The sequence below is a fragment of the Pseudorca crassidens genome, chromosome 18 (genome assembly GCF_039906515.1).
Source record: "Pseudorca crassidens isolate mPseCra1 chromosome 18, mPseCra1.hap1, whole genome shotgun sequence".
In the NCBI taxonomy this organism is placed as follows: Eukaryota; Metazoa; Chordata; class Mammalia; order Artiodactyla; family Delphinidae; genus Pseudorca; species Pseudorca crassidens.
In genome coordinates this window covers 59,144,682-59,288,860 of record NC_090313.1, presented here as the reverse complement: position 1 = coordinate 59,288,860, position 144,179 = coordinate 59,144,682, and the positions used below count along the sequence as shown (strand labels likewise).

General features: G+C 45.0%; 2 protein-coding genes across 2 annotated transcripts; one reads left to right on the top strand and one right to left on the bottom strand.

Annotated features, from left to right (window-relative positions):
* The first annotated feature begins 29,638 nt into the window (after positions 1 to 29,638).
* ERICH6B (glutamate rich 6B) lies at positions 29,639 to 72,752 on the top strand. The gene is made up of 9 exons (XM_067713188.1): positions 29,639 to 29,993; positions 38,888 to 38,988; positions 45,053 to 45,108; positions 54,068 to 54,204; positions 56,482 to 56,590; positions 64,797 to 64,882; positions 65,034 to 65,186; positions 71,571 to 71,796; positions 72,444 to 72,752. The coding sequence occupies exons 1-9, from the start codon at positions 29,650 to 29,652 to the stop codon at positions 72,750 to 72,752; spliced, it is 1,521 nt and encodes a 506-aa protein (XP_067569289.1). The 5' UTR covers positions 29,639 to 29,649.
* A 6,125-nt stretch (positions 72,753 to 78,877) lies between these two features.
* On the bottom strand, positions 78,878 to 136,298 carry COG3 (component of oligomeric golgi complex 3). Its single transcript, XM_067713521.1, has 23 exons — positions 135,980 to 136,298; positions 127,245 to 127,391; positions 124,931 to 124,992; positions 123,714 to 123,879; positions 122,853 to 122,927; positions 121,642 to 121,734; positions 120,845 to 120,970; positions 119,482 to 119,562; positions 118,305 to 118,348; positions 117,711 to 117,837; positions 117,024 to 117,115; positions 115,807 to 115,946; positions 114,220 to 114,380; positions 111,335 to 111,446; positions 107,049 to 107,173; positions 103,824 to 103,913; positions 100,089 to 100,209; positions 97,236 to 97,324; positions 96,992 to 97,126; positions 91,102 to 91,177; positions 86,494 to 86,621; positions 85,579 to 85,677; positions 78,878 to 80,816 (listed from the first exon to the last, which is right to left on the bottom strand). Exons 1-23 carry the CDS (start codon positions 136,151 to 136,153, stop codon positions 80,787 to 80,789), a joined length of 2,493 nt encoding a protein of 830 aa, XP_067569622.1. The 5' UTR covers positions 136,154 to 136,298; the 3' UTR covers positions 78,878 to 80,786.
* Between the last annotated feature and the right edge of the window lie 7,881 nt (positions 136,299 to 144,179).

Genomic DNA, 144,179 nt, shown 5'->3' with positions numbered 1-144,179 from the left:
AAAATTTACTACTTTATTTTCCAGAATATTACTAGAATTTTCTTTGCAGTAGGTCTCTTCTATTTCAAGAGTAGTTATTCATCATTCACAGTACACACTCCCAATCTAGCATCCTTCAGTAATTTGTATTAGCTAAGGTAATGCCAACTGCTGTAACAGATAAACCTTGTGAACTCAGAGGTTTAAAACAATGTCTGTAACAGGTAAACCTTGTGATCTCAGAGGTTTAAAACAATGTCAATTTATTTTGCACTTAGGTAAAGTCAAACTGGAGGCAGGAGGCTCTGCTCTGTGCAGTCACTCTCAAACCTAGACTGACAGAAGCCTCTCCATTTTCAACTCTTATTTCCATGGTCGCCATAAGTATCAGCACCCTACTGGCAGGTAGAGGAAACACAGCATGGACCAAGCCTCAGAGTGGCTTACATCCCTTCCACCACATTCCATTGGCCAGAACTCAGCACATGGCTACCCCAAACTGCAAAAAAGATGGAGAAATGTAGCTATGCTGTGTCTCCTGGAAGAAATGGAATTAGATTTCGGTGAACAACTTCTGGTCATTAAATATCCATTTAATCCAGAGACCCTCAGCATCTCTTTAAGAAACACAACCCAAAGTCATCTAATTACTGAATCCAGCTCAAAACCCAGAAGCTCCCCAGTGATGTGAAATTCTCTCCATCAGGTGCATCTGGGGCTCAGAGTGGGCAGTGAGCTAAGAGATAAAAAGACAGGTTAACCTCCACACCACACAGATCCAATCTGGAATGGAAGAGCAGGGACAGAATAACCCCAATAAAAATTCCTCTTTAGGACAAAGTAATACTTGAGAGCTGCTCGGTGGTCACTGGTCCACAGAGGTTGTGAAGGCCTGCTTGTCAGGAATGGTGAGGGCCCTGCCCTGGGGTTGGAGGAGTTCCTTTCTGAAATCCTGATCCTGCTTCCAGGATGAACTCCCTGCTCTTATTCTTCACAGCCCTTGGCCTCCATGCCTCTCTCTCAACTTCTCTGAAATAGGAGGCGGAAAAGCTACCCCCATAATCTGATGTTTTCCAAAGGTCTGAATTTTAATGGAAATTAGTTGTTCAAATATTTCTTAGATTTATCTAAGTCGAGAAGTAGAAGACTTTTCCAAACCTGCGAAGTCTCCAATTTCTGGATTCTCTCTCTTCCCCCATCTGCTGTCTGGACACCCCGGGCAATCTCGGGAGCGACAAATTGAAGCCAGCAAAGTCCCCACAGCCCAGGCCAGGACACTGAGTGGAGCAGAGCACCCTCCCTGCCCCTGCTCACCACCACGATGACAGGGCTTTACGAGAGCACGATATGATCCTCCAGTATAAGCCGCTGAGGGTTTAACTGTTACAACAGGTAGCACTTCCTTAACTATATGATGAAGGTTTCACTGCTATTTTTTTCTCTCCTCATTACCTTCTAACTTGCTATTCTGATTTTTCACTTGTTTTGTTTGTTGTTTTTTATTCAAATCTGCTCTTCAGATGCAGGTTATATAGTCCCTGAGTGACCACGTACTTGCACACTTGTAAATATCTTTCCTTCCACGTGGCGGCATAGGGACCATATTTCCCTGGATCCACGATTCCATCTATGTAAGATGCACCATTATTTTATGTACCACTTAGAAAGAAAAAAAAACACTTCCAGTTAAACTATAACGTAATGCTTTTTTATAACTTAGAATGATGTTATTTTATACTTATTGAAAGGGCTTTTTCAGGCTTACAGATTTTTTTAATCATTTTTTACTCTTGTGCATTAATAAAAAGGAATATATAAGCACATTAAATTGGGTAGAAACTTCTAAAGCCTCTTCTCATACAGAGTTTATAGATCTCAAACTACTTGTCAACTCAGAATTGTCAACATCCATGTTTTTCCACATATTATTTTCTCTACCATCAAGAAAGTTCTTGAAAGAGCACTCCATTGTTATCTCCAAGATTTTCATCCAAGCTACTAACTCTCATTCTGCAAACTTTCACGCAGCATTTTCTTGATCTTTTCAGAAGGTGTCAACACATCTTTACACAACGGTCCCAGTACTCGTGTTCCTTCCCGGTCATTAATGATTTGTTCTGAGACGCTCCCCCAGTCATAAATGGGCTGTGAAGACTCTGCAGGCCCCCAACTGAGGCCTCACTCACACGGAGCTGCAGACCTGCCCCATCAAAAAGGGAAAAAGAGCTCGAGCTAGAGACAGAAGGCAGGTGGGACACAATCCAGGCGCCACCTTCCCGGAAAGTCCCCAGCTCTTTACTTTTATAAAAGATGGCGACTATCTGAGTAGAATATAAAAAAGTGCTCAGGCCACACATACTGTTCCATCCATTCCTACCATTGGAACGCCTCCATTGGGACTGTTATCCCAAACCACAAGAGAGAGTTGTGCATATAAACAATTTTCTGCCTGTGAGGTGGGGTAGGAATAGATGGTACGAAAAAAGAGGATTAAGAGATAAAGCCTAGGAATGGTTTTGGTACAAACATGCTCCACCCCACCCAGGGTAGAAATTCACATAAGACCAGCAAAAAGGTAATCCCAACTCCTCAGAGAATTCATTCACCCAGAATGAGGACCAGCCAGCACGGTTTAGAGGCGTCCGTGTTCTCCATTCAAATGTGGTCACAGCTTAGCCACTGGCAACTTACTTTACCTTAGTATCAGATTTCTTATTAGTCAAACGGAAGAGATATCACCCACTTTGAATATGCTGTGAAGATTAAGTGAGATCACATAAGAGAAAACATCTCACCCAGGGACAGGCACAGGGGTGATTCTCAATGAACGTGCATTCCTTTCCTACAGCTCAAGGTAGTTTCGAGTGAGCTAGCGGGCGCTCTGGCACAATCTGGCTGGACACCCAGCCTGACCCAAGGTCACTCTTGGCCAAGCTTGAACCAATTCACTCTCCACTGCGTGACCCTCAAAGGATTCCAGGTTCCCTGTTGAATGCAAGGATGGCGGTCACTTCTCATCAAATTTTAGTGACAAAATATCTGAAGTGCTGAGCACAGTGTCTCTCACCTAAAAGTACCCAGTAGATAGGAGCTGTTATTCTCTGTGCATTCCTCCCTCCAGCTCTCCCCAACCTCGCCCATTTCTACTGTATAGAGGAGGGAGGATAAAGTGCTCAGAAGAGTCATGAAGCCAGTGAAGGGGAGCAAGTGGACAAGAAGAGGCAAGAGGTAGAGGTGAGGGTGAGTTATAAAGAAGAGATAGAGAAATTCCTCTGATGCAGAGGAGAAAAATCGTGCAGCATTTCCTGCAAGACAACCACATGAAGAAAAGATTTTGATTTAAAAGCTTTAGATCACTCTGAACCTGCAAACCTTAAGGGCAGACTCTGAAAATCACAAGAAGTCCACGTGTTACTAGATGACTGTGCCCTGATGTACGCCGGTCCACTCCGGGACACTTAAGTATGAAATCTCACATTTAAGGAACAAATGAACAGAACAGGTGGGCACTGCCACTCCGAGACCTAGAAATAAGGGTTCTCTAAGATTTGACAGCCCCGGATCCTACAGGCCTGGAGCAGAAGACAAGTGTCGATAGAGCCCTCTGCGGTGGCTTCTCTTTAATGGGATGTGGAAAGCCAGCCTCTGGGGCTTCAAAATAAAATCTCTGCTTTCCCAGGAGCCCAACACTCAAAGTATTTATGTTTAGCATCAAATACCTCAGGCAAAAATAACAACCCTGGCTCCCGGGGCTTCCTCGGGTATTTCAGAAAACGACTCAAGCTACAGCTCCGGGGCATCCACGCTATCATCAGAAAGGGGCGCAGATTAGTAACCAGGAGGTGAATTATTTCTGGCTGCTACACAGCTTTGAGGCAAATGAATCAAAGTTTTCTTTCATTTGATTAGCTCGACTGGGTAAAGGCTGAGTTGCTTAGAATTCTTTCCTACCCACTGATGGAAAAGTAAACCAATTCTATCCAAAATATTTGGAAAACAAAAGCCTCACCCGGGAGTCTCAAAGATAAATCTTGGATTGAAATAAAATATATTATATGATTTGTCTTAGAAAAATCAGCTTCTCGGCTGCAACTTGAACAAGCTCCGATTTTTATGGTGCCGTGAAAGTGTTTTCGCGCTGGATTCGGAGACGAGACCTCATAATTCCTTTGTGAACTATGAACGAAATCTATCTCTGAAGCCCTGTGGGCAGGAACACAGATTTAGGGGGTCAAAACACCAAGCCTTCCCATTCATGACCTTACCACATGAACCCCTAATTAATTATGGGTGTCCTAATGTGAAAAATACTTTCATAACTGGAAGGTGACCTATCCCCATTCATAAGCAGACCACAAATCAGTCATAACTCCCCAAACACCATGAAAGAGCTGCTCAATTGGTATCTGAACTTCAAGTGTTGCATAATTTAAATCTAAAATCCACTCTCATACATCTATTGAAAGACCCACTCTGACCTTCGCTTCCAATCCCAACTGCATTAAAAGGGACTATAAATCACTGGAACACGGGCACCCAATTGCAGCCCAGCTCTCTCAAAGCCAGGCAACTTTCTTCCCTTGATGAGTTCATCAACCCTTCCCTTGATGAGTTCACCAACCCATCAACCCAACCCAACTGGTTATAAAACCTGTTCATATTTTGAGATAATAACTCAAAGGCTCTTTTACACCATGGTTCACTATTCACCCAGGTGGACCAACTGAGCAAGTACACAGAAGGAACCACCATCAGATCCACACTCAGCCCTGCAATGCACTGTCCTCACTTTAGGAGAGCTCTAACAGACTTTATATCCAATGGTGGTGCAAGATATAAAGCTCTGATCCTTATAGCTAAGAATCCGGTTGACTGTGGATCAAAAGAAAGAATTTTTACAGGAAGCCCACATCGTCCTTTCATTACAGCAAAGCTTTGCTTTGAAATACAAACATTTCTCGATTCCTAAGAGATAAGATTTTCTTTTCTCAGTTTTTCCAGGGAAGGAAATCTTTGTAAATTTCTCTCAATTCCTGGATACGGTTAAATCCATTGTGCCGATAAAGCAGATGTGGTGACGTCCCCCCTGACCCCAAATCACTACAGAGAACCAGGAGCCCCGCAGCAAACAGGTGCAGCCCAAAGCAGCTTCTTCTAGCAGTTTCCAGGGAGATTTTCCAAAAAGACTGAGGAAGAAGTGTAAGGAAGGCTTGCTGGTACCTGCCACCCAGCAGTGTGGCAGCTTGGGATATTCCTTAGCCCCCTCGGTGTCATCTGTGTCTTCAAAGGGGCTTGGTCCATCCAGAGTGGCAGCAGAGGGCTGGGAGGCTGGGACCGTGGCCAAGCCTGCTTCAGACCAGGCATCCATTGAGTCTGTCTACAGAGAAGCAGTGTGCTTGGAGTTGACATTTGTCTGTCCTGTTCAAGGGACCCTGGTGTGGTGTTTCACTAAGGCCCTATCCCCACAGTCCACAAGAAATGCATGCTTGTTGGCTCCTTGCAAAGACACACACAGCTTGCAAGTGTCCTGAATGCAAGGTGGCCACCCTGCGAAAAGAAGATGAGGGGGCTTGGAACGTTCCTCGTTACCCCTCAGTCTATTAAGAGGTTTGAAGTTTCCCAGGTGGGATCTAACACAAGAAGAAAAGTCTTCCAGGTGGGCCACCACATATGGCAGAATTAGACCTGTCATAGTGAGAGGCTCTTACATGGTCCTGATATCTTTTCTTTTCCCTTTTTTTCCTTTTTAAGCTATTCTTCAGTGATTACTTCTTTCTTGTGACACCCCCAACTGTGGTTAAGGGCTCTGTACAGTAGAACCAAGTTAGCAACGTGCCGATTTGTCTGTTCTTCCTGTGCTTCTAAGCCTGGAGCTCTCTCCCTGACCCCTGCTCCCCTGGGGTACAATTCCCTACAGCAGGAATGCATAAGAAGGCGCACGAGAGAGCTGTTTGACTTGGAGGATGCTCTTCCATTCTACAGTTAAAGAAGGAACAAGGGAAACAACGCCCTGGGAGAGGAAAAGTTGATTGTCCATATATAGAAAGGCAGGATTTTCAAAACATTTTTTTTTTTACCCCTGTTGTCTTTCAGGAAAAAAAAAAAGAGTTACCATTGTTGAAGCCAGCTACCCTTGGAATGAGAAGGTAGAAATCCAAATGAGCATAAAAATTAAGAACGTGTAATAACCTATAATGGAAAATAATCTGAAAAAGAATGTGTATGTGTGTGTGTGTGTGTGTGTGTGTGTGTGTATATATATATATAATACATATACACATACATATACAACTGAATCATTTTGCTGTACACTTAAAATTAACACAACATTGTAAATCAACTATACTTCAATTAAAAAAATTAAAAAAGAGGGCTTCCCTCGTGGCACAGTGATTAAGAATCCTCCTGACAATGCAGGGGACACGGGTTCGAGCCCTGGTCCAGGAAGATTCCACGTGCCGCGGAGCAACTAAGCCCGTGCGCCACAACTACTCAGCCTGTGTTCTAGAGCCCGCGAGCCACAACTACTGAAGCCCACATGCCACAACTACTGAGTCTGCATGCCACAACTACTGAAGCCCGCACACCTAGAGCCCATGGTGTGCAACAAGAGAAGCCACCGCAATGAGAAGCCCACGCACCGCAACAAAGCGTAGCCCCCGCTCGCCACAACTAGAGAAAGCCCGTGCACAGCAACAAAGACCCAACACAGCCAAAAATAAATAAATAAAATAATTTTTTTGAAAACTACTTAAAAAAAAAGAAAAGATTTCTTAAAAATTAGAAAAGAACTACTACCTATCACTAAACAGGGTGTGATAAACAGGACCCAGTAACGAGTAAGACCCTGGTGAGGTCTTACTCAACCAAAGCCCCCATGCCTAGATTCTAAAAGAGGATGAAGGTGGTGCCCAGCTTTACAAAGGAAAGGGGCCCTTGGCAACTGCAGAGTGTTCCCTTGAACTGTGATGTCTGGAGGGATGTTAAAATGGATTCTCCATGAGTCCATTTGCAATCACCTGTCACCGGCGTGATTTTGTGGAAAGCAAATTGTTAGCCTAACTTCTCTTGGCTCCGTGGTAGATGCCAGGAAGCAATAAATGTTATCTCCAAAAACCTCACCTAGGCTCTGGGTTCTCTTACTGCCACCAGAACCTAAGGAATTGGCCTTAATGAGTGATTCTGAGGGCTGGCAGCTGGAGAGGGCAGAAAGCCGGGTTTGGGGATTGAAGGGGGACAGAAGACAGGGGTCTCTCCATCAGGCAGAAGAGAGGTCAGTTCACCACCATCCTGCTTCAGGGATGGACAGACCCAGGTCTGAGAGGAATTCAGGGGGCTGTCGGCAAAAGCAGCTGGATTTCTCCGGGGTCCAGGGTTTCTCTCTATTTGGTTCCCTCTGCTTCATCCCTCTGTATATCCTGCTGTATTTGCTGCTTCCTCTTTTCCAGGTCTTAAACTGCTCTGCCAAAGTTAATGTTGAGGAGAGAAGTAACAACAAAAGTCAACCTGCTGATCGAACTCTTTTCTAACACAGACGAACGTGTCCTCATTGGTGCTGGTGGTGGCTTTTGTTGATCCTGCCAAAGGAATCCACTTTTCTTATGCTTACTTTTCTGAACTTGAGCCTATATTAAATATTTACTATTTAATAAATATTAACCATTGCTAAAGTGATCATTTGTCCTAGTTTGCTAGGACAGTCCCAGTTTATGCCTGCTGTCCCAGGAAAATTACTCATCTCTCCCCTCTCACTGTCCCAGTCAGGATGATCAAGGCTACACTCACCCCAGCCGTGGGGCACGTGCAGTGCTTCTTTCTCAACCAGTCCATCCTCTCCCAATAAGCACTTGTTTCTCTCTAGCCCATTACTTTTTAGTCATACCAGAGATCATAAATAATTTACTACTCATACCTCACTTACTTCCCAACAGGATTAAAATGGCATACAGTGCATTCACTCAACAAATATTTACTGGAAGCCGAAAAGTTCCACGAACACTTCCTGAGGATACAGATACATATAAAGTTGTTCAAATAAAAGTTAAAAGTGGGGCTTCCCTGGTGGCGCAGTGGTTAAGAAACCGCCTGCCAATGCAGGAGACACGGGTTTACGCCCTAGTCCGGGAAGATCCCACATGCTGCAGAGCAACTAAGCCCGTGCGCCACAACTACTGAAGCCTGTGCACCTAGAGCCCGTGCTCCACAACAAGAGAAGCCATCGCAATGAGAAGCCCGCACACCTCAACGAAGAGTAGCCCCCACTCCCGCAACTAGAGAAAGCCCACGCGCAGCAACGAAGACCCAAGGCAGCCAAAAATAAATTAATTAAATAAATAAATCTATTTTTAAAAAAAAGTTAAAAGTGAAGGCAATGAGAAACCACATAGAGGGGGAAGATCACTGAGTCAGAGACCACAGATGCAACAGTCATTGTAACTCCCTCTATATCTGACTTTGAACTACCTGGTAGTAAAACCAAAAAGTAAAGTACAATGAATAACAGCTATCATATTGCCTAAGGAAATACACCTTTGATGCAAAAGATGCTTTTTCTCTGACACTGATAGAAATTAATCATTCATTCAATAAATATTTACTGACTACCTCCTATGTCCCAGGCGGTGTTCATTGGGTGGGATACAGAAGTGAACAAAGCAGAACAAACAGATAAAAGTCCTTGCCCTCGGTGAGCTTACATTCCAGTAGGTTGAGACAGACACTAAATATCACATAGAGTGTGTCAGACAGTGATAAGTGCTATGGAGAAAAATGAAGCTGGAACAGAGAAGAGAGAGCTCAGACAGTGACCTGCAGTTTTAATAGGGTGGTTAGGAAACCCCTCACTGAGAAAGCAACATTTGAGGAAAGACATGAAGGGGAAGAGGGAGGGGTCACGTCACTATCTGGAGAGGAGTCTTCCAGATAGAGACCCTGCGATAGGAGTTACACGGGACCAGTGTGAGCCCCGTGACGTAAATCAGGACATTATGAGGACGCCAGGTCAGAGCTGGGAAGGCAGGGACAGGAAGTGGAGATCTTGGGCTCTTTTCCTTCTGATGAGACAGAAAGACCTGGGAAGGTTTTGAGCAGAGAAGTACCATGACCTAATATTTTAAAGGATCATATTCCGGATGGTATGTCGAGTATGGATGGAAGGGAACAAAACACAGAACTAGAGAGACCAGTCAAGAAGCTTGTGAAATTTTCCATACAACAGAAGGTGGTGAGAAATGATCAGATTCTGGATGTGTGTTAAAGGTAGAGGCAGGATGTGATAACGGGTTACAAGCGAGGTGACACAGGAAGAAAGTGGCCAAGACGGTTCCAAGACGCTTCGCTGAGCAGTGGAGCTGCTGTTTGCGGAGCAGACAGACTGAGGGAGGAGCAGATCGTGGGGGAGGACGGGAGTTTGGTGTTGACCTTGTTAAATGGGATACACCTGCTGGACACCCAAGTAGAAAGGTCAACTCAAGCAGGTGGTCAGATGAGTCTGGGGCTCTTGTGAATCCTTACTTAAAGGACATGGAGTGGTAAAGTGAATGAGGTCCGTAACAGTTATTTTTGCCAAAAGTACAGAAACATTTGTTTTATGACCATTTTTATATCAGTCTGCAATAAAAGTCAAGATCTTCAATCATAGGTAAGTGAAGGTATTTCCAGAAGAAGCCAAGTTAGTGGAGTAAACGTCCTCAAAGATGCTGCCTTTGGGAATCTAACTTAGAGCAAAGGTAGAGCTTACGAAGCTGAAGGAATGGGCAGTTCCCATGGACCTCAGCCGGCCTCTCTCAACTCTGATTTCAGATTTGCCTTTAGCAAGAGGGAGCTCTTTGACTGTACTTATTCTCTGGGGTAGATGGTCAAGGAGCAGAGTTGACGTTTCACTATGAAAGGCAGAAGTGTCTGATAAATTCTACCCAGATCAAGGCCCACCTCACTTTATCTGGAGGCAGGTCACCAGGATATCTGAAAGACCTGCCAGAATTTTTCTTTAAAAAGGAGCTGTGAATTTACTCAAATGGGCAGATGAATCACAAGTCGAGGCCTCGGAATGATAAGCTGGTGTACGTAGTGTTTTCCTGGCAAAAAGGATACACAGACAGATACACAAAGTTAATACACAGACAGATAAAAGTTAATCCTGTTCCCAGCCAAATAAGAAAAGTGTCTGTAGTTCCTCCAGGCCACACCCAGCCTGGAGGGGAAAAAAAAGTGTGCAACTGTCAGAAATGGAACAGAACTATCAAGAGTATATACCAGCAACATAAATGGGGAAACTGACATCGCAGTTGCGTTTTGCCTCTGAAAGTGTAAGAATCATAACCTTTTAAAATTCCTTGAAACCTGGGACTTCGTCTGTTTTGTTCAGTCAGTATCCCCAGCACCTCCTAGAACAATACTAGCACACAGTAGGCATTCAATCGAACACTGACAAAGGAATGAATCAACATTACAAAATAAAGTGAAAACAAAACCCATCAGCGCCATCTTGTGGAAGGCCTTACCATGACGCATCCAAGGTTCCAGTCACCAGGCTGGGGACCAGACCCTGAAATTTCTGTATGACAGGGCCTGAGGGGCCACAGACTGTCGGGAGTGCTAGGCTAGGAAACTTGTCTTGAAGCTGTGTTTGCAAACCATGTACACTTTTGACTTAGATTCAGGTGAGGTAATGGAGATTATGGGGGCAGGAGGGCTACAAAAGTTCCCCCAAGCCAAGCCTTGACACTGCCGGAGTATAAGTGAGAGAGAAATCTCAGAAGTAGTCTTGGACCAGTTCCCCCGCCACACACACACACACACACACACACACACACACACACACACACACACACACACACACACACACACACACACACACAGCAAAAACTGTTGTGATAACCTAGCCTCAAAATTTCCCTGTGTCCTTCAAGAGATCCTTGGGAACCAAATATTCAAAGAGCTCTCTGGACACGTGGTAACATCGTCTGTCTTCCTATTTCCTTCCTACACCCCTCCCCAACTCACCGAGGCTCCTGCTGTCACCCCTTGGTAGTAGTATGGGCTTGGCTTCTCTCTGCTTTTCTTCCTCTTTCTCCACATGGGGGGAAGGGGGGACCAGTAATTGCTATCTGGTCATCTTCCACTTGCTTACCTCCTATGGGACCACCAAACAGAGGTGGAACCACCAACAATCACCAAGGTTCTCTGTGTCTCTGTCTCCCACTGGAGCGCCCTTTTCTGTCATTCCCACTCCCTTCCCAAGAGCCTGGCACAGGGCCCGGAGAGGCAGTATGAAGAACCCCAGTGGCACACACTCCTGGTATGCATGTGGTACTCAGGATTCTTCAGGTTTTGTGGATACCTAGAGCTTATACAATCTAGTGGACCCTCTTTGAGAAAAAGGATAAAACATTATAAATATGGGCTTCCCTGGTGGCGCAGTGGTTGAGAGTCCGCCTGCCAATGCAGGGGACACGGGTTCGAGCCCTGGTCTGGGAAGATCCCACGTGCCGTGGAGCAACTGGGCCCGTGAGCCACAACTACTGAGCCTGCGCGTCTGGAGCCTGTGCTCCGCAACAAGAGATAGTGAGAGGCCCACACACCGCAATGAAGAGTGGCCCCCTCTTGCCACAACTAGAGAAAGCCGTCGCACAGAAACGAAGACCCAACACAACCATAAATAAATAAATAAATAAATTTAAATCATATGGGCTTCTAAGAAGACCTCTGCTTAAAAAAATATATATATATTAAAAAAACATTATAAATATGAATTTAGGTGCAGAAGTGAATATTTATTTAAAATGGGAAAAGATATCACAGAAAATTACTGGCACCTCAGAGATATGAGTTCTTTTCTTCTGGTTCTCTGTGATAATTGGCCAGAAATGCCTACACAGAAATGGATTTCAACCTGGCCTCCTGGCCCACCTGGGCCTCTCTGCACATCCAGCGAGGCCAGTCAGAGAAGCCAGAGCATATGAGCTTCGCTGGCTTCCTCCTACCCTTGACCCCAGACCAAGCCCTTGCACCTGGACTCTGTCCCCTCAGGGCGGCTTCTTAGGCCCCCTCCCCGCTCCAAGAGTACTCCAGAGGGGGCAAAGGGCCGGCCCTCCAGGATGCTGAGGGGTCTCTGTCCTGGGGGCCAGCCCGAGTGAGTCCACTCAGGGTGCCTCATGTGTTACCACCGGGCCAAGCCACCTTGCAGCCTCACACACCTGACCAGCTAAAGGGTCTCAGCTCTGGGGGCCTCAGACCTGTCTCTCCATCTTAGCAGCCGCCCACCCAACAAGCTCAGCGCTGCGCCCCAGGATTCGGGAAAGGAGATGCTGCGTGATTTTCTAATCAGAAAAAGTTATAAAAATTACGTACCATTAAATAAATAATAAAACAAAATAAAAATCCGCCCGGTCTTTGCCGCCCCTCCTCTGCCTGGGAGCCCTGTCTGGCCTGGCAGGCGCCAGCTGCCTCCAGGTCGTGGCTGTCTGTGGTCCACCGTCCCCATTTGGGGGAACGCCCGACGCAGGTGGCCCTGACGCCATAGTGACAAAACATGTTGGCCAGCCACTGCCGCTTGGCCTCAAGATCTCCCCGGCCAGGAGAGAAGGTGGGAAAGGGAAGCCGAGAGCAGGTCCTGAGGCTTGGAACTCCCGGCGCCGAGGCGCAGCTTCTCTGGAAACCGGGAAGGGCGGGGCTCCGTTCCCATGGTAACGGACAGACAAACAAACTCGGGTGCCAGGACCCCGCGCTGGAGCCGCGCGGCCGCCAAGCTTCGGTAAGAGCTGCGGGCAACCAACGCCGCGCGCGCGGGGAGACCCGACTCCTCCTCCAGCCCCGCCGGGGAGTGGGGAGCAGATCAAGGGACTGGGGAACAAAGAAGCGACACCACGCAGACATCTTTGTTTCTCTCCCTTTCTCCGCTCTTCCTCCCTTGGCCTTCGTGTTCCCGACCGTGCCGCGCTTCTCCCCTTCGTGAAGCGCGGTGTCGGGTCCATACTTCTGCAAATAAAGGAGGACGGGGCCCCTTCCACTCCAGACAGCTATGGCCCTGAGTTCAAGGAAATACTCTGGGTGTGACAGTATGACTTCTTCCTTTTCAGCCGGCACAGAGCAGTCAATTATGCAGGAAAAGGGTCCCGCGCATCCCAAATTCCAGCCTTGGGCACACACCGGCTCCTGTGACCCAAAGCGAATGACTCCGTTTATCTGTGTTTCTTCCCCCCGCTCCCACCCCCTCCCCCTCTAAAATGGGACCAAAAAAGAGGCCCCAACCTTCCAGGGCGATGGCACCGAGTGGCCAGTGCTAGTACCCCACAGATGCTCCTGCCACGCGACGGCTCAAGGTCACCCTCCTTGAGAGCTCAAACCTGAATACATCCTAAATTCTATTTATTTAAAAAAAGCCCGTAGGAAATTATGTTCTAATGAGCGCACTGGGGTGTCTATACTGCTAAAAACTGCACTGATTGGTCTAAGGGGATGAACGTAACTTTTTTTTTTTTTTTTTTTTATGGCTGTGTTGGGTCTTCGTTTCTGTGCGAGGGCTTTCTCTAGTTGTGGCAAGCGGGGGCCACCCTTCATCGCGGTGCGCGGGCCTCTCACTATCGCGGCCTCTCTTGTTGCGGAGCGCAGGCTCAGTAGTTGTGGCTCACGGGCTTAGTTGCTCCACGGCATGCGGGATCTTCCCAGACCAGGGCTCGAACCCGTGTCCCCTGCATCGGCAGGCAGACTCTCAACCACAGCGCCACCAGGGAAGCCCCGATGAACGTCACTTTTTGACTTCAGTGTTTGCCCCCTGGCCTTTTTTGACATGTATCCCAGTCAGCACAGGCACGGCACCAGGAATCGCACTGAAGGAGGCTATCAGCCAAGAATCCTGCCAGTCAGAGAGGTTATAAACAGCTCCTGAGGACGATAACAACAGCAACCAGAAGGCCTTGCGTTTGCAGAGCACCAGGGAATACCCGGATCCTTTACAGAAATGAGACTTCTCCCAGAGCTCCAGCTAGGGTTTCCAAGCCTGCGCTGGCAGCACCCGAGCTACACCCAAGGGTCCTGTCCTCTTCATCAGCTACATCTTTGTTGTCTGAGCCCTCCCACAACCCAGGTCTTGGGTTTTTCCTCCATAACACAAAAGAAAGATAAGTGGATGGGGGCCTGAAAAGTCCAGATCAGAAACTTGATATGCAGTCTCCTGTGTGCCTTTCTTCCTATGATCACCCATTCGGTCCACAGGCTCCAGCTGAAATCCTGCTACATGTCAGGCATCGTGCTAGACATGCAAACACACACGCATGGTACGGGAAAAGAAGAGTTGAAAGAGCTGTGGGAGAAAGAGGACAGACTCTTTCCAGAAAAGCTTGCACGTCCTCACGGAGGAGGTGACTTGGAGTTAGGTTTTAAAGGATAAATAGACTCGCTTTCAAGTGATGAGAAAATTCAAAAGCAAGGCCAGCATCCCAAAAAGAAATCCCCCTCTGGAAGGGCTGGTGAAAATGTATACAACATTCTCCAGAAAATAAAGCAGGGCTGTGACTAGCAAACCAAGAAGGGACTCGAAACACGGGCCAGGAGGAAGCCCAGGCAGGAGGGCTGCTCAGTAGACACATCCCTGGCCTTAGCTCTGAGAGAGGCCTGCAGCACCTGAGCTGGCCAGCTACTCCATGACTAGCCCAAAGGCCTGGCCTCTTTGTAAACTGACTCCTAATGTTAAGCAATGTCACTGTTAACAGGGCCTCCTCCTGGGCACATGAAGGACTGACAGGAAAGACATGAGTCCCACAGGTAGAGTTTTGAATACACTGGCCTGTTCTAGAATCAAACTTCTCTCCGGTCTCTTATTGGAAGGAAACTATCTACCTGCTGTCTACCAAATCTCCAGGCTTCTCTTGAACCATGAGACAGTGGAGCCCTGCCGTCTCGTCTTTGCTGACGTGTTTTGGGGCTGATGTATACTGTTAGGCAGGGCTTCAGCAGCAAGTCCCTCACCCTTTACAGTCCTCAGCCAGTGACTGCATCCACTAGTCCCCCACCCAGCACCTGCTGGTCTCCTCCTGGATCTTAGGGCTTTACCTGGCCTCTTCACTTTGGGCCCATGTAGCTCACAACCTCTTGGTCTAGAAATATTTGCCTATGCTCTTCCTGTCCCGCCCATAACAGGAGGTGCTAGTTTAATAACAGTTTATGCGGTTTTCATATTTAATCCCTCCAAACTCCAAATGTGGAGCCAGGCACCTGTGCCATTTTAGACTGATGTCGTAGCCTTTTAGAAGAAAGGGGTGTTCAGGCAGCACACCCCAAGCCCTGAGCCTGCCTCTCAGCCCCAAATCATTGAAGACCAGTCCTGCTTCCACCAGTGGCTGTGATCAACTTCAGCTTTATGTGGGTTCCCAGCTATAAGTCATGCTTTTGGAGCTCAGCTATATGTGTGTGGTTTGCACCCACACATGGCCACACACTCAGTGCCCCGGGCGCTACCCCGACCATGTTCATGGTCACGCTCTGTAAGGAAATAAACACGATCAGCATTCCTCACCCAGATCATGATTTTCTGAAGTCCCGGCAACAGGTGGAGCCCTGCAGCCCTAATCCAATCAGTGTGTGAGAGGCTTTCAGGGATTCTAGGAAGCCTGAGGAGAGGTGCAGGGCCAGTTCCCAGGCGACGGGTGGCACGGGCCCAGAACCCACTCATTCCCAGGACTCTGTCGCCTCTTGGGTGTAGCTCGGGTGCTGCCAGCGCAGGCTTGGAAACCCTAGCTGGAGCTCTGGGAGAAGTCTCATTTCTGTAAAGGATCCGGGGTATTCCCTGGTGCTCTGCAAACGCAAGCCCTTCTGGTTGCTGTTGTTATCGTCCTCAGTAGCTGTTTATAATTTTCTCCCCTTAGGAGGGGCTCACTGCCTCGAGGTATCCCTCTTTGAACAAGGACGCAGGTCCAACATGGGATGACGAGTCTACCAAGGTCACCTATTCTCTGTCCTACAAAATTCCTAACACCTGGGAACCTGCAGGCTCCCAGCACCATCCTGGGGTCTGCAACGTGGGCCGATGAGCCCTTCTGCCTGGACACCTGAGGATTCCAGTCTTCACATGGAGGTCGGCCTCTAAACGACAGAATTCCTCTTGGAAGAACCCCACGAGCGGCTGTAACAAAAAGTCCCTTTGCTCTTGGTCTTATCAGCCTTCCCAGTGAGTACTGGGCATTTTCAGATCACAAGTGACCCCCTTCCTCTCTCACTTTGCCCCTCCCTGGTCTCTCATTGAAATCCAAAATGCCCTCTGAGAATTCTGCTCAATATTATGTAACAACCTTAACGGGAAAAGAATTTGCAAAAGAATAGATACATGTATACGTATAACTGAATCACTTTGCTGTACACCTGAAACTATCAACATTGTTAATCAACTACATACTCCGACATAAAATAAAAAGTTAAGGGGTTTCCCTGGTGGCACAGTGGTTAAGAATCCGCCTGCCAAATGCAGGGGACATGGGTTCGAGCCCTGGTCCGGGAAGATCCCACATGCCATGGAGCAACTAAAGGCCATACACCACAGCTACTGAGCCTATGCTCTAGAACCCGCGAGCCACAACTACTGAGCCCACATGCCGCACCTACTGAAGCCCACACGCCTAGAGCCCATGCTCCACAACAAGAAGCCACCGCAATGAGAAGCCCGCGCACCACAATGAAGAGTAGCCCCAGCTCGCCGCAACTAGAGAAAGCCCACGAGCAGCAATGAAGACCCGACACAGCCAAAAATAAATAAATAAATAAAAAGGTAAAAAAAATAAAATAAAATGCCCCCTGATTCTCTAGTCCGCCATGTGAAAACTTAGCCCCGCTAGCCAAGGCAGCTGAACTTGATTCTTTAGGGAGCCCCACTGGGCAGGCAGGTAGCAGAGAGGAGCAAAGGCTGTAACAGCAGGCAGTAAGAGCCCAGCCCCCTCTGTAAGTAGGCGCCCCTCACCTCCATCCTCGTTCCATTCCTTTCCATTTCAATTCTCTTTCCAGTTCCTCATGGTGGCTAAAGCCTCCCCCCCCCCTCCCCCAGCCCTGGGACATCCTCTGGCTAGCTTTGAATTACATGGGGACGGTCCCTGTCCCTCGGGTCCCACACCCCAGAAGCCAGAGGTGGTGCTGGCATCTTCCTAGCTCCCTACTTTCCCCCCTTACCGATGATTCCTCTTCCGACACCTGCTAAAATTCCCTCCCCCTCTTTCATTCATGACATAAGCACACTACACTGTACCGTAATTTATTTTTCTGTCTGCCTGCTTAAGCAAGCAGCTTTCTTGAGGTCTACAGGTGTGTCTTCTGCAACGTTGCAGCCCCCGTGCCCGACAGTGTCTGGCACATAGAAAGTCCTCAACAAGTGTCTGCAGAAAGAAAGAGGAAAAGAAGAAAGGGAAAAGGATAGGAGGGAGCCTTGGAAGCTTACCCTTTTCAGCATTAAGCTTTATAAGGTCTGGTTAATGCACGGAATGGCAGAATCAGATGCACAAATATCTGAGCAGCCTGGAAGGGGGAGGCAAAGGCCGCAAGCTGAGATGTAATACTGATCCATATAAATTCCTGCATCGGGTTCCAAAACTAAACTGAAGTTTAGCACTAAAAAAAAAAAAAAAATGTAAAGAACATAAAAGCTACCTTCAAATATTTGCAGCCGCTGTGGAGCAAATCTGCTGTGTGTAGCTCCAGACAGCAGACCTGGGGGTGCTGGTTAAAAGCCCAAAGGAGGAAGATTTAGCAGCAGAAGTCTGTGTCATTTGTTACGTGCTAAATACAGTCCCTGGCATGTAGAAATGGTTGCTGAATAATTCCACACTTACTGTGGTGATCTTTCTTATCATTATTATTACCAGCATCATCGTCATTATTTATTATTTATAAGAGCTGTCCAACAGTCTGCCTCAAGAAGCACTGATCTCTCTTCCATGGAAATCCAAGGTTATCGCTGGGTAGCCACCTGTCTGGGGAGTTTGTCGACCTGATTCCTAACCCCTGGCCTCACCTTCTCCGTAATCCTGTGACTGGAGGAACAGTATGTCCTGGGTAGATACAATTCCTGGCTGAGCAAACTGTCTTTTATACAAAGAAGCTTTTGCAGTGCCTGCATTGGTTGCAGTGTGCCTCCTTCCAGCAATCCCTCGAAGCAACTCTTTGATGTTGAAAAATAAAATTGCTTTGTGTGACAGCTCCTTTAATCTTATATAGATACAAATGCCTTGTATCTTTGGGGATATGCCAAATCGCTGGTAGTGTTCCAGAATTAATCTTATTAAAGAAAGCTCTGTTTAATCCCCATTGCTCTTTGCCGGAGATGCTGAATAATTCCACACCTATTGCCGCTTTGCCACGCCCCCTTCCAGGATTTAGTGTCGTCCAAGAGAACACATCCGCGAGTTTAGGCTGGACAATGGCATTCCCACTTTGAGTTTAGTGCTGTAGTTGTAGAAATGTTCCTTTATACAACTTTATCTCAATTTCTTAATGAAAGAAAAGGAAGAGGTCAGAGGACTTGCCTGTTGTGAAGAATAACAAATGGAATAATGAGATGCCTCATTGACCAACTCAATATAATTACATATGATAAACCAGGGCTGCTAATATTGCTAAGAAAAATGGAGTTCATATAAGGTTACTATCTGTTGTCTCTTCCCAAAGAATACAGGACACCGCTGATTAGACTGCCTAGTTTGTACAACGTATGTTTCCATATAAATGTATATTTTATATACCTATATATCAGTATGTGTGTATATATATATATAATGTATATATACACACACACACACATATGTATCAAATGAAATTACAACTTCCTCTCTCCCAACAGACTTCTGGATCTTCTCCATTAGGAGCCGTCAGTGAGTGATCCAAACACGCAGCCATATGAAATAATTATGCATTTATTAATTTCAACACATAGTTATGACCTCCTACTATGTGCCAGGCATTATTCTAGGTGGCAGGAATACAATGGCAAACAAGAGAGCAAAGTTCCTGTTCTCAGGTACACAGATCAATGAATGTGATACAAATGTTACGATGAAAATAAAACAATATAATGAAATATATAGTGCCTGGGGGGTGAGGGGCTATTTTAGATCAATTAGGGCCTCACGGAGGAGGTGACATTTGAACTAACACTTGAGGACGAGAAGCCAGGCATCTGAAGATCCAGATGAAGAACTTTGCAGACAACGGGAAGGACTAATGGAAGAGCCCTGAGGCGGGAACAGGCTGTAGTTTGGGACTCAAGGGGAGGAGTGGGATTCCAGGAGGGCCAGAAAGGAGCCAACATGGCAGGACTTGGAGGCCTTTCAAAGTGAAGTGGAAACCACTGGAGGGTTTCACGCAAGGTCATTAAGACACGATCTAATTTATGTGTAAAAAAGGTTACCTCTGAAGAATGATTAGAATGCAAGAGCCAAAGCAGGGAGGCTATTGTAGAAGATGGTAGATTAGACAAGAGTGATCACAGTGGTGACAGAAAGAAGAATACATTCAGGACAATTTTTGGAAGATAGCGTGGAGAGGACTTACTGACTAGCAGGCTTGGGAGGATGAAAGAGAGAGGAATCAAGGATAGCTCCAAGTTTCTACGGCTGAGCCACTTCATGAATTGTACCACGGGGTCCCAAACTTTCTCAGCTCATGGTACTCTCAGCATCTCAGTGAATTTTTCATGGTGTCCCCTAAGCAAAAAGAAATCCGCAACGGTTTTCATTTATTAGTTATATCCAAATAACTTAATAAACACTTGTGTTGCATCCTTATGTCATACATTTATGTCACAACTGAATACATAAAAATTGAAAGAAAAAAATCATGCTTTTACTTCATTCTTAAATAGCCACAATGAGTTACTATTGGAATGTGCGTGTCCATTGGGCATCGCACGACTTCAGTCTTGGAATCAGATTGCACACAGCCACCCTTGTTTCCTGTTCCACACTGATTTTTGCACGGGACTTGCTTTTTATCTCAACAACTGCCAAAAATCCAACTTTGCAAAATATGCCATCTGTTGAAAGGGATGCAGTGTAATCTAAATTAGTAGTTCATACAATATCCAACAGATGCTGAGTATGGCTGTTTTCCTCAAACATTTTAAGTCCACTGCAGCATCCCTGTGAGTTCTCTGCGGTACCCGGGGAGCCACAGTGCTCAGACTGGTCAGACCATTTAGTGACTGGACAGGGGTGTGGAATGGCAGGAGAGTTATATAAGCGAGGGCTGCTTGGGTTGGATTTCCATGGTGGATGTTCATGGAGACCTACTGACCAAGGAAGGTTAAGGAAGAAACATGTACTACAAAAAAAAAAAAATTCCATTTAATCTTAGCCTAGAAAAAATATCCATTATCCAGTATTCTCAGGAAATGAGGAGTTCTCTGGCTAATTTTCTGGGTCACTAAGAGCTAACCAGGAAACTTTTTTTTTCCAGCTGTTATTGTTGAAGAATCACTTGGCTTGGACTCAGTTCACTCCCTGACATTGTAAGTATTGCCCATGAGCGTAACTGGGCGTAACTGCTGCTGCATCTTCCAGGTCTTGAAGGCTGCACAGTCATGACTGCAAATAATCCTTACTGCCCTCCCTGTGAGCCACACTGTGATCCCAGAAACAGCAATGGCAAAATGGATCTCCATGAATTTTATTTTAAATGCATTGTTGCCCATCAAGAGCATAACATGAGATAAATACTAGATGTGACCACCAAAAGGGCATCCAGAGAAACACAGACATAGGATTACAATCCCTGATGCACAAAACCTGTAATCCACAAAGTTCTAAAAACTGAAAGTCTTCATGAGAAGTCTGTGGCAAACTCATCTGGACACAAAACCTGACCTGCTAGAACTCAGCTGGAAGCAAAATCCGGCCTAAACTGACGGAGACTATTTAAAGTTTCTCTTTATCCCACTTATTGCAAACAATTACGTGTTTTGCTGCAGAAATACTAATAAGATTCACTACAGGGTGCTGCCTCAGACCCCTCTAGGGTTGTTATATATCTATGATATATTCACCATAAGGCCAGTCTAAATCAGGGAAAAATCTGAATTCCGCAACACTGGCCCCAGGCGTTTTGAATAAGTGATAAGTTCATCTTTAGAAACATAGTTCAGGAAGGAATCCGGATCTCTTCTAGGTCAATCCATTAATATTAGAAGTGAGAAAAGAAGCCTAGACAAATGTGTGGGAGGAGCTGGGAACGTGTTCAAAATCACGTATTCAGTTTGGAGCTCAGCCAACACAGTGCTATTTCTCCTGCCACCTGCTGCCCCTGAAGGCAGCCTGTGCGTGTGCTCGTACATGTTAAGAACACAGGTGCCTCAGCGCACCGTTAGTGTCGACAGGCACACCCAAGATACACACTTCTACTGAAATGCCCAACTGAGCCATCTGAAAATGAATATGTCATCGGTTATAACAATTACCTGCTTTGTTTCAGACAATATTGAAGGTTTGAAGGAGGTTAATTCAAAGCCATTCTATATGACTCTTGAAAATTACTGCAGTAAACTTTTACCTAGCGATGTCTTTTCATCTGAATGAATTTCCTTTTAGCAATTAGAAACTCTAAATATTATTTCTTTGTTCTTTTAAATAGTTTCTTTGTTCGCGGAATATTTGAAGGAATCACTAAGAACTTGAGTTGTAAAGACTGGAAGGATGACACCTCTTGCCCATCCCCTCTGTTACAGGGTGGTCTAGACTTGGAACTGGAACTAAGCCCAGTTATCCAATTTCTATGAGCCCTGGTTTTCTTCATTGAAAAAGAGGATGATAATACTTTACCAGACTTTTGTGAATCTTTAAAGTTTAAAAAAAAAAAAAGTAACATGCTTTGTTCTAAGTACATAGTAAATGCTCAGTAAATGACAGAAGCCCAACTTTCCTCTCCCTCCCTTTCCTCACCCTCCTTCCTTCATCATGGAGAAAGCATGTTTAACTAGAGTGTGAAGAAGAGGCTAGTGCCCTAAGAGCTCCCCTCCAAACAATGCCAGCCTCTCAGCCCACCCTCTCAGTAGCCAGTGCTGGGAAAGAACACTGTTCTTGAGGACAGCAGACCTGGGTCCAAGTCCTAGCTTGGCCACTTAGTAACTGTCTGACTTTAACCAAGACATTTGATTTCTCTGAACCTCAGTGTTGTCGTCTGTAAATTGAAGAGAACACTGTTTGCTGCACAAGACGGCTATGATGCATACATTCAATAGGGCACATTTAATTGTTTTACAACTCAAAGTATTATACAAATTGCTGAAGCCTAGAGAAGACTGAGAGTTGGACCCCAAATCTGGAAACAGGAGAACATTTTCCTGATTTAAATAAAAGGAGAAGAGAAGGCAGATGTGGAAACTTATAACCCAGTGAGTTTGATATTGGTGCTGTGCAGAATTCCAGGACATTTCCTGTGATGGTTTGGGAGTACTTGGGAGAGGTGACAGGCTGCATGGACTCCTGGAAGGGCAGGTCATATAGGGTGGGACTTCTCCATCCACCCCTTAGAGCAGCGGTCCCCAACCTTTTTGGCACCAGGGACTGCTTTGGTGGAAGACCATTTTTTGGGGCAGTGGGGCGGGGAATGGTCCAGGCAGTAATGCGAGCCATGCGGGGTCGATGCGGAGCGGCAGATGAAGCTTCGCTGGCTGGCGCGATGCTCACCTCCTACTGTGCGGCCCGGTTCCTAAAAGGCAGCAAACTGCTGCGGGGGAGGGGGAAACCCCTGCCTTAGAGAAGGGGGTAAACCTTGAGGGGGACATAAGTCTCAGGGAGCCAAAGAGGAGGGGCCGCAGAAAAGTGAGGGGGGAGGGGCCTCAGCGAGCAGAGGGGGAGGGGCCTCAGTGTCAAGGGGGTGGGGCTCTGAGAGCCAAGAAGGAGGAGCCTCAGGGAGCTGAGACGGAGGGTCTCACAGAGCAGAGGGGAGGGGTCTCAGGGCCATGTCCCCAGGGCTCTCTGGCTTGACATTTATATCTATGATTTGGATGAGGACCCAGTTAATCGGAAATGGCTGGCTGTCCAATCAAAACTTATTGGGAGGAGCTGGAGAAAATGTGAAGTCCCAGTTAGAGGGGAAAGGAACAACCTGGTCCTTTGGAGTGGGTGCTCAGAAAGCCTTAACAGAGCCCACAGGGTTGAGCGTTCTCAGACCCGACACACGGTGCCGGGAAGACGGCTGCACGCTCAGGCCGGGCCTTGGGCTCTGGGCTAAGCCATGCGTCTTAGGGGGCTCTTGACACCCTACAGCACTTCAGAGAAGGATCTAGAAACCACACCACCTACTGAGTGGTGGACGGAACCACAAAAGGGAGGGTCCATGATTCACTCCTTCATTCAGTAAATATGTATCATTACCTACTATGGTAATTGTTCCAGGCACTTGGGCTAATCAGTGAATAAAACAAAGACCTCTGCCCTCGGGGAACTTACATTCTAGTGAGAGGAGACAGACAACACATTAACAAATGAACAAAGCATTCAGTATGTTAGGAAAGTGATAAATGCTCTGGAAAAAAAGGGAAAGTGGAGAAGCTTAAGGGAGATGGGAAATGCCATGACTGGGCAGGTGACAGTAAACAAGTTAGGGGGGACAGGACTCATTGAGGTGGTGGTGGGAAGGGGGTGAGGGAGTGAGCCAAGCAGATACCTGCAGAGCAGGCCCACGGGACGGGGAGAGCAAAGGCCTCAGGTGGGACATGCCTGGCATGTTAGGAACAGCACTGAGACCAGTGTGGCAGAAGTAGAGGGAGGGAGGGGGAGAGAGCAGTGGGAAGGAGGTGGAAAGGGTGATGGGGGCCGATCAGGAAGGACCTTGTAGGTCTTGGCCTTTAATCTGAGAGATGGGAGCCCTTGTAGGGTTTGCCTGGGGGAGTGAGGTGACTTATGTTTTGAAAGCTGGCTACCCTGTGAAGAACAGATGTGCTAGGAGGCCACCACAGTAACCCAGGCAAGATGTTATGGTGGCTCGGGCCAGGAGGGGAAGTGATGGGACGTGGAGAGGGTGAGAAGCGAGGAGGTCCTTTGAACCAGCCAGATTTGCCGGTGCACTGATGTAAGGTGAGAAGGACAGAGAAGTGTCACGTGACTTCAAGGGCTTTGTCATCAGCCGAGAGGGCTGGGGAGGAAGAGCACGATCTCATCTTGGGCACAGCGAGTAGATGTCTGAGCGGAGATGCTAAGAAGGCAGCTGGAGAGCTGGGCCTGGAGTCCTGGGAAAAGGTCTGGTCGCTACCTTCAGACAATAAAGCAGCTGTCAAGTGGAAGAGGAGTGAGAGCTTGTCACTGAGGTCCCCCCAGGGCTGAAAAGGGCGGACGAAGGGGTGGGAGTCAAAGTGAGGAAGGCTCTGATCCAGTGCGAGGACCTCTGAACCATTCAGAGACTGAGCGAGCAGCCTCATCCGGGCTGTCTTACACTCACTTCTCAGTCTAGTCATCAAATCAGCTCTTTACAGAGCGAGTGCTCTGTTTGTCTGTTTGCTTTAGTTACTTGTGTCTTCCTCTTTATTTCAAGCAAGAATATTTCAGGGATCCTGGCCTCAGCCCCTCAGAATGACAAGTGGGATCCAAAGAAAACCTCACTATGGGGAACTCAGTCAGCCTCTCACTCACAGCACCACGTGGAAGGAGTCATGCAGGTAGAAATCTACAAGACTAGGATGGATTTCTACGTTGACCCCTGGCGTAAAGTGTTGCCCCTCTTCACTAACTAAGCACATCCTCAGCAAGTATACTTGGCAAAGCACTTAGCACACTCTTAAGGCTTTTCTTCGCTCGTCCACGTATTCATTCAGCAGGTATTACTGAGCGCCTATCACGTGCCAAAGGCCACGCTGGCTGCGGGTGTGCAGTGATGAACTGTGCCAACGTGGTACCAGCCACCACCAAACAGCCTCCATCGAAGGTCCCACCCTCCACAGGGGCCAGAAAGATCAAGCCACGGCACGAGGAGGCCAAGTAGCAAGAGCAGATCTCTCAGGGTAGCTTTTGTTTCCCTGCTTTGGACAGAGACCTGGCTCTATCTTCTGATAGAGACAGCAGAGAACTGTGGCTCTCCTACAAGAAAACAACAGGACGCGTGTGATGATAAGCTTGCCTGGGAATCAAGCAGGTTCCAGGTAGTGGTGCGGAGAGAAGCAGAAATGGAGAGAGCGCGGTCCCATGCAGAGAGGGCAGCCTGCACTCAGCATCCCTGTTCCCACGTGGGGAAGCCAGCTCAGGGTCCCCGAGACCCCCATTTCCAAGAGAAGCCAGAACTCTTGATTTTTTGTGTGAATTCTGCCAATTCTAAATATTCACTCGAATTTTTAATTTTTTTAATAGAAGTTTTTTTAAATTATTATTTATTTATTTTTGGCTGCACCGCACAGCATGTGGGATCGAACCCGCGCCCCCTGCGGGGGAAGCGTGGAGTCTTAACCACTGGGCCGCCAGGGAAGTCCCCACTCTAATTTTTCTTTTTAATTATTTACCTTGAATAAAATACATCTGGCAGCCTGCTTTGACTGAGGCAGCCGTTTTGTGAAGCTAGTCTAGGGGTGAATGAGCTATAATCGGCCGATTATAATCAGCTCTTTATAAAGTTGGTGTTTCCTGTGTGACCACAGAAATTAACCTGCAATCTCTCAGACACCAGGGTCAAAACGAGTCAAGATCTGAATCACAAGTCAAAACCCACACATTTGCCTCAGACACTGGGTATCAGGTTGCCATTACCGTTTATTTCTGCCTGACAGCTTTTCTTATAAATTTCCAGGAGAATTAAAGGGACAGTGTCTAGAATGCAGTTTCTTTTCTGACCTTTGGAAGGAGAATGCAGCCGCCTGGAGCCTGTTTACAAGGCCCGATGAGAAAACAGACAGAAAGACTCACCCCTGAGTGACAGCATGCCATTGATAAACGCATTCTGGACTGCCCAGGGGACCAGCTGATTTTGATCTTTTATCTTGAGCAGCTAAAAACTATGAAAGGCAGGGCGTCTCTGATGTGCAAGCAGACCTCTGACGGAGTGGCTGGTGGCTGGGTGTGCGCCTTCACCGCTCCCAGGGCACGGCTGGACACACACCCCTGTCCCCGGGCTCTCCCCATCCCTGACCTCTTCCTCTGGCTTAAGCATCAGGAGCAAGCGGGGGCTCCACACGGACAGCTGTAGTAGGTAGTGTGTTTAGGTTTTAAATCAAAATAAGGTTGGAGAGGTTCCTTTAAAACAGATGAGGCCCCCAAAGACAGATATATAAGCCCCAGGGCTTTCCCGCGGCTCACCCTTTGCCGCAAAGGCAACGTCCTCCACCTTGATCTCATGTGTGATCTACGCTTCACCTCCTCCAAAAAGCACTCGAGGTATCCCATATGAAAGGATTTATGGAAACCACAGAGCTGTCAAGTGATGGAGAAAGAGCAAGTCCACTGCAGGCCGAGCTCCCAGGCTCTGTTTCCGAACTGTTGGTGAGCGGCCACAAGAATCCGCCTGCTCCGGAGTTACTTTAATCATACCGCCTTCCTGGTCACCACCCAACACAACATGCTCAATAGCGGGCCCCTAGCTCTGTCTTTACTTTTACTGCCTTGTCATCCCTCTGCCAGGTCAGTTTTCCCTGCCCCGGCAGGTCTAGCTACTCCCCACCCTCCCACCCTCTAAACCATCAAGCTACCCACCAGGCCCCTCCCCTTCTCTTCCCCGGATCTCGCAATCTTTTTTTTTTTTAATTTATTTTTGGCTGCGTTGGGTCTTCGTTGCTGCATGTGGGCTTTTCTCTAGTTGTGTCGGGAGGGGGCTACTCTTCGTTGCGGTGCGTGGGCTTCTCACCGCGGTGGCTTCTCTTGTTGTGGAGCACAGGCTCTAAGCACGCAGGCTTCCGTAGTTGCGGAGCACGGGCTCAGTAGCTGTGGCTTGCAGGCTCTAGCACGCAGGCTCAGTAGCTGTGGCGCACGGGCTTAGTTGCTCCGCGGCATGTGGGATCTTCCCGGACCAGGGCTCGATCCCGTGTCCCCTGCATTGACAGGCGGGTTCTTAACCACTGCGCCACCAGGGAAGCCCTCAATTCTTTTCCAGATTTACATTTTGTGAAGCTGCCTGTCAGGAGCTGGGTTCTCTGTAAATAGACTCTAAGATGCAAACTGTTGAGAGGCAACCTGCTGAGACGTAAAATGTGTATTAGGGACAAACCCCTGAGAAAGGAAGGGCAAGGATGCAGGACAGGCCGAGGGAGACGGTGCAGCGGAGCAGGCTTGGTGAGCGCGGCCCGCCTGGAGGAGGCTCGGGGGTGACTACGACCTCTCAGAGGTGTCCCACCTGGATTTTTACACCCCCATCTTGCTTTGTCACCAGATGTGGGTGCCCCAAGAAGGGCGTGGCTTCCAGAAGGCGGCTCCCGGCAGATGAGGCAGACCCTGAGGGCGCTGGGGCCCAGGACTGGGTGCTGACCACGCCCCGCCGCTGGGCAGCAAGCCGTTCTCGGAAAAGAGCTCTGGGCAGCACACCTCTATGTTCACCACAGCGACCCAGGCTAATCCTACGGGAATCCGGGAATCCAAGGGCCCTAGCAACCCTGCAGGTGCACAAATACGGCCCATTATTGATACCGACCCGTGTTCTTGGACTCTTTAATCACTAGAAATTGATACGAGGCCAGACGAGAAATGCAGGCAAGACTTTACTGGGACTCGTGCTGCAGCGTCAGGAGCCAAAACAAGTAAGAGGGGCCCCTGCTCTCTCCCCGAGGCAGGCGTGAGCTGGTCCCTTGAACGGAGTGAGGTCGGGTGGGAGGAGTGGCTTACCTCGTCTGCCCGCCCCCTTGGTGCTGCCTGTAGGGATCCTGTGCGGTTCCCTCCTTTTATTCCCGGCTCCTCAGCAGTGGCAGCTGGATTTTGACCTTTTCGTAGCTTTGCTGTTCATAATTTGCCCCAATTGCACATGCGTGCAATTATTTTTCGTCCCTTATAGTTTCTTCATATTCTGTTGAGGAGACGTTTGTCCAGGTGTAAGCACTGCAGTAAAGGGTCCCAGGTCCCAGGCTGTCTCATTATGAATGTCTTTGACCTCACACCCGTCATCTCAGGCATCAGGGTGCACATATGCTAGAGAGTGATGCTCATGACCTCATCTGGCTGGTGCCCTAGAACAGAGCTTCCCAATCAGAGATCTGGGAAAAGGAAGGCCAAGAGATTTACCTCTTAAGCCCTCAGAGCAAACAGGACGATTCTGGGCCAGTTATCTGCAGTTTATCCCACTGTGCAGAATAACTATTATCATTTTTAAAGCTTTGGGATGCCCTGCTCTAGAGCCATCTATTCTTGGTCCTTCATTCAGTCACTGATCTGGGTATCTTTATGATGCATCAGGCACTGAGCCAACCATGGGAGAGAGAGCGGGGAACAGGCCACATAAGGTCACTGTCATTGAGACACGTAGATATAGTGGAAAAGAAATATTGAACAAGTAAACATGGAAACAGAACCATAAATAGAAACAGGGTAAGTGTTCTAGGAGAGAATAACAGAGTGGGAGAACAGAGAAGGAACAATAAGACAGAAAGTCAGAGAGACTGGCAGATGCGACATCTCCAGGGCCCTGGGAGCCCTGGAGTGGGGTTCACATTTTATTCTCCATGCCAGAGAAAGCCATCAGGGGATTGTTAAGCAATGCATATCCTGATGTGATTTATATTTTCCCAAGAACACTCCTCGTGGAGAACGACTACAGGACAGCAGCAGTGGTGACAGGAAGGCCAGTTAAGAGCATGTGGCAATAATCCAGACTAGAGATGGTACACTTCACTGCGGGTAGTCACAGTAGAGCAGAGAAGAGAGGAAGGATCTGAAATAGATTTGCAAATGAGAATCAATCCTTCCCGCCATCGAGAAGTTCACACTCTGTTGGAAAGACACATGTGCAAACAAACTATGTAATATAGCAAAATCGTTACTTTAATGAAAATATAGAAGGTACAGATGGAGCATAGGGTGGAACATGGAAGACGCCCCGGGGGGGGGGGGGATGTAGGTGCTCACAGCTGTGCTAAATCTGGGGAGCAAAAATAGGTGTTTGCCGAGTGAACTAACACTTTGCCGAGTGGGTGGGTGGTGCCTCCAGCAGGGGGCGTGGCCAGGAGCACGTGCCTGGCAGACGTCCAACCACAGGGACCTTCACTGACCAAGGCCCCACAAGCTGTGTCTGTACCACCCTGCCTGGACCTCTTCCATTGTGCTTGCCACTCTGTGTACAGAAATCTGTTTGAATGTCTGTTTCTCTCCCCAGTTTGAAGCTCCTGGAAGACAGTCTATGTCCTGATCACTGTAGCAATAAATATTTCTTGATGAGTAAGTCTAAGTTTTCTCTAATGACTGCACCACTAAACACCGATGGCTCCTTCACTTCCCAGCTCTCCTCACTGACTTCATATTGTGCAGTCATTTCAAAGGCACTGCCTTCAGATGTGGTCTCTCCAACCAGCTCCTGGAGGTGTAAAACCTCTGCCTTCTCTTTTTGTGCCTTTTCACAGGCCACCATGTACTGATATGCGTACTCAAAGGGCCATCCCAAGACCACGGAATGCAATGAGTGAACGACATGCAGTAGGTAATTCCTGACTAATGGGGTCTTATTCCTTTCTCGGTTACCAGGATGACGAAGTAGTGACTCCGCCTGCTGCAGAAGGCTTTCCTCTGCTAAATGCCTCCCAGCATGTCTGCTAGAAATCTCCAGCCATCGGGAGCATCACCTCCTCACCCTTCCACAAGTTTCCACCGCTCCACGCAGACCTTGTCTTCACAGGAAGAAGATACTGAAGGAGATGAGGAGAGTTCAGTGGAAGAATTTTTATTTCTTCAAGAGTTAGAGAGCCCGGAGGAATACCAGTACCCGGAGGAGGAGGAAAATTATCTGAAAGGAAAGGAGTATCTGGATGAAAAGGAGTATCTGAAGGAGGAAAAGTATCTACAGAAGAAAGAGCTGCTGGAAGGAAAAATGTTTCTGTATGAAAAGTTTCTGGAAGAGGGTGAGTATCTGGGGCGAACGTCCCATACATGGTAGTTCTAGTGCATCACGATGTCCGGGAAAAAAGAACAGGCTTGAGATACAGCCAAAGCGTAAATGATCGACCCTACACACCGCGCTGGCAGACTCATGAATCATTTCTGACCAAGTTCTACTCACAACTTCAAGAGCTGCGCCCCCAAGCACTGAGCCTACGGAGCAGACAAGGAGACCTGATGAACGGGAAGCGCCTGTTCGTAAAAAACAAAATAAGGCAAACAGAAAACACCCCCTAACTTGTATCTTTTCTTTTTCCTTGTTGCACAAGTAATACATGTGCGTGGTAGATGTTTGAGAAACTGTATATTCATAAAAAGAAGAAAGCAAAAATCACTCCCATTCAGAGATGATAATCGCTTTTACACTTTGGTTATGTCCTCCCCAGACACTATATAGTGCTTGCAACCTGCCCTTTAAGGTATACTTATTTCTATATTTCTGTATTATAATTACATATAGATATTACATACTTACAGGAATATCATTTCATGCTTTCAATTTTCTACAAGTCATTTTAATGGCTGCATCACATTGTATTATATTTTCAAACCGTAACATTTTAATTGATTTCCTATTACTGATCATTTATTGCTTCTGATTTTTTGGTTACTCTTTAAAACAGCACTTTGATAAACACCCTTAGAGCTAAATGTTATTCATGAGCTCTAATTATTTCCTAGCATACATTTCCACAATCTGTTACTAAGTCAGCAGAGACTAGTATGCTTCCCAGGGTGCCCGTTCAGCCCCTGGAAGGCATCATCTTACCCTGCTGGAGGGTATTTAACTTTGCAGTGATTTCTCTCATCCTAGAGCTGACATTTTTCCAATACTGTTTCTGCAGTTGGCAACTTTTCCTTAAGCTGGGTTTTATTATTGGCAGTGGTCTCCTTGTGCTGTTACTCCAAGTGGCTGATATGCATTTATTCCCAGGCCCACACAGTGTCTTCCCTCGATGTTATGACTGAATGGACATATCCAACCGGGAACGGAAAGTTAAAAATCCAGGTCATCTGCATCATCTTAATGTTGACCTAGAAACAGAACTAAACTATTTTTTCTGGATCCCGTCCTGTTACCAACCGCAAGCATCTCAGGGAGCTTGAATTTTTAAATCCCAGTCTGATTGCACACTGCCTACATCCTGAAAGCTGGGTGGATTCGGCAGCCACACAGGTGTTTTACCTTTACCTCCTCTGCATCAAATCAGATGTATTATCCTACATTCCTACTGCCCTCACTAAAGTTAGTACGTTGGAGAGCTCATTCCTCTGTTGCTGGGAAATTCTCTTTTCTGTCCGCCTCTACCACTGAGCTCCCTCTCAGAACCCTAATAACCCTGCTGTTCAAGTACCAAGTGTGATTCTAACACTGAAAACTAGCATTCAAGCCATTTCTTCTGCACAGTATGAATCAAGCATTCTTAACACGTCCCTGCTATGTGTCGGACCTTTGTAAATATATTACCCACTAGAATAGGACAAATACAGTGCTGTCAAGTGAATGGAACTGTGTATAAAGCAAAAGCTTTGAAAATAAATGCCCTGCTAGCAAAAATTGGAGAGGCACTGAAAAACCTGTAGGGGAATACGAAAACGCCTTTGAAGGCACATGGAAGCGTGTCTTAGTCTACGAAAACCCAGGGTGCCAAGCCAGACTATACAAAACAGATTAAGTTAAGAAGGGGTTTACAAGAGGATCTTAAATCTTCAAAAGAATTTACATCACGATTTCTTTATGTATAATTTCTCCCCAATACCTTTATGATGTAACTTTGTTTATCTCTTGTTTTGAACCTCAGAGCCTAACAAGAGTGCTTTCCTGACTCAGATCCTCAGTAAATGCAAACTGAATCAAATTCAGTTTCATTCATTTCACAAAGCCAGGCATATATATAGACATACACATGCACACACACACACCTTTTTTCTTGGTTTTTGTTTTTTGTTGTTGTTTTTTTAAATTTTTATTGGAGTAAAGTTGATTTACAACGTTGTGTTAGTTTCAGGTGTACCACAAAGTGAATCAGTCATACATACACATACGTCCACTCTTTTTTAGATTCTTTCCCCACATAGGCCATTATAGAGTATTGAGTAAGAGTTCCCTGTGCTATATAGTAGGTCCTTATTAATTATCTATTTTATATATAGTAGTGTGTATATGTCAATTCCAATCACCCATACTTATTTTTTAAAACGGCATTACAAATTAATCGGTGCCTATAAAATGAGCCCAAGAAATGACAAATGGGCTTCCATCTCGCATGCTGACGGATTAATTATTAGAGGTTAGTGGTGAAGCACTGCAATGAGAAGGATTTTGAGTCCTTGTCTGGGCTCAGCAGGAAAGTGTGCCACGATCCGCCAGTGATGTCTGCCACGGGATCAGGAGAGGAGAAAGGAGCGTGCACGCTATTTACTTGTCTATTTGGTGGCAGACATGAACCTGTCATAAAGAACACTTTTTTTTCTTCCTCTCTCAAGACCTTGACTGCATAGGTTTGAACACCAGCTCTCTCCCACTTATTAGTTGCATGAGCTTGGGCAAGTCACTTAACCTCTCTGTGTCTTAGTTTTCTTAGCTGTAAATTAGGAATAACAGTAGGTCTACCTTATAGGATGTTTGTGAGGATGAAAGGGGTTTAATTATGTAAAGCATTTTGAGCTATGCCAGGCATATAGCATTTTAAGACTATGTGTTAGCTATTATTGTTGTTATTATTATTATTATATTTTATTATTTCCTTACTATTGACTTGTGAAGGGTAAATTACATCCCCTGGCCACATTTTCCTCTTTTGTGAAATGGACAGAACAAAAACACAAGAGAAGATGCAATGAACTAGGGTGTGGGAGGAATCTAGGGCCCCCACCCAGCTACTCTGCAGGAAGGTCAGAGTCTCCCATTGCCCTGGACCAATCAGGGTACGTCAGACTAACACCCCTCACCCCCTCTCTTCTTTAAAAGAAGGGATGATCTTCTCCATGATTTGTGAGAAAACCCAATAAAATTAGATGAGCACCTGGAATGTAAATGTGGCATCGACTGTCACTGAATAATCAATACCACATGTGACTGATCTCCCGGGATTGGAACTGGGCGGTTCCAGATCATCTCTGTGAAACATGGATGTAAACCCTGTGGTGTCAGAGTCAGAAGACCCAGCACAAGGGTGGGCCTTTGACCTTGGGCATGTCAACTACCTGCTCCAAGTCTCCTTTTCCCCACGTGAAAAAATTCCTTGTGATTGCGGCAATTAAATGAAAGAACATTCTGGAAATGCTTTGAAAGCTCTCCCACCCCATACAACTGTCAGGTGTAAAAACGTTTTTCTGATCTCACAAGGTGCAGGAAGGAAGAAGTACGATCTACATTTCTGTCATGCTGTCACAGAACAGGAAACCACCCCCCAATAAGGCCCCTTTTGTTTATTTAGAACCCAAGACCTTCCTAAAGCTGAATTCTGCTCTGTGGCAAATAAGGCCGTAGAGATGTCACAGTATATTCGTTCTGATTCGTAATGTTCTTACCTAATGGTATTTTGATGCATATACTCGGCTGGATTTGACTTTCTTTCCCCTTGCTAGCTCCTCTTTGGCGGCTCTGAATGCTATTTGGCCGAAATGCTATAATTTGGTCGCCATTTCCAGTTGAGAGGTGGTGCCCCGAGGACCATTTCCAAAGGGGGAACCTAGCAATTCTGTGTATTTAATAAGAAACGTTTGGGATACACCGATAAGGCAGAGATGGGAGAGCCTGACAACCTGTCCAGCAGGAAAGTTCACAGATAGTGGCAGAGCTTCCCCATCAGGGTGCCATGAGTCGGCCACTACTGGGGGGAGATGCTGAGCCCCAAGACCAGTCGCCCCAGCCTCCACTCTGCTCCTGTACAAACAGTATCACTTTCTGTGTGTGTCTTGCCCTGAAGGTCGGGAGCACAGTCCAGTGGCATACGGTGTACAGTGTATATTTCGCAATCTGTTTCCTTCAATTTTCCAGCCACTCTTTACCCCCTGCCCCCTTCACAGATGTGGATCCTGGAGTTTGAGAGAGTGTATGTGACTTCTCCAAGGTCATGGAAAATAATTAGAGGGGCCAAGACAGCCTCCCAAGCCTTCTCTTCTTTCTCTTCTAGTCACTTCTCTTTCTTTTCTCCTTTCTTCCCTCCTTTCACCCTTTGTTTCTGCTTTTTAATAAATTACATGCATATTTTAATTTGAGAAGAGTAACATAAAAAGAAGCAAAATCTACTTTTGTTCATTTTTTTAGTGGAAAATTTGAAAAGTAGAAAAATAACGCCCAACCTACCAACATCCAAATATAAGTAAAGCTGATTCACATTTTATCATTTTTACTCTGTTCCTCCTGCCCTCGTTTTTTGCATGTTTGGTGGTTGTGGTCCTTGTTTTGTCCTGTTTTTACCACTTTAAATATGCTGTCTATAAAATAAGTCTGTATTTTACTTTTGTAACTCAGTATTGTCACTTCCATATTTGCCCGTATTGCTTAATTTTTGTAGATGTCATTTTAATAGCCAAGTAATATTCCTCAATAATAGTCTGTCTCATGGGTAAACTATGGATGTGTTGAACATTCAAGTTTCAAGTTCAAATTTTCTGACCGCCATCTCTTCACTACTTCCACTGTGCCATTCTCTAGAATCTATACTCTATTTTATCCCAATTGTACCTGAAATTCTTGATGTCCTATCTTTCAAAGCCAACGGTCAGGTGATTAAATGACACAAACAGAGTCTTTACAAGCAACTCATGCAGCTCAGTATCAAAAAAACAAACAACCCAATCCAAAAACGGGCAGAAGATCTAAATAGACATTTCTCCAAAGAAGACATAGAGAGTGCCAACAAACACAGGAAAAATAATTTTTAAAACATTTATATCCTCTGAACCTCAGCCACCTCTCCTGTACAGATAGATGTCCTTCATCCTGTGACAGAGGGAGGCCTCTGTAATAACTCAAAAGATTAACAAAGCAAATCTAAATGTCCCAAATCCATGATTTCATGAAAATTAGCTTCTTGAGTTCTAATTTTATCAAATTTCAACCTCATAATTTCTAAAGGAAACCATTAAGAGAGACAATGCTAACGAAAAGCAAAAACAGAAAAATTCTGTAAATCAGGGCCTCTCCACCCCAATCCCAGCATCACGTACCTAACAACAGATTTTTTAATAGAAAGATTCTTTTTTTTTTTCCAACATTGTCTTTCTGTTCTTTTTTCCAACAGAATTCAAGGCTCGTTCATCGCAAACCCCGCCTAGTCTTAAAGCAAGGTAAAAGTTTTTGATTTTTTTTTTTCTGATAAGTCAGGTGGAAGTTCATGCTTAGGGATGATGCTTCAGGAGCCTTTGCAGTCCCAAAGGTGGGAAGGGGGGGTGAGAGTGGGGTGGGCCGCAGGGAGCAGGACCCCCGAGGAAGGCGCAGTTCAGGCAGGGGTCTCCTAGAAGTCACACACAAAGGACCTCCCGATACAGCTCCCCTCTGCTGTTCAGCCACTCACAAGCTGAGGGACGAGTCCCAGGATCAGGGTCCTGGGCGCCCAGAACTACGGAGAGGAAAGGGCAGGGGACAGCTGAGTCTGGAGAGAAGGCTGAGCTGGGGAGAAATGGCCAAGGGCCCTGGCAGCGCTCGCAGTGCAGAGATGACTGAACAGCCACAAGGCAGTTGCCGTCTTCCTTGCTCAGGCATATTCCAAACTCTAAGTAATCGCGCAGTGCGTGTTCATGAAACTCCCGCCACAGGGCTTGGCCCACGCTAGACGGTCACTGACACCGCTGTGGACAGAAGCCTCTGTGTGCTCAGCTCTGTGGAAACCCATGTGGGGCAGGGGGCACAAGGCCTCTGATTCACAGTCCTCGTCCCCTACATCTGCCCCAAAGGATGACTGGGGGAAGGCAGTCATTGACCTCCACCGGTGAAGTGGGTTGACGCTAGCTACAAAGGAAGCCCAAGGCCAGCTGGGTTACGCTGAGAAGCAGGAACAAAACCCCAGCTCTTCTGCGCAGGAAAGACACAGGCTACAATTTGAGGGCACAGTACTCTGCACGGGGCTCCCCTCCACCTGGTGAGGCCAGCTCCCCACTCCCGCCCTCTACCGCCCCTCCGTTCCACGCTTCACGCTTCCAGAGGCTCCGCACCAAGTATCTGCCAGGTCCAGCCCTACTAAGGCAATCCCTAAGAGGCAGTGCTTTCCCGAGGCCCCTGCACCTCAGCTACTGATACTCACAGAGGAGCAAGCGACATGGCACTGAAGGGGCCTGACGGTGAAGCGACCCTCCGGAAGGCTGTGATGGAGAACAGGGACCCTGGAGCCAGGGATCCACACCTGCCTGGGTGTGAATCGCAGCTGCTCCACCCAGTCAGCTGTGTGCCACAGGGCAGCCACTTCATCTTCTGCCTCAGTTTTCCCACCTGTAAAATGGGGACAGGAAGAGTTTCCGACTCCTGGGGCCATGGTGAGGATTAAATGTACTAACTGACAGGGCGCACGTGGAGCAGAGGTTAGCACACGGGGCACGTGCGGTAAGGGCTGTGGATCGCTGGTATCCTTCGTTCTGCTCCCACGAGCCACCAAGAGGAAAACTTAGCATGTGCAGAACAAGGAGCTTGATTCCTGGTCAGCTTTACTCCAAACACAAGCACCCGTCCAATCTTTTATTCGTATTGCAGCTGAGTTTGTTTCCTGTTCTTTCCCGGGGCCCTGCGGGGAGCCTGGGGCCTGACCTGTGTCTGTCCCTGAGCAATTCAGCTTGCCTCCCCCGAGTCCAGGTCTGGGCCTGGGGGTGCTCAGAGAGGCCCTGGATTTTCCTCACACAAGGCTGCTGAGAGACCAAACCCTCCACAAACCCCTTTGGGCAAGAAGGGTCCCACTCGTGTTTCTTTGCTAAGGCAGGGGGGATGGGAAGGGACCAGACTCAGGTCAGGTGTTTCATGGGTCCCTTGTAAATGGGAAGGCCCCCTCTTCCACATGCGTCCCCAAGGTCCCCAGGCACATGCCAGGCCCCTTCCCCGCTCTGAAGCGGCTGCAGGAGCAGGCCTGGGATCTCGGGACAGGGGCTCCTGCTTGCAGCACCTCCGCATCGCCGACGGGGCAGGGAGGTGGTGTTTGGCCAGGCAGGCTGGAGCCCCAGTCCTGCTTTCCGGGTGCTGAGGCCACAGCAGAGCTCTGGCAGGCACCCCAGAAGCCCTGCAACGTCCCAGCCTGGGGCAGGCGTGGCAAGGAGGGTGCTGGGCAAGTGTACATGAGCATGGAAATGACCAGAGCGGCCCTCCATGACCTTAAGTATAATCCCTGTGTTTGTCAACAGCTTTGATTTGTCAAAGTCCATCCATGGGGACCTGCGTTATCTCCTTGGGTCCCCGTGGGCACCTGCTGAGTAAGGTAGGACAGGCATTATCCCACCAGAAGGAGAAGGAAACTGAGCCCCGGGGGGTCTCCTGATGTGGCCTTGAGGCCTGGAGCAGGGCAAGGACTGACACTTGCCTAAAAAGCTCCCCCTTCTCCACTAGTTGTTGAGCCCTGTGGTCACTTGACCTGAGACCAGAGCATCTTGCCACTTGCCCCCGGGGCCCCTTGCTAGTGGCGCATCCTGAGAACACAGCTGCTCTGCCCCAGCCCGCAGGCTGGCACGGACCCTCCCCCGGGTCCCCTCGAAGTGGCACAGATCTGCCTGGCACTCCCAGCAACGCTGAAGGGAGAACAGCTTTCTGGCTAGAGCAAGTTACCTCCTCTTCTCTTCCTCAACTCTTTGCCCCCAGCCTCAGACTGCGGCCCCTCTGCCCCCCACCCCCGATCCCTGCATCAGGAAACACTGACCCCGACAGGGAACAGGCCCGTCTCATGAAGGGCCACTGAACTTCTCATTCTCCCTCTACGAACAACGACAGCCAACACTGCCCACTCTCGTTTTGTCCTCACCTGTGCGGACCTGGGGGAGGGGGTACAATTACCAAAAAGGTGCGGAAACCGAGGCACAGAGAAGTTAGGTGGCTCACCCAAGGTTACTCCACTCTAGCGCAAGAGCCAACACTTCAGCTCGGACCGCCTGACACCAAAGTCTAGGTTCTTTCTGCCGCCACAGTCTCTGCCCACTGACAGGCCGGGCATCTCCCCTCAGGCCTGTCTCTGCCAATTGGGCCAGTTTCCACGAGATGGCTTCAGGGCCAAAAGCCCCTCTCATCTGTCTGAATCACAGGTTCTTGTCCCAGTTAAAAGGCAGAGATTCCTGAGGAAGGACACGATGTAGGTCGGGGTGCTGGGTCACCCCTTTTGATGCTGAGCTCCCGGGTAGCAGGGCCTGCGCCTCACACCCAGCGCCCTTTCTCGAAGATGGCGGTGTATGCAGTGGGCAGACTAGCAGGGACAGACGTCGGTGCTTGGTTTGAAGCGGCTGCTGATTTTTTCCGCTCTGCCTGAGGCAGCTCTGAGGCAAGAAGGACGACTGGAATGAGCAGGGTGGTGAGCCAGCAGGGACACAGAATGTTCTGGAAGGTTAGACTGTCCGGCACGGAGGCCTGGCCCATTGACTGGCCTTTGAAGGCACCCCCAGAGCCTGTCACTCTAAGTGAAGCTCCGCCTGGCACCCAGAATGGCACACAGGCCTATTTTCCACGGTCCACAAGGTGGTCCCTTCCAACCGGTGACAGTCACCACCAGGGACAGGCCGAAGTCCGCGGGGACTGGGAAGCAGCCGCCGCCACCACAACCTCCCCACAGGCCACAGCTCTGGGTTCCTAACCCGGCCCCTGTCTGGAGGTGGGCCGACCCTTGCTCCCCTCTGCTGCTGGCGTCCCTCGGGTGACCACCTTCTTTGCTGTCCCTCCTCCCACCCCCTGAACCTGCCAGCAGCAGTCTTCTCCTCAGTGACACGATGCCGTCTACATCCTTGGTGAAGCACGATGGAGAGTTCCTGGGCTTGCAGGACAAGAGCACGCAGACAGAGTGGAGCTGTGAAAGCCGGCAGGGTAAGGGACCCCACAGCCGGCATCCACCTTGCGGCCGGGCTCCTGGGGGCTTGGGGAGATGTGGCCTTGCGGGCATTCCATGGATGTGGAATATGGAGGCTGGAGTAGTGGCCATTGGGCTGATGATGCATATACTGCTTCCTGTGCCACCCTAACCCTGGGACCCCCTTCCTCATCCCAGACCCCCCTCAGAGAAAGAGCATCTGCAAAGTGCTAAGACAAACACCTTCTGCGATCTTCCCCTTGTCCCTTCATTAGTTTTCCTGTTCTTTTTTTTTTTTTTGCTGTACGCGGGTCTCTCACTGTTGTGGCCTCTCCTGTTGCGGAGCACAGTTTCTGGACGCGCAGGCTCAGCGGCCATGGCTCACGGGCCCAGCCGTCCGTGGCATGTGGGATCCTCCCGGGCCGGGACACGAACCCGCATCCCCTGCATCGGCAGGCGGACTCTCAACCACTGCGCCACCAGGGAAGCCCGGTTTTCCTGTTTTTGTTCTATATGAACACAGGCCCTATTTCCCTCGGGGACACAGGCCATTTCCTTCCCAGATTACAGGCTGGTTCCCTGAGGAGAGAGGCCATCTCCGAACAATCACATGGTGAAGGGACTGGGACCCACCCAGATTCTCCATCTCGGCGTGCGGTCAAAGCCAGCCCTGGTTCAGAACGAGCCAGGACCATCCACAGGGGGAACTTCTGTGGCCACAACTAGGAGACACTCAAGAGACAGCTGGGCAAGACTGCACTGAGGATCTTAATCCTCTGCCCCATGAAGCCCAAAGGTTCCTCGCCCTAGGATCCTGGGGGCGCAACACTGAATGGCATTTCTCGCCATTATCAATGATTTAAACCCAGCCTTAGTGAGACTGACCATCACAGAGTCACACGTGCGTTTCACATCTGTAGTCGTGGCGGCGGTAAATTAGATTCCCGACCAGCACCTCACTCCCCTGCCCCCATCCGTGCCTGCTACATTTTGTAGCTCAAATGTGGTGAAATGAAATTACGAGCCAGAAACCCTACGAGGGAGAGTGGAGTGGCAGAGGCAGGCCCACACAAGCCAGGAGTTCCATGGTGCCGGCTGCCAGCACGTGACGAGGAGTGTTTTACAGGCTAAATCGGTTCATGTGGGATTTTTATTAGTGTGTGTGCTCCGATGGAGCCCTGAAAACAGGAACCATTTCAGAGTCAGTAAGCATGACAGCTGGAAAAAATCTGAGCGTTTATCTAAATATTCATAAGCAGGATTCTCGAAGTCATTTACTGGGTAATCGCCTGAAAAGTGCCAATGCTAAGCTGGAAAGGATGTGGGAGAGGAGAAAGAGATAGGAGAAGCCTGGGGCGTGGGAGGGGAGTCACCAGAGCCTGTTCGTACCACTATGCGCCCACCTCCAGAGACAGACCCTCCGGAAATCACCGCTCCATTTGCCGTGTTCATTCATGATCCTTTTGGTCCCCAAGCTTCATTTCCAGAGCCAGTCATGTCTGGATCTAATTTAGGTTTTAAGCGCTCTGCCTATGTGGTCTGTAGGGGCATGTTTTGTAGCTAAGTCTTTTCCAGGACTGAGTTCCTTAAAGCCAACATGTATTTAGTGTTTAGCGAAAGTCTAGTCACCCGCAGCAATACCTACTGATCAGATCCTGTGATGTTGGTGGCCTGGACCAAAGGTGTGGACAGTGTTGGAGCAACTAAACCCAGGGTCAATGTCATACCCCAGGCTCCTGCAGAGACATGAGGGGATGGTGGCTACAGCAGAGATTGGAACACAAGGAGAAGTAAGCAACTCCCTAGAATTCGTGAAGGTTTTTCTTTTCCCTTCTGCCTATGGTTTACAATCAATCTTTTGGAGAGTGTTCATAATAATTGGGCAGAATTTGCTGGCAACAGGTAACTGATTGTGTCTGGACAGTGGAATGGGGCAAAGAGGCTCATTAAGAGACTCCTCTGGAAGAGTGAACCGCTGTAAGAGGAGGTAACCGGGGCAGGGGTGCAAGGGGAATCCAGGAAGCATGGAGCCCCAGGAAGGAGCTCAAAATCGAGGTAAGAGGAGGCAGAGGGCCCCTGCCACGAAGAAAAGCCAGTCCTTTTGCAGCTGGAGGACAGAACACTAAGGGTTCCCGAGCACGGTGGATGCAAAAGAGAATCTGCTTTTAGCCCAGGGCAGAAGCCACCCATCCACTTGTTGGAGAAACACAGTCAATCAAGGCAAAAGCAATTCAAAGTGCTGACTGAGGGCCCCCAGGAGTGAGCGGAGGTGAGAGTGTTAGCAGTGTCACTCCTCTGGGTCCAGGACTGTACATCCCCAGCACCCGGTGCCCGTAAAGACGCAGATTCCCAGGCCTTCTTATCACCATCCCTGCCTCGGCCTTAACGAGATCCCAGAGGATTCCAGGCACAGGAATGGTGGAGAACCAGAGAACCTCTAGGATAGAACAGATTTCATGGGTGCTAGTTTCCTATTTCTAAAGCATTTTTTATTACGGGACTATTCAATTCCAGTGCGCCAGAAACAGCATTTTACATGGACTCTACAAACAGCACTTTGAACCAAATATGGAGGTGTAACACCCAGATAAATAAATCCTTGAAACCTATTACTACAGAGAGTGGCAGGTCTGACATGGAAGGAAGGCTAAAGGCACCAGGAATGTCTCGTGGCTCGTGTGAGGAAGCAGGTGGAAGGCCAGAAAGACTAGTTATGGCCTCAGGTGTCCACCCAGCCAGGCACAGAGCAGGGTCATGAACAAAGTACACCAGAAATTCTAACACAGAGCATTATAACCCTGCTTGTAGAAATCCTCAAGACTTGGCGTCCTGCACACAGTAAGCGCCTATAAATATTTGTCACATACTTGCGGAACTGCTGCTGAATCCTCAGCAGGCTCAAGATCAGCTATGGTGATGAGAAGGTAGATGATGAAGAGACAGTCTTGGTTAGAAAGGAGCTGTGGGGCTTCCCTGGTGGCGCAGTGGTTGAGAGTCCACCTGCCGATGCAGGGGACACGGGTTCGTGCCCCGGTCTGGGAAGATCCCACATGCCGCGGAGCGGCTGGGCCCGTGAGCCATGGCCGCTGAGCCTGCGCGTCCGGAGCCTGTGCCCCACAACGGGAGAGGCCACAGCAGTGAGAGGCCCGCATACTGCCAAAAAAAAAACAAGAAAGGAGCTGTGTATAGAAATATGTACACATGGAGACACTATGTATAGAAACGTGGGTGAGGAAAAACAGAGAGGGGCAAGTGCTATCAGTTGGAGTAGCTACTTCAAGTCACCTGGCCAAATGAAGAAGAGGGTTGGAAAGCTCCCCAAAGTGCAAAGTAGAGGCCTTCCCTGGTGGCGCAGTGGTTGAGAGTCCGCCTGCTGATGCAGGGACACGGGTTCGTGCCCCAGTCCGGGAGGATCCCACATGCCGCGGAGCAGCTGGGCCGGTGAGCCATGGCGCTGAGCCTGCGCGTCCGGAGCCTGTGCCCCGCAACGGGAGAGGCCACAGCAGTGAGAGGCCCGCATACCGCAAAAAAAAAAAAAAAAAAAAGTGCAAAGTAGTGTTTGCACAGAGTTCCTTTCAGTGGACTCGGATTTTGAAAGATCACATGCAGAGGTTAAAAAAGATATGATTGTTACCTACGATAAAAGTAGGAAAATGTCTCAAACTTTGAGAAAAGTGTCAGGAGAGCTGAAGTCCAGGGTAAACGTATTCTTACCAAAAAGTAATAATAATAATACTGCAGGCAGCAACAAAAGAAGGGGGGTCCTTTTCAAATATGATTCGGGCAAAAAGTAGATCAAGGCACACAGAGCCACTGTTTAGTGCCTGCTGAGGAACAATTCAAAGAAAATCATGTTCTTCCACCGCTACTGAATTCTGACTTCTCTGTGAAAGAAGATGATCTTCAGATTGAAAAGGGTACAGCAAAGTTAAGCAAGAAATAGCAGACACCGGGAGGGCTTCCCTGGTGGCGCAGTGGTTGAGAATCCGCCTGCTAATGCAGGGGACACGGGTTTGAGCCCTGGTCTGGGAGGATCCCACATGCCACGGAGCAACTGGGCCCATGAGCCACAAGTACTGAGCCTGCGCGTCTAGAGCCTGTGCTCCGCAACAAGAGAGGCCGCGATAGTGAGAGGCCTGCGCACTGCGATGAAGAGTGGCCCCCACTCGCCGCAACTAGAGAAAGCCCTCACACAGAAACGAAGACCCAACACAGCAAAAATTAATTAATTAATTAATAAACTCCTACCCCCAACATCGAAAAAAAAAAGAAATAGCAGACACCAAAGATTGGTGAGGAGATCAGAAAAGAATTGTAACTGCTGTGTCCTGACCGAGATAAAGTCTACCCCAGAATATCTACAGAGAGAGAAGAGCTTAATCATGTTTATGGTTTTTGAAGAACTGGGGAAATGAGTCTGTGACCAATCTGGGGCAAATAACTGAGAGCAAAATGACCACAAGGAACCAGCATAGGATCAATAAGAACAGATCAAGTAATACTGGCTTTTAGGTCACTTTTTGGCAAGGTTATTAGATCAGGGAACCGTGGAATTTGGAGGCCCGAATTCCAAAACACATTTCTTTTTCAAAGCCTTCCTCATGTTCCTATGGACGACATAGACAAATACCAGGTAGATGCTAGTGCAAGACAATGGCATGATCGCTATTGAATAACCATCCAGAGATACTGTTTAAGGATCAGAGTCAACCCAATTTCCAGTCAGGAGCCGCAGGGCTCTGTCCAGTCTGTATCCACAGACTTGGATACAGATGTAGGAGGAATATTTATATCTGTACGTGAGTGGCAGCTGTTGGGTGATGCCAATAATGTGATCAGATTCTAAAAGTTCTTGACAGGCAGAAACACTGGATCAGGACTGGCTAGATAAAACAGAATAGTAATTTAGATTAGACCCTGCTCTTAAGCCCACAAAAACAGGATGGAGAAGGACAAGGGGGGAATGCCCTGTCTGTTGTAGATGATTTACTCAACCACAGGCTCGATAAGTCAATGGTATGACTGGTGTGACTGCCAGAATAGTTAATATAACCAAGAACAATTAAAAGGTTATGTAGAGGGAGACGGGTCCTGCTCTAGCCTGCACTGCAGAAGCAACCCTGGGGCCGCTGTTCACTTCGGGGGATTCCACACTCTATGAGGGTTAGAGGCAGACTGGCCGGGGCTCGAGGAGAGGGTGGTGTTAGGCCAACCTGGAGACCACATCGTACAAAGAACTGCTGAAGCAAATGAGGGCGTTAAGTCTGGAAGACACGTGACTCTGAGACAGGATAACTGCCTTCAACTACCTGATGATCTGACACACAAAACCAAGACCTGACCTCTCCATCTGCACGGAAGGGCTAGAACAGGGCCAGCTTGTGGAAAATTAGTTAAGAAATAGACATGATTCCCAACAGTCGGAGCCATTTATGGTAGGATGCGCGTCCTTAGAAGTTGGAGAGCTCCCTGGCTGCGGAGGGCTCGGGCTCAGCTGATGCACTGGCAGCGCTGATCCTGCCCAGGTGGGGAGGCTTCTCATCACAGACGGAGCTCAAATCCTGCCGCTCCCATGAGAGGGGAGGGGGCAGCTTGCCTCTGCTTCCTTGCCATTAGGAATGGAGAGTGTGTGTGTGTGTGTGTGCGTGTGCGTGTGTGTGTGTGTGTGTGTGTGTGCACGCGCGCGCGTGTGTTTGGGAGTAGGGAGAAGGACAGGTAGGGGTGAGGGAGCAAAAAGGAGCAGGGATCACAAAATTCTAGAAAATATAAAACATGGGTAACCAAGAACTTTACAAAAGTTCTCAAAAACCACAGTAGCCTCTCGTGGCATAACCCAGTGCATCTGTACTCGCCAGCCCCCACGCTTCCCCGCCAGCCCCCATCATGCACCTCTCCGGGAGCTCTTGACAACACAACACGAGAGATGCCCACTTCCTACAGCGACAGGCGGACGCCATTATGAGTCTACACGGCCTTGAGGCCACTTGGCTCTATGGTTCCTGCAGCTCTTCCTCCTACAGGAGGAGGAATATCCCTAAGGTCTCCCCTCAATCCCAGCCATCCTCTCTGTCCTGGGACCAGAGAAGAAGAACACCGAGGGCCCACATTTCCCAGTCACTGTTCACTGCAGCCCCAGAGTAAGTCAGCAAAGCTAAGAGGAGGAGGCTGGCAGAGGGAGCGTCCAGCAGACGCCAGCTGTGCCCTCCAGCCCGTTTTCTCCTCTATGGATCAGACTTGGGTGCCAAGAAAGAACCTCAGACCCTAAGCGTCCAACATGAACCCCCTGGAAAGCATAAGGTTGAAATTGTTAACGGCCACCCTCTTCTGTCTTTTAACAGTACCTTTAAAATCAAAATCTCAAACAGAGGAAGACTCAACAACGATGCTAACCCCCTTAAAGTCTGATTCACAAGGTATCATTTTAATTTTATAGTTCTACGATGATTTTAAATAACTCCCGGAGGGTACGAATCCATCTTTGAGATGGGAAGAAGCACAGAATTAGCACACCCTGAGCCAGAGAGAGTCCTCTTCTGACCATTGTAGATTACGGTAGCCTTCATTAAGGCCAGTGGCCAAGGCATTATTTCTAGAACGTGGTGTCAGGGGTCAAGGCTCAGGGAAGAAACTTGGCCAAAGGGTAAAATGCTTTTAATTTTGAATTAAAATTGAGTTTTGAAAGGGGAGGAAATAATATCTACCACTGGAGTTAGGAGGGGAGATAATGGATTATCCATACTCAGTTCATTCCGTGACATGTACTGTGCATCTGCTGATATTTACTGTATACCTACTGTGTACTGGGCAGTAGTCTGTCCATCTTTATATGGACAAAGCCATCCTACCCTCTCAGAACTTAAACTCTAGTGGGAAAGATGAACTATGAACAGACGGAGGGGAATCAACGTGTGCTGGGCATAAGCTACAGGCCTCCAACCGCTGACCGTCATGGGAGCCTCTTACCCTACAATACGCAGTCTCCACCCTGGTCTCCCAGACATTTAAGGGTTAACAGTTCACCGAACCACATCCTATTCATCATTTTTCCTATTTGTTTTCAGCCTTTGTTCCCACTGAAGAACCGGAAAAGGCAGGAAATGGTCAGAGTCCCACATAACCTATCCAAAGATCCCTGCTCCCCGCAGAGCAGCCGGGGCTGGGGATAGCGCCCTGGGCGGGTGGGTGCCTTGCTGGTCCAGCTGGTGCCGAGTCCTAGAGAGGACCGAGGGACATGCTGGGCACACAGTCCCTGAACCTATATATGTTTCTCTGTCCTTAACTGTAAAAGGGAGCTAGAACAAGAAACAGAGAGAGGGTCTCGGGAGCGAGACAGAATGACTTGGGAACGGCCCAGAGGTCCATCTCTCTACTCAAGCTCTGTATAGGGACGCCCACATTTAAAGAGGGTCCAGTCGGTCAGTTGCTAGGTTCCCTGAAGTCTGGTCAGCAGGGCTTGACTGGGATGCATGGGCCTCTCCAGACAGACTCATTCGATGGTAGCTTGATAGGGAATGAATTAGAGCCCCTCAGATGGTACCCTTAAAGCCTGATTAAATTTTTATTAAGGAGGGCATACTTGAATTCTATGAAGGGGAAGGACGGGGGAGAAGCCTTTTGGCGGCAGAATCCCAACCTGCACACATCACTCCACAAAAGCCCTGCGATTAACCAGACCCATCCTATTAGAAACAACGTAGGGATGAGGACGTGCTTGCTGTCTGTCAGCATGGGGGCGGGGGAAGAGGGGGGAATCAGGGTTACCTACACAGGTGGCTTATCAAACTCCTCCCAACTCTAGACTATAAAATTTTCTTCATCTTATTTCATTTCCGGGGTTGGGGGCGGTTGGGGTAGAGCACTGCTGCTCGGACTTTAATGTGCAGAGCGATCACCCGGGCATCTTGTTAAAATGCAGATTCTGATTCCGTGGATCTAAGACTGCATTTCTCACAAGCTCCTGGCAGCAGCTCGGGCCGCTGATCCACGAAGCACACTGAGTGGCTTCAGAACAGATTACAGATTTGTGCCCGTAGCAGCTGCCAGACCAGCCCATCGTTTATCCTTCATTTAAGGACAACAAGGAATTCAGTACGTGCAGGGTGGAGGAGGTGAAAACAGGACCGAGTTTCACCTGTGTGCTCTTTTCTCAGAGCCCGCCCAGGGCTAGTCGCCTAATGCTTGTCCCCTCCCTTTCCTCGTTTATAACGTGGGGATCTGCCCTGCAGGGCAAATACACCGGACTCAAACATCTACCCCAATTCAGGAAGTATGCTTCTGGCAAGAAAAAAACGTTACAGGAGAGCCACTGATCGGACGGGGGAGAATTTAGATTTGTTCTTCATCAGTCCGGGACAGGCACACTCCACTTCAGGGAATGCTGTGTGCCCGGCGTTCACTGCATTAGCACCGGTCCCCTGAGCCACCCTGAAGATAAGCCTTATGGTCCCCATTACACAGATGAGGGGGCCAGGGTGCGAGGGGACTGAGTGACAAGCTGGGAGGGGCTCGAGTCCTGGGTAACAGGGCCGCCACTTAGGAACCTGGCCTGACACCTGCCCCCTCCCCCAGTCCCCCCATAAAGCAACTTCAGGGGAAGATAATGATCTCCCTAGAACAAAAGTCGTGGTTGACAGAAATCCCCAAAGGGAAGGTTAACTAGGAATAAAGCTCTCCCTGCTCATTCTGCCCCAGTTGCGGCTGTGCTCCTGCGGATTTACTGGGCGCCTGCGGACACGCAGACGGCGCCTGTTGATGTTAAGGTTACTGATTATGTGGGACCGAATGCCTCTGAACACTGCTGCTCTGTATTCATTCACTCCTGCCAACTCCCCTTCTTCCTTTGACAAACACCTACTTCTTTTTTTCCCTCGAATTAACTATCTATTATTCAATAAAGCTTACTAAAATACAGCACTCACAAATCATGGGGATTTGCTAAGCTATCAGGACCAGAGCCGGACTCCTCCATGTTGGGCCGTCACATCCTCAGAGACCCTTACGGGAGGCTCTGCCACCCGCTCTCCCCAGACCCCTGTTCTACCAGTTCCTCCATTTCTCTCCAGTGGCAACCAAACGGAGCTTCCCGAGGTTCTTGCCTGAATTCCCAAGGATTCTTGTGGGGCTTTCCCAACAAGAAGTTTTAAAATCTCTCTAGGCCGCATCCCTGGCAGACAGCCTAGCGACACACAGTGTTTTGGAATGAGCGGAAAGGGCCCGGTGCCTTTGCCAGTTGTGAGCACCCCAGCGGGGTGGTGAGTGCCTGGCGGGAAAGAACTGTGGGGGGACTCGCACCACACAGGGGCCACCGAAAGGAGGCAGGTTTCCACCAGGAACAAGCCAAGGCTGGGGTAGGAGGTCTGCAGGCAGAGAGGCCCCTGGGCCTGGTGTCAGTACAGGCAGACGCAGCTGAGTGGAGTTCTCCATCCCCCCAGGGGCCCAAAGGAGTCAGCGTTTTCATTATTGAACCAAAGTTGGGAAGAAGTGCAAAAATAACGTGCGTGTATGGAGATCACGAAGAATGCCCCTTCTCTGCCCCCCGAGGCCCAGCAGGGACACACATCAGATAGAATCGGTCGGCCCAGTGCCAAGCCAGTGGATTTTCAGGGCTCTCGGGATGGCCCAGCGTGGAGGGGCTGATGTCATCCTGAAGCTGAGACAAAGGCCACCGTAATTTCCCCGGGGGCCCAATTACTGTGTGGGAGCCCTTCCCCCCAGCTCTGCCGCGGGAGCCACACCTTCCCGGGAGCAAGGACTCCAGGCCCAAGTTGTAATTATCAACTCCTCCATTCGGTCTGCACCCCGTCGACACGGGAGGTTTCCAGCCCTCTCCTGGCCCAGGGTCACCAGGCTGTGGCTGACCTTGAGAACAAAGGCATCTGCTATCTCTGAGAGATTTTTTTTTTTTTTTTTTTAGCTCACTGGCTTGGCGATTCATCTTTTAGGCTTTGATTAGCAATTACGAACCATGTGCAATTCTGGAAATGGGCAGTTTTTGACAAAACGGACGGGCGCTAGGGATATTTCTCAGGATTTCCAAGAGAAAAATCACACTCAGGATAGATCTCTCTCGGAATAAAATCTAAATTCCTTCCCATGGCCTACAAGGTCCTCGGTGAGCTGGCCCTGCCCCTTCCCATCTCCCTCCTCTCCGGGCATATTGTGCCTCTTCCAGTTTGTCAGATATGTCAACATGCTCCCACTCTCTCTCGCCTCAGGGCCTTTGCACCTCCTTTGCTCCCTGGCAGGGATGCTCTTCCCCAGCCATCTGCCTGCTCGCTCCCTTGCTTCATGCAGGACTCACTCAAATGTCACTTTGTCAGATGAATCTTCACTGGCCACCAGAAACACACACTCACTTTCTTAAGTCTGTCACTGAAACTGACCTTTTTATTCCGATTTTATTAATATCCCCAAGTCAAATTTTAAGTGATTTGATGAATTTAAAGTCTTATTGATGACATATGCATTTTTATTCAAAAGCGCAAGTGTAAATGCCATAAATCTATTTCTCTTTTTGTTTTTGTTTGTTTCTTGTTTTGGTTCCTTTTCCAAATGCCTCTCCTTTTGCTGTGCCTTCCAAAATTGAAAGCCGAGGACTCTGTCTCTAAAGAGAGCTTTTGCGATCGTACGTTAAGTGATCCCACTGGCACACTGGAAGCCGAAGACTTTGAAGCCAATGTAAGTTGGATAAAAACTGGAGAACACCTGGCTCTGAATGTCAGAGCAGAGTGGCCCACGGCCAGCCGGACACTGCCTCTTGAGCCCTGGGATTCACAGCTTCACTACACTGTTAGCACAGCCGAAGTGAGCTTTTCTTAAAACAGGCCTAAGTGTAAATGACATACGTTAAACCAAAGAGGGTCAGAAGAAAGCCAAGTATGGTACCACAAGGCCCTGCTTTCAGTAATATGAATAAAAAACCCTCAAGATTGATTTTGAAGGCAGCAAAGCTAAAAACAAATCATGTAAGCTACCTAGATACCTAGATATCAAGGCAAATCGTCCTTTGCAGAAACCCTATGTAAAAATGAAGTTGGGACTGCCCTGGTGGTGCAGTGGTTAAGAATCCGCCTGCCCGTGCAGGGGACATGGATTCGAGCCCTGGTCCCGGAAGATCCCACATGCCGTGGAGCAACTAAGCCCGTGAGCCACTACTACTGAGCCCACAAGCCACAACTACTGAGCCCGCATGCCTAGAGCCCATGCTCCGCAACAAGAGAAGCCACCAAAATGAGAAGCCCGCACACCGCAACTAGAGAAAGCCCACACGCAGCAGCAAAGACCCAACACAGCCAAAAAAAAATGACGTTGGATTCTGGAAAGGTGGACTAAATGTAATTTTCCCACTAAGTACAGCTTAAAACCCTATACATTATATATAAAACAAACACAAGAAGCTTCTAAAAGACGGAGAGAAGAAGGCAGACTGGCTAGGGACCTTGGGACCCAAGGAACGACATGGCGGTGAGTTTCCTGAGTTTTCTTTTTGCTTCATTTACCCCTGACTGGGTGCTGAAAAGACAGTGACCAGAAACCCCAACAAGCACAAACAAAAGCCCCAAGAAAAGCCTGCTGTCTTCAACTAAAGGACCAGGCCTGGGGCAGCCCAGCAGGGCAGAAACTTTGGACAACAGCGTCTGCAGTGCAGACACCGCAACAAAGAGCAGTGGAGCATCTCCCCCAAATCTGAGTCCTGCTCCCACACTCTTCAGAGGGGCACAGAACCAGCCCCGGAAGTTTAATAGCTGTCCTTTCCGAGTTGTATCCAATAACCAGAGACACCATGGGAAGTCCCAATTGTCTGAATAAGCCTTACATCTACAGCATGTTGCATTGTCTTTACTGCACAATATATATATATATATTTTTTTTTTGCAGTACGCGGGCCTCTCACTGTTGTGGCCTCTCCCGTTGCGGAGCACAGGCTCCGGACGCGCAGGCTCAGCGGCCATGGCTCACGGGCCCAGCCGCTCCACGGCATGTGGGATCTTCCCAGACCGGGGCACGAACCGTGTCCCCTGCATCGGCAGGTGGACTCAACCACTGTGACACCAGGGAAGCCCTACTGCACAATATTTTGCCTGCCTGTACAGGCTTGTGGCTCTAATTTCCTGCGTCAACTTACCTCTGACACTTCCAATGCATGTTGATTCAGGTTATACATCCTTTCCCCTACAACTAACAAACTTTCTCAGGACTGTAGGTATTAACTACAATCACAAGAATGAAATCTTGTGTCCCTGGAACTCAAGATTAAGCAGATACATTTTTCTAAACTTATAAAAGAAAAGGGGGGGGGAACCCCTAGGCATTTATACAGTTTTTGCTTTTATTTTAATTGGAAAAATTCTCTGGTCTCAGTTCCTATTTAGCCCTAAATTCCTTACTTTCCACACATGCTCCTATACACATTATATGAATAAGAACTGCTTTTCAAATATTGAAATACCATGTCAAAGGGAGGAAAAAAGATTACTTGAACTTTGATTCACCGCACTGGATTTACTAAGACAGGAAAGTAAGCTCAGGCATTTTAGAAAGATTTTTCAGCAAGAGTTGAAATTGAAAGGAATTGTTTTAATTAGACACAAATTACTTGGAAACCTTCAGCGCGCCTGTCAATTGAGGTTCTGCTGTGTCTGGCGGAGCTGCAGCCACAGGCAGAGGGAACATCTCCCACGGAGCTGTGCAAGGTTCTGGATGAGACCAGATGCTGGGAGGGTTCCGTGCGACAGGCGGCCTGTGCAGGGGAGCCCTGGTCACAAGCACCACTCCTTGCCGCCTCAGGGGCTTTGCCATCTCAGGGGCTTTGCCCAGGTGACAAAGTAAGGCAAAGAGTTAGGGGGATACTTTCCCCCTTGCTGTCTGTACCACTCTGCTTCCAAGGGTCGATGCTTAGGAGGATAATGAGGCAGCACCTGCGGCCCAGCTAGTGGCAATCTGCGGATAGGCAGCTGTCCAGCCGGGGAAGCACTGCTTCTCTAAGCAATGCCATAGGCGGCCGCTGCGGACACATGGGGCCAGCGAGCAGGACAGAAGGAATGGAGTCAACGCCACATGGCACCTGCAGCTGGGTGGGGGACACCACAAGCCACTGGGAGAGGCGGCTGAGGCCCCTGGATTCGGATGCGGCTATCACCCTAGACTTCGGTTATTCTGACAATTCAACCTCTTGGCCGCTCTGAGTTCCCTATACACGTCTGAATTGTTTGTAGGATACACGCGTGCATCACACACCTGCTGCGCAAACGCTCTTGGTTGGAAAAACCAGAGACTCACCCAGGAGCAGTCACAGGGCATGGGAGAAGTCATCACTTGGGGGCCCAAGACCCCTACCGTGACCATGAGGATAGCTCTCCAGAGGCTGGGGAAGCAAACGGGATGAGCCTCCGAGGAGGGCACATGCGCTGGAGCGGGGTAGCACAGCCTGGTTGGGACGAGAACTTCGACCAGGCCCCGCCAGCGGGAACCATATCTTCCGGTGAACAAATCATGGAATCCAAAGGGCTGGTGAGAGACCACTGGCCTGGGCCAGCAGGCCATCACTCCACCTCAAGGGAGGGATGGTCAACAGTGAAGAACTTAGAGGCAGGGGTAGCCACACCAGAGCCTTCACCTCAGCCTGCCCTGAAGCACTGACTCATTCCCGTATGAAAAGATAAACTGAAGCCTATTAAAAATTTGAAGCGGGCTTCCCTGGTGGCGCAGCGGTTGAGAGTCCGCCTGCCGATGCAGGGGATGCGGGTTTGTGCCCCGGTCCGGGAAGATCCCACATGCCGCAGAGAGGCTGGGCCCGTGAGCCATGGCCGCTGAGCCTGCGCGTCCGGAGCCTGTGCTCCGCAACGGGAGAGGCCAGAACAGTGAGAGGCCCATGTACCGCACACACAAAAAAAAAATGTGAAGAGTTTATTTGAGCCTGTGTGGATCCAAATCGGGCAGCACCAAACCGGAAGTGGTTAAGAGCCCTCCACCAACAGGAGCTGGGGAGAGACTTACAGGGAAAATGCAGAAGCAAAGCAAGGAAGTTATTGATTGGCCGCAGCTTAAAGCCTGCTGCTTCTGATTGGTTGTCCTCGGGTTTTGATTTCCTAACCTTGAGGCATTTATGGCCTTAGGCTTTGGTTTGCTTACTTAGGGCACCACGGCCTTACAGCCTCTTCAGTCTGATGGCCGCCGTGTTTCATTAACTGAACACCAGCAATGCGGAAAGGAGCACGCAGAGGCTGGGAGTCACACAAGGCAGACCTGAGACGCCCCAGCTTTTCCCCAACCTAGAAAACCCAGCCAATCACAAGCTCCATTCTTGTATCTGCCCCAGGTCGCATGCAACTTCGGATCTGTGGTCTTCCACTTACGATAGAAGGCTTGTAAGTGAATGGCAGACTGCACATCATCAGATGCAGAACAACCACCATAACAACCTCGACCTGTAGGTGAGCAGGGCAACATGACAGACCCAGGGTTCTCCTGGACGGCAAGTCAAACTTCACCTTCGACCAAAAGGGATCCAAAAGAAGAAACTCTTGTGAGGACCCACCTATGGGTCAGTCCTGGTTAGCAGCATGGACTTGGGATAGAATGATCAAATTTACAAAAATAAAAAAGGAGCTTGCAATGTCATTACTTTGGAAGAATCTTTAAAGGTAGAATCATCCTCTACAAGAACGTGCTAGGTGCTACCCTGCTTTCCTGAAGACTGTTATCCTTCACAATGAATAAATAACCAACCACTGAGAGCTTGGCCATTCCTGGAACTCAAAAAGGCTGTTATGCTCTTAAGGCATGGAAGCACTTTTACGTTCTAGAGCCATCTCTACATTTGTCAGAAGAGGGTAATTTTATGCTCTCAAACGATTTCTTGGTATGCTACTATTTAAAAAGAATTCTTGAGGGAATTGGAGAACGAGAAGAGGGTGTGACCGTAATGGAAATAGTCTTTGGAACCAATCTTGCTAGCCACCCTACTGTTCCCACTGCTTTTCTTTTTCGAATAACATGTTGCAATCTCCTCTGGCAGCTTAGAGAGTCACAAAAGTGATCATTAACTAACTGTTAATTCCCATTTTCTGGCTACTTCATTCTGTGGTCCTTTTGCAGGTTGTGACCACCTCCTATCAGTCAGTGTTCGGGACCATGCTCAGAGAAATGGCGGCTAGCAGTGAACTGGAGGAGGATATTAACATTCCCCTGACCCGTCATCTGGAGAGAGAGACCAGAAGGAAACTGGGAATTCTGTAAGTGACTGGAGAGATGGAGCTATCGGTCAGTAGGTGCAGGTAGGCCAGTGGTAGCAGCAGGGAAAGTGTAAATTGGGTCATCAGAGAATAGAGTAAGGCCAGGGTTGGACAGGTCCCCTGAGTCAAAGGGCAGGCACAAGCCATGCACAAGGACAAGGGTAAGATTAGGGGTCAAGGGGACAGGATGGTCCAGCTGCCTGCCGAAACTCAGGAGCAAAGAAATCTATGAGCAGGGGATGTGCAGGATAGGATCAAAGATGGGCAGTGACAGATGCTGGAAATCCAGGGCAGGAAAAGTCTTGAAAGGACCGTGAATTGTACGCAAGTCTGGGAAGCAAGGTTCAGACCCCTGGGCCTTTGAAGTGAGGGGACAATGGAGGATCAAGTTCATGTTCCCTGAGGGGGAAAAGCCCTGAGCCTCACTGCCCTGGGATTCATGGCAAGAGCCCCTGTTGGGAATGGGGAATGATAAGTTTATTGCAGACTGCTGCTGGCACCCAATCTTTCTAGTTGGCATGACTCCAGGTCTCAAAATGTTCCAGAACCCTGTTTGTACATCCAGACTGGGGTACATGGAAGCCTGGACTTTCACTTATCCAGCTGTCAGAAACCTTGATGAACAAGGTACATGGTCAGACATCCAGGAGGTCTATGGCAGACTCCCCAGCAGTGGTTGAGGATGAGGCTGTGAGGATGGGGTGCCCTGCATAACCTCCTTGGTGAATGGAGACTCTCACAAAAATCAGGGAGAGACTGACTGCCAGCAACTTCTGCTCTGGGCTCAGTAGAGTCCTAGGGCCAGAGAACCCTAAGGCTTCTCTAGGAAAAGGGAAGGCAGAATACACAATGCAAAACACAAAGAACATCCAAGCTTTCACATCCTCATACAGCGGCAAAAAACAAATCCCAAATAACATCCCTGTAAGGTACCCTCTCTCATATGTTACATTTTCTCCCCTTCTTTCCCATTTAAGCCTATAACGGAGGCTCATTCTAACCTAATTGCACTCAATGAATATTTCATGAGCACCTCCTGTGTGCCGGTCTGTACAGTAGTGTGTAACCCAGTCTCTACCACTGAGGAGCTAGCTAGTAAGGATTCCACTAGCTTGCAAAGGTGGGCAAAGAGCTAAGGGAGGAAACTTCCCCGAAGGGCCCTGGATGCCTCTGGCTGGATCCCCTCACTGGAATTTAACTCTTGTATGCACATGGCATCGTGCTCTCAGCCGGCCGGACAGGCTTCACCCCACCCCCTCCTCCGTCCTTACTCTTTCACAGGTGACGGTAGGCAAGGTAACTGCTTCAATTCCATTCAAAGTGCTTGCAAATAAATAACACTTGGTACAAATGGGCCACGAAGAGCTCATTCTCCAGTTCCGCAATTGCTCCTAAAGTACAAAGAGCAAACCTCTATTTTCCCCCAGACAAAAGAGTCCAGCCCTTTCCAGCAAAGGGTATGAGCTTCCTAAGGCTGCTTGGGGTTAAATTATTATGCTCTCTTCAAGGACTCTGAACTGAGAACTTAAAATCTGTCTTGTCAAAGGCCTTTCTCTCTGATCCAATTAAGCCTGGGAGGCTCACTCCTTCCGGCAGATTCCCTTCCAAAAGGGCTCTGATCTGAGAACCAGGAAAGGCAGCTGCCTCTGGAGACCACTCTTATTTGGAAGTAAAACAGTCCAAGCCACTTTAATGCCAGGATGACTCCCTTCGTCTATTGACATGAGAGGGGGGTTGAGGGCGTGATCATTTTGAAGAGCTGTGCCTTAATGTGGCTTTCATGATAAGTCATTTTTGAGTGAGTGTATTTGAAATTTTCCTACTAAATGCGAAGGGGTTTCAGGTGGCTCTGTCCGGTTCGCAGACAATGCTGTTTCTCTAAGCTATTTCCAAACAGCCTTCGCTGAAACAGGCACAAGCCGCAGGGAAAGCAAGCTGCACGAGCTTAACTCACAGAGCCAGCCGTGCATTTGGGCCTCCCAGCCCTGGCCTCGCTCCCAGGAGGACCCCCACTGAATTCATTTTGAAAGGTCTGGGGGTCAGCTCAGGGGCCCAAGTTGAAGGCCAGTCAGAGGCCAGGAGGGACGCACAGCACCATGTGCTGGCCCTTAATTCCTGAGTACAGACTGGAAGAAAGCTGGGTCCGAAGGCAGAGCCTTCCAGCCCGCCCTCCACCTATGAAAAGGCTGAGCAGGCCCTAGCACGGTCTACGGTGCAGCATGACATGGAAACATGAATCCAGTCTCAGCTTCTAAAGATGAGTCACGTTCCTTTTAGGCTGAAGAAAAATTTTGGAAAATATAAGGAAACAATCCTCTGGATTATGAAGAAACGTGAAAGTAAGAACCCTCTCCCACCTTCCACCCCCGCTGCCCGGCTCTCCTGGGTGCGTCTCGCTGTCTCCCACCTTCTGCCGTGTCCGTAAATGCTTGTTTCCTCACCCGAGCATCTACTGGGCTAATACGGTCTCAGCTGCTGGGGATAAAACACAGAGCAAGCCAGACAAAGGATAAACCTCGAGGGGTTCATCCTTTGATTGTGCTGGGGGTGAGAGGGAGGGCAGGAGGTGAAGACAGCCAAGAAATCAGGGAATTTGCACATAAAACGGTTGATGGTATGGTTGGAGGGGTATACTATGGGACCACACAAGAAGGGATCTGACCTAGATTTGCCTGGGGGGGGGGGCGGTGTCCAAGAAGTCATTAACACAAAGTTTAAGAAAGAGCCCCTTTACCAGATACTGAAGGCATTTGAGGTCCAGCTGTTAAGTTGTGCCAATCATGGAGGTTGCCCGTTTTTTGGGTCTAATCAAAAAGCCTAAGAGCCTAAGCCATCAGGCTACTTAATTCAGAAACTCAAAACCACCACATGGAACATCTTTCAGACGACCAGATCCAACTAACGTAGAAATGGCAGCAACACCCACGGCAGACACACCTAATCAATCATGGTGCTTTTTCTTGCTGAGCCAGGACGCAGCCCCAGGTTCCCTCTCAAGGAAGAGCTCCTGTCCCCATACCAGTGTAGGCCCCTGACCTAACTCCTATGGAATAACTGCTGCGGGCCAGTTATCGGATTCAAATTAATCTTCAAAACCATGTGAAGATGGGTAAAGAAACTTAGGCCAAGAGAATAAGTGACTTCCCTGAGATCACCCAGCTATTGTGTGGGCATGAACCACACTCAGGCCCAAGACCCCTCAGGTCAGACCCAGGGCTCATCTCCATGACATGTTCAATGAGCAACAAAAGGCAAGCGTGTCTGGGGAAGTAAAGGGCCTCCTGAGCCTGAGTCTCGTGTCCCCATTGGAGTTAGAAGGCAGGCAGAAGAAGGAATGACCACCTTCAGTTTCTAGAGCGGGCAGGCCTACCTCCCACCAAGACTCACACAATGGGGTACCCCCCAAACAAGGAGGGGGTTTCAGATGTTCAACAGCCAGAAACACAACAAATGCCTGTTATTATTTCTGTTCCCTTTGGGCCAAAGACACCTGTGTCTTTCACTCCTTGGCAAGGCACACAGTAGGCACTCAATAAGTGTTTTTGAAATGGATGCAGGTATGCATGAGTTTTTCCTCCTTTTGGGAAATGAAGGCCTTTCAGGATACTCTACGTCACATGCCCCGGGTAGGACTTCTAACTGGAGAGTGAAATTCGACATGACCGGATTCCCCATTTGTGCCTCACCATCACCCCTCACCCCTGCCCCACTCCCTGCTCCTCTGAACACCTGAGGCCTACAAGGTTTGAGCTTTTTATGCAGAAAAGCAACACATTTCTAATTGATAAGAGGCATCCCCTCCGTGTTCAGGTTGTAGCCAGTCCCAAAGAAATCCCGCAGCCTCCTTTGAGATACAAACTCATTTCCTTCCAGGATCCAGACCACTATCTGACACCCCAGGCACACAGCCCCACGTCTCTGAACTCTCCGATTTCCAAGCCAAGGCTGGCGTCGCAGGCACATGACCTGCAGGCACACAGGTCCTCACACTTAAGGCCCTGCGCTTGCTTTTAAGGCTCTGCTGTCACTGTCTCGAAATCCTTAACAATTTTAGAACAAGGATCCCTGCATTTTCATTTTGCACGGAGACCCTCAGATTAGGTAGCCTCTCCTATTCAGAGACAGCTCACCTGGTGAAAAGAAGGCGATCACTACACAGCTCGTGTCATGAGCCATCAGAATCCACAGCTCCCCGTGTGGAGGACACAGGCCTGTTGCCCTTCTATGGGGCAGCGGGCTCCGTGCCGCATCATTTCAGAGTAACCTGATGGGTCTCTGCAGGCAGCATGATCCCACTTTAAGAAAACTGAGGCTCAGAAAGGCAGCCTAAAGCCTCCCCGCTAATAGAGACAGAGCTGGATAAACGGCACAAACCAGAAACTCCATGATTTTAGCATTCTGACAGGAGAAAAACATAAGCACGTCCATGTCCTCTTTTATCATTACAGTTCAGAAATGCTTTATATTAATTTCTAATTGATACTCAGAAACAGCAGCTGGGCTCACATCTGCGTTTTCCCCGGACAAATCATTTCCACTCTGGAAGCAAGCACTGGAGGAGGACTCCTCGGAGGGAGACTGAGGTCCGCTTCCAAGCTTCCCACAAAGGTCTTTTATTGACTCTGCCCCCGCCCACCTCTCTTTCACTTTCCTGAGGAAAAGCTCCCCCTGTGAGCTCTAATGAGCGGCCCCTTTAGTTCCTCAGGTGCACACAGGTGTGGTTCTCCTTCCCCACCCCCACCTCTCCATCCTCACTGACACCACCTCAGACACCCTCATCTCCCTAGTGTCCCTGACTCCTATCCTCTCCTTTCTCAGTCCTTTCTCCATATTGTTTCCAGCAAAATCTTTTAAAAACTCTTCATTGGCCCTCCACTGCCTCCAGGAAAATCCCACATTCCCCATGTGGCTTAGAAGGCCCTTACTTTTTCCTCTCCAGACACACTGGCTTTTTGGTTATTCATCAGGGCCAGGCATCCCTGCCACAGGGCCTTTGGACGTGCTGTCCTCTGCCTAGAGCACTCTTCATTCCAATACCCTTGTAATTTGCTCCCTCACTTTATTCAGGTCTCTGCTTAAATGTTACTTTCTCAGAAACAGTTTCCTTGGCTACCCTTTACAAACCAGTGCACACGCTTGCACGTGCGCGCACGCACGCACACACACACACACACATCATTTTCCATCCTTCTCACCTGCTTAATGTTTCTTCAGGGCACTCCTAGCCACTGGCACGTGAAGTTTTTATCTGTTCACTTGTTTAACACCATCTCCGCTACTAGAACAGGCAGCAGGGAATGTGGCATCCCCGATACCTAGGACAGTTTCTGGCACATGAGTACACAACAGATATCTACTGAGTGAATAAAGGAATGCTCTAGCCCTGCCTGCCTCTCCTGAGTCGCCTGTCATCACTAAGTCGGTCCCAGACCAGCCTTCAACCATGTCATGCTTACACTAGGAATTCTGCCTGGCACACTAGAGAAAACTTCCACCAGGAGTGTCCTCGACCGCCAGGCCTGGATACGGTCCCTGTGAGCTCTCATGGTGGTAGATTACATACCAACCCTCTGTGTTGGTTCGCAACCTCGGGGTCCCCCGGGTGAAATTCGAAATTAGCCCCCGTAAGCAGAGGGCAAGGAGAGACCGAAGAAAGAGGCAGCCCGCTCCAGATTGGTAGGTGGCAGGTTTAATAAGTAAGAGAACTTAACATTCGACGCTTGTCTTGGACGGCGCAAGACTTGCAGATTTCCACCCCCGCCCACGAGAACCTTAAAGTTTAGATGGAGGCCTTACCTGGCTTCAGGCACGTATCCCTCCAGATGGGCTCAACAGCACACTGCTCGCAACGCTGCGTCCTTGAAAAGGGCTCGCACTGTGGGAACCGTGGGCAGAACGTACATTCCAAGGACAGGGAGGGGCTAGGGAGCCTTCCATTGCCCCGGCCAGCTCGCTGGTCGAGAGGCGGTCACGTTCTCTCCGAGACCTCCTCCAACACTGTGTTGGCCCCAGTGGTGGGACAACCAACCTCTCTTAACTGACCTCCCCCAAACCTAGTAACCGAGGGAACCGAGCCCTCTTCCGGGGAAGAGCGTCCTGACTGATACCGACCGCGCCGGAAGCTCCTCCTACCACTGCGCCCCCTGGTGGTCGGACACCCACCAAGGGTCCCTGGGAGCGGGGATTGTTCCCCCGGTGGTCCTTACGGGTTTACTCCCCAAATTCAATTGTTATAAAAATGGACCAAAATGAAGATAAAAAGAAACTTGCTGTTGCTGCGAAAACTAAGTGCAATACTTTTAAGATGACTTAATAAGAAAATAGCTTTAAAAAAACTGCTTTGAACAAGATGTGGACCAAACATACACAGAAGATTGGGGCATATACAGAAATTTTTTTGAAGTCTACAATTCTGCACTCAGACTATGTAGAAATTGCCAAAACTGAAAGTTACAGATAATAAATTATGAATGGGGTTTAAGCAAAAATGACCACAGAGCCCTGCACTTAAAAATGATGTGTTGGGGCTTCCCTGGTGGCGCAGTGGTTGAGAGTCCGCCTGCCGATGCAGGGGACGCGGGTTCGTGCCCCGGTCCGGGAAGATCCCACATGCCACGGAGCGGCTGGGCCCGTGAGCCATGGCCGCTGAGCCTGCCCGTCCGGAGCCTGTGCTCCGCAACGGGAGAGGCCACAGCAGTGAGAGGCCCGCGTAACGCAAAAAAAAAAAAAAAAAAAAAAAAATGATGTGTTAGTACACATTTCTGTTTTAAGTTAAAACAAGCATGTTTCCTTTTTTTTTAATGACTCCCCACTTTAGCCTATTTTTTCCCCATTAACAGAATCAGCAGCCACACTTGTTACTGGCATGTGGCTGGTGTGTCACCCCTCACATCCCCAAGCCTGGACCGGGTGGTCTTCACCGTGGTGTCTGGCATCTGGCACTAAGCTGGCACATCATAGGCCCCTGATAAATGTCTGCTGAATGAATGAATGAAAAAAATAAGAGAGCTTGGGGAAATATGGCCAATATCCCAAATCCTCAAGCTCTCTTTGGTGCCCTGAGAGAAACAGATCTAAGTTTTCTTTCTCTTTTCTACCGAAGACTTACCTAACCAAAGGGCTACGGAGACTACTTTCACATTCGATGCATGTAATCTACCACCACAAGATGAGTCTGAGAAGGTAGTCAAACAATCTCGTCGTCTCGTCCGCCGTAAGAAGACGTTAGAAATACACACAGGCTGGATAAAGAGCAAGATTAAGGTAAGTGTGGCAGTTGGTGTTTGCACTTTGCACAGGGCTTTTTTTTTTTTTGGCCCAGGTAAGACACATACACACACCATCAGGGAGCTGTCAGGACCAATACACAACATGAATACAAACAAGAAAAATACGTCCCATGTATAGAGGCACTCCTGAGTGTATGGGTTATCACAGACTCACTAGGACTTGTACTAGGGGTTGTTGAGACTCTTCTCCTTGTAGGGCCTACGTTAAGCAATTGGGTGGGGTTGGGAGTAGAGGAAAGGAAACATATATTATAATATATAGGTCCCTCCCCTAACAAATTTAAAATCTATATCGAAAAAGCAATCACAGAGGGACTTCCCTGGTGGTGCAGTGGTTAAGAATCCGCCTGCTAATGCAGGGGTCACAGGTTCGAGCCCTGGTCCGGGAAGATCCCGCATGCCGCGGAGCAACTAAGCCTGTGCGCCTGTATGCCACAACTACTGAAGCCCATGTGCCTAGAGCCCCATTCCCCACTCTGTCCTTCCCTGGAGCTTTTGTTCCTGGAGCATCTGTCTCCCAACCAATTTTAAATGTCCTTCCTGCAGCCAGGGGGAAGGTCCTCCCCGAGATCTCTAAGCAAAGGATCCTGCCTAACCCACCATTCACGTAGGCTGCCCAAAAGGCCCATGAGGAGTGGGACATTTGGTTGTTTTTTGTTTTTACAAAGGGGCAATAAATTCCAAGTAGTTTGCTGAGTCAGGTAGCACTGTTTATAAGTGTGTGCTGGTGTTCAGGCAAAATCCAGCCCAGCCAGCATCTCTGCAGCAGTCAGGGAGAGATCACAGACAGACAGGAGCCAGGGAGAGCTCAGGGGCAGACAGAGAGACAGCAGTAGGGAGAACTCACAGACAGACGGCAGCTGTCTCATAGCTCAGGGTCCTGCCTATAAGGCACTGTTTTCCCTCTAGTAGAACTGAAGGAAGGCCAGAGATGTAGTCTCTTCTCTATTTACTTTTAGCTCTTAACCTCATACTTTGTCCCCAAGCCAGTAGTGATGAGATTTGGGCTTTTAGATGTGCTATTTATGATATATTTCCCAGTGAGAGAAAATGTGACAACTCTACCTCTGTGTCAGAGATTTTTCTTTGCCCACGGTGTCCTTATCATTAGGAAAATGTCATTCCATGACAAGTGAATTTGACAAGAAGGAAGCATCTTGAGAAATTCCGGCTTTCAGGTGGCTTTTGAAAATAAGACCTAAAATACAAAATCCTCTCCCGTGAACATTACCTAGAAGCTTCTTACGAGCTATCGATAAGGAAGAAACCAACCATGGATATCCTTATAAGGCACTTTTTTTAGGTTTAAAAAAAAAGAGAGAGAGAGCAGAGATTTGCAGAGTAAATGTGCCAGGTGGCTGGGAGCTTAATGGCTAGAGTCAGTGTGTTTCCATGGGGGTGGGGGGGAAGGGATGGGAGGCAGACTGTGGGAGTCTGGCTCCCCTCTCACTGGATAGGCTTGTGTAAGTCAGGTAGCCTCTCTTAAACATGGATTAATGACAGTGTCTCCTCCATTGGGTCACTGTGTCATGGAAGTAAAGTGCTGAGCGCAGTGCTGGGTAGGGACAAGAGCCAGTTCCAGGATTATCATCATCACCTCACAGAGAGATTCCTGGGCATTTAAAGGCCTCACCCTGCAGAGCCCATAGCAGCTCCTCAACCAGCTGCCCCTCTTTCTTTCATTGTCTCGGATTTTGGCATCCTGTTGTGAGCTCTCTTGAACAAAGGATTCTTCAACTGTTAAAATTAAGAGCTCGAAAACCACTGACGTGACATCTATTTAGAGTAACACGGGACACAAGATGACTTCAAAAGGCGTCCTGCTACAAACACCTGGGAAACTTAGACAAAATGTTAAAAGAATCCTTTGAAACGCAGAGTGTATAAGAAAGTGTGGGAGGTAATACCAGAAATAGAAACTGGAAAACGAGAAGAGTGAGAGCGAGAAGAGTGTGGGTGAGGTGGGTGTGTCCTGGTGGAGGGGAGGGGTGGGAAGCAGAAGAACTGTCCTGATAACCCAATGGCTTGGGTTTTAATGCCTGATGGGGACACGAGGGAGTTGGAGGACAGGCATCCTTCTCAAGCACAAGTGAAACAGCTACAATAAGTGATGACACACTCGGCCACAAAACAAGTCACAGAAAACACTAAAGAGCTGATGCCATATAGACTCTGCTCTCTTAACCCGGTGGATTTTAATTGGTAACAATAACATAGCCAAAAGTAACTGGTACATGTGCAAATTTTAAAACACTCTTGTAAATAACCTGTGTGTCAAAGAGGAAATCATATCGAAAATTTGAAAGGAGTCAGAATGAAATAAAAGGTAAGTATCTACACTTGGAAGAAAGAGCTAAAACAGTATTTTGAGAGAAATGTTATAGCTTTAAATGCTTTTATTAAAGAAGAGGAGGAAGAGGATTGTGAAGAAGAAGAAGAAAGATGGAAATCGACGAGCTCAATGTTCAATTCAAGGAATTAGAAGAAAAATAGACTAATATAGAAGACCCACAGAAAGAAGACGTGTGTAGAAAATAATGATAGGAACAGAAATTGATATACTAGAAAGCAAAGAAATAGAATAAACAAACCAAAAGGCTGGCTCTTTAAAAAGACTAGTAAAACAGGCAAATCTCCAGGCAACGTTGATCCAGAAAAACCAAAAAGAAAAGGTATAAATACTATAAAGAATGAAGACAGGGCTTCCCTGGTGGCGCAGTGGTTGAGAGTCCGCCTGCCGATGCAGGGGACACGGGTTCGAGCCCTGGTCCGGGAAGATCCCACATGCCGCGGAGCAACTAAGCCCCTGCGCTACAGCTACTGAGCCTGCGCTCTAGAGCCCGCGAGCCACAACTACTGAGCCCATGTGCCACAACTACTGAAGCCCGTGCGCCTGGAGCCCATGCTCTGCAACAAGAGAAGCCGCCTTAGTGAGAAGCCTGCGCACCACAACGAAGAGTAGCCCCCGCTCACCGCAACTAGAGAAAGCCTACGCGCAGCAACAAAGACCCAACACAGCCAAAAATAAATAATGAATAAATAAATTTTTAAAAATAAAATAAAATCTGCACACACGCGTGCACAGAGCGATCCATCTCAGCCTGCTTGTCACATAGACAGGTAAACCCGCCTGGAATCCCCAGCAAGTTGGTGGTGGTTATGGGTGGGGGAGTGATGGGTGGGTGGCACATGGGAATCAGAGAATAAGTAGACTGATCTCAAGCCTTCTAGTGACAACACCATCCTCTGATTAGGGACAATCAGCCCCTGCGAACTTTTCACAGGCTTGTCTCTTCTTCCTAGGTACATCAAGGTGATGCAAAAATCATTCTCTACCCCAGTGAGATTGTCTTCCAAATTCTCTTTCCTGATGGATCAGGCCAGATATAGTATCCACTGGAGCACAGGGACACATGTGATGTCTGAAAAGTCTGTGATTCGGGGCCAGGGCATGGGTTTTACTGGGGTCTGCGTCCTCCGCAGGGTTCTGCCCTCTCCAGGGGACCCCAAGGGACTACTTGTGCCTTAACCATCTCCCAGTTATCCATCAGGACACCTGGCTATGCTCATCCTCAGTATAAAAGAGGGAAAGTTCACATACATCATTCTGGAAGACAGTGAAAATATGTGTGTCCGGGCCCTTATCAACAACTCTGGCCATGCCACCTTCTATGATGAAAATGGAAACATCTGGTAAGCTTGGGTCATGAGTCTCAAACACCCCTCCCCGAGGAGAAGCAGTGTGATTAAGGTTTTGATTCCCAGTCTGCACATCTGTCCTCTCTCTGGGTAAGCCTCTCTTTCTGTCTCTCATTCACTTATGAATTCATTCATCCGACTCACACATGGGGAGATGGGTATCATGATGGGCCAGTAAGACAGGTCCCTGACCTCAGATGACACACTATCCTTTTTGTACCATTGCTTCCCCGCCAGGAAATAGCAATCACGGACCCAGTAAGGTGGGACCCTTTTGGTTTCAGCACTCTATATCATTTAAGAATCAAACTTCATGAGAATTACCTTAGAAAGACCCAGTGACCCTCTGTTCCAGGTGCCTCTAAGAGGAGGGTATGGTGAGTGCTTTGGAGGGGCGTGTATTGTATTTTAAAAACATAACTTCTAAATATTTCATCGTAACTAACTTAGTTGTTATGTTCCCATTTCTGGTAATGGTGGGAAACCTCATCTTACCAATTCCAGGTAATTCAGTCACTTCAGAATTTTTCTCCACCTCTTTGGTTTAAGAACTCTGTCTTTTCAGGATTTCTCCCTTGCCTTCTGCTCTAATTGGTCATGGAGTGGGAAATGCATATTGTCTTGAACCAACTTTATACTTCTTGATAGTCAAGGCCAAAATTTTTTTAATTCCAAAAAAAGATTTTCATTCTCCAGGCCTTGGTTTTTAAGAATATTTTCTCTGCTATGAGGTTTTTCAACACCATTTCCTAGTTGACTACTTTGTTCTCAGGGGTATCTGCCCTTCCTGGAGGGCACTTTGTATAGAAATTGATGTCTGAAATACTACAAAGCTACAGTAATCAAAACAGTGTGATATTGGCACAAAAACAGACATATGGATCAATGGAACAGAATAGAGAGCCCAGAAATAAACCCACACACCTATGGTCAATTAATCTTCAACAAAGGAGGCAAGAATATACAATGGAGAAAAGACAGTCTCTTCAGCAAGTGGTATTGGGAAAGCTGGACAGCCTCATGTAAATCAATGAAGTTAGAACACACCTTCACACCATACACAAAAATAAACTCAAAATGGCTTAAAGACCTATATATAAGACATGACACCACAAAACTCCTAGAAGAGAACATAGGCAAAACATTCTCTGACATAAATCATAGCAATATTTTCTTAGATCAGCCTCCCAAGGCAAAAGAAATAAAAGCCAAAATAAACAAATGGGACCTAATCAAACTTATAAGCCTTTGCACAGCAAAGGAAACCATCAACAAAACGAAATGACAGCTTACAGACCGGGAGAAAATACCTGCAAATGATGCAACCGACAAGGGCTTAATATCTAAAATATACAAACAGCTCATAAAACTCAATATCAAAAAAATAAACAACCCAATCAAAAGAAGAAGACTTAAATAGACATTTCTGTAAAGAAGACATGCAGATGGCCAATAGGCACATGAAAAGATGCTCAACATCACTAATTATTAGAGAAATGCAAATCAAAACTACAATGAGGTATCACCTCACACCAGTCAGAATGGCCATCATTAAAAAATCTACAAACAGTAAATGCTGGAGAGGGTGTGGAGAAAAGGGAACCCTCCTGCACTGTTGGTGGGAATGTACACTGGTGCAGCCACTATGGAGAACAGTATGGAGGTTCCTTAAGAAACTAAAAATAGAGCTACCATATGAGTCAGCAATCCTGCTCCTGGGCATATACCCTGAGAAAACCATAATTCAAAAAGAAATATATAGCCCAATGTTCATAGTAGCACTGTTTACAATAGCCAAGACATGGAAGCAAACCAAGTGCCCATCAACAGATGAACAGATAAAGAAGATGTGTCATATTTACACAATGGAATATTACTCAGACATAGAAAAGAATGAAATAATTCCATCTGCAGCAACATGGATGGACCTAGAGATTATCATACCAAGTGAAGTAAGTCAGAGAAAGACAAATATTATATGATATCACTTATATATGGAATCTAAAAAATAATACAAATGAATTTATTTACAAGACAGAAACAGACCAAAAAAACAAACTTATGGTTACCAAAGGGGAAAGGGTAGGGGGAGGGACAAATTAGGAGTACTGTATTAACAGATACACACTACTATATATAAAACAGATAAACAACAAGGATTTACTGTGTAGCCCAAGGAACTATATTCAATATCTTGTAATAACCTATAACGGAAAAGAATCTGAAAATATATATATAAAACGGAATCACTTTGCTATACACCTGAAACTAACACAATATTGTAAATCAACTCTACGTCAATGAAAAAAAATTTTTTAAAGAAGGGAATTGATGTCTAAAAGGGGGAAGAAAGTACTAGATACAAGAAGCATCTGGGAGTGGGGACCAGAAACTCAGTCAATTATCTCCAATAGCATCTGCTACATACAGTAGGGCCTCTTCTCCCTAACGACACTTAAATTTTATGGCCACAAGAGACCTAGGGAAAATCTACTTTCATATTCTTGTTGAGGAAACTTAGGGACAGAGAAAATGATGAGTCGTTCGCCCCAAGCCATACATAAAATCAGAGGTGAGCAGTTTTATGGAATTTTGACCCAGCCTGAAGTAAAGCATTCTTTTAAATTATCAAATAAAGTTTGCAAGACAAACAACATCTTATCCCAGCGCATCAAAACCCAAGGGGAACGATGGTGCTCAGAGCTGGGGAATGGCTGCCCCCCGCCTTGAGATTCTGATTCTGTAGGTCTGGGGCGGGGCCTGGAGATCTGCATTCTTTAAAAGCTTCCCAGGGGATTGTAGGGGTTGGCTGGTGCTGGAGCCCAGGCCGGTGTGCCCACCCGTCTCCCAGGGCTGTGGCACCCACTCGGGGCTGTAAGATAAAGACAGGGGACTCCGAGGCAATACATCCCATCCCCTCCTGGGGGCGGCTGCTGTGTGACACCACAGACCGTTCCTGGGACTCCAGGACAGCCTCAACTCCATGAGGAAATGGGCCCAGAGGTCCTGTCCTGGGGGAGATCAGTGACCAGTGGTTCAACCTCTCTTCCTCTGGGCAGCCCAGCTTCCAGGCCCAGGCACTCGCCTCGTGGTCCCCTCCTGGCCCAGGAGCCCCTAACTTCTCATCTCCCGTCTCTTTCCTTGGGACCTGCAGACCTCTTGCCTTGGAAGTTTTTCGGAGATTGTGTTGACCCCTTCACAGCTCCTGATTCTCCAGAGTGGGAGACATACCTCCCTTTCTAACCCTGGACTCCTCCCTCACGGGGAAACTGGGCCGCTTACAACCAAGAGGCTGTGGGATGTTGAAAGAGAATCGGTTCTGCTCAGAGTGCGCCCCGAAAATCTTAGCAAGGGGCCCGGGCAGCATCCTGCTTCCAGGGCCACAGGCCAGGGCCCGGGCCCCCGAGGGCCTCCGCTCTCACCCGCCGCCCATCAGGGGCCCCCATGGCAGGAGAGCCTCCACAGACGTGTCACTGTTGCTTTTTCTTGCCCTTCCTTCTTGCTGCTGGCCGGGCAGACTGAGTGGGAGAAGAGAAGCGCTCCCACTCCGACTACCCCGACAGGGCTCGGCTGCTCTGCGCACAGGCCGGGAGGCCCCAGGCGGCTGCCCCGCGCTCAGCTGTAAGCAGTTCATTGCCAAGGCTTTCTTACTGCCTCTCCCAAGGGCAGCTGCATCTTCTCTCTCTGGGTCAAGCTCTCATCTCATTTGACTTCAACCAAAGTGGCTCCACGGATGGCATTTCAGGCATCAGAGACCTGGATGGGAGAGGGACTGTTCCTGTGTAAAGCCTCACACCCATCACACCTGAAAGTTCACACCACGGGTCAGAGCGCCCCAAGCTGCTTCCGCCCGCAGGGGTGGTGGCACCCGAGAAGACTGCTCCCACCGCAGAGGGACTCAGCCCCTGACGGACTTCACAGTCAGAACTGCAGGCCCCTCGTCACTGGGAGAGAGATCCTGTGGCAAAGGCACTCCAAGCCATTTGGGAACATTCAGCTGCTGCACCAGGGCCCCGCCGACCCTCATCACTGCGGGGAATCCCACCTCTCCCCTGGTCCAGCCCCGCCTCCATTCCTCCTTCGCATCACAGGCCCTGGGAAGGATGGAGCGCCAAGCTGATTGGAGGACTGAATACTTCTCGGGTCATTTTTTGATCCCATCTCCTCAGGGAAGACAGAAGGCATGGCTGAAGTTTGCCGGCTGTGTGGAAGCTAAGCATCACCTCCACCCTCCAGACCCACGCTTGAAGAACCGCAGACCAGGCCTCCCTCCAGAGCTCAGGGTCCCACACAGCAAGGGCCCCAGACCTGCCTAAACTCGGGGTCCCTGGTGGTGGGTCCCGCCAGCTCCACAGTTTGGGTCTTTACACCCCCTGAGAAGAAGCCTTCAATTTCACACCATTCCTGGGTGTTCTAGACGCCAATTTCTTGAGGGAGGCTTAGCCCAGAACTGGATACCTCCAGGCTGAGACAGATCCTAACCCTGGGAAATGGGGAGGGCCTCGTGCAAAAATTCTGATGGGAGCCATTTAAAGGGTTAGAAGCTAGCGGGGATCCGCTCCCCTGCAGAGTGAAAGAAGACTCCTCTTTGCCCTCTCCATCAATGATAATAAGGAGATCCTAATGTTCAACGACTTACTGCTTTGTACAGGCACTTAATCCTCACAAATACCCTATGAGTAAAGCACTGTTATTATCTGTATTTTACTGAGGCACAGAGAGGTTAAGTAACTGGCCCAAGGTCACACAGCTTGCAAATGGCAGAGCCGAGCTATGAACCTAGAAACGCTGGCTCCAGAGCCCAGGTTTTTAATACATTACATGCATCACAGCCTCTTGTCAAGGTAAAGAGGGATGTGGTTGGACAGGCTGGGCCCCATGGTGAAGGGACTTAATAGTTTGCACTCGGCTCGATGGGCAGTGGGAAGCAACAGGAGGACCTAGCGCTGGGGAGTGACCAGAAGAAGTTCTCCTTATTGGAAGTGAACAAGGCAGCCGTTAGCAGGCCTGAGCCGGCCTCTCCCTCCCAGCGTCCTACAAGGCCCCTGAACACCCCAGACGAGGCCTGACAGGTGGTCTGAGTAATCCGGGCTCCCCCAAACCCTACCTTCTCCTGACTAACCCAGGTCCCAGATTCTCTTCCCTTCTGCATTTGACTCCCGAGAGAAGTTGCTACCCATCAGCACCAATTCTCAAGACGGCCCCGGTGGGATTCAAAAAGCAGAAGCCAGGGCAGAGGGCTATGGTGGGCTTGAAATGCCAGGAAGGGACGGCTCAAAGGAGAGCAGGGCCTGGGCTGAAAGACGGAGGAGCCCACCACCCCTCGCTCACCCACAGCTGTTTCCGCGGGCGCCAGGCGCAGTGCGGGGCAGGGGCCACCCGGGAGCCAGACAGAGGTGGACCCTTCCCTCCAGACCACAAGTTACATTTCCATTTTCGTGGGACGGACGGATGATAAGCAAACCCAGTCGATTCTCATTATTCGAGATAGTTCTGTTCTATAAGGTCTGCACAACATGAACTAGCAAACCCTGAACCATTGCTCCCAGGGGAAAGATGCAAATGCACACATTTCACATAGAGTCACAAACACGCACAGAGCACTGAAGGATTTGAGTTGCCTGATGTGCACATTCCCAGCTGCTTTGCCTTCTTAATTCAGCTCTTGACGAGGGAACCAGAGGATGGAGCCAGGAGGAGCAGGGCACGTGGCACCAGCAGCTTCAGTTCTGGGGCCGCCGGCTGGAATCTACCAGGATGGGTTGTTTCTAGTATGTACGGTTATCTATGTGATATATACACACACCTATTTCCCCAGGGAGCAGTGGTTCAGTATTCGCTAACTCTGTGTTTGAGGCAACTTTACAGAACCCAACTACACCAAATAAAGGGAATCCATGTGTATTAGTAAATCATAGGAAGGAAATTAACAAAGAGATGGAGATAGTCATATCGGGACTCAGGGGGCTTCAGGAAGGGCCTCTCTGAGGAGGTGACATTTAAGCTGGGGCTTACAGCATAAGCAGGAGGGAACCACGCCAAGCAGGGTGGGGAGACCTCTCCAGGCAGAGGGAACAGCACGGCAAGGCCATGAGGAGTTCGAGAGCATGTGTGACCCGGGAACCGAAAGGAGCAATTGGGTGTGAGGGGCCAGGAGCACCAGAGGAGGCTGAACATGGACAGGCCAGGGCCAAAGGGCTGCACCTAGATGGGTTCACCTCCTTGTTGGCATTTCTCCCACCTGCCAAGGCCCCACGTTGGGGGGAAAGAGCACGGGTGGGAGGGGAGGAAGGAGGGGCAGGCTTGCACCCCTGGGAGAGGCTGTGCCCTCGCCCCCGGGGCCCAGTGCTGTGGCTGCCTGATGCCTTCTTGGTCTAGGTTGAACCTGAGCCCAAACCTGGGATACTACTTCACCAGAGACAAGTACCAGAAGGCCTGGAACTGGTGGGATCTGAACCTCCACATCCATGCACCCCCCATCCAGCCCATCTCCTTGAAAATCAACCAGTACATCAAGGTACAAATAAGGAGCCAGGATAAGATCATCTTCCGCTTCATCCACAAGAAGCAGCACATTTGCTTAAACCTAGGCACCAAGTACAAGGTAAGGTCTCAACTCCCCACGTCTCCTGCCAGGTGGGGAACTACCTGCACGCAGGCCACTGCTGGCTTGAACTGGTCCATGCCCAGGCCTCCAGGCCATGTTTTTCAACACTCCAACCCCTAGGGAAACGAGGCCCCCTTCCCTGACCTGATGCTTGACCATATACAAAGCAATCATTTAACTTCCGAACACTTATCACTTAACATAAGATTCGGAGCTGAGGAAACTGACATTCGCATCCCAGCCAGACCCAGACACGCTCCAAGGGAGCCCCAGATGGATGTGGGGCTCGTAGGCAGACACCGTGAGGGCCTCACTCTCCTGCTGTGCTAGGGAAGCCAAGGGGAGAAGCTGGACGCCCCCAGGAGGGCACAGCCTTTGGAAGGCAGGTCACACCAGGGCCCAGCAGCTGGCCACCCTTTGGTTTGGGGTCAGGTTGGGATGTGGCCACGGGCACAGGCCAAGTGCGTGTCTTGGGGAAGCAGCAGCAAGGTTGCTGGTGGTAGGGCTGGGTTCACAGATTCGCCCTGGAGAGTGACGTTTCCAGGGAAGGCTCGGTCATGGCCACAGGGTCCTAATCCTGACGCGGGGGGAGCTTGGCGCCCAGGTAGCATTAATCCTCACGAGCCGCCTGTGAATTCCCACAGTACATTACCCCGGCAGTGCTGAGCGAAATGAAGAAGGAAGCAGTCCTGGAGATGGAATTCAGTTCAACGGCTCGGAAGATCCAGATCCTTCTAGGGAAAATGAGGACGATCCTGAGTACACTGACCACCTCTGATTTGGAATGCTTCATACAGGGCAGCAAGATCTCGCCAACAAGACAATATGAGTTGGAGGAGGAACTCTCATCTTCCAAGCTGGGGCAGTCACCAAATTGTGCTGCTTCGGCACGTGCTGAATGTTCCCGGGAGGTGGAGGTGTCCAAAGCCCCGAGGAAACCCCCAAAGCCCTAGTTCATATCTTGTGGGAGCTGGTTTGTAATTTGGGACCTATCACAGCTCCTTGATTTGGAGAAAAAAAAAAAAGTTTTTCAGGGGCAGAGAGGGGCTGACAGGGTCTGTGGCTGGGCACAGAAGAGACTTAATCATGCGCCCTGCCAGCATTAGAAGCCAATTGTTTCAGCAGACAATACATGTCAACACCTGTCCCGCTTGCTTCTACTGCACATGAATGCAGAGGTTCTTTTGTGACTTTCCCATGCTTGGGTTGACTCAGGACACAGACTATCTCAAAGCCTAGCTCTGCCCACTGCTGGCTGTGTGACCTTGGGCAAGTAGCTCTCTGCCTCAGTTTTGTCATCTGTAAAATGGGTCTAGAAATAGTAGCTTCACAAACACCCCCGCCAAGACAGAGGGACGCCCAGTCAGCAAAGCAGCACCAGCCTGCAGCCAGTCCCCCAAACCAGGAGCCCAAAAGGACCCACACTTAAACTCTCTTCAATAGCTGGGCCCCTTTTGGTCACTGGTTACAGTCACCAACTCAAATAGGTAAAGCAAAATGGGAAACGTGTAATCTGGATGGAAGATGCAATGGGTCTCAGAAAGGACTGGCACGTGGGAGGGCCCCAGGAGCCAGGAAGACTTTCGTTCTCAGCTCTGCGACACCGGTCTTGTTCCAAAGACAGGTTTTTATTTTATTTTTTATTTTTTTGCGGTACGCGGGCCTCTCACTGTTGTGGCCTCTCCCGTTGCGGAGCACAGGCTCTGGACGCGCAGGCTCAGCGGCCATGGCTCACGGGCCCAGCCGCTCCGCGGCATGTGGGATCTTCCCGGATCGGGGCACGAACCCGTGTCCCCTGCATCGGCAGGCGGACTCCCAACCACTGCGCCACCAGGGAAGCCCAAAGACGTGTTTTCTATGCATCTCAGTTCACATGGCTTTGTCTCCTGGTCTTTCTCAAAAGATCCCAGTGGTCTCTATTGGCCTGGCTTGATCAGGAGGCCACCCTTGGTGTGATCCACTGTGGTAAGGGAGGGTGGGGTTATGTCTTAGGCTCCTAGTCGATGTCAAGCATGGAGAGGGGCAGTAGTTTCTAGAAAAGGGGGACTCAGGAGCTGGGCAATCCCCGATAGCGTGCCTTTTATATGTCCCTGGGACGCTGCAAACTTCCCAGGATGGCCTCAACTACAGCCTGAACCAAGAGTACAGGAAACACCTCCTTCCCAGCTCAGCCTAGCAATTAGCCTGATCCCAGCTGTGAACAGACAGCCCAGCCCCACCTTCGCGGCCCCGCTCTCCAGCCGATCCCACACTGCGCTCACCAAAGTCCTGTCCTCACCCCAAATCCCGACAACTGCGCGCCTGGGGTGGGACCAGGGTGGTCAGGCTGGCAGTAGTGGGGTGTCGCACGGTCACTTCCCCCGTGTGACTATCACACCTTGTTGGCAAGCAGCATCATCAGCTAAGACAACAGGTACTTTGTTGCCGGGTAGTGACCGTTGGGGAGCAGACCGTCACAGGCCACACAGTGCTTGGGTTGACTCAGGACACAGCCATTCTAGGGACCTTGTTAGTTTACACCTCCGCTGGCGTGGGCAGAGGTCCCTTCTCTTACCAGGCCCTGGAGACAAGAAGCTCCGGAGTCGCGTCTCGCAGCAAACAAATCCTCCCGAGCCTGCGTGCATCTCAGAGCCCCGACGTTCCTCCCACGTGTGCCCGGGAAGCAGACAGCCCTGGTGGGGGTCTTGGTGCCACCACCCGCCAGCTGTGCGACCTTGGCCATGGCAGTGAGCCCCTCTGGGACTCCGTTTCCTCCTCTGGAACAGGAGGGCAACCACCAACACACCTTGCAGAGTTAGAGTGAGAATGAAAGCAGGTGGCGTCAGTGAAGCGCTCAGCGTGCCGCTGCACAGGTGTGGGCACTTTATTATCATCTGTCAGTGCCTCTCCCTGGTCTTTCTCCTTCCACAAAACCTGAAGACATGACTCACCCCATTAACACGGAGACTGTCAGCAGGTGGCCTCACAGAGGCATTGTGCTCGGTCAGCTCCCTGTTTTAAATATTCTATTGCCAACGTGTATTTCACGTCGATTTTAGGCATTTCCAGCCTCTCTTGTAGCTGCTGCTCTGTTCGAGTGTTATCACCGGCCGGACACAATTACCCAGCACCCAGGGACTGTTTCATAAGGAAAAGGGAGTTACCTCACAGATTGTGAAGGAAGTAGCGAAAGTAGCCAGATGACCGGGAACTATAAAAATCCGGCCCCCATCCTCTGTATTAGTTTGCTAGAGCTGCTGTAACAAAAAGGACCACACACTGGGTGGCTTACACAACAAAAATGTATCATCTCACAGTTCTGGAAGCCCTAAGTCCAAGATCAAGAGCGTGGGAAGGATGTGGCCCAGGCCCGTCTCCCAGCTTCTAGTAGTTCCTTTGTCTTTGGCAGTTTTCACATGGTGCTCTCCCTGTGTGCACGTCCCTGTATCAAATTTCCCCTTTTTATATGAACACCAGTCATACTGGATGAGGGGCCCACCCAACTCCAGTATCTTAACCAATTGCCCCTGCAACAAGCTGGTTCACAAGACGCTTCCTGCTTGGATACCAGGAAAACTCACTAGAGAGCAAGTACCACCAGACACCCCCCGACACACATACGGCTGCCAGCGCAGTGCAGGAAGCAAAACCCACACCAGAAACGGAAAGAGACGCCCTTCCCCTGTGCCTTGCAGCGTGGCGCCAGCACCCTACCGAGCCTAACTTTGCACCAGCTGGCAATGGAGAAATGTTCTCAGGGTCCAGCTCCAGAATCTCAAAGCAGGGCCCGAAAGGGTGGATTTGGAGCTGAGGGGCACTATATCGATAACTGGCACAGAGAATCTTCCTCCTCCCTGCCCCGGCACTCAGTGAAGCATGGAAAAATCACACACACACACACACACACACACACACACACACACACACACACACAGGAAGTCAGCTTGGCCAAGATGAGAGCAGTTGCAGTGATGCCAAGTCTAGGACACTGCCACAGCAGTGGACCGACACTTTCTGCTTTGAAAAAATAAAAACCTGCATCTGTAATGCTTCCTGTTCTCCTTCCTCTGGTCCTCCTGCTTCTGGTCTGTCCCCTGCACTCCCATTTCCTTCCAATAAAGCCCTTTTCTGCTCAAGTTCGACATGATGCCTTCTGTCGCTTACACTCAAGGACCCTGAGAGATACAAAGGATGAGTAGTAAGGAGACAAGTGTGGGCAGATAGATATGCAGGAGCCTGAACAGCCCGTGTGCATCAGGAGGTGAAAGTTTTAGCAAAGGGGAAGGAGAGTGGTAATAAGACTAGGTTCCTGGGGACTTCCCTGGTGGTCCAGAGGCCAAGACTCCACACTCCCAATGCAGGGGGCCTGGGTTCGATCCCTAGTCAGGGCACTAGATCCCATATGCTGCAACTAAGAGTTCACATGCTGCAACTAAAGATCCCGCACATGGCAACAAAGATCCCACGTGCCACAACTAAGACCTGATACAGCCAAATAAATAAATATTAAAAAAAAAAAAACAAGTTCAGGTTCTTGTAGTAAAGATACTCCAATATTCCCAGCAAGGAATATTGAAAACGAGGGCCTTGACCCAGGGCAATGGCATTGGAAATAGCAGAGGGGAGGAAATAGAGGCGGGCAGGAGGGGGTAGAGAACAGGCAGGACTTGGTAGGAATGGGATGGGGAAGGGAAGGCTGTGTGACTTGGGCCCAAGTGGATTCTTTCAACAGATACTGAGCATCTACCTCAGGCACTGTTCTAGGCACTAGGTATACAGCTGTAAACACAGCAAAGCTCCTCCCCCGGGTAGCTTACAATCCAGACTGGGGGAGTCAGAAAAAATAAAAACAAGTAGGGACTTCCCTGGTGGCCAAGTGGCTAAGACTCTTCGCTCCCAATGCAGGGGACCCAGGTTCGATCCCTGGTCAGGGAACCAAGAGTTTGCATGCTGCAACTAAGACCCGGCCTAGCCAAAAAAAAAAAAAACCAAGTAAGTAAAAGACATCATTTGTTGGTATGAACACAACTAAGCCCGGTGAGGGGATTGCAAGTGCTAGGAATTGGGGGTTGCTGTATATATCACAGGGTTCTGCAACCTTGCCACCATCCACATTTTGGAGTGGATAATTACGTGTAGTGGGAGGCTAGCCTGTGCATATTTGGCAGTTCTAGTTGCTTCTACCAACTAGAAGCCAGTAATACCCCCCACACACCAGTCATGACAACCAAAAATGTCTACAGGCGTTGCCAAACGCACCCTTGGTGGCAGGGGGCAGGGGTCATCCCTTGTTGAGAACTACTGTTGCAGATCACATTTGGGTTGTTTTGTTGTTTTCTGGCCCAGCATCTATGTCTTGGCAAATGTTCCACGTACTTGAAAAGAATGCCTTCTGCAGACTCTGGTCCATTCTATAAGGAGTCCACACATTATTAAAAAAAAAAAAAAAAAGTCATTGCCATGAAAACAAGCAAACAAAAACTTTACGAATTGTCTAAATTAAAAGAGACTAAAGAGATGGAACAATCAAGTTAACACGTATGAACCTGGAAAAGAAAAAGCTATGAAACATTTTGGGGAACAATCGAGGAAAGTGGAATATGGGCTACACAGTAGATATTACTGATTTTTTTTTCTTTTAGGTGTGATAATGGTATTAGGGTTACTGTTTGGAGATGGATGCTGAAGTATTTAGGGGTAAAATGTCATGATGCCTACAACTTACTTCAAACAGTTCAGCAAATGAGTGTGTGTCTAAGCAATGATAATTAAAACGCACCTGACTGGGAATTCCCTGGTGGTCCAGTGGTTAGGACTCGGTTTTACTGCCGGGGCCCAGGTTCAATTCCTGGTAGGGGAACTAAGATCCTGCAAGCCGTGTGGCACTGCCAATCAATCAATCAATCAATAAACTCACCTGATTAATAAAAGTGTAAAAGAGCCCAATCCTGTAAGAAAAGTTATTTTAGAATATACATAGAAAAAAATCGGGAAGCTATATGCCAAACATTTAACAGCAGTTTACCTTTCAAGGTTCATTTATGGAAGACTTTCACATTTTATGTTGAAATGCAAACACTACAGAAATGTCTAATAGTGAACATATTTTGATAACCAGGTAAAATGTTTTTAACCCCCCCAATACGTATTTATTGGATGCCATTATACCAAGTTTCCAGCAGCTGTCTCCTTTCTATGGGGGTTGGGTGCTGAGGAAGAGCAGACAGACAAGCTAGTGGAGGAACCACCACCAGAAGAAAAGCACGCCAGAAAGGAATCGATGAAGTTCCTCTTTTCTGAGAAGTAACCTTCTCTCCACCAACACACCCCCAGTTCCTTTAATAAATGGACTCTTTGTTTTTTGGGGGTTTTTTGTTTTTTGGGTTTTTTTGTGGTACGCGGGCCTCTCACTGTTGTGGCCTCTCCCGTTGTGGAGCACAGGCTCCGGACGCGCAGGCTCAGCGACCATGGCTCACGGGCCCAGCCGCTCCACGGCATGTGGGATCTTCCTGGACCAGGGCATGAACCCGTGTCCCCTGCATCAGCAGGGGGACTCCCAACCACTGCGCCACGAGGGAAGCTCTAAATGGACCCTTTTTAAAAACTAAGGTTGACTATTCTTTCTTCCTTGTAAGGTAACAGCAGAAGAGAATTTAAAGATATGGGGTTGTGGAAATACAAATTTGTTTTTATTGTGACTTCAATAATACTAAATTTCAGCACAACTATTTGTGCTGATAGTACTCAGGAAACTGGCAGTTTTGCAAATAAAGAAAAATTATCTGTCACCTAATGAAGCATTAAGATGCTTCAAAATGTCTTTCCACAATAATCATCTTGCCAAAAGAATCCACACAGTACAAGTAAAACCGGGGAAATCGGAATAACGTTGGTGGAGGGTAACACTGTCAATATCCTGCTTGTGACACATGTTATTGTTCTGCAAGATGACACCATTGGGAGAAATCGGGTAAAGGTACACAGGATCGCTCTGTATTATTTCTCACAACTGCATGTGAATCTACAAGTTATCTTTAATTTCAATTTAAAAAATTTTTTAAAGAATCCACACACGTAACAGACCAATGAAGACAAAAAGTAGGAAGCAAAAATCTTTATTTTTTAAAAAATTCACATTTATTAAAAACAGCAAATTCTAGCCAAATAATATAAAGCATTTTAAATTAATTATCTGAAAGTATGTACACTCTGTATAAGTAAACACTTGAAACTGTACAGATTTAAACAGTCATTTAGCAAACAAGTTGGATCACTATCACCTACTCAGCACTTTTGTAAGGTGTTTGTTTCAGAAATAAAAGACTCAAAACACAAGAACGAGTGCTATCAAATACTTTCATCCTTAAGAACACGCTCTGCTCTGTACATCAAATTAAATCAGTCAAATTGTACGATAATCGTGCCCTCATTTCTCTGGAAAGGCTATTTAAAAATCAAATGTACATATAATATACAAAACTGGATTGTACAGTTTATTTCATTAAACACATATTTAAAATAGTAAGTGGAAGTAAATATAATCTTCCTAATTCATTCATTTCCTGTTGAAGAGTGAATATGGACCCTCTTTACCTTCTACCTTCCCAAAATAGAGAGTATGAAGCTCTATCGAGCAACATCCATCACCAAGTTAAACTGAGCTGAAAACAAGTGACCTGTTTAAAATGACAGACATCAGGATATGTAACCCATCTACACATGGCGGGAGTCTGCTTGAAGCGGATGAGAAATGCTACAGTCTCACAGAATGAGGTCTGCTGGCTACATTCCAGAACCCCTGTCAGCATTCTATCTCTAAACTAGTGTCTGAATAACTCAAAATTCATTGTGAACCAAAGAGCAGGTTACATTTACTATAACATCAGAAGCAAAACCAATCCAATCAGGAAACGTATTTGTAGGAAAACTCAGAGATGCGCATAATTTTTTTGATGATCGCTGCTACCGTGTGGTTGATGTTAAGGGATGGGTGGTCTTCGTCATCCTCGTCTCTGAGTGAAATGTATCCTGCTGTCGCAGGGTACAGATCCACAAGGCAGGCTCGCGGCACAGCCACCATGAAGGTACAGGACGTGAAAATGTTCACTTTTCAAAGAACTACGGAAACGGAAGGCAGTGTGCAGAAAGCTGGTAACCCTAACCTTCGTGCACAAGATACACTATTCATCAGGCTTCCTCTCCTCCTTTATGTGCCAGACGGAAGACGCCAAAATTGGTACTTCCCCCTCACGGACACTGCCTACTGTACCATGAAGATTCTCATGAAAGATACGGCACGTTTCTACCATGAGGACGCTGCAGCTACCTGCCTACTTTTGAACACTCTGCACCTAAGCAATTCATGGAGTACAGATCCAGGGACCTTACACCTTGAAACTACCTCACATCAAACACACAGAAAGATAACACGCTGAATTCCCAGGAAAGCAGAACATGTTCTCAGAAGCACCCAATCTATCCCAAACTAAACTTCAAAGTGACAGGAGAAACATTACATTAAATAGGGTGTAGAAATAACATTTCTGGAAATAAAAAAATAGTCACTGTGGAATGCTCAGTGGTTAAAAGTGCAGTGTTTCACGCTTCAACAAACCTTTCCCTTAGAAGCTTTCTAACTAGCTGTATTTCTGTAAAGTTCTTTGCACTATCTATTGTGATCTATTTTCATTGCACATTTTTCTTAAGAACCATTTCACTGCGTGCCCACCATAGCTTCCTCTTAAAACCTTACACTGCTTGTGGCCATTTAAATGAGGCAGTAATCAGCGCTCATAGATTATAGCTTATCTTTGGCATTTTGATGTTTTCAAAAGAAAAACACAAATCACGTCACACTTTGCTTCCACTTCATTCTGCGGTCAGCCCTGAGCAGCCCTGTGGTTCTCGGGAAGCCCCTCGCACAATTCCCCGGTGTCCTGCAGGCCGTGGGACTTGGCAGCCGGCTCCTGCCGGACCGGCCACTTACGCACACAGCCCGACAGGCCTGGTTATTTAGAAACTGCCAGTAGGAGGTTCAGCTGAAAAGCAAAGAGAAAGGCCTTGTTAGTTCTGCTGTGGAATACCATACTCAAGATAAGTTGTTTAGATCCTCAAAAAAGAATGAGAGGAAATGTCTGATTTTTAAGAGACCAGTAAACATGGCTGTAAGGTATAAACTGGACCTGCGGTGCTGATTCCGGAAGCAGCCCCGGGCGCTGTGCATCGTCGGGGCCTGTGGGGAGGTATCGCCGAACCTGGGCCCTCAAAATTCATTAAGAATCCAATCAGGAAGACAGAAAAGAACTACATACCAACACTAACGAGAGACAGAAATGGCTCTAAATAACCGACTTCACCTGCCTCTATGCAGAGTGTGTTTCGCGGAGAGTTGTAAGTAAGCTGAACTCTCTAAATGACTCTTAACTGCACAAGAATAGGCACGGCAGGTGAGCTTCACCTCATATGCTAACCCGGACCAGGAGCCCCCTGTCCCCTCTGTAAAGGAGCGCGAGACCCAGAGCCAGCCCGGGGAAAACCAGAGAAATCGCCACTGCGACAGGAGGGGCTGGCAGCATGTTCTCTGCAAATCTGTCACCCTGGCTTGGAGAGACTTGCGGCTAGATGAGCCTGGCAGTGCGCCCTTCTATACAGTAGGGTTTTGGTAATCAAAATAATCACCCCCTAATCTCGTCTATAAATGTGTACTTCCAGTGAGAGGGACACAAAATCACCTCTGTGTTTTTCCTGCCAAAAATACAAAACCTGAATCTAATCATGAGGAAACAGACAACACCAAACATTCTACAAAATAACTGGCCCGACAAGGTCAAGAAAGCCCAAAAAGGCTGTGGAACTGCTCCAGGTTTAAAGAAACTAAAGGGATGTGACACCTGAAAGCAACACTTGGACTGGATCCTGGACTGGGGAACATAATTTGAATATGGATGGAGGATTAGGTAATAGTATCAATGTTACATTTCCTGTTTTGATCATTGTGCAGCGTGTAGGGTAAGAGAATTCCTTGTTCTGGTTCCTACTCTATGAGCCTGTGGCCAAGTGACTCAGTCAGCAGTCAGTATTATCAGCTGTTGTTACTAACTAGAAAATGTTAACGGTTCTGAAAGAGGAACAAGGAACAGTGAGCATGATGGTCTCTATTAGTGCTTTTCTTTTTTTTTTTTTTAATTTTATTTCTGGCTACCCTGGGTCTTCGTTGCTGTACACGGGCTTTCTCTAGTTGCAGCCAGCGGGGGCTACTCTTTGTTGCGGTGCCCGGGCTTCTCATTGCGGTGGCTTCTCTTGTTGCGGAGCACGGGCTCTAGCCACGTGGGCTTCAGTAGCTGTGGCACGCGGGCTCAGTAGTTGTGGCTCTCGGGCTCCAGAGCGCAGGCTCAATAGTTGTAGCGCACGGGCTTAGTTGCTCCGCGGCATGTGGGATCTTCCCGGACCAGGGCTCGAACCCGTGTCCCCTGCATTGGCAGGCGGATTCTTAACCACTGCACCACCAGGGAAGTCCCTCTATTAGTGTTTTTCAAACTCTCAGCTGCAAGCCATTGGTAGATCATGAAAATAATTTAGTGGTTCATCAACAGGAGAAAGAAGAAAAGCAAAGCAACTGAGCTGCACATAGTGTGTGTGGTTATTATAAAACTTTTAAGTTACAGACACACGTACACACGCTAAACCACATATCTCACTGGCAGGAGTCAAGTGGGAGTCCAGTAACTCTGCATGTTCTCAGCCAGACCCCTGCCTCTCCTCCATCAGAGCTGCTCTCCTCACACCTTTACCCATGCTTACGTCACCCACCACAAGAAGCCCAGGCCTCCCAAGTCATTCCTCTACTACCTCAAAGCTCTTTTCCCACCTCATGGCCCACCTCTCTGAAGTCCTGAAGCCCTGCCCCCCAGCCCTTTGCCAGGACAAGCTTCGCCTGCAGCCTTCTCCAGTGATGGGTGTTTCTCATCCACATGCCTGGAACCACTGGGCCTGGAGGTGGGATCAGAGTCCCCTCTGTTCCTCACTGTCATTTCCAGACCATTCTCCTTCCCTCTCCCAGCACCTCGCCCCAGCTTTGGTTTTCATCGTATCAGACCATGCCACGCTTCACTCCTCCATCTACGACCCCTCCGCCATCACCCAGCCCTGCACTTCCTGCAGATCTCAGAGCGCTATCACCCTTTCCTAAAACTACTCCTGTAGGACTTCTTGGTGGTTTCAGCATCCAGATAGCTCACCCTTCCAGGCTTAGCCTCAGCTCCTCTCCTCCAATGACCTCATCTTCCACCAACCACGTCAGCTACTCAGGCCGCGGGCACATCCCAGCCCCATCACTACCTCTAACTGCAACCCCTCCGCAGTCCCATCGTCAAGTAGCTCACTCTTTGATCGCCACAACCCATCTTCCCAGCTCAGCTTCCCTCTCACATTCCAACGCCAATGACCGTCTGACTCGACCAGGACCTGGAAGCCACGGTTCCTCCCCACTCCCTTCCCTCAGCTCCCTCGCTTGAGTTCCACGGCAATCACTACAGCCACTCCCTTCTTTAACTCTCCCGCCCTCACCCGCCCCTGCCTTGTCCCTCCTGGCAAAAGCACAGCCCTGACACAACCCTCCAGCAACTCCACGGCTACACTCATGCAACTGACGAGGACTGGGGGAAAAAAAACATGAGACAACTATGCTGAATGCTTTTTCTTGGATTCATAACCGGCCACTGAACTCAACCGAACCTTCCTGCGGAATCTTCAGCACCTCCTCACTTTCAGTGGTGACCCTGCTTCCTGTTCCCCCCACAAGCGCAAAGCAGTCAGAGGAGAGCTTCCGCGAGCGCCCATCACGCGTGCCAGCTCCCTGCACGTGCGCCCACACGCTCGGCCTTCACTCCTCTCTCCACACTGAACCCTGCAGGCCCCTGACAAAGGTCCCACTCTCCAACTGCCCCTGCGATCACATCCCCCCTTCTCTTCTCAAGGACATTTTCCCAGCAGCAATTTTTCCCTCTCTTTAGATCTTCCCCACGAATATACAAACATACATTTCCCCTATCTTTAAAAAAAAAAGGATGAACGGATAATCCAATAACAAATAAAAATAGCTATCTAAAAGGGGAGAGAGGGAAAAGGCTGGAGGGACTGGAAAGGGAAGCAAGACTTCTCCAAATTTACCTTGTTCCATAATTCTGACTTGGGAATCATGTAAACATTTTACATAAAAACAAAATTAAATCAAAACGAGCGGGAAAAAATCTCTAAATATTGAAAATAAACTAACTACATGTCAAGTTAGTGGTATAATCACATAGAATATAATTGCTTCAAATGACTTATAAAAAAGTATCCTGACTGGGGCGTCCCTGGTGGCGCAGTGGTTAAGAATCCGCCTGCCGATGCAGGAAACACAGGTTCGAGCCCTGGTCCGGGAAGATGCCACATGCCGCGGAGCAACTAACCCATGCACCACAACTACTGAGCCTGCGCTCTAGAGCCCGTGAGTCACAACTACTGAAGCCCGTGCTCTGCAACAAGAGAAGCCACTGCAAGGAGAAGCCTGCGCACCACAACGAAGAGTAGCCCCTGCTCGCCACAACTAGAAAAAGCCCACATGCAGCAATGAAGACCCAACGCAGCCAAAAATTAATTAATTTTTAAAAAAGAAGTATCCTGACTGTCTACAACCCTAGAACTACAGAGAAATCATTTTGAAATATGACCCATAGAGCCATACAAAGAAATTCATACAGCCATGAGAAAGAATGAAGTTCTGATACAAGCCACAACGTGAATGCACCTTAAAAACATTATGCTAAGCCAGTGACGAAAGGCCACGTACTGTACGATTCCATTTAGTGCACTGTCCAGAATAGGCAAATCCACAGAGACAAAGGTAGGTTAGTAGAAGACGGGGAATGAAGAATCTGCTAACAGGTAGGGGGTTTCTTTGTTGAGGGGATGAAAGTGTTCTGAAATTAGATAGTGGTGACGGTGCCAGGACTTACTGAATATACTAAAAACCACTGAATTGCCTACTTTAAAAGGGTGAATTTTATGGTATCTGAATTATATCACAATTTAAAAATGACCCCATTTCTTCTCCAGCTACCACCCCATCTTTTCTCTCCCCGTGAAGTAAAACTCCTCAAAAGACTTACCACACGCACGGCCTCCAGTCTCTCTCCCCGCGGGCTCCACCCACAGCAATCGGGCTCTGACCAACCTTACCACTCTCCCCCAGTCTCTCTCTCTAGTCCTTACCCTACTAAACTGCTCAACTAATCTTAAAACCGGAAATAAAATACCCTCCATAGCACCAACCTACTTCTACTCAATAAAAGCCTGCCGACTGAATTGAATAAATGAATGATAATAAACACAGGCTGCGCTCTCTATTTAGTTTTTTTAATTTAGGAAGAAGAGAGAAAACAGAAACACTTCTAACATCTATTCTTATCCCTAAAACACTTCTTGTTTTTCATCTAACATGGGCCTCCTATCATACATACTGCAAACAAAATTATTCAGCGATCTAAATACCACTGTTTGAGTCTCCCACAAACAGTTCATTCACCTTCAACACAGCAACCTTCAATACCAGAAAGCACTGAAAAGCAGCTGAAAATTCTAACGCCAGCACTAAATATGCGAGAAAGCAATTCAGAGCTTAACTCTTGCTCATCAGAACAAAACAACGTACCATTTTTAAAAGTACAACTAAAACACAGTTACTCAAAGACATTACGTACTCAAGTAAAATAACTAAAAGGTTATAAAAGTAACAAGGATCTTCAGACTTTGGATTACCTGTTCCATAGAAGGACAAGCAATGATCTGGACATCTTCAGGGCTGAACTCTTCCTTTAACAAGACATGGAACTTCTGGAAGACTTGCTGAATATTATTCTTAGAAAGAAGAAGAGGCAATCATTATTACATGAGTCACTGAAAACATATTCAGTCTTCTTAAATATGAATAACTAAGCAAGTTAAATCTTGCTATGTGCCAAAACAAGTGGAGGAAATGTATCTCCTAGGGCATTACCAAAGACGTTCAATTTGCATTAATATTTCACATGCAAGCACTACCTGTCTAAGACTTATCAGATAATACTTACTGGAAAAACTAAACTCTAGCAAGCCTTGTCCCCCGCAGAGAACAGTAACAGTCTTCTGCAGCAACTTCTTCCACAGGAGATAATAAAGTTCCCAAACACATAAAATGTACTTTAAAAATCAACCAACGCCTTGGGTAAAGATGTGAGCTCAACACAGAGCTGGAAGCTATGAGTACTAAATTTGCTCTGACATTTAATCCCTCCATGGCCGCTGCAAGCCATTTATTTCCGCTACTCACCAGTAAAATGGGACATAATTCCTGAAATGCTGTTCTTTCACAAGTGCTGGGCCCCATCTCACGTGAGGGTCTGATTACTTATTTATTCATTTACTGATTTCTACTTTTAGGTAGAAATTACCCTTGTGCCACAGGTAACCATAAGGAAATTAAGACAAAATGAGGGCTGGGGGCGAGGTTGGGGAGATATAATCAGACAGATGCATGCTTTGTAAGTCTTTCAAGAATCACAGTGCTTTTTAGTCAACTGTACTAGAATAGTAGACCAACATTTCAAAATGTTTACAGGAAGAGGAAAATGGTACACAAGGCAAGAATACTCCAAGAGACGGGCCAACATTCAAAGAGATGATCATGACACTCACCCTAACTGGCTTAAACAGGACGAACTCAGTATCTTTATTGGATAGGTACAATGACATACTTCTCAACGTCAGGGGCAGCTTTGCTTTTATTGTCTTGTAGGCACTTGCCACAAGGTCACTGACTTTTGCTGGAAAGAAATTAACCTCCTTAGTATCACAAATAAAAACAGAAGAAACATTTCCATTTTAATTCAGAGGGGAATAAAAGGAGAGAAAAATAGCAAAAGAAGACTCTTTACTTCCCCAAAGAATTTCTTTCCCTTTTCTTATTTATTTATCAAGTTTAATCACAAGCCCTATAAACATTCATTAAGTACCTACTGTATACAAAATTCTAACCCCATGGGCTAAACAACAAAAGAATCCTGCCCCCCCACCCCACCCCCAGCCATGGCTCAGGACATTCATAGGGATAGTAATATGGTGCCTTCGGCATTTGGAGATAAGGTGTAAGGTGAAATAAAAGGTCATTTGCAGAGAAGCACTAGTAAGAATTACTTCGTAAGGATTTGTAGAACTGACTCACAGTAAGAGATGCTCCCTATCTTATGAGATCATTCAGAAAATACCCACACATATTTAATGGGAACTAAAAATCCATTTGTTACGTTCTTATATTGTATTATCAGAAAAGGAAAAGAATTCCAGAAAATTGTAACTGAAATAATTAGTAGCCCAGGTGTAGTGTCTGAAAAGAAGTACAAATGGAAAAGAAGAGTCGTAATCTGTATGAAGTATCTAAAAGAGAAAATTACCTAGAAAGCTATCAAAGAAAAGACTGATTAATAATTTTAAAGATGCTCGACCTCACTCATAATTAAAGAAACGCATATTAAAACAACTGAAATATTTCAGATTGGTAAAAATTACCAAGGTTGTGAATATCCACACTTGGCAGGGGTGTGGGGAAACAGGCACCCTCATCCACTGTTGACGGGAGTATAAACTGTTCACCCTCTTGGAAGGGATATTAGGCAATGTCTAGCAAAACTGAAAAAATACACACTCTTTCACTTAACATTTCTACTGCTAGAAATTTGCCTTATGGACATATTTACAAAATACCAAGATATGTGTGTTTATTAAGAGTGTAAGGAAAAACAAACTAAAAATAATTTAAATATCTATTAATAGAATTATTAAAGAAATTATGCTTTAGTGATATATTCTACAGGTCCATTAAATAGAATGGGTACAGCTGGATATGCTGGTATAGAAAGGGCTCCAAGATACAGAATAAGTGGTTTAAAACAAAAGAAAAAAAAAAAGTAAGGGATATTTTGTAAGCAGATAGGGTAAGAGGCCCCTGAAGAAGGAACACCAGGACTGGCTTTCTTAACGTAAGAGAAGCCATTTTGGCCTAAACCATTCTGTGATCTCAGCCTGGCCACAATGCTTGTCCTTTAACAGGTCTCAGTAATTGATGACCTTAAGGGAAGTGAGGGAATGCAGGAACACAGGAAAAGTAATAAGAAACAATAGGTCGGTAATGAAACAGCCCTAGCTCCTCCTCAAGGGATACAGAGAACAATCGGATGCACGTCTTTGAGCTCTGCAGGAACGAAGGCCCCCGTTCGGGTGGAGGATGGAACGATGCCGTTGACCACCGTGACTTCAATTAACTAAAGCTTGGATTCTGTCAACCATTGCCCCGGTTCAATGCTGAATTCTCCTCTCTTCAAGCCCCTTCATGAATACATGTACCCTTAGCTTAAATTTCCCCAATTCTGCCATTCGGGGAGACACTGCTCTGGGAAAGACCCCCGGCGTTCTCCTTCCTCGCTGCTAGTAATAAATCCTTCCTCCTCCCACTCTTTGCCTTGGTTGTGTCTTTTGGCTCAATACCCACCAAGAGGCAAACGCGTTTTTTCAGGTAACAATAGTATAATCTTATTTGTATAACACGTTTCAAGTCCATATATGCTAGAATACACATAATTTTGGAAAAGCCGCCATTAATAGTGGTTACCTTTGAGAGAACTAGTTTAGAGGTGGAGAACAGAATTCTCATTTTATACCTTTCCACAGTTCAAATTTTATACCATGTTAAAAAATTTTTTTTAATTGAGGAGGGTTGTGTAAGAGCAGGGTGAGAAACTGCCAGTGCTCTCAAGAAGAAAGAACAAACAATCCAAGAATCCCTTATTTTTCATAGACAGATGAAAGCTCCTTTGAGACAATGAAGTCCACGGGCTCTGGTCCTATGGTCACTAACACACTTCAGGGATCACTGGTAAGTCTTCAGAGCCCAGTTTTATGTGGAGCCTTGTAAATAAAGTATCCTAATTCTTAAAAAGGTATATTTCCCAGAGTAATTAACAAATTGGCATCCTAACTATAACTCAATCTCGTGAGTTTAGCATGGAATGACCCCAAGAAGGTGATCAAGTCTGCATGAACCACTAACCCCGGGTTCTGGGGGCCCAAGATAAGTTTCTAGACTGTCCCTGGTGCTCCCACCCCAAAGACTTAAAAATCTTTGACATTAAGTGTGGGCTTCTCGTATTACAGATCAAGAAAAAGCAACTCCATAGCTCCTTGAGGCTAAATGAGATGGAAGATACAACAACAAGGTAAACTGAAATGTCACTGCTCCATTTGCCAGGATCTCCTCACTTAGAAAGAAACAAAATGTTTTAAATGACAAAACAGCAAGCCCTATTTCATCTAGTCTTTCTGTCGGTTTCCTTTCATCTACTCCTGCTTTACTAATGACAATTCTAGTAATACTTAAGAGCACAATACACCTAACACTAGGAGATCTATCAGGACTCCACTTGAGAAAATGACAGCGCTTATTTTGAGAAGAGAATCTTCCCAAAGGGGAAAGAAAATACATTAATTACGCATCAAGCCCCTGGGCTTAGCTGTACTAACTATACTTATGACAATTTGGTGGTTTCTACCTATTTTAAGAGAGATTTATTGCACCCAAGAGTTTCATTTACATTAACGTTCAAAATAAAATCAGGTCCTATTTCTAAATAAGCTCTGTAAATGACAAACCTTGAGCCAATAGCCCAATTAATCCAAAGATGATTAGAATTCCTTCTAGAATCAGTGCTGAGTTACAGCCTGACAAGCCTGCTCCTGACCCTGAGGGGTCAGAACAAGTGATTACCACCAGGCTCACTATGGTTAGAATTTCCAGTATTGTCAGTAAAAGACTCTGGTTTTCTGTCTCTTGACAGAATATACTACTGCATGAAGGATGCTCTCTGTCCTTTAGTAAGATGGCAAAGATTTCAATCTCATATACAACACAAAGGTTTAAAATAATAAAGTCAGTATAATATTCACTGTCTCCATCACAGTAAACAAAAGGCCTAAAGCATGTCACAAAGTTTATTTGCAAAATAAAGCAAATCAATGCAAATCTATATTGACATCATCGAAGTTCACATGACAAATTTTTGAAATAAAATCGTGCCTTCCATTCAAATACCAGTGATAATTCTCTATGCTTACAAATCTTCCTAGGAGATACATAGCTACTCTTACAACTTCTTTGTTCTACTTCAACTTCAAGTTAACCTGAGGCACTAATAAAAATAACTGAAAATTTTAGAATGGCCTCAATTCTTTTTCCCAAAAGAAATAAATACCTGACAGACATGCATTCTTTCATTATGGGAAACCAATCACGTTAAAAACCTAATTCCAGTTTTGGGTGCCTGTAGACAGTCAATTTTTTATGGATGCTAAACCAGAATCATTCTTTGAATCTCTCTCACTATGAGCAAAAAGCTTCCTACCAACTTGGACACAGCTCATCCATAATTAAAACACTGATTCTTTCGGCATCTTGCCCTTCTTAGTTTCAAAGGATCTCTATCACAATATGGGCCAGGGAATGGCCAGAAGTATCAATCTAACAAAATGATTTATTCTGGTTTAATGACAACTTAAAATGTCACAACATGAACCAAAAATAACCCACAAAACTAGTCGTGATTTTCAATGTCTAATGTTAAAGAGGGAAAAAAAACACCTTCTAGCACAAAAAAATTTACATTTAGGAAAGAGTTAAGACTGGAAACAGCTCCAGCACTTCTGCCAATCAGTGATAGAGCCTGCCAACTCCTAAATGACACCACAGTTTTATAATTTTTTTCAAACACTCTAAAACATTAAAGAGGATGTAACTTGCTTAAAATGTAATGTCCAACATTTCTTCATATAATACTTGGAAACAGTAGCATTCTCTCCATTAATTTCATACTACCAAACACAGTATTTTCACTCTAAGACAATGAAAATCAAGTGTACAGAAACCATCACACTCAAAGCATTTCCATCTAAGCCATATTTTATTTTTAACTGTGTGTGTGTGTATGTATATGTATGTATTGATGTATGTATGCATGTGTGTGTGTGTGTGTGTGTGTGTATATTTTAATTCTTCCTTTCTTGGGATGCTTGTTGAAATGCAAGTCGTGTTGGCTCAATTAAGACCTGTCAGCTCCAAAATGAATCTTGCGTTAACCTAAACCACAGCAGGAAAGTAGGAAGTAGGAAACCAACTTCAAGCTGTCGGAGCACGGCTATATAAATGCAAATTAACTGACATCCTAAAAAAAGAAATCCCAAACAGTAAAACGTGGGTACCTGGTTGAGCCCAAGGCTGCTGAGAGAGAGTATACTTGGGTCCTCCCTGACTGGCCATTGTGTTTAGTGCTGAAACCTAGTAGAGGGGACAAAAGGAAAAAAGTTTCATTTCACTGATGACAAATTAAACTAGTTCTGCTCTCATAATATACACCATTTGAACATATGAAAGCATAATGATAATCAAATGTGCAGCCCTAAAAGAAAATGCATCCTATCTCATAGTCCTTTACAACCAATAAAATATTTTAGCAAAACTTCTGTGATTTCGAGGCATACACTGTTTTGCAAAAAGAAAACCATACCAATGTCCTGAGGCATTCAGCCTGAAACATTTCAGGGTAGGAAGACAAAAATGAAGACCAAGAGAAACGTCAACACAAAACAGTCCTCTCTTTCAGTGGACTGTTAGGTTAACATTAAATTACTATCGTATGTTATTAGAAAAATGTCACAGCAGTTGGACAAAATCTCCTTTATATACCTAGAGGGTCCTTTCCTTCGTTACAGGCAGAGAGAATGTTATTTAAAAAAAAAGATTTTCAGATAGCATCAAAAAGCACATTTGACTAGCCAGTGTTCTAGGTACAAGAATTGGATGCCCACCCTCTATTCACCTCTCAGCATCAGTACAGAGAAGCAAAACCACACATTTAGCTTTCGGACAAGAATGTTCTTAAGATGGCAAATTACGGTGCGGCTAGGCTGCAGCTAGGGAGTGTGAAGGACAGAAATGCACAAAACAGCTGTAAAAAATGGACTGCTAGGTGCCAACGGTCCAGGCCATAACATGTTGGCCTCAGCAGATAGTCTCATTAGAAAAACCTGAACACCAACTTTTTAGATTTCTCATAAAGAAGGCCACACAAATACTTAGGCAGAGGATGGGCACAGACAGGATATAATGTTAACTCAGGCCTCTTCAGCCCTCTCTCTATTTCTACCGAGTTCATATTCCTGGACCACTCTAGGCCTTTGCTCATGTTGCCATGTAGATAAAATCACCCCTTTCCACTGTCACTCAATTCCTCTCTACGTCTTTACTTTTTATTGTGAGATGCAGCTTTTAAAAGTGAGTCATAGGGGCTTCCCTGGTGGTGCAGTGGTTGAGAGTCCGCCTGCCGATGCAGGGGACACGGGTTCGTGCCCCGGTCTGGGAAGATCCCACATGCCGCGGAGCGGCTAGGCCCATGAGCCATGGCCGCTGAGCCTGCACGTCCGGAGCCTGTGCTCCGCAACGGGAGAGACCACAACAGTGAGAAGCCCGTGTACACAAAAAAAAAAAAAAAAAAAACAAAAGTGAGTCATACATACGATTATAGGTTAGACAATGCTAAAGAAAAACATGTTCATGTTTAGTGTATATTATCCCAAATATTTCCCAACGTAAATATATAAACATGCTAATGTGTCTACATTTACAAAAGTAGGAACACAGTGCTCTAAAAACTTTTTTCTCCACTTAAATCTAAATCCTAGACATTTTTCTGTATCTAATTGTTATGCTTTAATAGTAATGGCTGGCTGTATGCCACTGATTGTTCCAGAATTTAACCAATTTCATAAAGACATATATTGTATATAACTATTTTTATACTAAAAGCAAATACAAACTTGTATACTCATCTCTATTTACTACCTAGATAATATACTTATCTTTAAGTTAAACCTCAAGGAGAATTTTCTTCAGAAGTTTTCCCCAATTAGCCCCATCGTTTTTAAAACCCTACAGGATGAAGACAGACCCATTGTCTCATAATGACATTGCTGTATACATCTTAATGTTTACATATTTTCCATCTTGATTTCCCATTAGGTTATAACTCCTTGTGAACAGAAATTAAATTTATAGGTCAAATTCTATTACACACACTATGCTGAGGAAAAAAAATTAATTTGTAGTGTTGCTGAGGAAATTAATAACACTTCAGAGGGAACATTAAGAATAAACTTGCAATACTTTAGCAAACTGCTTGAGAGGAATACAAGTCTGAGTTTTTAGCATAAACTGGTCCCACAAGGGGAAACACTTTTAGCTTAGCTATAAACATGAAATTATACTTCCTTTAAAATGCTTTCATTCAGATTTTTTGCAAAAGCAAAATCTTCACTGCAAATCTGTCACATTTTACTATAAAATAACACTTCTTCAAGCACTGACGATGTATGTTTATATATATAAAATCATCTTTCGGTCCCCATAATAACCTTAAGTAGGGAGGAAGGATGCAATAGCTATCTCCACTGTAGAGATTAGAAACTGAGGCTTGGAGAGGCTAAGTGACCACTACCATCCCAGTCAGGAGGTGCAGAGCTCAGCTTTCCTGCCTCGAAATGCTATGCTCTTTCTACTACACCCAAGACGATTCCAAGCCCTACTTAAGAGTTTGTTTCAAGCAATATTTAGTACAATAAAATTCTAGGACATAAAAAAAGTATTGACAGTTTTTTAGTTTTAGAAAATAACTGACCCAAATGTTTTGATATGAACCGCCACCCCCAACACTTAGAGAACAGTATTACACTCCCTAGGGCCATTCAAATACTGAGAGAAAAGATTATTTTTCAAGGAGCAAGAAACAAGGCAATAGTTCTTCTAGAACCATTTTCTTGTTCTCAAGAAATTTCATTATTTTATAAAATAAAATTTTATAATTTTATTGTTCTCAAGAAATTTCATTAACTGCATCTCAAAAAAGAGAGCTCAAGGAAGGAGCTACATAAACAAAAAAGCCAATTTACAACAGGTGAAAGGGGACCAGAATCACACCTGGAGTCTTCAGGCTCAATAAACAAGTCTTCTGACAACCTAAGAACATTCTCTATACACTCTCACAGCTTGTTTTATTAGGCAAACCTATATATATTTTAAAAATCAGTCCAAACTTAGAAACAAGCTGAGGACATTATGTTGATGAAGCTTACATCCAAATAGCAAATACTGAGACCTACAAGCATACATCCAAACGAAAGATGAAATACTGTTTCCTTTCTGTATCTATGGATACTGCTTTTCCTGTGATCATTTATCAAGGTACAAGAACTGGCTGCCTTACAATGCCAATTATAATAAAAGGGGTATAAGATTCTGCACTTGCACAATTACCTTTAAAGAAAATTATTTTAAGGTTTTAAAATCATTTACTCTGTCTCTGCTATTCAGAATACTAGTAACATTGACCCGGTGAAACGTGAAAAATGTTTGGTCCACAAACTCTAAGAAATAAAGTCTTAAATGATCACGTATATCTGTATGAACTCTAGTGCTTACAATGCACGTGTGCGTGCTTGTGCGTGTGTGTGCATATATATCTTTACCTCTGACCCACTCTATGCCAACAGGACAGGGGAAGAAACCTAAATTTGGAATAAGATAACATAAAAGGGATGCCGGGTCCTCTAAGCCGTAGTATCTACTAAAGATTCTCACTGAACAGTAAGGAGCAGTGAGGGACCAGGGTTGTAAAAGGAAACATGAGGCAACTGTGAATAATCTGAGTAAGGTCAACATAGAGTGAGCAGATAGAGGCGGGTGAGGGAGAACGGCAGGGCCTTTCCCTCTCCCAGTCCCATACTGAGAGAAGTATAAAAAGAGGTGCATGAACAGCTATACAGGGGTCCCTGCTACAGACGTGTAGCATGTCCATGGAGGGCCATTACATAATTCAGACTTGGAATACATATTTTCTACATAAACCTCTAATTTTTAAAGAATGTTCGTAGTGTCCAGAATCTTCCAAATGCCCAGAGTTATACCAGATTTACCAAATTTATACTAAGGTCAACTTGGACAACTACCATCAGTGAATTTTCATTCTCTTGACTTCTAGGAAAACTGTGCTTTTCTAGAAAAAACCCTTTAATGGCAGATTTCATTATAACCAACTTGCTTATATCAGAAGGTTCGTTCTGCTGCTCTGTTATTGCAAAATATTAATCTACAGTATTTCCCACCAGTGGGTGCTCTCCCCAAAATACTACAATCTACAAACTAGTTTTCCATGAGGACAATTTCAGTAAAAACTATGATGACTGGTTTGTAACTTACAAAATATCCATACTTGCACCATTTTTTTTTAATCAAAAAGCTGGGAGAAAACATTTACACCACCCTCCTTTTATATTTCTGTGGTGGGGAAAAACACACACACACACATTCCAAATACTTGATGAATGGGCTAAAAGCCACTAAACAAGTAATATACCTCAATGATAAATCATAGTTTAACATTTCTATATTTGCTTTTTTGGTATCATTTCTTACTTTCAAAAACTAATATCTTCTGTCTTTATCACAGGACCCAGCAACAAGTTACCAATGTCTCCCCAGTTAAGACTCAGATAAGTAAATTTGAGAAAGAGGGCTGTCATATTTTTATTCTTTTTTAATGTCCTCTAACACAAGTCTGGACAGACAGTAGAGGCTTAATAAATGAAAGTTCACTTCAAGACTTCTTAAAGATCTTTATGAGGTAAGTCCTTAGTAACAACACTTAGGTTTTTTTAAAAAATGATTATGTTGCAACAGGAAAAGTCAAAACTGCCATGATCTGATTTTGCCTTTGCTGGCATTTGCCAGTTGATGGATTCTAGCTAGGAGACAGAGAAATAGACAGATTATTAAAAATCCATATGTCTGGTAATTAACAATGCAATGATATAAAATCTTCAATTCTCAATTATCTACACAAAATGAAAGGGAAAAATAGTATGTAAAACAAAGAGGAAAATAAATCACCCATTTAAGTAACAGGAAACCCTGATAGACAGGACTGTGATTACTGCCACGCAGGTCCTAATCCAGGAAAAGTGAGAGTCCCAGACCACATGCAGGTCCCTACAATGTGGATAAAGAGAACAGAGCTAACCAGAGGTCTGCTATAACTAACTTTGCAATATTTGCACACTTTCTCTTAAAACTGAAAAACTCTGCAAGCATACCTAAAAGTCCAAACCAAAAAGCTTCCATAATAGGGAACACGGTGATTTCTTAGACAGAATCATTAAGACATGGGTTTACTGTCTTTTTCTTTTTTTAAAAAAATAAATTTTATTTATTTATTTATTTTTGGCTGTGTTGGGTCTTCAGTGCTGCGTGCGGGCTTTTTCTAGTTGTGGCGAGCGGGGGCTACTCTTCGTTGCGGTGCGTGGGCTTCTCATTGCGGTGGTTTCTCTTGTTGCGGAGCACGGGCTTTAGGCGCGCGGGCTTCAGTAGTTGCGGCACGCGGACTCAGTAGTTGTGGCTCACGGGCTCTAGAGAGCAAGTTCAATAGTTGTGGCGCACGGGCTTAGTTGCTCCGCGGCATGTGGGATCTTCCCGGACCAGGGCTCGAACCCGTGTCCCCTGCATTGTCAGGCGGATTCTTAACCACTGCGCCACCCCTACTGTTTCCTTCTGCCAAGGTTTTCATAAGAGGGTAATTCAAAATGCAATCTAGGGGCTTCCCTGGTGGCGCAGTGGTTAAGAATCCGCCTGACAATGCAGGGGACACGGGTTCGAGCCCTGGTCCCGGAAGATCCCACATGCCGCGGAGCAACTAAGCCCGTGCGCCACAACTATTGAACTTGCTCTCTAGAGCCCGTGAGCCACAACTACTGAGTCCGCGTGCCGCAACTACTGAAGCCCGCGCGCCTAAAGCCCGTGCTCCGCAACAAGAGAAACCACCGCAATGAGAAGCCCACGCACCGCAACGAAGAGTAGCCCCCGCTCGCCACAACTAGAAAAAGCCCGCACGCAGCACTGAAGACCCAACACAGCCAAAAATAAATAAATTAATTAATTAAATAAATTAAAAATGGATTTCTATTAAAAAAACAAACAAACAAAAAGAAAACAAAATGCAATCTAGGGAAGAATTCACAATTACCCAATATGCACCAAGGTCTATACCTTTGTCAGGAACTCCTCCAGCTGCTCTACGAACAGCTTGGTCTGTTGCTGAATAAACTGCTCACAGGCCGATTTCAGATGACGGTCTACATCTTTTTTAGAGTCAAGATAATGTTCTCTTATCTCAGGAGTACCCTTAAAGAGAAGATGACAGTTTCCTCCTGTTTTTATGTGCCTAGAAATTACCAGACATGTAAAAAATATCGTTTATCTCCCACCACCAAGAAAACAGACTCCTTCTCACCTCCAACAAGAACTCTATCAAGGCATTGTTGCTATTCAGCCTAAAAAATCTTGGAACAGTCATAGGATTCAGGATTTTAAATGCTGCATCTGTGAAACAAAATTGCTCATCCAGTGAACATGTACAGTTTCAACAAGAAGCCAAGTTCCTATTTCAGTGTGTAAACATATACTAGTTCTCTATTACCACAGAGCAAGAGGGGTTTCATTTCCACCAAGTCACCTCCACGAGTGGATAAGGTTAGTGCCAACAACGGCTACAGCACTCACACACAATTATCTTCTAGAACTCAGAATTGCAAAATGACTATTAATCACAATTATTCATTTATAGAAAAAAAGAAAAAGGATAAATGGTAATCAATACCTTAAAATTTCACTGCTTTACTTTTATGATGCTAAATAGGTTTTTTAAGAAAAATTCATATACTTACCCAGCTTCCTTTGTTTAAGATCTGGCTGGCACAGAAATTTATTCATTTGAAGCAGAGAATAAACTAATGTGTCAGCCAGAAGAAAAACACCAAAAGGACATATTTACCCCTTAACCTCCAGACTAATTAGAGTCTTTGCAAAGTACAAATAGGTCTCATTGATGTTCAAATGCAATAAGGTATAACGTTAGTCATGAGAGGTTAGAGGCTTAAAAGTAAAGATAGCAAGTATTATTAAGTGATAGTCAGAAAAGATCATTTCTTTGCTTTGCCTTGGCAGGCTGGAGAAAGCAAAGCATGAAATGCTTCCAACCCTGGTTTTACAAGAACACACCAGACTGTACTCCCTGCCTTGATCCTGATCTTACTGGGAAAACAAAACACAAACAACACACCTCTCTATCAGATTCAGAGTAAAGCTTTAGTAAATGACTCTTTGTTTCTGCTGTCTTTTCTGTAAGAAACCTGAACAACTGTAGGTGATCATATGGCAGGATTACATAACCCTCATAAGGTTTTAGGGAAAACATACTTTATACCAAAATTTGCCAAAATTTTAGAGTATTTCATTTTCTCACACCTCAGTGGATCTGTAGTAGAACGAAGCAACAAATTATGAATTAGAAAAAATACAAAAGAAAATAGATCAGCCCTGCTTCGTCCCATTACTTAATAAAGTAAGGACTATCAGCGCCTGGCATTCCTCAAGGTTAAGGCACTATTTCCACATGTCACACTGAAAGGAAAGCAGGAAATCAACCAGAATGGCTGCATGATGGCAGCCTCCGATGAGAATAAACTAAAAAATTTATGCATTCTGTAAGGGCAAAAGCCAGAAAATCTGGCTGCTGTTTAAAAACAAAATTACAAAGTATATGAATAACATACAGGCTTACTATCTAAATACTAGCAGAGGGCTTCCCTGGTGGCGCAGTGGTTAGGAATCCGCCTGCCGACGCAGGGGACACGGGCTCGAGCCCTGGTCCAGGAAGATCCCACATGCCGCGGAGCAACTAAGGCCGTGCGCCACAACTACTGAGCCTGTGCTCTAGAGCCTGCCAGTCACACCTACTGAAGCCCACGTGCCTAGAGCCCATGCTCCGCAATGAGAGAAGCCACCGCAGTGAGAAGGCCGCGCACCACAACAAAGAGTAGCCCCCGCTCGCCACAACTGGAGGAAGCCCGTGCGCAGCAACGAAGACCCAATGCAGCCAAAAATAAATAAATAAATAAATGTCACCAGAACCAAAAGGTATTCCCTGTGGTGAAAAGGAGAATGCATTAGGAAGAGAAAAAGAATAAGCTGTTTTAATAGGACTCATGATGAGACGACTTGGCTCTCAGGTGAGTTAAATCAAGTCCGCTATTTTATAAACACAGTCATTAGGAAAGTAAGAACCTGCTCCTCTTGGAAATCCTATTATGTGGAGTTCCTCTAAACCACAGAATACAGAAAGTAATTTGAATGGCTATGAATTTTCTCAATTCCCCCAATACATAAACGAGAAATTCATTCATTCCATAAACAGACAGCTTAAGGTGTTAGAGCTTAATTCTCTTGGAAATGGTTAAGAAAAGATAAAGTTTAGATAAATTTGTAAGTAATTAAAGGAGATGGATATTTATGGTATATCCTTAACTGTTTAAGATCAACATCTTAGAAAATAACTACTTTGATCTTTTAGAAATCATCACTTGTTAATTCAGTCAGAAACGAACCACCAGGATGGATGAATCACCTTTCCCAAGATGATTCCATGTCTATTACCAACTCAAAGGCCCTATCTACATGATTACTTAACAACCAATTGATTTAATAATAATACAACTTGAGTTTATTTAAGCACCTTAAGCTTACAAAAGCACTTTAATATGTATTTTCATTTATTTTCACTCTTAATGATATTGATACTCTGGTGAAAGCATCTCGACAAGCGGATTCTGCTTGTTTTACACAGGGTAGGGAAGCTAAAACACACATTTAAGATCACAAGAGCCAGGAAATGATGGGCCAGGCACAGAACCTGACTCAGACTCTTAGATAAGTACTCTTCCTATTTTACCCAGCTGGCTGTCTCAGTTTCTATGAACTAACAAACTCAACGCAATGTTTAAAATCACTCCAATTAGCTGACACTCTTAGGTAGTTATTATAGTGATTTTTCACTTTTTAACTCGTTATGGTAATATGTGGCAGAGTCTAAGAGAGGCAATCCTCTTTTGCAAGCTGAGATGCTCAGATATAGCTCTCTCCATAAAGAAGATCCAGCGAGTTAGATGTAGCTAGGATGCTGACAGGCAACACGCCTAGCAAGCAGAGCATGCATGCAAATTGCAGATGAACATACGACAAACCTATAACCTGTGCTGACACATCAGGTCCAGCACACCCAACTGTGCCAGCCAGGACAACGGAGTACCTCTAGTTTTCTTGAGGTCCAGGGAAATTTCCTTAATGGTGAATTCAGTGTGAAATGGAGCGATCTGTTCACGGAGAATCAAAAGGTGCTTTATTAAGAAAAGCTGTCCATCAATCTGAGTCTAAATTGAAAGACAGAAAAATGGATATTATCACAGGTGAAATAAAAATAGGCGCACATAAAACACATGTTATTAATCAACATTCATCTATCTAGGTCTATGGCCCTTAGCCTAACTATATGGTACCAATACTCCTTTGTTGTGCGATGAACTCTTCCCATATTTCCATGTTAGAATTATCTGGAAAAATCTTGCTTCAAACTCTTACTAACTCTATCACCTGTTCTATTTAGTAAACCCAAGGAAGTAAATCAGACAAAAAGGTTGTAAAGCAACGCATTTAGAAAGAGAAGGCAAATCTACTCTAACCTGGTGCAGAAATAGAAGAAACCACGTGGTCCAGTATCAGCACAGAGCAGGAATTAAAAGCTCCAAGTACGAGCACGACTCTGATCTCCCAGGGCTTCCTAGTTTCTCTCAGGAACCTGGCTTTCACTGTTTGGTCAGAGTGGTTTCAATACACAGAGTATCAGAAATACTCATATTTATATAGAAGTACAAAAGGAGCCTCCAAATGCAAAATGATTTGGGGTTACCATTTTGGATTATCCGGCCAGCAACAGAGCACTGACTACCTACACCCCGGAGAGGCCCTGCATTTCCTTCTACCCTCTCAGGACTCATCCACAAGAGTCTTGTGAATCAAGCTTAGTTCTCAAGCTCCGATCCAGTCCCAAAATAGTGAATAATCATGGCCCTCATTTCAGAAAAGAGTCTGTATATTAAGAAGAGCTAGGCTATGTTTGCTCCTTCTTGCTGTTACTCAAGACGCAATCTTACTTTGAAAATATTTTTAATGAAATTATACTGCATTAGGAAAAGAATAAAGTTGTCCTTCAGTAAGCAATACAGGCATACCTCAGAGACATTACGGGTTTGCTTCCAGACCACTGCAATAAAGTAATTATCACAACAAAGCTAGTCACATGAATTTTTTTGGTTTCCCAGTGCATATAAAAGTTACATTTAGGGCTTCCCTGGTGGCGCAGTGGTTAAGAATCCACCTGCCAATGCAGGGGACACGGGTTCGAGCCCTGGCCCAGGAAGATCCCACATGCCGCAGAGCAACTAAGCCCGTGCGCCACAACTACTGAGCCTGCGCTCTAGAGCCGGTGAGCCACAACTCCTGAGCCCGTGCACCTACCCGTGCTCTGCAACAAGAGAAGCCACTGCAATGAGAAGCCCATGCACCACAACTAACAGTAGCCCCTGCTCACCACAACCAGAGAAAGCCCACGTGCAGCAACGAACACCCAATGCAGCCAAAAATAAATAAATTTATTTTTTTTTAAAAAGTTACATTTACACCATACTGTAGTCTATTATGTGTGCAATAGCATTGTCTAAAAAAACAATGTACATAACTTAATTTTAAAATACTTTATTGCTAAAAATGCTAGCCATCTTTAGCAATAAAGTATTTTTAAATAACTATCGTCTGAGCCTTCAACAAGTCGTAACCTTTTTGCAGTAGTAACATCAAAGATCACAGATCACCATAATATAATAATGAAATCTGAAATATTGAGACTTAACTAAATGTGATACAGACACACTAAATAAGCATATGCTGTTGGAAAAATGGTGCCAATAGACTTGTGCAATGCAGGGTCGCCACAAACCTTCAATTTGTAAAGAACAAAAAAACCCTGCAGTATCTGTGAAGTGCAATGAAGCGAAGCACAATGAGAGGAGGTGTGCCTGTATAAACTTTAAAGAGGTTCTTAAAGTGACTCTTCTCTGTTCTCTCTCCCTGCCTCCCTCCCTCCTAAATAAACACAGAATCAACATGGAAGTGCGATTTCTTTGATGGAAGCTCACTGTGCTCTGGGACACAGAACGTTAGCTAAGTAGGAAAAGCTACACATTTTGAATGCTCGCTCTATTTTCAAAAGGACTAACAGCTCCAATGGAGAAAATGGTATAATATAGATTGAATTTACTGAAGCCGTTGTGATCCAGCTTTGTGTTAGTTTACTGATATACTAGGTACTCGATTTAAGTATGTAAGAAGAATTTCTTGCCCTAAGAAATTCTCTAAGACATTAAGCCATTTTCATTGACCACTTTTTTAAAAGTTAAAAGGCAGAAAGCATAAACTCAGTCATGAAAATAAATTAGCTAATTCTTACCAAATTGAGGGCTTCCTCATACATACTTAAGCACCTTATAATATGAAGGAAACTGAATTAATAAAAGAGAATAGCCTTACAGGCAATGAGGGCAAAAGACTGAATAATCAGAAGGCTTTTCACTCCCCCCTTTAAAAAGAGGACAGTGGTACAAGAGGACATAAGTATATGAACTTCTTTTTTCAATTAGGTCATTTTTTTCCTCTGATAATCTAAGAAATTATCACTGTAAAAAATGTGGAAAGTAAAGGAAGTGTAAGGAAAAGAAAGAAAAAATCATCTATAGTCACCCAAAAACTTTCACCGTTACTTTTTTTTTAACACATATGTTCATTACATAAAGTCATAGTGTATATCTGATTTGTATCCTGTGCTTTTTTTTGCCTTAACATATTTAAGTTAAATTTTATTATTTCTTTTTTTTAAATTTAATGTCTGTGTAATATTCCACTATATGGAATATACCACAATTTACTTAACCATTTCCCTAATATTAGACAAGCGTTTCCTAATTCTACCTACCATACCATAACAAAATGTGAGAGCTCAGACTTGGAAATACTTTTTAAACTTCAACCTGTCTGTCTATAACTTAACTTTTCATTCTCTTCTAGTCCCCCTGTCAAAATTTCATTTCAACTCTCGATTTCATGAATGGGAGCATATGGTGGTCACAAAGATAGAGCTTTTCTATGGTCCCAAATTCTTTTGTGAGATTTCTGTTTTTTGGTTTTAATTTATCTAAAGTCTTGAAGTTAGAAACCAAGTTTATAAACCTGGAAGTCCAGAAAGGTTCACAGGTTTGAAAACTCCCAGCAGCTATGAAATTCTGGCTGGACACACCCCAGACAGCTTCCTCCCTGTAGGTGGCAACAGGTATTCTAAGTGGAGAGCAAGGTAGAGCAGCACTCCGAACAAGACCTTCTGAAAAAAGTCTCAGGGGCCGTGGGAGAAGCACACATCAACAGCCTTCAGCCCCAGACCCCTTCTTCTCGATTAAAAACTCTTAAGTTACAAAATCATGGCAACTACTTCTAGTCACATAACCCACGGGTCACAACTGCCTGTCTTCCAAACTGACTGGCTGATTCCCTCCAAGTGAGGCCATTCAACTCTTTAAAATGTCATTGCAGGGATGATTATAAATTGCTACATTTCCTTGAAAACACTGTTTTGGTATTTCGAGGAAACAGCAGTCCAGTACCTCCCAGTTGCTAAGGCTAGAACAAGAAACCTTCATCCTATAGAATTTATAACCTAAGTATCACTTCTGGCACTTTAGCAAAGCTGGCACTCTCATATAGAGCAGTCTTTATTGAGCACTAAAGTGAAGTACTAGCTTCTCTCAAAGGGCCTCAAAATTAAATCATATTAAACAAATCCTACTGCCAAAATGGCTTTAAATTTCTGTGCCTGTAAATTAATGCTGCATCCCACAATATTACTATAGGCGATAAGATTTCATCTAACACTCCATCAAACCTTCTTTTTGCTGATAGACTCTGATGCTCCAAGTAACGACTGAACGCAGGCCGCCAAGGCTTCTTGTGATAATCCTTGGAATACTGCCCTCTGGTGAAATAAAAGAGAAACATCACCTTGCAGCACTTCAAAAACAGAAAAAAAGGAAAATCATAGGCTCTGAGTACAGCCTGCTTGCCCTCATCTGACGGATTAATTTATTACTACCAGTATTCCTCCTGGAGTTTCCTATTCCCATGCAACCTTTCTAGACCAGCACATAGTTTCCTAATTTGCATCTCCCAAAACACTCATGTGAACCTTCCACAATATTTCCTGAGCACCTATTTCATGCAGCTCTGTGCTAGATGCTGGAAGTACAGTGGTAGGTTCACAAGGCAGATGTGATTCTGACCTCATGGAGCCCTCACTCCAGCATGATCTCATGTTACAGGCTGTTTTTTAGATACATAAAACCAACTTTATAACAAGGCCTCGGTAGGAATTCCCTGGCAGTCCAGTGGTTAGGACTCAGAGCTTCCACTCCCTGGTCAGGGAACTAAGATCCCGCATGCCACGTAGCACGGCCAAAAAAAAAAAAAAAAGCCTCAGTAAATCCACTTCTAAAAATGTACCCCAAGTAAAATCAGTACTGTATTCTAAGATTCATGCACATGGCTCTTCATCACAATATTATTTAAAACAGCAAAAAAACCTGGAAATAACTTAAATGTTCAATGATAGGAGGCTGACAAATAAAATACTAGTAAATCTAAATTATAGAACACTGTGCATGAAATCAAAGAATGCTAAATAGGAGGTGGTGCAATTCTTATAAAACATAATTAAGTAAAAACAAAATCAGGTTACAAAATAGAATGTGAAGCATGATTAATTTAATTCTGCCATTTCTATATCTTCCTAGAGGTGTGGGATGTTGGTCTCAGAAGGGACTCTTGTCAGTTCCCTTGGAACTGATGGATGGGTAGGAGCAAAATTTTTATTATTAGGCCCTGTTCTGGGCTCTGGGCTCATACCTGATGCTTTATTCTCTTTTTGTTCCGCTTCCCTAACTTCTGTTTCTCGTGAGGCTACTGTATAGTAAGAAGAGATGAGGGCTGCCTCTTGCTAGGAAGACCGAATATGCGCAGCTTAGATTGAGGCCCTCTCTCCTGCTCAGCCTTGATGGGGTTTTCATTGGATTTGTCTCTCCTCACCTTTGATTGGTAAGATAGAGAGGGAGAAGATTTGGATGTAAGCTAGGTGAAAATGTAATGGGCAGGCCTAGGGCAGACAGGCAGAGTAATGTCCTTGGGCCCACCTCCTGTGGCTAAAGTTCCTGTTAAGCACCTAAGAGGCTTCACCAGGGTCTGTGATGACAATGGGTTCTATGTGGAATGTGGCTCTGCATTATTTCCCTTGGGATCCTGGCTCCACTGTAGGAAGTTTCTGAATCCCAACCTAACACCATCATTCAATACACCTCCTGGGGGGACCTGGGGAAGAAAAATTGCCAATGTCCAAACCCCCCTCTGGAAGAGATCTCAGCAGCTGGGCAGAAGGCTGAGACATCTAATTCTGCAGAGGTGATCTGGCCTCACCCCTAAAAGTCCCAGAACTGAGCAAAAGGCACTTTCTGGTTGAATTTCAAAATCTCCAAGCACAAACTCCAGTAACGATGCAGTTTAAAACAGACACCAAGTCGTGAGCACTCTAATGAACGAATGAGTCAACTGGGCAACTTTGCTCAGGCCCGAGGACTCTGAGGTACAGCGCATCTCAGAGTGGGCGGAGATATACATGTACCCTTCTGAACCATATTCTTAAGAAACAGTGGCATCTGGACAATTCATTACATGACCATTATATTTAATCACTTCTCTCTATATGCTGTTTCAGTTGTAACAATCAAATTAATTTTTTAAAAGTGAATTAGGGAATTCCCTGGCAGTCCAGTGGTTAGGACTCCGTGCTCTCACTGCTGTGGCCCGTGTTCAACCCCTGGTCGGGGAACTAGGATCCCACAAGCCGTGCGGCATGGCCAAAAAAACAAAACAAAACAAACAAACATATAAAAGTGAATTAAAATCACTGATTTTTATAAACTATTTTGGGTTTAACACTGACAATAAATAAATGTAGACAAATCTGATCATTCAGGGATTGACACTCATATCTTTAAGCTGGAATGCTTACAATAAACGTTACCTAAAATAAATGCACAGTATAAGTATAAGGGTACTGCTGATTTTAGCAAATAATTAGAATTAGTCCAGGGTTAGAAACATGTAGTTCGATAACTACTTGTTAAGGAAGCTGATTTAAACTGAGTGCGAAACTAAAGTAGTTGCATTTAGTACTAAATGTATATTATACCCATGTGACACTGGACATAACCTTTCTGCATCTCTTTTTCTTCATCTATAAACTAAGACAGATGAATTAATCAGTAGTTTTAGCCATAGACGCCTATAAGAAACGATAAAAGCTATAGGTCTTTTCCTCAGAAAGACACAAATACAAACATACAGACAAAATTTTACACACAACTTCAAGGTGTTCACAGACTACCCAAAGCCCATTAGAGCAGCGGTCCCCAACCTTTTTGGCACCAGGGACCGGTTTCGTGGAAGACACTTTTTCCACGGATGGGATCGGGGGTTGGTGGCTCAGGCAGTAATGGGAGCGATGGAGAGCGGCAGATGAAGCTTCACTTGCTGGCCCGCTCAACCTCCTGCTGTGCGGCCCCGTTTCTAACAGGCCACGGACAGGTACCAGTCCCGGTCCATGGCCCGGGGGCTGCGGACCCCTGCATCAGAGGATTCTGAGGGTCTACAGAATGCTCAGGTTAAGAATCTCTAAATTAGGGGGCTTCCCTGGTGGCGCAGTGGTTGAGAGTCCGCCTGCCAATGCAGGGGACGCGGGTTCGTGCCCCGGTCCAGGAAGATCCCACATACCGCGGAGCGGCTGGGCCCGTGAGCCATGGCCGCTGAGCCTGCGCGTCTGGAGCCTGTGCTCCACAACAGGAGAGGCCACAACAGTGAGAGGCCCGTGTACCGCAAAGAAAAAAAAGAATCTCTAAATTAGATTGATCTTAAAGTTATCTCTGTATCTAAAAATCTTATTATTCTCATCTAATACCAAACAAAATATATTATATCAAGATCTTAAAATTTAAATTAAACAAATATTTTAAGTGAAAGAGCACGCAATTTACAGTAAAGATATAAGAATTTACACACGTACATCTATACATCTGTACAATTTGGAGAGACAGACGAGAGTTCGTCGAACTGTAGGATACCACATTCCATGAAGATCTGCTGGAGAAATTGTGGTCTGTGCTCTAGGACTGAGAGATTCGGTTGAACCTAAAATCCCAAATGGAGAAGAAGACATTTCACACACGGAAGTCTGTCTTATTTGCATAGCAATTATAAACTGTTAGTTCTCACTAGCTATCAATGGCTGGAGGTATCCATTTTCTCTAGCCTCGCCTTTCATCGAGAATGCCAAAGGGAACCTAAATCAGTGACAGGTGAGATTTAACACACTGAGAACGCACGTGACTACACACATATGTACACTCCAGCCTCACGCATTCAGCCCAAGTTGCTCTCTCCGAACTGTGATCGATAATCTTCATGGACTACATGAGCAGTATACACATACTGCAGAACACCATGCAGCCAATAAAAAGGAGACAGGTCTAGATGCCGTCACGTGGAAGCAAGCGGGAGGTGGGGGAGTGACAAGAAAACAAAGCACGTTAAGCAGGAAGATTAATCGAAGCCGGTCTGCCTGACAGCCTGCCTTCCATGTGCTCAACTCCGTCACTTATAGGCCTACTTAGTGTATGTAATTCCCAAGTGACCATAGCTGAGTGCCCTTCCCCCCACCCGCCCCACCCAAAAGGTAGCCCCAGCAAGCATGAGGAGGAGCATGGGGGGCGGTGCCTGAGCAGAGACACGTCTGTAAGGGATGCACCATCACTCTGGTGGAGGGACCAGAGTTCACACGAGCCAGGAAAGTGCAGCTGGGACCATACTTTGGGACAAGAGGGGATACTGAAATATGGACTGGGTATTAGAGCACATCAGGAAACATTACTAAATTTTTTAGTGCAATGATGGTTTCTGGTTCTGTGAAAGATGCCCTTTTTTTTTTTTTGGAGAGGTGCTGAAATACTCAAAGGTAAAGTGGCAATGATGACAATAACTTACTTTAAAATGATTAGCAAAAATATATACATAATACGATAAAATCTTAAGTATTGAATCTGGGTGGTGGGCACAGGGGTTCATTGCAACATTGTTTATTTGAAATTTTTTTAATAATAAAAGAAGAAAAGTAAAGTCAAGCAAAACAGAATTCCTTTTTTAAAAAAAGAGCTAGAGGGAATTCCCCTGGCAGTCCAGTGATTAGGACTCTGTGCTTCCACTGCAGGGGGCCCAGGTTTGATCCCTGGTGAGGGGAACCAAGACCCCACAGGCCATGTGGTGTGGCCAAAATTTTTAAAAATTTAAAAAGAGCTAGATCTGCATATGCTCAGAAGGAGAACTGGTGCTTGCAGAGTGGATTTATGCAGGAAAGGGCAGAGGGCAATGCTGAGGGCTGGTGCTTTCACTTCATGGTTCTGTAAGCTTAGTTCTTTTTCAAAAGCATATAATACTTGTAGAATTTTAAAAAGCTCTTCCATAAGGCCTTACTTTAAACTAAGATACCTATGTTATAAAAAAATTTCTTAAGGAAAAAGAATAAACCGGACAAATTATATCACGGAATACTCAGGAGGTTAAGTATCCTTAGTTGTGCTAAGAATGAGGATATCTGCGGGATTCCTCCTTCAAAATAAAGAGCCAAAAGGGTACTCCCAAATTAAAGTTTAGTGCAATAAATGTATTTATGTAGTTCAAAGTCAGAAGTCAACTTACTTGTTCATTTTTTCACTCTCCTGAGAAGAAGAGTTAATAGCTAAAATAGCTGACTGGGGAGAGCTTATTTACACAGCAAGTCGCCAGGTAAGGTGCCTACTGGCTGCCTCTTCTGAAGAGCTGAGCAAACCCGGTAGCAGGGCTTCTGCATCGGCTCCCGCCGTGGGCCCCCACCACCCTCCCTCTGCAAGCCTGCCGCTGCCCTCACTTCTCCATGCAGAGAACAAGGCCCATGCGTTCTGAAGACACTCATCGTCGGCCTCCTCACACCGTGGGCCCTCCACCAACTTGACCTGACACTACTCCCATGACATGAACATCACATCACTTGAAGGCCTCACTTCAGAGCAATCTCATTTTCTCACTTCTGACATACCCTGGAAGCAGGAGAAGTGATTACACTCGTTCTTTTCTTTTTTGCTCCCCTTGCCACCAGACTCAGAGCCTTGCTTCCCATCCCAAATTCCATGTCTATTCTGAACAGCGTTGACAACCTTAGGGATGACCCATATGGTTATCCTTGCCCGTCTCAACTCCAAAGACCTTCACTTCCATCCCTGCACCCCCTACTGCAGACACAGTTTCTTATGACTTTCTTTCAGAATTGCTTTCTACAGACCTTCTTATACTCCAAACTATTCCACCTCTTAATCATGAAAACTCAGCATCCCACCCTCTAACCACGATATCCTCCCATTTCCTATTTCTCACCTCTTTACTCAAATCACTCTGCTGACCCCTCCTCCTCTGGCTTAATCACACCCTCTGACCCCTCTGGCTGTCCTTCCCCTGTCGGCCCAGCGCACCCCCTCCCGCCATCTGCTCCTAAGACTCTCTCCCCAGAGTTCTGTTACTGTCACTCTACTCTCTGTCCTGGCTGATCTCATACAAGTCCGAAGCATCAAGGGTCCTCACTCTTTACCTCTGAATCAGCTGCCCCTTTATAGCTCTAGAGCTAGTGCTGTCCAAGAGGACTCTTATGTGAATCATAAATGTGACACATTAAAACGCCACATTAAAAAAGGTAAAACTAGTGGAACTACTTTGAATATATTTTATTTAACCTAACAGATCAAAAATCTCATTATTTTAACATAAAATCAATATAAAAATTACTAATAAGATACTTTTTATTCTTTATTTCATACTAAGTCTTTGAAATCTGTTGCGTATTTACACACAGCACATTCGGACTAGCCACATTTCACATGCTCTATGGCTCCCGTATTGGACAGCATAACTCTAGATCCATTTAATACAGATCTCTCGGTTGTTCCACATGGACCTTACTCAATCTTCCTTAGCCCCCATATCTAGTGCGTCACCAAATTCTACTGATTCACACTTCTAACTATATCCCTCATCTATACACTTCTCTCCATTCCCCCCCATCAACGCCCTGGTTCAAACCACCTTTACCTTTCAGATGGAAAAACACAACAACATCCTAACCAGTCTCCACAGCTCTACCAACAACACCTTAATATAATGTCAGGCATGAGTTAACGAATAAGCTTTACTGGGGAAAGGTACAAGGCCAGGGTTGGTAAGACAAATGTACTCTAGTCTCTCCAGTAACTCTTCAGGCGGCTAACCAGACCAAGATGTGTATTAGGACTCGGCATGGGTTCTATTCCAGAGGAGGAAATTTCAGCTCCCTATGGTCTCTCTTCCTATAGGGCAGGCGTGATAAAACAGCTTTGTCAGATGGGGAATACTGAGGCTGTTGGGCAGTCTGGATTTGGGGTGTCAACTGTTACAGAGCTGACTCAGAATAAACTGATGATGCACTAAGCCTGGGGATTTGGGGGCAGCTGGGGCTCTTTAAAGCCCATGGAGTTACAGTACCCCCGACTCCCAGTCAGTCCCACATGGAGCTGAGTCTGAGTGTCACTCTTACAGCTGAGGGGTGAGGAGAAGGGGTGCCCTACTTCTCATCTAGCCTGTTGTCTAGATAACTCATCAGTTATCCAGGGTGACTCTTGGACAATTTTGTTCCTTGCCTAACAGGTACCCTAGTCCAAGCTATCCCATACGTTTCTGTCAATTTTTTTACCCGAGTCCTAGGCACTCAATACATTTTTAAAAATGCAAATCTGATGGTACAATTAGGTAGAATTTCATAAGATTATCACCTGACACCTATCACAAGCTGGCCCGTTTTGCCTGCTCCTTCCTGCAGGAACCGGTACCCAAACTCAGCAAACCACCTGACATCCCCAAAGCAACCATGGTCTTCCATTCCTGTATGCCGTCCTCCATGCGATTCTTAAAACAACCTTATTTCACCTGACTCTCTCATACTCATCAACACTACAGCTTTCAGATTCCACACCTCTCACTGAATCAGCCTTCCTGCACTCAAAGTTCATCCCCCTTCACAATTCTGATGCCCTTTTCCCGTGGTCCAAGAGTGCCCTGTGCCTACCTTTATCCTGTCATCCCTGAATTACACCTGTGGCTTGCCAATCTCCCCCTGCTAAAGTGTGGGCTCCTCAAAGGCACAAGCTGTTTTTCTTGCCTGAGACATGACAAGTCCTCAATAAAAGTTTATTAAATGAATGAATAAAAGCTGGAAGTTAAAACATCATGACATACCAGATTTTGTTAGATTATTAGGAGGCTCTGCTTCTTCTAACTGAACATCTGAAAACAAAGCTTCTGAAGGTGGCACCTTCTTCTGCTCATCTTTTAAACTCTGTGCAATTTGCTGTATAAAGAAATCAGAAGGAACATTAAAGTGTAATTTTCAGCTGTGTTTAGCAATATGAACATTCTTTCTATAAGGTAAAAAAATATATACTAATTAATGGATAAACGAACTAATGAACTATGCCAAAACAACACATGGAGATGAAAAAGTTAAATTGGTATAGAGTGTCTCTATTCTCATAAAGGCATACATAGCCTTTTCTGAACCACTAATTTCAGAACGATTACAAGGTATCTGCTGAAGAGAGTCAAATATACAAGGCTCAGATTAGAAGCTTAATTTTCAATTTTACATTTAGAAACAAAGTATTCATATTTAAGACCGGGTACATTCTAGATGTCAGAAATGCTTTTATCAAGGAGTTGGCAAACTCAAACTACAGGTTTTCTCTTTATGTGAGAACAGCTACAGTTTGTTACTTTTTAAGCAGATTTTTAAAAATTATCTTATGGACTGAGACTATTTACCTCTTTTTCACTATCTAAAGAATATCATCAAATATACACAGGTCACTAACTACTAAGTTGGCAATGAAAATCCTACTTATTTACATTGGTTATAAAGGTGGAAATATACAGAAATGAAGGCCTAACACAGCAGTCCCCAACCTTTTGGCACCAGGGACCAGTTTCGTGGAAGACACTTTTTCCACAGATGCGGGGGAGGGTGGCTCAGGCAGTAATGCGAGAGATGGGGAGCAGCTGTAAATACAGATGAGGCTTCGCTTGCTCACCCGCCACTCACCTCCTGCTGTGCGGCCTGGTTCCTAACAGGCCATGGATGGGTTGGGGACCCCTGGCCTAACAGACACCCACCTACTGCCAAAAAGAATAGCCAGAGAACTGTTTAGGAGACAGGCTCTGTATCAGTCAGGCCCGTCCTTTCATTCTGCAAACAGAAACCAGAAAGTATAGCTAATCCCTAAATGGCACACAGATGTCACAGCCAGATCACCTTAAATCCCTGACCTTCACCAAAAGAAAAACAAAGCAAATAGATTTACTGGAAGCAGTACACTTAAAACAAGAGGTCGGGCTTCCCTGGTGGCGCAGTGGTTGAGAGTCCGCCTGCCGATGCAGGGTACACGGTTTCGTGCCCCGGTCCGGGAAGATCCCACATGCCGCGGAGCGGCTGGGCCCGTGAGCCATGGCTGCTGAGCCTGCGCATCCGGAGCCTGTGCTCCGCAACGGGAGAGGCCACAACAGTGAGAGGCCCGCGTACCACAAAAAAAAAAAAAAAAAAGAATCCACCTGCCAATGCAGGGGACACGGGCTCGATCCCTGGTCTGGGAAGACCCCACATGCTGCGGAACAACTAAGCCCGTGCGCCACAACTACTGAGCCTGCGTGCCGCAACTACTGAAGCATGCGTGCCTAGAACCCATGCTCTGCAACAAGAGAAGCCACTGCAATGAGAAGCCTGCGCACAGCAATGAAGAGTAGCCCCTGCTCACCTCAACTAGAGAAAGCCTGTGCGCAGCAACGAAGACCCAAGGCAGCCAATAAATAAATAAATAAACAAATTTTAAAAAATAATAAAAAGAAAACACTCAGGATACTGGCCATGTGTTGACTAAATAAACATACCAAATGTATCACTAAATTAAACTGGGAGGGGGTATATAGTAAACTCAATCACCTAACATCCTATCAGACAGCACTATTAAAACAGGTATCCTATCTAGAATGTAAAAACTGATACAAAGGAGACAAGGAAAGGAGGGGAGGAAGGGGAGAGAGCACAACTCCCTAGATCAGGCTGAGAAACACCTGTTTATACCAGTCTGCCCAAGAAGCTGGAGCTGCTGAAGGCCCCCACCAAGAAGAAGGGGGCAGCCTCCTCCTCCACCAAGATACCTTCCTAAGGATACAGCCCCAGCAGAGGCCATCTCTGCAGACCCCTCCTCTGTGCTCAGACCTGTGCAGGTGACCCCATAGGGAGGAGGGATATGCTCCCCAGAGCCTGGGGTTGTGCCTCAAACTTTACTGTGGGTCTGGCCCATGGGCAGGTGATCAGCAGGTCTGAAATGCACTGACTGGTTGGCTTCCCAGGGTGCCAAGAACTCAGTATAGGCCAAGGCCAGGAGGATGCCTTCACCAAGTTCCTGTGTTCCCCCCTCACCTTTCCCATATCCAGTCTTCACTGGCTTAACCTGGAGCAATAAACCTGATTTTGTCATTCAAAAAAATTAATAAACAAATAAAAAGAATTTCCAGGTTCTAATTCTGTTTAAGCACTAATACCCTATGCATTATTTTAACTCTGTACAGCACTCAAAGAAAATGAAGATACATATGTAACTGAAAGATTAGTGAGATGTACCTAAGTCTTCAAACCATAAACTGGACACCAGCACTGTGTAATTTTGAGGAGACAACCACCAGAGTTTTTAATGAGAGAAGACGACACATGGTTATGTGACCATCAACTCTGGTGGCTTATATGTTATTAATCCTCTTCTATGCCACTTACCAAAAAAAAGAGAAATCATAGAAAGCACTAATTCTATTTAAAAATTGAGAAGACACGCTTCCTGGAAAAGGACAGAAAACCGAATCAAATGTTTATAAAATACAACTTGAAGGAGGGACAATCTAACAAATTATATCTGTTCAGTTTTTTTAAATTTTTATTTCCTATGATTTCATGGCAAGTTTATCTTGATTTTTGCATCCTGAATGAGAATTAAAAAGAAAAATCCTATTTTCACCAGTATAAAATATCCAAAAGTTGTGTGGGGTAGGGGAAAGATCAAATAAGAACACCCTACCTCCATCATTACTAACTTATCAGGATATGCTAGATCTCCAGGAGCTGGTTTATAGCCTGTGATGTCTGTCTGAATGTAGATGTGGGTTCGGTAGACAAGTCGCTCTTGTACATCTTCCAACATCTGCTTTACTCCAGCTGCAAATGCCCCCAACTGTTCAGCTGATAAAAAAAAAGGTCAATCACCCATTCCTTCAGATTTAAAAAATACTTTCTTTAAACAAGCAAAAATATTACAAAATTGTCTAGTAATAGTATAAACCACTCTTGCTTCAGGGACTGGCTGTATTCTATTTTGGTATGACTTAGTGACCTTAGAAAAATTTAATAAATGTCTTCCAATTTCCTCAAATTTAAAATTGGAAAATAAATTTGCCCTTACATCTTCTTCCTGGGACTCTGTGAAATAATTTCCATTGTTAATGTGAATAATAATCTTAATTTTAAAGTGCTTTGTGTTTTTTTAAAAGGTATCTCTATAGCTTCATACCAATCCTGAGGGATAGCTAAAGCAGCTTATTAATTAGGTTATCACCCCCATTTTACAGATAGAGTCCCACAGATATTAAATGACTTGTTAACATTCTCACAAAGAAAAATGAATAAAAAAATAAAATGAGAGAATTCCTCAGCGGTCCAGTGGTTAGGACTCTGCACTTTCACTGCCGAGGGCCCGAGTTCAATCCCTGGTTGGGGAACTAAGATCCCACAAGCTGCGCAGTGTGGCCAAATAAATAAATAAAATGAGATATGCGTTTGTATAGAATTTCTTCATTTCTAAGATGCCATCAATGTTAAGACACACCAGTGATTCAGTATCAGCTTTCCAAGGGCTGGGGAGTTGGAGGCATTACACACTCATATAAATATTTACATTAATTTTAAAAATCATCTTTAATTCACAGGCATTAAAATGGGAGAAAATGTACATCTTAGAATGAACTAAATGCAATAGAATAAGAAACTCGGGAAGAGTAACAAACCTATGGTGTCTCTTAAGGAAAGTCAAAGTAAGGACAATAATTTCTGCCAGTAAAATGATTACCTGAAGGGTATTTTTTAAAGGTACCTAAGTATCACTAGGAAAATCATGTTTTTTATGACAATCAAACCAATTGTTAAAGCATGTATTAGATGAATAAAGTAGAGCTACTCCAGAGAATTGCTTTTCTTTATTTGTAATTTCAAAAAAGATGAATTATTACTATGTATGTATGCTAAAACAATTTCTGTTTTTTAAATTAAGACTATGCAATACAGTCAATTACTTTATGTACTCTGGTAATAGTGTACTAGAAATACCCAACCCAAAACTGATGGTCAGTTCTCTATGGATTTCAGATGCCAGAAAGAATAGTAGCTATAATTATTTTATTACTAATTTTGCCCAGATTTAAAAATTCTTTCCCCATTATTATTTAGTCACAGAATAAGGTGCATCTTGATTCAAAAAGAGACAAGGCATCAACCCAAGTTTTAAAAATATTGTTTATATAGGGATGGGGGGGAGGTACTAATCTTTTTCAGATTCATTGAGCCATAGATATAATTAAAAAGACGTTTGAAATGATCATTTCTACTTATTTACCATTATTCTGTACATGATCTTCAAGCACCTCGTTTTTAAGAATCCCACAAAGTTCCGATAAAGTCTCTAAGTGAATAACGTGAATGATCAATGGCCTGAAGACATCATACAATGACACACACAGTTTCTCCAAAAGTTCACTAAAATGAAAGAATAAAACATGGTTATCAGCAGTAATCCTTTCAGTATTTCCTAATAGTTTAAAAGTCACCCTTGATTGCTTCCAGCCAAAAAAAAAAAAAATATATACACACTGGAAAATAGTACGTGGGGACATTATATGATGAGAAGTGAAAGGCTGAAAGTAATTCTGTGAACTGTTTTTGCTAGAATCAATAATCAAGCTCAGAATTAATAAGCAATCCTCAACAATTAGCTGGCCCCAGCCGAGTGTCAATTTATTACAACTTGTACTTATGTCAGCAATAATTTTGTGTATGTCCTTTCAAAAACAATAAAAAATATTTCAGTAGACTTAATTTTCCTTTTATAACCTACACCACTATGAATCAAATGGTGACATTTTCCCCAGGAAAGATAGGTTCAAAACTCTTGAATACTTACAGACTTAGATAAACAAAACTCAAAATATTCTGAACATACACCAAGTATTTTGACAATTTTAAACATTTGAAAAGAAAAACATTAGGCTGTCTATACTCTTTATATTGTCAACAGTACTCTTCTATATATAGTATTTCATCAAAACCGTAAGATATATTTGTCTCTTCCCCTTTACAAGAGTCATAATCTTGGAATTTTTTAACAGTCAAAACCACCAATATGAAGAACCCAAAAGTGACTGACAATGGGTTTGAAAGACACTTTGAGAAAAATAAGGAAAAGGATTTTAAATAGTATCTACGTTTTTAAGTGTCCTTCATTAGTTAGAATCATAGAATTTTTTAAATAGAAGGAATTATTACACTTAGTGTAGATAAAGGGATCTAGATACCAAGATAGTTCCCTATACAGGATTCTTACTATCATAACTTATTGTCTCCATAATTATAAACAATATGAAAGCATGTTGGCCTTTAAGCTGCACATTTATTTCAAAATAAATAACCACTGTCCCATCCAACAATATTATGTTCACATACCCACAAAAGTTAAAACACTCCATAGTTAACTTTAGAATACTCCTATAATAAGCCATTACAGCCATTAGCGAATTAAATCTTAAAAACAAGAGTTAGATTCCGTGTACCACCTACTCTAATTTTGATGTTGGTTTTGTAAAAAATTCGTTATAAAGTTGGTGCTCATCCTGGCATACATGAACCATAAAGGCACAGCCACTGCGAATCTGCGGGAAACAAACACACACCATCTACAGTTAGAGACACACAACAACTCCAGCATTTATGAAATAAAGCCAACATTTTATTTACAAAGAGACTATGCATATATAATTCATAAAAAAACTCCCTGAAGAACAGAAAATGGTTTTCTGCACAGTGGAACTATCGATGATTTTTATTTTCTTCTTTATGCTTTCTAAGCTTTTGACAATGAAAATTACTCTTCTAGTTGAAAAGTATTTAAAAAAATAATCTTTATTTTTTTTCTATAATCTGACTTAAAATCACACTAAACAAAAAAGCACTTCTGCAGCAAAAGCTAAGATTAATTTGTCTACATAAATCCAGAAACTTTGAAACTTCATCTTTCAAAAAACAATACTGATTTGTGAATCTTCATACCTCAAAAAATCAATCAAAATGAGAATATTTTGCCAAATTGAATGCTAATTACTAAACTAGATTTGTCATAACAGAAAGAAACATTATGTAAGTTTGTTGATATGGGGACCAAAACTTATTTACCCAAGTATAGTTTCTAGGGTATCATAACAGCTCAAAAGAAGGTTTAACATTAAACCACAACAGGCAGAAACTCACCAAGGCACAGTGGTCTCTGTTATTCTGGCTGGTTAACTCTGTTACAGTACAAGTAATACTAGGGCCCAAAAGGAGTTCCCGCTGATCAAGGTAACACTGGTGGATGTCATTTAGCAGTTGTTGGTATCTGATGAAAAGCAAATGAGATTGGAGTACTGTATAAACTTCTGATTTCAGATATGTAAATTAAATCCAATCTTAAATCCCAAAATAGGTTGCCAAACCTCCAAAGCTATATGGTTACTGCTCATTTGCCCACATTAAATACTAGAAATATTTATGTATATAAAGAAAAAACAAATCATAATGAACTACCATAACCTTTATCTTTTAAAGACAGATTTATCTTCCACAAGTAGTGATGTTACATCTACCTAAATGAGAAGGAAATCCTGCTATATGGGAAAAAGATGCCTTACAAACTCACCAAGTCAGGTCTGTGACCTTGCTCCCCAAACTGAGCTGTGTGCTACAAGAAAAGTCGTGTACAGCATGCAAGGTAATTGCTCAGAAAATATCAGGGATGTAACAGACTTGGCAAAATAGCACTTCCAGGAAGGTAATTTGGAAATTGAAGAACCTGTGGGTACTCACTCAGGTATTTTTTCAGATCGTTGTTCTATTTGTTCGATGAGAGTCTGGAATAAAGAAAAGTCCACTAACTCCATCTGTTTTAGTTATATTTTCAATTGCTTTCTGATTATAATAGTAACACAAGCTCAAGTTAGAAAATCTGTGACTACAGAAAAGTTGAAACATGAAAATCACCTAAAACACAAAAAAATTAATCACAGTATTTCAGAATATTTTCTTTCAGTTTTTGTATGCACAGTTACTACATTTTTCATTTTAAACAAAACTGGAATTATACTATATATTCAGCTTTGCAATCTGCTTTTCTTTTTCAAAGATTTTTTAAAATTTTTATTTATTTAATTTCTTTCTGGCTGAGCTGGGTCTCGTTGCTGTGCATAGGCTTTCTTCTAGTTGCAGCGAGCGGGGGCTACTCTTCGTTGAGGTGCACGGGCTTCTCATTGCGGTGGCTTCTTTTGCTGGGAGCACAGGCTCTAGGTACACGGGCTTCAGTAGTTGTGGCACACGGGCTCAGCAGTTGTGGCTTGTGGGCTCTAGAGCGCAGGCTCAGTAGTTGTGGCGTATGGGCTTAGTTGCTCCGAGGCATGTAGGATCTTCCTGGACCAGGGCTCAAACCCGTGTCTCCTGCATTAGCAGGCGGATTCTTAACCATTGAGCTGTATCTGGGATTACACTGATTTAAAATATTGCACTGGCTCTCTACTTTTCCTGAATTAGCATGACATGCAACATCCTCTGTGAGATGGTCTTTGCCATCTTTCCTTTCTTCTTTCCTATCACACCCTACTGAAAGTCTTGTGTTCCAGTCTTAAATGAGGTCCTCCCAAAATACAAGTCTTTTATGTCTCCACAACTTTCTCTATACATGCTGCTCTCTCTGTATAAAATATCCTTATCAATCCCCTCAAGTCTGCTATAAATCTACGTTTTTTTTTAAGCTCAAGTATCACCTTCAACTGGAAACCTTCCCTGAGCATTCCAGGAACAGCTAGGTGTTTCCTCCTCTGTGGGCTTAAAGGACCTCAACATACACTGCTATAATGTGGAAGGACAAAGCCTATCTTTCATTCAGGTTCATTTTCCTGGTATAAACAAAGGACCTAACAAACATTAGCGTTTCAAAAGGGCTGGCTAAATAAATTTCATAGCATTATCTTATTTATGTCAATAGACTTACTCTGACTTTGGGGGCAGCAGCTCGAAATTTCACATAAAATAATGTGAAGGCATTGTCTGCATTAGGTACAGATGAAGGATCCTAAAGAAACATGGGGGAGGATAGGCAAGGAAGAAAATTAGCGAACAAATAATTATTCAGAAAATATAACACAAACCATTTCATATGGCTACTGCTTGGCCTATATACCAACCAAAAGCTTACAGAGAGCAAGATTAAATACTATTATTGCTACACATGAGAAATAATTATGTGGAGCTGTCATCTCTCTCTACTTTATAATTAAAATTTATGCTATGTTACATGAATTTTGGTGGTAAAAAGACTGAACTCAGATTCATACTCAGTCACTTTCTGAGTGTAGGACTTCGGTCAAATTACTTAACCTCTCTGAGATTCATGCATCCATTACATGGTGATAACACATATGCACAAAGGTTTTCCACAGCTCAGTTATAAAGCACTAACACACAGTAGGTACTAGTACTTATCAGGCATCAGTTTCCTAAAATAAAATTTTGCAAAATAGAAAAATTATATAGTCTGTTATGTCAGCTAAGAGCAACGTGAACGGTAAAATGCAATACAAAACTCAGCAGCTTTGAACTAAAAGCTCAAGATAGTCCATATTCTTTAGAAAGTAGGCTGAAAAAATAAAATAAATTATCTTTCAGGTTTTATTTTCTTAGGAAAGAAATGTGCTCAGTGACCATCTGATCTAGCTCCACTCTTATTTTCTAACCTAACACGCTGCTAATTTTCCACCTCGCATCTACTAAAATCTGTAATTGATTAATTTGTCTTTTTCCTTCTTTACTGATTATTTCTCCTGAACATAAGCTCCATTAGGGCAGGGACCTTGTTAGCTCCTTTCACTACTGTACAGTTCTTAGTACAATGCCAAGCATTTAGAAGGCATTCAATAAAAATACATTTGCTAAATACAGTAAATTAAATTATCCATCATTTGTAAAGAAAAATTCAAATTATCTATCATATGTAATTCTACCACTCAGACAGAACCACTTTTATTATTTTGGTGTATTTCCTCCTAATATTTTCTTTAAAAAGATAGGAAAAGGAAAAGTTAAAGTGAGAAATAGTTTGCATCTTATTTTATTATTTATCATATAGTACTGAATATTTCTCACACTGTTATATATTCTTTGAAAATAAGACTGTGACAGACATATATAATACAGGCATTTTTTCTTATTATAAATAAAATTGCAACACGTATTTATTTAACAAAAGGTAAAAAAAAAAAAATTGGAGTTACTAGATACTAATCTCAGACTAACATTATGGAAAATAAATGAATTAAAAAAAACAAAAACAAAAATCACCTCACCAGTTAACTCACCCTTTTTAATAACTGACTTGTGAGGTTCTGTAGTGTGTTCACTGTATATGTCTTCATGAGGTGCAAAGCTTTAGAAAGACACTGCTTAAACTTCAGTAAATATACAGGATAATCTTTAAAATTTGGCTGTAAAGGAAAAGGAAAGATTTACAAAAATGAAGCAAACTTTTAATGAAAACCAACCTGTCCTTTATGTAAAGCTATACAGAAAGTTCAAAAGAAGATCTTATGTAGACTGTAAGCTCCTTGAAGACAAATACTATGACTGTCTTGGTCATAGCCAAATTCCCTGTGCCTGGCACAAAGCAAGGGCTCAATAAATATTTGCAGCTTTTAGCAAAATGTATTTTCAGTACCCCACAGACCTCAAGGCTAATATGTGAGGCCCAACTAAGAAAAGAAAAGGAGTTGGGTGAAATAAATACAGCTATAAATCCTTGGAGGGCAGAAAGAGATGGTGATTAAACCAAGGGACGTGTCCTTTTATTTCCCCCCCCTCAAGTAATACTTTTTGTTTCCAAGGAAGTATCTATCTAGCAAAACAGTTAAGTCAACAGTCTAAAAATCACTAGTCCTTTTAGATGGGATAAAGTTGTGTCAACCAGCCGCTTTTTCTATTCCAGGGGTTGCTGCAGCAGCTGAAAGCATTTTTTACATCACTACTGACAATGACTAAGAATTTACTATAGTTTTTCTTCAAGTATATTACAGAAAGAAGTAATTAGTTTACTGCATAAGAAATGATATAATAGGGATGTTAAGATTTCTTTAAAACACACAGAAATACCATGACTTACATGAGATGATATGTATGTAATACAGTCATCTAACTTGGCCAGCATTGGTATAAATCCTTCACTATTCACAGACAGCGTGGGAGAATTCAATTTCTTTAAGGGAAAAAAAATTTTAACGTTTTAAGAGTCACCAAATATACTCAAATGCAGCCCATGTGTAACAATGCAATAAAGAAAGGACAAATTTAAAAGAATATGGATTGAATTCAGTTTACTCCTAATGACCTTTAATGGGGCTCTTCACGAATTAGCAAACATTTTATACTCCATTGCACAATGTTATATTAAAATAATACATCATGTACCTAGATTTCCCACTTTCTAGCACTTTACAACATAAATTTTCCACTTCCAAACACTGGCGACCTTCTCAAGGTTAAAAGATTAACTACCAGTTACCATGTTCAGCAGTCATACTGAAAGTAAAATATAAATAAACATATACAAGTAGTACTAATATAAGGTAATATATAATATAAACATGAGTTAATATTTAATATAATAGATTAAATGATAAATATTAAAATATATAAACCTATATAATATATACAAAAGATAAGTAAAATGACCCAATTATTTCTTATCTTGATATACAAATAGTTTGGCAATGATTTATATTTCCCATTGCATTCCACTGTTAACTGGCTACTGGTTTTATTTCTAACTCTTTCGTAAACTATAATAATTTAGATTTAATAATTTTAATAACATGATTTATATGCAGTTATTATGATTAATTTATGAGCCAGAATACAGAGAAATATAATTTACACAGAAGTCTTTACTGTGACTACCTCTTTGGGATCCAAGAATCCATTATGAGGACTATACTCTTCCTCAAACTAAACATGAGATTAGTTTAAGAAGTGTTTTAATTACTATTATAGAAGTACAACCATAGCAAGATTTAAAATGGAATATTTCTTCTTATAACCTTCACAGCTTACAAATATGATACTATTAAGAGTTAACCAACAAAGAGATTTTAATAGCAAAAATACAATTTAAGAAGAACTATTATTTAAATCATATTTGGAAATCTGAACTGGTAATGGTATGTCCATCACTCACAAACAGGAATATCTTAACAACAAGCAAACTATTAAGTTAAAATATCACTCAAGCCAATTTATAAGGTTAAAGATTATACTCAGAATGGGAAATATAAAATAAAGCCACTAATTCTAGAAAAAATAAAGAACAATGCTTACTGTGTTAATAGTTTCCAATTCATTAAAATAGGAAAGCTTTTGTTGAATGTTTTCAGCCAGATCAACAAGTTCCGACTTGAATTTTTTAAAAGAGAAAAATCAATTATTATGAGAACATAAGAATCAACACTCCAGTCTCAAAATTACATCGAGGAGATTTATACTAGACATACAGGTTTATATTAGATATATGATTTCAGAATAATGCCCAAAGATTTCTGCAGTCATGGGCTAAAATAAGCAATGATTATTACAGTAAATTACATATCTTTTTATAAAATAACAGATGATTATCTTTTTAAAAACATACAAAATATACATAGATAAAATTCTGAAATAAGTATAGTAACTTAAATATTCTATCTTTAAGTCACAAGTTTAAGTGCAACCTAGATCTGTTCATCTTTTCATAAACCCCACCATTAGTATAATGACTATGCCTTGTTTGAAAAGTGTCAATAGGGAATTCCCTAATGGTCCAGTGGTTAGGGCTCAGCGCTTTCAGTGCCAAGGACTGGGTTCAATCCCTGGTCGGGAGCTAAGATCCCGCAAGCCGCGCAGCACAGCCAAAAAAAAAAAAGAAAAGTGTCGCAAATGTGAATATACCCTCTTCACTCTGAAACTGTACTGAGACCTAACAGCTCAAAACATACGAAAGCTTGCCCGTGCCTCTGCTGACATAAGCTTAAAAGCAGGCTGTCAAGGTAATAATTTGCATACTTAGCACAGGGCCTCATACAGAGAACTGTTCAAAATATACTTGGAGAAATAAAGGAAATTAGAATTAAATTGTATTCATTTATTTAAAAATAAAATATTAAACATAGTCAGTCACTGACACCCTCTCCTACTCCAAATTACCTGCTCTTTCAGGAGCTGTTCACAGGCTTCATGTAGGGTTCCTGTCTTATTGGACACAAAAAGATACTGTTTCTGCAATGATTCCAGATGCTGAAGAGCACTGTTGACATCATTCAATATAGCATCACACTGCTCCTGAAACCCAGACAAGTAATCCCTCATCTGTCTAGAAAACAGAACCAAAAGGGGATTGGCAATAATATTTTCCCCCAATAAGCACAGACAATAAACAACAAGGTCTCGTTTTCCTCCAAATGCTTGCATTTCAGAAGGGAAGTCTGACCTATTCAAAAAGTTTATTATATTCAGAAAAATAGCAAAAACTGTCACAAACTGTTTCAGTACTTAAGAAGGAAAATGATTGAAACTATGAGCAATAAAAGGAATCAGCCTTAAAGCCATAAACTGGCTTTTCACATGTAGGGCAGTAAATCATGGGCTCAACTTTCAAAGACTGGGACACCAGGCCCATCCCAAGGTAACAAGTAGGTCCATCCTTCAGGTCATGTCTGCCTTTGAGAGATGGTGTGATGTCATGGAAAGAATTTTGGACTTGGAATTGGAAGACCTGAGTCCAAGTCCCAGCTCTGCCCAAGTCTCCATGACATTAGGCAAGTATTTAATAGTTCCAGGCCTCTGTTTACTCATTTGTAAAATGGGAATAATAACACCTTTCCTTATAGAGCTGCTATGAAGATTAAATGGAATCATACATCAAAGAGCCTAACACAATGCCTAGCAATAGTAGTCACTTAATTAATGTTAAATGAATATAAATGTTCAACCCACGGTCCCCAAATCAGCTAGAAACAGTACAGTCACTTCCCCCACGCCGTCAATATACACAAACAAAACAACATAGTTCACACCCTGCCTAGTTGGCCATCCCTAAAGTCTCTTGGGTCTCTCCCTCTAAAGAAAGGCAGCAAACACCTCTTAGAGTTCCTGACAAAACTCCCACTTGATTCCAAGCCTTTCTAGAGTTATCTAAAATCAACCTCTGCCCCTCCTAACCTATTAATTACAATGTGACTTTTTTTAAAATCACACAACTTCCAGTACCAGTTGGAATGACCCACATCCTTTCTAGCTATTCTTAAAGAAAATGTTGCTGTTCAAGTTTTCTTTGTACCTTAATTTTGTTTAAAGGCACAGATAACGAAATGCTTAAGATGATCTAAGAATTAGGACAGCCAACAAATATAAGAGCCACATACCTATATTTAGTTCCTTCATCCTGATCCATCTGAGTTTGTAGCTTCGCAAACCATGAGAAAAACTGGAAAAATAGGGTATTATGTTGTCAACAAAACTAAAACAGACAAAATGAAAAGTGGTTACATGCTAAACAGCAAGTCAAAAGGGCAGACACTAAGTCTTACTGTTTGGGGCTCAGACATTTATAGCTGTAAGCCAGGAGATGACAATTTAATTGCATGGTCAGTGTCTACATTCCAGGAAAAGCAAAGTATCTTAAAAACACGGGCCATTTTCAGAGTTAAATAAGAAAGAGTATTAACACGATAATATGTAGAAATAAACATTTCTTCCTAAGAAGCTAATGCCTACCTGCTAGTTTGCCAAATTTGAGTAGGTAACATAGGGCTCTGGGTAAATATTAATGTTATCTAATAATAATTGTGAGAATATAAGCTCAGAAATAATATAAAGGAGTGGTTTAAAAACATAGCTTTTGCATCGGCCAAACCTGGGTTTGAATTCTGGTCCTACCATCAATTTGTATACTTAAAATGAGTACATTTTATTGTATGTAAATTATAACAATGTATTAGATCTTTTTTTAATTTAATGAGAGATATGCAAGTGAAAATTTAATCCAGAAGATCTTTTTCTTTTTTTTCAAATAGTCCAAGTAAATTCACAGACATGGTGCAAGATTATCTTCTATAATTCTCAAGTGGGATTCGAAGTCAAAGGTATACTTTATTCTCTCAAGATACTACTCTTGCCAAGTACCTTGGCTTTCGTTTCCTGAACACTGATTGTGTGCCTGGTACACACTGCATTTACATGCATTATCTAATTTAATTCTCATAAAAGTCCTATAAGTATATAATTATCTTTGTTTTACACATTAGGAAACAGAGATCTGAGAAGATAAGTAATTTGCCTAAGCTCACAAAGATGGTAAGTGATAGAGGTGACCTTCAGATCCAGGTTGGTCTAACTCTAGAGCTAGAGCTCTTCATCACTTTGCAGCACTGCCTCTCTTGACTTAGTGCAGAGGTCCCCAACCTTTTTGGCACCAGGGCCCGGTTTCACGGAAGACAATTTTTCCATGCACCCAGTGGGGGGCAGGGGGGGATGGTTTTGGGATGATTCAAGTGCATTACATTTACTGTGCACTTTATTTCTATTACTATTACATTGTAATATATAATGCAATAATTATACAACTCACCATAATGCTGACAGGAGGTGGAGCTCAGGCGGTAATGTGAGCGATGGGGAGCGGCTGTAAATACAGATGAGGCTTCGCTCGCCCGCTGCTCACTTCCTGCTGTGCAGCCTGGTTCCTAACAGGTCACGGACCACTACCGGTCCATGGCCCGGGGGTTGGGGACCCCTGACTTAGTGTATATGCAATTCAGCACATTTGCTTTATGTTTCACTTGGTAAATGCCTTAGCTCTGATTCTTCTTTTTTTTTAATTGAAGTATGGTTGATGTACAGTGTTGTGTTAGTTTCAGGTGCATGGCAAAGTGATTCAGTTTTATGTGTGTGTGTGTGTGAGTGTGTGTGTGTGTGTGTGTGTGTATATCTGTTCTTTTTCAGATTCTTTTCCCTTATAGGTCATTACAAAATATTGAGTATAGTTCTCTGTACTGTACAGTAGGTCCTTCCTCAGCTTTGATTCTTAAGAGGACAGAAAGATGAGACAGAGGAAGCAGCAGAAGAAACTACTGTACATTTAAGTTTATAGTTGGGAATAAGCAAAAACCAAGAGATTTCACATGCTAAATTTCAGAAAAATAACTATAAGCGTTCATCTAAAGAGCATATTGAGGTTTTTAAGAAAGAAATTACCTAGCAGCAAGCAGTGAGGGGTGCGGTTGGGGGGTCTGCATGTGTGCATGTGTCAACGCACATGCATGTTGGGGGACACATTAACACAGACACGTACTGGGAGAAGGTCTAAAGGGCATAAGATATCAAAACCTTAATAAATCTAATAGTCTATCCAAACTTGGAATAGCATATTTTTATCTGTACTGCAAATAAAACTGGGCAACAGGTTCATTTAAAACACTTAAGAAATAACCACAACTAACACAAAATCAAAAATGTTCTAGAAATAGAAACAGCTTTGGGAAAGATCACTGGTGTTCTCCTTACTTGGTGCAAGTAATATATCCTTCTTTCTCCAGCTCCCCCCGCCCCACCCCCAAAAAAAAGATGTCCTAGAAAGACTTTAACTACAGTTTCAAATGTTCACAACGTTTAATTAGGACCTCTGTCTTGAGACATTTAAAACAATCAAATATCCTTAGAAATAATGCTGCCATTCACCTGCTGTGCAGTTTCAATTCTTTCTTCTTCCATTTCTAAGGAGGTGAATCCCTTCAAGAGAATGTCTTCTGTAGATTCAGGCACTACTGAAGTCTGTGCAATGGGCAGCGACTGGGATGTTAAATTGCACAAGTCTTCAATTGGGAGCTTGAAAAAAAAAGAGCCACAAAGATATTCAAATAACTTGAAAATTCTCTAAACTTAACTCAAGATTGATATTCCACCTCAGGTGTTTTGAAAGAGAAAGAAATGTTTTCTGTTAAATCGTCTGATGTTAACAGGCGCCATATGATACTAACACTTAGAACCAGGTTCTCTCTATATTAAATGCTGGTCTCAAAATATAAACTTGACACCAATACCCAACCATTTGCAAAGTATGGTTTTTGAGTTACCTTTTGAAAACTGGTGGTGAATCTGTACTAATCCACACACCTTTTCCTACTGGAACTTCTTGGGAACTAGCACCAAGGCAAAGGCAAAACCTGCACGCTAATGAAAGTAGCCGGCCCTCTCCATTATCAACACAAAAGCCTCACCTCATTAATAGAAAACAGAAAACAAATCGTACCCAAGAATCAACTACCAACAACTATATCCCCTTCTACTATTTCTACACTGTTGCCACACTTCACCCACGTCTTCTTGCTGACAAATTCTGAAATTACAACTGAAAAGAAAGAATTTCAGAATTTCCCATCAGCTTCAGAAGAGCTCACCTTGAGGCCATCAGACCTACAATACTGTCTAGTTTGCCATTACTAAAGCTATTCCAGGTGTTCATTTACCTAGGGTCATACAGACAAGCTGTTTTTGGACTTAAAAGAAAGGGAGTGTGAATGCTGGGGAAGGTAAAAGGGTGGAATTATTTCGTTTCAATCCCAGTTTATGCCCTTAAGGCATGACATCTAAGGTCCAGCAATAAAAGACCTTAATCCAAGGCCTTAGGAAATTGCCTCCTGTCTATTTTTCTAGATACAGAAATTTCAGCTGAAGACAGTATTTTCTCTTCAAAGCTAAAATAAAATAAGCTAGATGCAAAATGCACCATCATTAACTTAGAAATACAACACTTTAAATATGGGGGGAGGGAATTCCCTGGCAGTCCAGTGGTTAGGAGTCAGTGCTTTCACTGCTGTGGGCCCAGGTTTGATCCCTGGTCTGGGAACTAAGATTCTGGGAGCAGTGCGGCATCAAAAAGAAAGAGAGAGACACACAAAAAGAGAGAGAGAAAGAAAGAGAAAAAGAAAGAAAGAAAGAAAGGAAGGAAGAAAGGAGGGGGGAGAGAAAGGAGGGGGGAGAGAGAGAAAGAGGAAGGGAGGGAGGGAGGGAAGGAGGGAGGAAGGGAGGAAGGGAGGGAGGGAGGGAGGGAGGAAGGAAGAAAGGAGAGGGGAGAGAGAGAGAAAGAGGAAGGGAGGGACGGAGGGAAGGGAGAGAGGGAGGGAGGGAGGGAGGGAGGGAGGGAGGGAGGAAGGAAGGAAGGAAGGAAGGAAGCGAGGGAGGGAGGGAATTTTGTGTCTGGGTTAAAGTGGGGCTGCACCTTCGGGCGCAGTAAAGCACATCACAGTGCGGCCTGGTTTGAACCCTGCTCACTTAATAAGCGTGTTACAATGGGCAAATCACATAATGCTTCTAAATCTCTATTTCTTCTCTGTAAAACAGGAATTACATTATCTGTATCATGAGGCCATTGTGAAATGAAGAAAACACAGGTGTAAGAAAACAGGCTCCTTGGACCACTGGGAAGCTGCAGACAGAAAAAAAGTGTTCAGAAAGGTCCTCAATCTGCTTTCTCCCAGGAGGGTCCTGGATGTACAGAGATACGTCTTACTAAGGGCATCATTGTTCAACATAAACTCTTCCTGAATGGTGACACAATCCCTGAAGAGAAAAGGACTGTTGGGCAGGAAGAATTAAGTTTCTGAAATCTGATGAGAATCTATCTTGACTCTAACGTGTCACCAGCAACTGTGTGCTGCCACCAGAGGTTCTGAGGACAGAGGAAGCTGAGCTGAGCTAAGCCTACCTGCTCACGCTCTGTGCGAGTTACCAACAACAAGCTGTCTCCTCGGAGACAATGCTACGTGTGTTTAGCGTAATGCCTGCCAAATAATACACACGATCAACCGGAGCCGCTTCTATTTATCATATTACTATTCCTACTTATTAGCAGTAACAAAGTAAATTTGTTTCTTTTAATTTATTTATTTTTATTGAAGTATAGTTGATTTACAATGTTGTGTTAGTTTCTTGTGTACAGCAAAGTGATTCAGAAATATGTGTGTGTGTATATATATATATATATATTCTTTTTCAGATTCTTTTCCATTATAGGTTATTACAAGATATTGAATATAGTTCCCTGTGCTACACAGTAAATCCTTGTTGTTTATCTATTTTATATATAGTAGTTTGTACCTATTAGTCCCAAACTCCTTATTTATCCCTCCCCCACTTTCACCTTTGGTAACCATAAGTTTGTTTTCTATGTCTGTGAGTCTGTTTCTGTTTTGTAAATAAGTATTTGTACCACTTTTTAGATTCCACATATAAGTGATATCATATGATATTTCTCTTTCTCTGTCTGACTGACTTAGTATGATAATCTCTAGGTCCATCCATGTTGCTGCAAATGGAATTATTTTGTTCTTTTTTTATGGCTGAGTAATTGTATATATGTGCCACATCTTCTTTATCCATTCCTCTGTCGATGGACACTTAGGTTGCTTCCATGTCTTGGCTATGGTAAATAGAGCTGCTCTGAATGTTGGGATGCATGTATCTTTTCAAAGTAGAGTTTTCTCCTGATACATGCCCAGGAGTGGGATTGTTGGATCAAATGGTAACTCTATTTTTAGTCTTTTAAGGAACCCCCATACTGTTTTGCATAGTGTCTGCACCAATTTACATTCCCATCAACAGTGTAGGAGGGTTCCCTTTTTACAGTAAGTAAATTTACAAATCAGAATCTATACTGCTTCTTGGGAACAGAATCGTCTAAGTTACCTTTACAAAATTATAGTTTATTAGTAGTAAAATTTAGTTATATATGAACAGATAATGACAAAATTCAAACACATAATTCTATCAGCACTGTTTACCTGATACCTAAGGAGGAAAAGGGAGAGAGACATGGATCAGGTACAGATTTGAAAAATACACCAGAAAGCACATGGAGACTAGGCTAAAAGAATGCTAGACAGAGTGTTGCTTGCACCTTAATAATAAGAAAAAGACAAATAGTCTACAAAATCAGGTTCTTGAAGCCATCAAAGAGTTGAGGTTCCAGAGTAACTAAGTAGCTTAAAATCTAGAAAAAGATGGGTATCTCCAGGCAGAGACAGAGTGAGAGCACGGGCTTACCGTGGCAGATTATGGAAAAAGAGATGACAAATGCCACACAAGTAGGTAAGAATTAGGCTAAAATTTCTTTCAAATTACTAAATGGTACAGGACGGGTGAGTACAGAATGCTTGGAAGTCACAGACACAAGGGGAATTTGCACCCACTCACATGGTCTTCACGGACCTCCACCAGGTGCTCATGAGAAAGAATGAGGACTGGTGGTGCAGGCTTAGAAGAGGAGGGGCCTGGGGAAAGTGGGGCACAAAGCCCCATCCAGACCCTTCTCCCCACTGGAACAAAATCTTAAGACACTGAAAAAAGGGCAGCAAGCGCTATCAACCCTAGGGCACAGGGGAGAACACACTACAGCCGGGGAAAGGGAAAAGAAAACAACCATTACCCCTGGAGGAGAGGCAAGAAGGAACCCAAGACCCAGAACATCAGAGGTCTCCTACTGCCGGAGGAGGGCAGAGTCAGTAAGAAACTCCACCCCTGAGTCCCAGGGGCAAAGGCCTGCCTAAGACTGAGACTGGACGCAGATGATAAAAAACTCCCACCTACCACCACCAGGCTATAGAGCGCCAGCAATGCTCTCCTGTGGGAGGGGCAAGAGCACAGACACCCTCTGAGACACAGGCGCACAGCACACCAAAAGCTGAGGGTTGAGAAGGAAGGTTAAGAAGACCCTGCAGTAGCCCAGCCCCAATGCTAGGCAAAAAGTAATGAAAGAGAAGTCTGAAGCCAGTGGTAAACTAAAGGCAACCAGAACAAAAACAAAACACAAATCTAGCCCACTAGCCCAAACCTCCACACTAATGACCTAACAGAGTAAGTGTATTCATTTCCAGGCATTCACGCTATTTCCCTCATTCTCAAATGTCCTGCATACAATGTACAGTATTTGACCAAAAGTTACATTAAACAGCAAGGAAAATAACCCAACTCATTGTCAAGAAACGAAGCACTCAACAGAGCCAGACTCAAGAGATGATCTGGATATTGGAACTATATAACTGTGACTAATATGTCAAAGGCTCTGGTATGAAATATAAATAAAATGAATGAACAGACGCAGAAGTTAAGCAGAAAGATAAAAACTATACATGTCCAACAGAAATGCTGGAAATAACCATTATTGTAACAGGTGAAGAATACCTGCCATAGACTCATCAGTACACTCAACACAGCTAAGGAAAGAATCAGTGAACTTGAAGACAGGTCAATAAAAATCACCCAAAATTAAACATAAAGAAGAAACAGAGTGGACAAATAAAAACTGAACACAACATCCAAGAACTGTGGGATGGTATAAAATGATCTAATATATGTATAATCTGAATCTCAAAATAAGAAGAGAGAGAGAGAACAGGGTAGAAGAAATATTTAAAGAGATAATGGTTGAGAAGTTTCCAAAAATAATGAAAGACACAATGCTACAATTCTGAACTCAGAAAATCCCAAGCAGAATGCACATGCATGTGTGCGTGTGCACACACACACACCACCCCTAGACACATCACATTCAAACTCAGAGAGAAAATCAAAAGTCATAGAGAAAACCTTAAGGCAGTCAGAGAGAAAAAGATACATTATATACAGGGGAACAAAAATAAGAATTAAAGCAGACTTATCAGAAATCAGGGGACTTCCCTGGTGGTCCAGTGGGTAAGACTCCGAGCTCCCAATGCAGGGGGCCTGGGTTCGATCCCTGGTCGGGGAACTAAATCCCACATGCATGCCACAACTAAGAGTTCACATACCACAACCAAGAAGTTCGCATGCCACAACTAAGACCTGGCACAGCCAAAATGAATAAATAATTTTTTTTAAGCTGCTTTTTAAAAGCTTATGAGGGAGTTCCCTGGTGGTCTAGTGGTTAGGACTCGGTGCTTTCACTGCTATGGCCTGGGTTTAATTCCTGGTCGGAGAAATGAGATCCCGCAAGCCACTCAGCGTAGCCAGAATAAAAAAAAAAAAAAATTAAAAAAATAAAAGCTTGTGAGAAGATGCCCCCATTAGGTACATTTGCCCAGCTGTCTTCTTTTCTCAAAGCACCTGGAAGAGAATGGCAAATCAAGAAGGGTGTGTTGCAGGGAGATCAGCTCGGTGCTTTGTGACCGCCTAGAGGGGTGGGATAGGGAGACACAAAAGGGAGGGGATATGGGGATACATGTTTATGCATAGCTGATTCACTGTGTTATACAGCAGAAACTAACACACCATTGTAAAGCAATTATACTCCAATAAAGATGTTAAAAAAATAAAATAATATAATATAAATGGTAGAACTATTTTAAAAAAAGGTGTGCTGGTGTCACAAACTTTCCTGTTCTGACTACTCTTTCACTCCTGAAGAGATGGTGACTGAATACCTCTGGCTTACTCGCACTGTCCTGGCTTCCAGATGGAGCAGACATTTACCACCAGAAAGAGAAGAGCAGAGACTAGGCTCCTGGTTGGTCCTGGATAGCTACTGTACAGCTTACACAAATGGGGACACTAACATATTAAATACTAACTACAATAAACTATCAAGCCTTGCCTGACCAGCTGAGCAGCTCCAGGAAAAAACAAGCAAATATACCTTTCTCTCCCAAACTTTACTTCTTGCACAGTTCTGGGTTGGAGAAAATCACTTCTGTAATCAATCTAATAAATTCATTCCCTAAATGAAACCTGACGTTACCTACTCTGTTTGGAGCAAATCATTGAAGAGGTATAGATGGAGTCTCAGAACCTTCCTCCAGGCACCTAACCTCTTCTTTTCTTACCTTTGGTCTGAGTGACACCTACACAGTACCAGCTCAGCGTCGTAACATTCTAATCTATTCTTTTAAGGTAATAATCATTTGGGGAGAAAAGCACATGAATAATATAATACTGGCAGGTAGCTTGCTGTGTGCACTTTATATACTTCATTTAGTTCTCACAACTCCCTGTGATGCAAGTACTATTATAATCCCCATTTTATAAAGAAGAAAACAGGTTCAGAGAGGTTAAGTAGCATGTCTAAGGCCACACAAACTTTAGGAAAACAACAACTGTAACAGTAAATTACAGGTAAATTTCAGGATAAATTATCTCAGCATTTTATCAAGAATTACTAAACTCAGCAGAAAGAAAAAGGCCCTCACTACTAAAAAAATTTGCCCTGGCTACAAGAAACCAGTCTACTTAATATTCTACTGCAAATTTTCTTATCTAACACCAGATAAAAAGGTATATAAGGCTAGTTCTCCTAAATAAAAAGGAAAGCTATAAACAGCTTCATGATATTTGCTCAGAGGTAGCTGGCCTCTTGCTATTCAACTAACTTGCCCAGTTCCAGTTGCTCAGGATGTAACTTATCTCCTGAAAATTGTGAAACACTACAGAAAACCCTTTACAGGTTTTTATTTTGGTCAGACCAAATAAAAATTGAGGCATTCTTTCTCAGTGCCAGTGTTAAAAGAGTGGTAACGGATAAAAAATTCAATTCCAAAGTCTTCCCACCAGACATATAAAGGAAAAAGAGGGCTGTCGAAAGCTGAAGAGCAATGAGAAATTCCCCCTCAAAGATTCCAGGATGGATAAATAACAGGCTGGTATTTCATTCTCACAGCAATCCAATGCCAAGGCTGCATGTACCAGAAGACCTTCACTGAACCCTTGAACTTGGCAAGCTCATCCCCTACCCAGGGCTTTGCACTGCTTTTTCCTCCAGCTGGAAGGTTATTTCTCTAGTCTTTGCAAGACTGGCTTCTTGTTTTCCATCATGAGCTCTTGCCTTAGGTGGTTACTTTCTTAGAAAGGCCTTCCCTCTTTATCTAAAAGGGCACACCTCATTCCCTGGTGTCATACCATCCTGTCTGATTTTCCTTATATCCTGGATGACTGTCTGAACTTACCTTCTTTGTTCTTTTTCACATGCTCATAATCACCATAATTATGTCAGCTCCTTCAGGCTAGGAATCTTGTTTTTATCTTTCTGTTCCCCCATTCCTAGCCCCGGGTAGGCACATAATATATGTTAAATGACTGCATGGGGCTAATGGTAGGTATTATGTTGCATAAATATCAAATAATGGGGTGAAAATGAAGAGATCTCTTTTACTTCACTCCAAACCCTTTCCTTCATGCTCAGTGGGAATAGTAATATTTTATGGCCCAAGACATTAAAAATAAAATGGGTTACTTTGCTTATGGAATACATTCACCACAGGTACTGTGATGCCCAAGCACCTTGCTTTGGTGAGAGGCCTAATCAATTATAAACAGACTGAAATATTTATAGAGCAAACAACTTCTATTGCCCAGAGCATAAAAGACTCTGATAGCCACGCCAAAACAAATTTCCAACTGCTTCCTCATTTATTTCAAACACACTTCCAGCACAGAATCCTAGAGGTGGACAGAGAAACCCAAGAAAGAACACCTGTACTTTATGGCAGAGTGTGCAACGGCGAAAAGTGGCGAGAACTTTCAAACCAAAGTTCTTAACCTCTGAAGTGTGAGGGCAGAAAAAGTTTAAGTCTCTAAACTCAGTCTGCCTTTGGACACAACCGTGTAAAGAGAATGCTTCCAACATCAAAAGTAACCATCAGTGCTAATAAAATAATAACCGCCTAAACCTAGCCCTCAAAACTAGAAGAAGTCTGTCAAACATCTGACTACTCATAAAATGTACTTCTTGCTATTATAACTAATTGAATTGAATCACACAAGCAGTATCAGGGATAATATCCCAATGGTAATTAGGATTAAAAACGTTGACACTAAAACCGACAACCAGCATTATCTAATAATGTACTGACCCAGCTTTCAAAGAAAAATTTTTATTGCTTTGCTATAAGTCAAATATAAATCGGATGTCCCACAACCTGCACTTGATCGAGAGTTCATTGCTCAATGTGCGATGAATGAAGCTGTCACCCGGAATCAACTTTGGTTTCCCCAAGGGCCCCTATGGAAAAAGGAAGCTGGGCTATTCATTAAGGTGGTAAACAAATACCAACAGGAGGCTGTGCTGAAGTAAAGCACTTCGGGTTCAGTGTCTTCCCCTTCCGGGAGAGGGTGGGCAGCAGGACTATGCCTCGCTAACACCAGGGACACCCGGGGCAAGATGCCCGGGGCAAGGCTCCCGAACAACCGCCCCACGCCGCAGGGGGCGGGCTGGGTGCCGGCGGCCAGCAGCCGCTGGACGCCCCCGCAGCCGTCCCCACGCCGGAGGGGAGAGTCGGCGGTCTGGGACAACGTAAGGCCTGACAGTCCGGGAAGGTGAGGGGCCTCTCCCACCGGAGCCGACACTGTGATGGGGAGGAGAGGAGAGACCCTGGCCAAGGGTCTGCAAGGTCGGGGTCCGCCGGCGCGCCCGCGGAGTACCCCAGCCCAGCTCCCGCCCGTCACCTCACCTCGGCGGGTACGGGCAGGTCCTCGGCCGCCGCCTTCAACTCCAGCACCGAGTCCGTCTGCCGGTCGGTCAGTGGCGCTGTCGTGTCCGGTCTCCCATCCCAAAGAGCCAGCTTCTCCCGAGCGTCCCGCTCCGCCGCCGCCTCCGGCTGCAGTAGCAGCGCCGCCTCCGCCATTGCCGCCGCCCCAGCGGCCCGCAGCAGCAGGGGGGAGGTGGGAACCCCGACAGAGAGATGTCCGGGGCACTTCCGGGAGAACCGGGTCTTCCAGCACTGCACCGGCGGCGGGGCGGGGTGAACCGGAATACCCTGACCCCGGAAACGCTTCCCCTCGCGTGGGCGGGACTGAGGCCAGGACTGACGTGGCTTTAAACGGGGTACAAGTATTTCCGGTTGGGATGTAAACAGAGAGGGCGAAGGATATAGGCCCTAACGGAAATAGACATGCCCCTACCAGAAGTCCCTTCCTCAACATCAATAACTTTATTGTTAATATTGTTACTGACAACTGTGTTCAGTGACCCTGCCGGCAGGGGCCTTCGTGAGCCGCGGCATCTACCGCTTCTTTCTGCTCACAGCCTGGTAGTCTGGGTTAGGTGTGTGGACTGATTTTCGTGTTGACATGTTGCCAGTTTTCACAACTTTTCAAACATCAATAATTCCGCTGTTAGAAATCTAATTTATGAAAACACATAAAAACTCAAAGATTTATATATATCAGACATCATAAATAGTATCAAATAACCACCTGAACGTCCAACATTGAAGAACTGGATCAATAATTCATGGCACAGACGTGTAATTGGAATACTGTTCTGCCATTTAAATCATGTTGTAGATTTCAACAACAAAATAAATAATGATTGTATTGGGTCATAACCTGTAGAATAAATACCCATGAGTCCATACTGATATAAATAAATGACTGAATAAATAAATAGGGGAGAAGAGACAACTCCACCTTACTGAAGAATTCCAATCAATAAATGTAGAAAGAATGAGGGGAAAGAAATCATTAAGGATACTACAGTAATGACTATAGCAGGCAAAATCTAAGGATGGATGCTAAAATTAGTGGGTGAAAGTCTGAGGAGAAACAGAAATTTGCATGGCATCTCTCCAAGATATTTATTAATGGGGGGAGGGGAGGGCGGCTGTTAACTTTACAGTGGAGAAACCTGGAAGACATCCCCCCTTAACCAAATGATCAAGGTCAGCATCATCACCATGAAACTCCTAATATATCAAGAAGCACACAATATTTCTTTTGTGATATTCTTGCCAGAAATGCAAAACCACATTCTAATTATGAGAAAACATCAAACAAATTCAAATTGATGGACATCCTACAAAACAATTCACGAGTACTCTTCAAAAGTGTCAAAGTCAAAAAAAAAAAGTGTCGAAGTCATAAAAGACAAGGAAAGACCGAGGAAATGTTACATTTTGGGAATGAGGGAGACATGACAAGTAGATGCAATGTGGGAGCCTGGATTGGATCTTGGGTCAGAAAAGGGAGAACTATAGAATAAAATATAGATATCCAAATAAGGTCTACAGTTTAGACGATAGTAGTGTACCAAAGTTAATTTCCCAGTTTTGATTGTTGTATATGATATAGTTATGTAAGATGATAACATGAGGGGAAGCTGGATGAAGGCCATATCTGAATTCTGTAATACTTTTACAGCTTTTCTAAAGTCTAAAATTATCTCAAAGTCAAGAGTTAAAATTCTCATGTTGTAGAAAGTATTTATCTCCTTGGAGAAATGATATAATTAAGAAGAATGAAACAGTGTATCATCCTATTGACCAAAGGAAACACTTCCAAAATATTCATAGATGGTTAGAATTACTAATAATTATTTTCTTCCTTTTCTCTTTTTTTTTCAATGAGTTTTGCATCTAAGCATAAGGGTGTTTGTTTGTTTTAATTGGTATACCTAAAACACACTTCCTCCTTTTCAGGCCAGGCTGATTCCAAAAATCTCAGAAATGAAGTTTATCCTGTTGAGTTTTGTGATGATAATTCTTCACGAAATATCATCCTTCAAGGGCCAAATATAAGCATCTTCTCTCACAAATGTGCTTCTACTGCAGATATTCCTAAACCTATAATCATGCTACTTTCTTCTAAACATTATGTTTAATTTCTTAAAATATTTTTACCAACTGGTGATCCATGATGCTAAAGGGATGCAGTGTAGGTCATGGCACTCAGAAAAGATTTGGGACAAGGCTGAATGTCTAATCAGCTGCTGTGAGGGCAAATGAAGGGAGAAGGGTAGATATTCAACACAATAATGCCTGGACTATTCCTGAATTGAAGAACTGGAGCTAAGGGAGGTCAGCAAAGATCCAGCAGTCACCAGCTGGCCCTGCAGGGTGTGGAAGAGACAACAGCAATGAAGCAGTAAGTGCATTGTTCCTGGGGTGTTTTCATTGCAGAACACTACCATAGAAGTATATATATTTAAACGATGCACTTGTTGCTCAAAATACAGTGGAAAGGGTAGTATACAATATGCTGAACTCTGCTTCAGACTCTAGGGCTCTTTTCTGTATGGACAAATACTATCTAGTGTGCCCCATCCCCAGAAGTAGTACAAATTTCCTACAATGGATCCACTTTTATACTCTGTATTACAAGTCAAATTTCTTCCTGTTTCCAGCTGGTGATTAGCTTATTCCCAGAAGCACTAGATGTCATGACAAATACAACTGCAGCTTTAATTTTCTACTGTAATTTTTTTTTGACCGCACCTCACGGCTTCAAGGATTCTCAGTTCCTCGACCAGGGATTGAACCTGGGTCACGGTGGTGAAAGCACCAAATTCTAACCACTAGACCACCAGGGAACTCCCTCTACTGTCATTTTTAACAATATTATTTATTTGATTCAAGTATTTATAAGTGTTCCCTTAGAAATGTTCAAGTTGATATAGTAAACACTCATATAGCATGTATCTGTACATATGCATGTACATATAAGGCACACATGTATTCATATCGTGTGTGCATGAAAAAAGAGAGAGAGAGAGAAATGAGCAGACAGGATTACATAGGCTATCTCGGGAAAAGGACGAAGATGAGGTCAGAGGAGTCTCATCCCCAAGTGATCAAGGTCCCATATCATAGTAGATGACATTTTGTTTGTAAGGTGTTATTCAGATTTCCCTCTTGATCTCTTGATTGAAACCCTGTAAGGCAGGTTATTCTCCCATTTAGATTTAAGCACATGAAACACAGGATGATGAAGTGAGACATCAAAAACATTTGGGAAGGTGAAGGAAAAGACCACTTTTCTACACTCTTTCTAGAGGGAAACTTGCCAACACCTATCAAATCACAGGCTAGACACAGGGAGATCAGCTCGGTGGTTTGTGACCACCTAGAGGGGTGGGATAGGGAGGGTGCGAGGGAGGGAGACGCAAGAGGGAAGAGATATGGGGACATATGTATATGTATAGCTGATTCACTTTGTTATAAAGCATAAACTAACACACCATTGTAAAGCAATTATACTCCAATAAAGATGTTAAAAAAAACCCAAAAACACAGGCTAGAGAAATGGAGAGAGGATAGCTCTTTGATCCAGCAATTCTGTACCTGAGAATCTATCCTAGAGAAATTTACATATTAAAAAAAATAGTAGTACATGCACAGGATAGTTTGCAATGGAGAAAAAGTGGACACAACCTAAATGTTTTTCAATGGGGAAATGGTTTAGTTTCTATTATTTATTGCTACCTAACAAACTAACCCCAAAATCATGCCCTAAACGAACCACCACTTTGTTCTTATCTTTCATAATCTTGCAGGTCAGGAATTTCTAGAGGGCACATCAGAAAAGACTCCTCCCTGCTCACCATGTCTGGAGCCACAGCTGGGGAAACACAAATGGCTGCAGGCTGGACAGCTGGGGTCTGGCTGTGCATCTCTGCATCCTCGTGAAGTCTCAGAGCTGGTCCACTGGGTCTCTTAAGTGTGAAGACCTCAGAGTATTTGGATGTGGCTCAGGGCTCGAGGAGATGGTTCCCACTTCTGCCCTTGCATCAGAAGTCACAGAAGGTCATTTCTGCTGCACTCCACCAAGCGAGTCACTATAGTCAGGCCAGATTCAAGGGGAAGGATTGACTCTTCTTAATGCGGGGAGTAGTTAAGAATGGGCAGCTTTTTTTTTTTTTCAGGCTGCGCTGCCTGGATTGCAGGATCTTAGTTCCCCGACAAGGGACTGAACCTGTACCCTCGGCAGTGAAAGTATGGAGTCCCCATCACTGGACCACCAGGGAATTCCCTAATTTGTGTTTTAAGGTTACGTTAAGAATGCATAATGTTTTACAACGTATGTGCAACTATTATTGCAGACCTGTCATAAACAGAAAAGTCTGCTTGTGGGATATATTAAAAAATATATCTTGTGAGGATAGATAGATAATCTTGCAATAATTTGAGGAGCCTTTCAGAAAAGTGTAGAGGAAAGCTTTCCTGACAGGGATTTGTGACTGTCTGCTGACATTAAGAACATGAGTTTAGGGCTTCCCTGGTGGCACAGTGGTTGAGAATCTGCCTGCCAATGCAGGGAACACGGGTTCGAGCCCTGGTCTGGGAGGATCGCACATGCCGTGGAGCAACTGGGCCCGTGAGCCACACTACTGAGCCTGTGCATCTGGAGCTTCTGCTCTGTAACAAGGCCGCGACAGTGAGAGGCCCGTACACCGCGATGAAGAGTGGCCCCCGCTCGCCGCAACTAGAGAAAGCCCTCGCACAGAAACGAAGACCCAACACAGCCATAAATAAATAAATAAATAAATAAATAAAAATAAAAAAAAAGAACATGAGTGTAAACATCACAGGAGCCTGGAAACTGAGCAACAGCTGGGCCAACTGTAGAGGAAAGAAAGGAAAGCTAGAGGCACAGAGGACTTCAGGGGATTGACCAAGTGTTGGAAACCACTCCACTGGCCTCTGCTGGTATTAATTCCCCACTTGGTGCTCATTCAGCTTGCGAACCCCTGCCAGGAACCAGAAGGTTACACTTACAGAACATGTAAATGAACATGTACTAGCAGTAAATCTAAGATAAACAAACCCTGACACCAGGTCTGAAGTGGTTCCCCCCTCCTCCCGAAGTAGGTTCCCCCCTCCTTCCTTCTCCTCTTGGCTGGGATGAAGGGAGAGGAGGTATCTGTCACCTTTGGAGGTCTCCTGGGGGGAAGACAGGGTTTCCAGACTTCTGTTTTAAAACTAACAGTCTGGTATATTAGGGGTGTTTTGTTTTTGATGAATAAAAACAAAACCACCAAAAAGCAAAAACATCTCTCTTCTTTTTCAAATTAAATAGCTTTCACGATTATGTCATGACATAATGGGCATTCCCCCAGAATAACCTAGATCTTGCATTTTAAAATTTTCATTTGCAGGTTTTTATCAGGTGTGGCTGGCATTTTGTTGAATCCAACCGACAGCTTTCAACAGGGGAAGGAGGAGAAAAAAATGTTCTGAACTTTTTCCTTCCATTTCTCTCACTTCCTTAATGGGATGTGAGCCTCAGGACCAGGGCTGCCATGGTTTCTGTGGCCTTGGGTCCTAGCCTCCCTCCCGCCGCCCTTCCCCAAGTGTGAGCATTTGTGTTTGGCGGCTCCGGGAGGACACGGGGGCCGCTGATGATAGGCAGGCGCCAGGTGCTAGTGGGCCTGTGGCCAGCTCACCACACCACCGCAACAGCCCCGCAGAGCCCCAGTCCTTTCCGGGCCGGAGCTGCGACTCGGGCCCCACCTACCTGGGAACAGGCTGCTGGGGGTCACTCCTGTCCCTGTCGCAGAAGGCAGATCCCAGGCAGCCGTGACCCGGCTCCCCGCTGGAGAACGCAGACAGCAGTCAGCACCCTGGCCTAGGGCCTGCCTCTTTGGTTTATTCGTTCCACAAGTGATGGTTGGGCTGAATTGTTCATATCCATGAGGCCGGCCCCAGGGTCAGCGGTCCAGGGTGCTCACCAGCCTTTGCCTATCCTCGTGTTGGTGCTGACAACAGTGTTTAACAGCCCGGCCCCGGAGCCCAACCACCCAAGGATGTGTACCCTGCTTACCTTCCCCAGGTGAACATGGGCAACTAGAAACTCTGTGCCTGTGTCCTGATGTGAAAATGTGCACTGAATAAAATAATAAAAGTACTTGCCCTTTGGACGTGTGGTGAGGATAGCACAAGATGATCTGTGTGAAAGCCCTAGAATGACACAGGGTGGGTGCTCAGTAAGGTACTGGAGAGGAAGAGAGTGGGGAGAAGAGGGAGAGAGTTAGGAGAAACTTTCAAGTAGTTTAGATTTTAATCCCTCTGGAATTCTGCAGCATGATCTTCCAAAGTCTCTAGGACTTGAGTGCAGCTGTACCTCTGCCTGTGCGGATCTTTAAAAAACATCAAGCACGTTCCAAGGACAACTTCCTCAGCTGCTTTCCAACCATTTTTCTGTGCCACATCCCAGACGATTGGATCCACTGCCAGCAGCTCCAGGGGTCTATTTCCACCTGGTTCTCAGGTGGGGTGGGGCTCCAGATGAAGTTCGCTGGATTGAGAAGCCCTGATTCTGATGACACACCACCTTCCCCAGGCCCCATAAGGAATCGCTGTCATACAGCAGGGACATCCAAAGCGTGTGCCTTGTGTCTGAGCCAACAACAGTTAAGGAGACCCCTTTCTACTCTTCCATGGGGTCAGAGCAGCTAGAAGCAGCTTTGTGGTGATCTTGACAGTCTCCAGCTAGGGTCACAGTGACTCCAGGCTTTATCCCCAGGGAACAAATAGCACAAACCAGTGGCTGGCTGTGTTCCCAAATAAGGGCTCTTTGACCTTTTAAGAAGAGAATTCAGAACTGGCAAAGAATCTAAAGATCATATAATCAAACCTTTCATTCCGCAGATGAGCAAACTGAGGCATACAGAGAGGAGATGACGAGATGACCAGTCCAAAGTCCTACAGGTGGTTAATGTTAAAGTTAGGACTAGAACTTAGACAAGCTGACTTCTGGGGCTGAGGCTCTTTGTACGACCCCAGGGTTCTCCCAAGTTGAGTAACGCACAAAGCCCTTTTAAAAAACTGTAGATCGGGCTTCCCTGGTGGCACAGCGGTTGAGAGTCTGCCTGCTGATGCAGGGGACACGGGTTCGTGCCCCGGTCCGGGAAGATCCCACATGCCGCGGAGCGGCTGGGCCCGTGAGCCATGGCCGCTGAGCCTGCGCGTCCGGAGCCTGTGCTCCGCAACGGGAGAGGCCACAACAGTGAGAGGCCTGCGTACAGCAAAAAAAAAAAAAAAAAAAAAAAAAAAACTGCAGATCCCCAATGTTGATGTAAATATATTATGTTGCTCAAGTATAAAAAGAAAACTTGACCTAAGCTTTGTATGTTTACATTAAAATGGATTTATAAGTTACATATCACTAGAAGTATAAAACCAATATTCAAATTAACGAGGTGGATGATACTGTCTTGCTGGAAAACGAAATTGCTGTTGGCAGCACGAAGATGGTGCTGACTGCTACCACACAGCTGCTTTGGGGTTCACGCACTTATGTTACACCGGTAACACGCTCAATCCCCTGACATTCGAATCACCAGGAAGCCTTCACTCAGGCTGTATCCCTAACATCATTTTGCCTTTAATGGGCTTGTACATACCATTTGCATATAGATCAATCCCTGTTCTTCTTTAATAGCTTAATTAAAATAGTCTAAATACACACATCAGGAGGGTGGTGGGGTGAAGGTGAAATCACGTGGCAATCCTAAGACAATCATGTCGATGATTCAGAAAAAAAAAAAAATATATATATATATGTTTAAGTATATGAAATGAAAATACATACTTAAAAAACTGTCCACAGGCTCTGGTTTTAGAAATGCCGCACATTACATCCTGCTACCCTAAAGGCATAGAAAGATAGTCGTGAAACTTCCCTATTACCTTCTGTAAATGTCCCCAGAGCCATAACTTTGCTTCTTAAGACTTCATCTATTAATGTCTTAGCATAGGCCTGTGAGGGACTTCTCTGGTGGTCCAGTGGGTAAGACTCCGAGCTCCCAGTGCAGGGGGCCTGGGTTCAATCCCTGGTCAGGGAACTAGATCCCGCACGCATGCCGCAACTAAGAAGTCCGCATGCTGCAAGTAAAAGATCCCGCATGCCACAATGAAGACCCCACGTGCCGCAACT

Bases quoted from the DNA above. Each gene is read 5' to 3' on its own strand.
- ERICH6B (XM_067713188.1), top strand. From the start codon at position 29,650: ATGTCTGCTAGAAATCTCCAGCCATCGGGAGCATCACCTCCTCACCCT. The intron at 54,205-56,481 runs GTAAGTGACTGG...CGTTCCTTTTAG, and splicing joins AGAAGGAAACTGGGAATTCT to GCTGAAGAAAAATTTTGGAA. The intron at 64,883-65,033 runs GTATCCACTGGA...ACCATCTCCCAG, and splicing joins GATGGATCAGGCCAGATATA to TTATCCATCAGGACACCTGG.
- COG3 (XM_067713521.1), bottom strand. From the start codon at position 136,153: ATGGCGGAGGCGGCGCTGCTACTGCAGCCGGAGGCGGCGGCGGAGCGG. The intron at 119,563-120,844 runs GTGAGTTAACTG...ATGTTTCTTTAG, and splicing joins CAAGTCAGTTATTAAAAAGG to GATCCTTCATCTGTACCTAA. The intron at 103,914-107,048 runs GTACGTGTGTAA...TTATTTCACCAG, and splicing joins AATTGTACAGATGTATAGAT to AGGGCAGTATTCCAAGGATT.